General features: G+C 38.9%; 1 protein-coding gene across 1 annotated transcript; it reads right to left on the minus strand.

Annotated features, from left to right (window-relative positions):
* Positions 1-7557: 7557 nt before the first annotated feature.
* On the minus strand, positions 7558-104249 carry LOC148644514 (neural-cadherin). The gene is made up of 33 exons (XM_088613630.1): positions 102976-104249; positions 71028-71225; positions 70442-70667; positions 68846-69050; positions 67074-67185; positions 66028-66277; positions 61521-61663; positions 57573-57745; positions 56018-56186; positions 55126-55296; positions 54314-54486; positions 53758-53925; positions 52542-52791; positions 51676-51803; positions 50530-50716; positions 49416-49559; positions 45993-46276; positions 44074-45688; positions 43357-43450; positions 42174-42358; positions 37875-38101; positions 33861-34138; positions 27711-27925; positions 24823-24950; positions 24169-24296; positions 23960-24083; positions 22691-22871; positions 21945-22111; positions 19395-19659; positions 18713-18893; positions 18102-18346; positions 11280-11434; positions 7558-10310 (listed from the first exon to the last, which is right to left on the minus strand). Exons 1-33 carry the CDS (start codon positions 103997-103999, stop codon positions 9882-9884), a joined length of 8622 nt encoding a protein of 2873 aa, XP_088469756.1. The 5' UTR covers positions 104000-104249; the 3' UTR covers positions 7558-9881.
* Positions 104250-107158: the final 2909 nt, after the last annotated feature.

A 107158-nucleotide genomic window follows, 5' to 3' on the forward strand; every position in this document is an offset into this window, starting at 1 on the left:
GGAAACAGTATAATACTGTTATTATAACTGAACATCAGCATTGCTATGAGTATAGGGGTCACTATATAATCACTATATTTTCATTAATGCAAATTGAAGTTGTGTATGATAACCTTGCTGAAACTGGGTCCCATGTAAACTGTTTAAGAGGAGACCTGCTGAACTGTGATCTCATACTGTATATTCAAGATTAACAACACTTGACAGCCCTCTGCATTTGAAGCTTTAGGCTGCGCCCTTGTCATTAAACCCACTGTCTGATGCTTCTGCAACTTTCTCCATTACCTTCAAGCACATTCAATTTGACCAAACTGCTGTCTCTCCCTTTCATTAGCAGTTATCTTGATGCTGTTTCCACGTTCAAACTGTTGATTCTTTAGTATTACTGATTTGACAGTGACATCCACTAAGTTCAACAGATACTGTAGGTGAGATGCATAATGTGTAGGTGGAGATAGGTAAGAGGTTTTGGGAGAGAAAAGGTATCATCAACTGCCATTACACTTCTGGTTTTCTGAAGCTTGAAATTACAGATCTGCCAAACATACTTTGTAGAAGTAGTCCCAGCAAGCAGCATTTCTAGTGCAGCAACAATTTTGTTGGTTATGCAACATCCATGAATGTGCAGGTGAGAGAGACTGACACATTTTGTATCCTAAAGATCGCTTTCTGCATAATACATGAGCTTCTACTCCAGCTGTATGCATTTATTTATTTGTTGTTCAATATTTCAAAACCTAATGAAAGTTTCAGAGTGTGATGAATATATGTAATGCTCATTAATCTCCATGGAAACCTAAAAACTGCAAAATGGCTCTACATGCACATTGAAAAATGTCTTGATTCATATCTTACAGCAGAAACATTTCGTTGTCTGCTTCACAGTAAAATTATAAAACGAATCTAAAAAGGAGAACAGCGTTTGTAAGAGAGTTACTTTTATTTAAATCAGGAAAAAAACAAGCCAGGATTTTTCTAAAGAATTGTTTACAGGAATATATTTAAACAAATTAGCATTTGTTTGAAACAATCCAAGACACGCAAATTAAATAATGAGACTACCTAATGTGTTGGAGATTGAAGAAAAGTATTGGTATACACCACTATATTCCCAGTACACTTTAAACATCAAACAAAATGTAAACACACCTGTGGGATGAATAGTTTATCATATATCTTATCATGTATCAAAAAGTGTGATTTCTATTCAGTTTCCATATAAACAATCTTATTATCTCCTTTGCCCTTTGACCTAAATCTAGATTTCAACATTGGTAGCAAATTAGTTAGGTTTGGGAAATTGGAAATACCAACCTTGAAGCAGCTACTGTACCTATGAAAAGTCTATAAAATGTTATACTGATGTTCTTTTTCTTGAATGCTCTGTTTTCCTACCAGAGACATTCTCTAGTTTTTAAACCGTGGAGACTTTTTTTCTCCTGACTTGATTCAGATTTTTCTCCCATATCTCCACATCAAATACAGTATACTGCCTTCCTGTGATCGATCTGCTCTTTTGTGTGGCCTATCAACACAGTGTGCCTTGCCTTCAAAAAATAACAAGGTTCAACCACGGCTATTAACAAGATAATGTTGCAAGGTTAGTTCTGGAAATGAATCAAGCTGCAAAGCTTTGTGGGTTCAATTTTCAAATTAAAATGTTTTTAGCATTCCACTTGTGTGTTTGGGAAAAAAAATGTCTTTAAAGCTGAATTTTGCTCCTGAGCATGAAATAATTGAATTAGTGGCAGAAATGACAGGAAACAAAAGCCTTGATGTATAGCATGTGAATACGTGAATGGGGTATTTGCCAAGATTTACTTTATTCACAAGATTGTGAAAGGAGATTGGTGTGGCTTTATGAACTACATATACACTTTTATCTACAATAACTGCTCCAGCATTGCAGCGTAGTATACGGTATTTCAGAAGTAAAAAAATGTATAATCGTGGTTTAAAGGGTAACAGTTCAATTTGAAAATGAAAAACCTAGAAATTACTTGTCCATAGTCAAACCTACCAAATTCCTTTTTATACATTCTATGTACACAGAGGGAAATTAATGAAGTGTACAGTAGTTCTAAGAGGATACTGTTTAGTCCTTTACAGTATATCTGACGTATCTGGAGTTCTCTGGTAAATTAAGATGATTCTGTCTCTGCATTTCTGTTGATTTTCACATATTTACAAGAAAGCTTTTCTTCATTTGTTACTTTAATACAAAGAGTCTGATTTTAACTTTTTTATACCACTACATTTTAACATGCTGTATGGTTATTGTGTAAAAAAAACCTCACAACTAAAATTACTGAATTAAACTCACTAAAGCAGTACTATAACTCATTAACGTACTAAAAACTCCTAACAGGAAGCAAATCTACCTATGAAAACAGGTTTCACTTTCACAGTTTGTCCCACTTCCATGGCTTAAACATTCAAAAGCATGTAAGCATAATAAAAAAATGAAGGCATTTCAACATTATGCTGATCGTCAAATTTGGTACGTCTATTACGGAGCAGGTACTGTACACTGACACCTAGTTGCACTAACATGACATTCGTAAGTTTGTTATGCAGATTTATCATTTATCATTAAAAGGACTGATCAACAGAGGGTCTAGTGCAAAAGCCTCAGGCTAGTAGGATGTGTCACCACAGCGTGTCAACCCTTGTATCCATCCAGTTTCAGAACTGTCCTCATTCAGGTATGTTGTCCCACTTGTAACCAGTTGAACCTCAGGAGAAAGACAAATAAAACTTGGAGCGTTTTATAATTAGCCATTCCCACTGGTGTCTGCTCATCATAAATTGATCACCTATTGAAGAACTGTTTACAGGACTGTAATAAGAGAGCAAACTCAAGGAACAAGCTGAGAACAATCTACTACATCAGTTCAATCTTTGTTTTTGCGTTTCCATTGTTTTTCTGCTAGCTGTAGAAATCTGGTAAATCAAACTAAAATTCTGAGGGGAGCATGCGATAGAGTTCTGTATGTTGAAGTTGTTGGAACATGTACTGTATGCTTGTAGTAGAGTATTTTTTAAAGCAAGGTCTAAGAAAAAAAAAATAGGTGAACGAATGTCTAACCGAGCAAGCAGACAAATTAGTAGCATCATTTATAACCAGTGATTAACAGGTCAGCTTGAAAGGAAACCAGAACCAGACCATGGACTGACGTGCCAGCTTTCATTTCCAGGTCCTCCCACTGTTGTTCAACGCATCCCGGTCCACAGGACCTCTCTTCCAAATGGTTACAGGGCTGTCATTGCACAGTGTAACAGGATTTCAGTTTGGTCAACAAACGTTCTGCAGCTAGCAGAAAAAAAGATGTCTGAACTATGCTAGTAGATTAAAATAAACTTAAAACAGACGAAAACACTGCAAATAATCTTCTGTACCAAAATTACCCGTCTGATTTTTTTCCTACGAAATAATGATTAACAGAAGTGTAATGATGTCGCGTCCATCTCCCCTCCACACCACAAGAGAGCGCTGTGGGAGCAGTGTCATGACCGGACCATTACTGCTTTCGGAGCCGTAGTATATGCATGGCTCTGACCCTGAACGTGGTTTTGGCCTGTAATATAGGTGGGAGATATTTGCGTCTAGTGAATCCAACCAAATTAATAGGTAAACAAGCACATTTACACATAGAAAACTTGGTTATATTTTTTTCTGCAAGTCTATTTTTGTTATTTGGCTTTACCTTTCTTCTGCTGCTGCCAGAAATAGGTAAGTGCACATATTTTCTTGATAATTAACAGCATGAAGATCTGCACCAAGCACCTGTTTGTAGGCTATAGGGTATGACGTACTGTATGGCTTAATTCAATTGATAAGTATTCTATTCATAGCTATCACATTCACTCCTCTCCACAAAGCCGGTGTTACACAAGAAGCGACCGTGTCCTGCTGCAATGTTAATAATTAATAATTGCTAACACTTATATAGCGCTTTTCTGGACACTCCACTCAAAGCGCTTTACAGGTAATGGGGACTCCCCTCCACCACCACCAATGTGCAGCATCCGTCTGGATGATGCGACGGCAGCCGTAGTGTTGGTACTGTAACTGTACTGTTGGTAATGTTGGTACTGTAAGTCGTGATGAAACTTCAGAAAGTGAGGTGACTATCATTGATGTAGCGCCTTGCAATCCGGTTCAATTAACGATCGCATAAAGGGCACGCAGGTGTTGTCTTTACAAATGTGTCAATTTGGCAATCAGTCCTGATCCTGAATCACACACTTGCCAGTTGGTTGCTCCCGAGCACTCATGTAATTGAACCCACAATAAACCTATTAAATTGGCTTAAATTGAACTATTTAATTGTTTTCAGCGTTCATATTATTCAAACTTAAACATTGCTTGGCATACATGACATATAATTTCCAATTCCATAAAATTCGAGTGGAAAGAACTGGCAAATGTCCCACTCCAGCAACTTGTTCAATTAAGACTTCATTTAAATAACTAAGCTCAGCTGGAATGAAAACCAGCAGGTGTGTGGATGCGCTGTTACAGTCAGGATTGGGGAACCCTGGACTAGGGTCTCTCCAAAGGGTTGTGATCTTTCCCTGTGCCTCTCAAGTTATACACAAAATGGTGTTTAATAGTGCCCAGTTTAGATGTTTGCTGCAGCAATACTGAGTGAAATGCTTTCTTCTTTTTCGCCTGTGAATTGACATCCTTTTTCTGCATTGAATCCAATAAATATAGGGTTGTGTTTAGCACAAAAATAAAAAGTTATTTAAAGTATTTGGTTGTGCTAAAATGTTACATGTAGACCCCTTTAGCTTATAACAAAATTCGTTACCAGATCTGTTAAGCATATTCTATAATATCTGAAACCATAAGAGACTTCGCTTTTTAACCTTTCTGTTCTGGACTTTGATCTGAAAACCTGCTCCAGAGAAGCTTAAGGGAGTCTCAGATGCCAAATACATTTCACTTTTATGCAACTGAAGAAAGGGTCACACTAGTTTTTAACCGTAGCTTGCCTACACTGCGTAAAGAATACACTGAATGATTAAAACCTGCTCTATAAAGGCCTTCATATACTGTGCAGGTTCTGTGTAATTTAAAGGCATGCATCTCCGAACAGTCGATTGCACAGTGAAATACTACACGATGGGCTACAGTGTAGTTACATGCACTCAGTAAAGGGAGTATGGAATTAGGTACAGTAATAATCGTATAAAGAGAGTGCTCACCTACAGCACATACGGATACGGCATACAGTAGACCTACTTTTTTTCCGGTCCATTATTCGGGCTGTAACGTTTCTGTGGCAGCATCAGACAAATTTACAGTAACTTCTTTTAAATATTGCTTCTGAGTATTTTAATTACACGCTAAAAGAAGTCGATTTACTGCTGAAAATTTTAATTTAGTAAAAGCTCACGGTTTCTGATTTATTGTACTCAGTTGCTTCAGTACTGTAGGTGTTGTGTGCAGATTAACATGCAATAGAATTGTCTTTCTGATGTCTTGTTCTGATCTTTTTTTGTTTCCTAATCGACCATTTTGACTTATTTCACTCAAATTAAGCTGTAGTTAATAACAACGTCCTTATAATAGGAGAGAATACTACTAGAGGCTTTGAGTAAATTGTGAATGCTCATTTTACTGTATATAGTATGCTGTAGCTCATGAATGTTTGTTTTTGCACGGTTTAAAAATGTTTAGAAAAAAGTCGCTTTCGCCTGAGCATTATTTTACATACAATTCTAAAATATTTATTGACACAACGAAAGACAAAATATTTGTGATCTTTAAGTGCGTGTTGAGTGTATAAAACAAAATATTTCGCAATAAAGACTATTAAATATGAAAACAAGAAACATTGCAAATAAGATTCCGTTTACTCGTTTGCTGTTACCATTTTATTTTTTACTTTTTAAAAACAGCATTTTTAAATGCATACGGTTCTTAAATTTCATGTGCAGAGTTAATTTATAGTAGCAGCTGGAAATTTCCTTTGCGGCTCTCCCCTGCAGAGTAAGCTATGTCTTTGTGTAAGTCACCAGCTAAATTGCTATGTGACTCCTCCCGGCTCGCGTCTGGATGCATCTGATTGCGAGAGAAGTAAGCGGCGCTCGACGGTTACGACAGAATGTAATCTGATCGAGGTGATCGCACGGTGCAATAACTACGCGATCTACGGGGCTGCAATCCCAATTTACGGAAATCATAGAGTGTAATCAAAGTACTAGCTGTATCTTATACACTATTTCCTGATTAAGTTGGTGTTCACATGTATGCCACACATTTTAAAAAAATACTCAGTTACTCCAGTCCCAATGTGGATGATAAAAATGTAAAATTTGACCATAATTTAACCTCTAAGCATCCTAGATCACACGACATGCAACCGTATCAGCTATCCAATGAAATTAAGACATATGGCTGAAAATGGCTTTGCCTATCCCAGTCTCCACTCATGTGAAACGTGAGCTTTAAAGAGTACTTAGAGATAAGTTTCCCTTGAGGTTCGAGTTACAAAGCAAATCTTTTTTAACTTTGATTTCACATTATTGTAAATAGACCACAGATGCAAGATATGTATATCACCTTACAAGCTAAACAATGTTAGATTTAATAAAGTGAAACCAGAAAGTAAAAAAGCAGGAATTGAGCCAAGTAAAATAGGTACACAGAGCTCATTTTTCAGGACTGAACATACTGTAGAAAGACACTGTATCATCCAGAAAGATTTACAGTATTCTTCTTTGAAATCTACATATATTAGTCAAAACCGTACATAAGTCATACTTAAGTGTTTGTTATTATAGCTCTTGAGAGAGACAGGAATCACGATATGTGCCAGCAGAGCTTAGTGCAATTATTTGAGTGGTATATGTCTTAGAGCACTGTGTAGGAAAGTTGTTAGGTCACCAATCTGTTAGTGATGTGTGCCAATCAGGGGAGGAGGGAAGGTGGTTTAAAATTATTGTTGTGTTGAATGCAAATAGATCATGTGTATGTACAGTATATGAACAGAAGTAAAAACAATACTGTCTGTGGCCATCCCAGTGTAGGTGTAGGTGATCGTCCACAAATTTGATTTTTATATAAATTAATATCTTCTTCTGTGGCTATCTCCTGGCTATGAGACTGATGTTCTTCTTTGGAGGTTAGCGGTAAACCTGGAGGGGCCTGTTTTAAATTAATATCCAATATTCTGTTCATGTCATATTTAAATGTAAGATATAAAGACATATAATTGCACCAGTGAAGAAGTACACCTGCAAGAGCTTATAATAGAAATCATTCGCTTTCAAAGCTGCTGCTGTGCTCCCCAGGGAAGCTACCATGAAGACTTCTCTAGTAAAACTGGAAATTGAGTTTAAAAGATGAATGGTGTTGAAAGGTCTATGTACTGTAGCCTCTTGGACTCCAAAGCATCTGAGGTATCACCTGTGGAATTCTGGGTTTATTGTTTCCTGCAGCTGCTTTCTTCACTTGAAAGAGTCTTAAAACCTAACTTGGCATGGAATGGGGAATCCAGTGATCTAGCAATACGTTGTCAATAAAACACACAAAACAAAGACACGTAAACAAAGATATTTATTCTTTTTACAAAATCCGGTTTCGAAGTAATAGACGTCGCAAAAAAACAAGATAAATACTCAAGGAAATGTTAGACATCATCATAAAAAAAGTACAGGCTGATCTCTGAAGGAACGAGAGGTGATTTACACGGCATCGTTAATATCTCCACCACCGCAGGGCATGTTTTAAAGCTATCTGCACCAGCGTAGTCGTGTTGTAAAAATCCAAATTCATCCTCCCAAAAAAACAGCGTGAAAATCAGAACGAAAAAAATCTTTACAAAATCGCTCGTTAGATTTGTGCCTTTAATCTCATGCCATATTGGAGAGCAGATTTTTCTCTGGAGCTGTGTTATTGCTATGTACAAATGAGGTAAAAAAGTGTAGCCATACATATACTGCACAGATAAAAGCCCCTTCTATAAAAAAGAAATAAGGTATTTGCCACTGGAGGTACATAACTGACATATCTCAGTGAATTCTGCCTATTTACATGCAGAAAAAGATAAAGAAATGCAAGGAAAGGTCTTTACATTTTAATTAGAACTGGTTTTCAATTTGAGCTCTTCTTTTTTTTTTGTCTAAATGGCTTGTCACCTTGTCAGCCCACAGCTCTCATGAAGGATACATTTCAAAGCATTTCATGTTTCGTAGACGAGAATGTTGTTTGAACTCGTGTTATCTTTAAAAACTTGGCATGTTTGAAGTCCTCAAATCAGTGACTTTGAGCAGCCTTAAACCAGCAGGCTGTTCTGAGTCACATGACAGCCAGCTATCAGCTGCTGTTTCGATGTTTCAGAGTGATTGCCTTTTGAACGCACTGTCACAACATACACACTTTTCTATAAATATGTAGAGTTTTATAATGCTACCTCTAAAATATGTATAATGCAGTATGTAGGCATTTTGGCATTTTAGAAGAGACCATAAAATATTAAAGAGGCAGTAAAGCTATACCTGTCTGTATATCCCTATATCCTGTCTTGGGTACTGTGTGAAAAATCATTGATCTGGTCATGAAAAAATACAGCTTTTCCATTCAGGGTGGACAAAAACATGTTTTCTCTTCTTTTTATAATTGGAACTCCAGTGTGTCCTCCAATGCACAACCCTGATGTGTATATGTTAATAAATGTCCACATACTGTCCACATATTTAGCATGGCAGTAAAAATGGCAAATAAAAGCCACACAACTTTTGAAAGTGCCTGATATGGTAACAAACAGTTGAACCATCTCATTACTTTTTTCAAAGGACTTAAACTTTGAGTATGTTGAATAAGCATTGTCTGTTCCACACGTCTCCTACAAAGTCCTTCTAGCGTATTATGTCTGTTCTCTTTGAACTGCAGAGATTTTTAGACCTGTCTTGAAGATCACTTCACATAAACACTTGTATTCTTCCCTTGATTGAAGTTAATTCGCATTGATCATCTGCGAACCTGAAGCAAGAATTTAGCCTGCTGTTGCACACTCAGCAGTTACCTTTATAGGAAGCTACAAACCTGCCTGTGGATATAAAGATTGTTTACTTAAGCAGCCTTTATTTCATCAGATGCAGTCTGCTCACTCTGAGCTTGTCAAATTAATGCATTTTTAATCCCAATGCGTGAATCAATTTTAAATACAGCATACACAACATGATGTGCTTAACTGTTCAAAATGAAAAAACCTCAAAATGTCCTTGAAATGATAATGGCTTTTATCTTTTCGCGTAGCTTTTGCACCCAGTTAAAAATGAGCACTACTGAATTTGGTGTTTTTGTGCCTTTTCGATATATACAAGCTGATCTTTAGAGAAATGTGAAGAGAAGGAGAGAAATGCATGTTGAGGAATGAATTGTTCATAAAGTGTTGAAATCCCTACAGTATCTGTAGGTGGACAGAAACAAAAGCCAGTGCCTTTGCAAAAAAATGTGTTAAGTAGTGAAGTATCAGCATGTGTGTGCAGTATGTGCATTATTATTTTTTGAACACGTATCATGTTGTCTCATGTTTGTATGCTGTAAACCTCACATGTTGATTGATTCATGAACTGTAGAGAATCAAGGTCAGTGTTGTCCTGTTCCGACATAGTGACAGCTGCTCAACAAAGACCAGCCCTTATTTTTCATATTCCCTTTTTGACTTTTACTACACATGTCAGAACGAACGTGCCTTTCCTTCTGAAATAAGCAACTCTTTCTCAGCTAATCCAGACAAAAAAAAAAAGCTATCAGTGAAGAGCAGTCTTTAGGAAACCTGTGCTTGGAGGGTATACTGTACCTCACACTTTTTTGGGGAGGTACCCTGAACAAGCATCTTCTTTGTCTTTTCACAAGGGGGTGCTCAAATGTCACTGGCTTCCGCTCTTTCGTAAAGGGCTTTGAGCTTCTCGAACCTGGGGCCCCACTCTTTCAGGTAGTCGTAGGTCTTGTCCTCCTCCAGGCCAGCGGAGCTGAAGGAGCTCAGGCTCCCAGCCAGAGAGCCCTCCCCTTCGGTGGAGTAAACCTGCAGGGAGTCGAAAGGGGGGCACTCCTGATGCTGGTCTGCGTCTCTGATGATCTCGCACAGGTAGCGCGCCAGGTCCTGGCTGGAGAAGGACAGGTTTTTCCGGGAGGCGCTGATAGTTCCCTGTGGCTGGCTTCTTGTGGGCGGCACGTCTCTCCGCAGGGAAGCTTTCTCCTGGTGGTGATGCCCACCTCTGTGCCGCGTGTATACAGACTGGGCTGGGCTAGGCTGGAGAGATTTCTGCAGCTCTGCCATGTCGTAGGCATTCTGAATGAACGACAGAATACAGCTCAGTTTTAGAAGCCCCAGGGCAAGGAATGCAATGTATTGTGGATGATTTTTATTTGAAGGCTGCACTGTCGTGTGGTGCATATATATAAAAATAAAACTGAAATCGTAAAAGGTCATTTCAGAAACTTTTTTCCCAATAGCCTCATTAACAAACAAGCAGTCCAAACTGCAGTTGTTGCTAACGACAGTTCTCCCTAACAAAGGAAATCAGAAATCTTTATTAAATGTGCATTAATTTGTGAATTTGTACGTGTGGAACTGATGTCTGACTATGTCTGTTCCTGTGGATCCCCAATGATAGTTTTCTCTTTACCAGTTTCAGCAGTGGGGTTCTATTTTACTGTTATTCTGAAGGGTGATGTTGCAGCTGTCACATTGCCTGTGCTATACCTGTCATGATCTGGTTTTAAGATGTTTAGAGAGAAATGAAGAGATTTTGAAGTAGGTTTCGACTTACAAAAATAGTAGTACCTTTTTTAATAAAAAGTTGGATTGATCAATCCAATTAATAAATCAAAAATTAATCAAAGATGGGTGAAAGAATACTGTTGCTTTTTAATAACAGGACACATTGATTCCAATAATTACAGTTGTAAGGCAACATTGCTAATGGCCACATCATCATAAGACCAGTTGATAGAAATATTGAGTATTATCAGAAGCAGGATTATTTTACTGTACCCAAATGGTGTAGGTATATATTATAGGGCAAAAAAGTAGTAGGAGAACAGTGAAAGTAAATCAGTCTTCTGTGAATGCAGTCTTGTCTAACATTCTAAGGTCTAAATAAGGATCACAAGTACTGACAAAGCTCCAATAGAAGGAGATACTGTAAATACAACAGTGTATCATGCATTGCTATGGAAACCAGTCCGTGCCTCAGTGAAAGAGCCAGTGCAGATGGCCAACCCTCGGGTCAGTAGAGCGAGGCGCGCCGGCTCTCACCTGGTCCTGCTCTCCTCCTCCCTCCTCGTCGTAGTTGAGCACGTTCTCGCGGATGTCCTCCCAGCCATCGTGGTGGGCGGACACGTGGTACACACCTTCCTTCAGTCCCTTGTAGCTCTTCCAGCGGGTCCACAGGAAGATACCGAGAAGCAGCACTGGGTGTGCGAAACGGGAATGGGAGGGAAGAGTGGTGAGAGTCAGGAAGAGCTCACTGCAGGCAGCCCTGTGCGCACTGGGGAAGAGGAGGGAGTCTGTCTGCTCTCGCTGCTACTCAGTGCAGGGATCGCTCAGGTCCCCTGTCTCTGAAGCCACATGGGATTGTGAAGCTGAGTTTAAGAGCACAGAAACTAACATCCCTTCATTATCGGAGAGCGGACTATTTTCAGATAGGGGTCTCGGGAACCCAGAGCCTGTCATGGACGCGCAGGGTGCAAGGTGGGGGGCTTGTGAACAGAACCAGCTCCCCACAAAGCATCATAAAGCAAACCCAATTTAACAAGTTAAAAGGGACAATTTACGAGATGCCACTTAAGCTCGCCAGCTTGTCTGGGGCACGTTTGAGGAAAGCAGAGAACCCAGAGAAAGCCTATGTGGCCATTGGGGAACAAGGAAGACCTACCAGGCTAGAATCAGACACAAGAGCACTAACCTTATACCAACATACCAACCTAAGAAGATAACATGCCAGTTAAATTTAATGCCTACGGTAAACTGAATATTACTGCCTCTTTACCATGAATAGCCAAGAAGTAATCTTGAGATATTACATTAATGTAATATACACATATCTTCGTTCTCGACCCCTGCCTCCACTGAGATGAAGTAACCTGGTTTTCAGTATTACTATTTGATTTGGAGTAGGCAGTGCAAATTGCTGCATCAAATTAATTGTCATCACACAAAAATCAGCTTTAGGACTAAATGGAAAAGGTAAAGAATTACAATGAAAAGTTAATATGAAAATTGAACCGCAATTTATTTTTTTTAATTTCATGCAAAGACAAAGTATATTGTCATACTGGGCTAAGTAATTAATAATATTTAATTTTGCCGAAGCGTAATACTGAGATGACAAGCTAATTTCAGTCATTTCAAGGGCAACATTGAACTTATCTCCTGTTTCCAAGCATTCGGGGGATTATTAAGGCAGATTTTCCCTCTCTTTTCTAAGCCAAATTTGCAACACATGTTCCTGGCCCATTGCGAGCTAAATAATGTGTAAAGTCAAAGGCAGTCATACCCAGCCTTCAAAGAACCTTGTGTATTATAGTTTTTTTTATTTCCCCCACTGTTTCCTATTTCATTCTTAAGCAGGCTTTTCCCAGCCTGGTGCTTAGCTACTGCCTAAGTGATGAATACAGTCCTTGCTATGGAACTGTAGCTTATACTCCCTTAGTAATAAAAGGCAAAAGGTGAAACATTTCTTGTCAACCCTACCATAGCAAAGGCCTGTGACAAGATACCTAAAAGCATGAAGATCAGTATGCAAGAACAATCTCATTAAACTGAAATGTGACCGAATCAATCCCATTAACTTACTTTCATAAACTGTAGGACATGTCATTTCTATTTACTTTGTATGACTCGTTTTTTCATTTCCTTTTTTTCATTGCCGTAATTTTTTTAATGGCTTTTTCAGTACTGTGAGGGACTGTGGGATGTCGCATGCGAAAGGTATATCAGTATTGTATACCAAACGCTGTTTCCATCGAGGCTCATCACCTTGCAGCGCTACAGGGGACTGCATATCCTGATCAATCCCACAGCTACATTTTGTAACAGTTTTACCAATCCCAGCTTTGTGTGGTTTGCACCCCTAAAAAAGGCTCCTGACTGCATTCCCCAGATGAGGTGTTACAGCCATTTCTGTGTGCTATGTGGAACCACTCTTCACTGAGAGCTGTGTCCATATTCTTGGCATTAAGCTGAATTTGTTCAAATCTGGCATTGGTCTTCTGTCTAGGTACGTCCACTCCTGTTTGTGATTTTTGGGAATATGCTATCATGTCACAGCAGAGGGATTGAGGGTATCCATTTTGGTGGTAGGAAAGTGGTACAGTTGTTCTTTACAGATGTTTTGCTTCTTGCCTTATCCCCAATACGTGATGTGCACTTGAATGCTTTGTGGCATTGAATTGAATTAGTATGAGGCGTAATGGAAGAGAATCAACACCCCTAAATCTCAGGTCATTGTCTTTTCGCGGAACAAAAAATGGATTTCTCTCTCCAGGTGAGAAGGAGCCGATGCACCAGTATCTCAGGATCTTATTCTTGAATAATAAGCAGGTTGGAGTTTGAGGTTGAGGCAGAGCCCGAGTTCTTGCGTGAAGTGAGTAAACTCAGGACAACTATGCGAAAAACGTTTTTTTTTTGGCAGGGCTTACTCTCCATGACAGCGGGACATCCCTGCGAGTCTCTACTCCTCTAAAATCAAGAAGGGCCAGATGATGTAATTCTGGCAGCTGGTAAGGGTGGAATCCTAGGAGGATTCCTTGGATATGCAGGACATGCTGTAGGGTCAGTGGGTATATCTCAATTGGCCTAGGAACACTAGGGAATCTCCCAGGAGGAGCTGGTGAACTCCCGCTGTGGAAGTTGATACCGTGGTTTGCTTCAACAAATTGCTGATGAGGAACCTTGGCTCAGAAAACAGAAAAAGAAACAACTAGAATGGTTGAAAGTCCGCTAGTGTCTGGAATGTAATAAAGCTGTTGCACAGGAACACACTGTCTGATACTCCCCATTCAATATACTGTACCACTTTTTACCCCCACCAGGACAAATGTTTTGGAAATAGATGGGTGATTAATTTAGTCTAGGAAATGTCTTTTATGAACTGGATATGCAAACCTAAAACAGAATTTTTGGTTCTTGTTATCCCTTCAATTGAAAAAGCTACAGATGTAACTGCAATAATAATGTCTGTTGGTTTTTAGAATTCCCGGAATCACTGAACATTTTCAATCAGGTATACACTTTCCTTTAATTGTGCTGTTTCATCACCTCTGTAACTAGTTTCAGTGCAGTCAATTTTATCACTTAACCTAGGTGTCATTTCTATAACCATTTCCAAAACAGCAGCAAGCACACCATGCGTCTCAATGTACTTACTGTCTCTGAAGCAGACTGAAGGACAAATACATAACAAATCACTGCGCAGGGATAAAGCTCAACAGTCAAAATTCTGCAGACTGCATGCAATGAAGCAAACCTCTATCCAGTGAAACCGTTTTTTAGAATAAAGACAACAAAACCCAAGTGTATTAATAAGTTATAGTGCTTACTTGTGTGATCTCTCTTTAGATTCCACACAGCAGCCTACTCTATGATCTTGACTTACAGATAAAACACAAAGAAATCAAGTAAATCATGTTTGTACAGAAAACGGGAATCCCCAATGCAAGCTTATTCACAAATCTGGAAAGACAGCAGTTGCCTTTATTATATATATATAAGCGCTTCTGATGCATGAATCTAAGGTTTATAAAATATGGAAGATATGATAAAAAAAACATTTCTGACCATAACCAGCACATAGTCATATCAACATTGTTCTTATGAAAACAAAGACATTACAAAAACTTACTTTGCATAGACCAGAATTACAATTTTGGTACGACTTTTTCCTGCCAGTTACCATTCTTTGAACTGTACTAGCCCATGATTCACTCTTTAAAAGACCAGCATTTAAAATCCAGCTGTAACTAACCTTATCAGTTAAGCAGCTAGGTTGAAATAAGATAATAAGGTTCTGCTGGCTTTCATGTACTGGAGGGGAAAACGTACCACAGAAAGGAACAGAAAGTGGCATTTTCTGCAGACGCACAGAAGAAATGGAGCCTACGAGACAAAATTGTTTTGCCTCCTTTGAAACATAAACCCATTGAATCTGCACGGTTTGGAAACTGCAGGCTGGAAAACTCTTAAGGTGACCTCAATACTAGTCTTCTACTGTCTCTGTCTTCCATTAGAGCAAATGAATGAGAAAAGCTTCAAAGGGCTGTCTGATATGCAAAAGATCAATGACTAAGTCCCATTTAAAGCTTTCCATATTTTTGGTGTAGCTCACCCTGATAATGGCTATTGCCAACAAGCATTGTACTAATTTGCATGTTTTGCACAAAAATAAATGCAGAAAAGAGTTTCATTCGGTATCCCTGTCATATAGTTTTAAGAAACAATTGTTGACACATGTACTAAACTATTATGTTTCAGTACTTGTTTGTGTTCTTCTTGTAGAAGTGTTTTTGTAAAAAAAGACAGTTTGTGCATTGGCTGTCCCTCGTGGACAATGTTGATCGTCACTGAATCCATCAGTGACTGGTTAGACCACTGTGGATTTGCACACTCTTTATACATGACAGTCTTCATTTAAATGAATTTAGACTAATTTAAACTGCTCAAAGACCACTGCATGGTCTTTTTATACAAACTGGTCCTATTATACAGTACAAACTGATATATTCATACTCCTACTGTATTCATATATACACTACATGGAACATTTGTTAGTAATTCACATACAGAATATTAAAACAAGACAGAACAAAACAGGTAACAAATTAGACATGAAAAAAATGATAATGTAACAGGAAAAAGGGGGATGAAAAGCAGGAAATAAATGAAAGAGACAGGAAGGGTTTGAGACATACTTTTATTAAAAAAAATAGAATCCAGGCACGTCTCCTTAGAACTGGCATAAGGCATTACATAATGGAGTGAAATGTACCAATCAACATGATTGAATTTTATACCCTTTCATAAAAATAGAAATCTTTACAACATATTTTTACATATCTATGGTAGAAAATGAATATGAAAAAATAACATTAGATGGCAATTTGCTGTTCTCACTGAGAAACATGAGTTCAAATTAAGATCACACTTTTATTTGTTCACCAAAAACATTAGTAAATACCATGCTTAAATTGAGTTATTTAAAATGGTGCATGCAGCCTGCAGTGGGATCAACATTAATCTCTGTTTTTCTAGAGAAAAACCCTGAATCGTGTTTTTCTTTCACCCAAATGCCTTTTATATTTCACATGACATTTTAACCTTTCTTATTTTTCCTATTTACTGTCACCCTTCATTTTTATTATGTTTGTGATGGTTTTGAGTTCAGCGGCTCATATATTGAGTCACCCATTTTTATGTAACCCATGTAATGGTGCTTTGAGCTATAGGAGCAAATCTGATTCGTAACTTTTTTATCCAAGATCATTTGGCTGTTTTCCTTTGTTACTGTATGGTTCCCCTGTCCCTACTGCAGTGTAAGAAACCAGCAAAGGGTGTCATTTTGCTGGTGAAAAGAATGTCTAGCTAATTTAAATGTAGAGCATTCACTTGTATCTGATAGAGTTGTTGGGTTTTGTAAATTGGTAACTTCAGTGTTTGACAAGGTTTTGTTCAGTTGTATGTAGAGCCAGACCTTGAAATCTGTTTGGATGTTGCTTTTATCCAAAACACCATTTATACAGCTGGGTATTTTACTGAAGTCTCTTGTTCAAGGGTACAAAAGAAGTGCCTTCCAGAACCCACAGCCTTCCAGTTAAAAGTGCAAAGCACTAACCTCCACCCCACATTCATTAGGGGTTTAAAAATTAAAGTTGGCATTAAAAATAGAATAATGTACATTAAAACATGTTATACACATCGGGAAGCTTCTTATGTGGAGCTTTTTCAGTGGTGGTCAGGTTCATAAAGTTTGTTCGTCTTTGAATTAGTATTAATTGTTTTTCTAAGAATTTAGGAGTTGTGAATAACATTCCATCAGGAACTAAATACTAGGGACTTAAACTAAAACTTTATTATCTATGGAATTATATAACTCTATATCTGGATACATCCTCAGATGTATCTCTTTATTTCAAGTTTGACGTCTGAATGACATGAATTTTTAAAAGTATGCATTTAACTATGAATGTATTCAGAACTATTTTGGCTTTGAATATTTTTTTTTTTGGGTGGGTGGTATGTAGCAACAGTCCTCTACACCAACAATAGAAAATATTTATTCTTCTTGTTTTCCTCCGTACTGCTCTACACTGGCTTCATGGGCCACAACACAATACACTTGGGTAAGGCCTGCTTCTTGCAATGTGTGCATATGGTGATAAATGGAATACTTAACAGTATTAAAATTTTCTGTGGGCAGTGAAGGTGCAAGAAAGAAGACTGCAGTGTGGAGGCGAGTGTTTGGTTGATAAACCTATTAGTTTGAAGAAAGGATGCTCAGTGGTAAAACTGCTTTTGTTGAAAATAATAGAAAAAGATAACTTTTTGATTTTTTTTACTAATTAGGCCTACTAGGTTCCAGTTAGCTTCCAGTAAGCAGCACTTTGAATGCTTAAAGATTTGGTTATTATTAGCACCATCAAAGAAATGAGTAGTATGTGTCGGGGTAAAATAGTTTAGAAATCCTACAAGTTTATATTGGTTATAGTTAAGTTGTTATTGCAGAATGTTAGATCAATGAGTGAACATCAGCAGGGGACTGGATTCATTGTTGCTCATTATGTAATGCAAACTTGACCTGGTTCAAGTCAATGCTTTTTTTTTGTGCAATGAAGGTAGAAAAGAATGGAAAACTGGCCTCTCATTTCACAAGAATAGTCATAAATAAATTATAACAGTACAAAAGTACAGACATGAAACAGATAAGGCAGAGGAGCAGAGGGAAGGCAGAATCCAGTTAGTAAAAAAAAACACGTTTCCCACAGGAAGACATCGAGGGAATCCACGAGAGGAACAGAGGAGATGACAAAGAAATAAATTAAACAAATCACCACAGGTAGTACAAGATGTAGTTGCCATAGCTACCTAGGAGCGCCAGGAAGCAAATGCAGATTGCAAACATGGAGCTGAAACTGAGACCCACGTCGTCCCGATATATAGCCAGTGTGATGTCGCAGTGCCGCCCGGTGTAGCCCTCGGGGCAGTGGCAGGTGAATTTCGAGGGGGACTGGGCAACGCACGTGCCATGCCGGCAGGGGCGGTTGGCACACAGGGTGTAGACGCAGAACTTGCCCGTGGAGTTCTCCGTGATCATGTGGCCAGGGGGGCATCTGAAATCAAGAAAGAGGTGCGCGTCACCCTGCAGGCTGCTTCTGTCTAGTCAAGCCCGTGAAGACGTTGGGAGAAAAAAAAAAAGACAAAGCACAAACTCACGAAACGCATCGTACATTCGTAACTGTGACTGCTTGGCTTTTGCAAGCGATTCAGAAGTACTTCAAGCACGCTCAGACAGCCTTGGAACTCCAGACAACAACGGAAATCTATTGCAAAAGCCGGGAGACACAGGCCGGCTGACCAGGGTCTCTCTGTAAACCCGTGCAGTGAGCACAAGAGGGGATGAGACTAAAAAAAGACAGACTGGGGATGAAACATGTCCATTAGCTGAGTGGGAGCAGTCGTGCACTGGTGGGGAGTACCTGCACTCATGTATCCTCCAGAGGTCAACGCAGGTGAAGGGGGGGCTGCAGGAGTTCTTCTTGCAGGCGTCCGAGGAGCAACCCGGAGAGACTCCCTGAGCGCTGACCACGGACACGGCCTCTTTAATCTTCACGCCCATTGGAAGATGCCGGTTATTGAGCCGCAGGTCCCTCATGCAGCCTGAGAACAGATAACTGCAATTATCCAAACTCACTGTCAGGTAAAGCCTTCTAAGCACGAGTGTTTTTTTTCCCCTGTTCTTTTGAGGAAAATGCTTTTAAGGTCCATTTAATAAACACACACAAAGTCTGCATTTGCCTAAGGCAAACTAGTCTTTCTAGGCTTGCATCACACAGGAGATGATTTAGGCAGAGGCTTTTGTATCTTAGCAAGTCTTGCATGCTGTGCTATACAGTTTGCACTTTGTTGCACTTAACGATGTGTCACGCACAGATAACGCTGAAGTCTTTTCAGATCTTATAGATCCTATAGTCATCACGGGCACAGTAGAAAAAAAATCAATAATGACATTTTCTTTGATATGTAACCAGACATTATCAAATCATATGTCACTCGTTTTCTTTTTTCCATTTCTTTGTCGTAATTGCAAAGGATTTGTAATTGTTATGGTTTGTATCATGTAACACACATTTAGAGGTTGCAGGACGCAGTCTTTGCTACCTTGCAAACTCCTGTTGTGACTGGAAGGGAACGCGTTCCCCAGTACCACAGCACCAGGGTCGATGATAATCTCCCGGTTCTTCCCCGGGGATGCAGTGACCTCCCTCCTTCCCCCTCCTCCATCCAGCCGCAGGGTGAACTCATTGTCATGGCGATCCAGGTTGATCCCATGCCACTCCCCGTTGTCAATGCGGTAGGAGGGAAGCGTTATGGTGAAATCCCCATCGCCAAGGTTATAGAATACTGCCAGCAGACCCTGGAATACCTGGTTAATGAAATGCATCAAAACTCCCATCTTAGTATACTGGCAAAGTCCAGATTTGTTCTACCACCAAGCAGAGTATAGGTGTAAAAAATATTTGTATGGATGAAATAGTCATCGCCTAGAAGAGTTAAATGACGCACTTTTTCACCTGAAAAAATGTTTTTTTCCTTTTTATATCTTTCTCATGACATCCCACCATAAATAAACTTCAATCAATTTAACAGTTTCAATTTCTCGCTTTCCTGTTGAAGCTTAATTGTATTTAGCATCTGTCAAGATGAAGTTGGTTCATAAGATGTATGAGGGGAAAAATAAACAAAAGGCATAATGAACTTCACAGATCCAGTTAGTGATTTACTTACGCAGCTTAGTAGACTTTTAATTAGATGACAACAAGTATTTAGAATTATACAGAGGTTTTCATCACAACTAAGGATCCTAAGGTATATGGAGGAAAAGAGGTTGAAAGAAATTAGATGTGTCTGATGTGCACAGGTGTTATAATTGCTATATCTTTATTGTTTTTTGGTTAAAAAAAAGATATGTGGTGGCACAGCCACCTCACAGTTCTGGTTTATGGCTTTGCTTCTGACTTTTTGGAGTTAGCAACTTTTCCAGAGAACCATGCCTGTAAATGAAATAAACAATGGCCTAAAAACAATGTAACATATTGAAATATAATAATCGTGGGTTTTTTTAGTAACAGTTGACAAGAATAATATTTTGGCCCTCTAACCTAAAAGAGTAATTTTATTTTAGAACTGACAGCCTGCTTTTTACCAACACAGGGAAAACTGTATTGGCGCACTGGCTATCACCGGTAAATCACAAAGCCTTCATTTCAATTTCAAAAAACCAAGAAGTCCCACCGAGCATAATTTGTAATGCCAGGTTTAATTTATTTATTTGCCAGAAAAAAGATTAATAGAGATGAGCTCCAATTTTTCACGTTAAATTGTGTCAGGCTAGGAAACATTATTCCTAGGTGATAACTTCCCCCTTAGAACTGCTTCAAATGCATGAGAAAACGCATGTTAACAAATATAACATGATGAGCTAAAGGTTGTTTTTCTAATGAGCTTGTTCTGAAAACATTTATTTCAAGGCTTTGTTGAAACCTGTTAATTATTTTTCTCATTATTGGCCCTTTACAATGCTACAAATAGGTATCAAACAGATGCCTTTTTCCTAATTAAAATATTAAACTGGGTGTAAACTTCTCTTAATTATGGCAAAATATTTAAATAGCTTTCCCCAGAACAGATGTAACCTATTCCAAGTAAAACAACCAAATACAATATTATTGTACAGCATAAAGGATCATCATAAATCAGCATAAATGACATTTGCCATTGTTTCTCACAGGACGAGACTTAAAGATGAAAAGTCATTTTTCAAAATTCAAGTATTCATAAAAAGCAAACTCTAACAGATCCACTATAGCTCCTGTTCCTGGTTTCTGCTCAAGTATTAACATACCAAATTTCAAGGCAAACTATTTATAATATGTCTTACTGGGTTTTGTAAACACCTCGGTACACATTGTGCTCAATAATATAATCAATTTAAACTCTTATTTAAACTATACATTTACAGTATGTCTCAAACCTTTCATGTGGAAGATAATGTGCTTCACTTAAGACTTCCTCAGCAGGAAATGGGAAATTATCAGTGTATAGATTTATAAGCCATTAGACGTGTAAAGGAAATATAAATCAATGTTTTCTGCTCATTGCATACTGCAGTGAGAAACTGGAAAAAGAAAAAGAACAGAAATTATTAAAAGGATTGAAAACCTATGGGATATCATTTCGGGATATTGAAATTGTGGATTTTGTCTGAATAAAAAAGGACTTTTTTCACAGAAGATAAAGTGGATTGTACAGAAATGGGAAAATAAATGTGCACTGAGACCAGTGGCTATTTACAGATTCTTGTCGAGGACTATTGGCAAGATGTTCGCTCTCTGAAATGACTGTAAATGAGGGTGCAGTGGGAATGTTATAATTGAGTGTTACTTTACATTCATCTTAAAATATTTAAATGCCGATGGTTATGCAAATGCATGTCTTTTTTCTATTCATCTTTAAGAAACTTCACATATGCTTCAAGGATGCAATGTGTATGTAGCAAGCTGCAGAAAGATTCTATGCTTTTAACAGAAAAAAAAATGTTCCCTCCCCCCAGAAGCAAAAAAAATATAAACACATTGACAGAGCTGCAACACCAAAGGAATCTAAACATATTCATTTGAGAAGTTATGTGCAATGCAAAAGCTGCCCCACCTCCAGTCTCAGGTACTCGTTCTGCTCCTTGGAGGTGAAGCTGATGATGGAGCTGCTGTGCTTCCTCGTTCTCACCAGCACCTGGACCTGGGTCTTCCTCGCAGGCAGTGGAGCAGGCAGCTGGTAATGGATGTAGCTTCTACCATCAAAGGAAAACTCTGGCACCTCTGGGATGTAAAAACAGAATCCTCTCTTGTGATAAACTACCAGTTTCCCGTCGAGATGATGCACTTGCACAGGAGAGCTGTTTTCTCCTCAGAGGTGCAGTACAACCTCTACTGAAGGCTCACAGTGGGACATTGTTGTCTTGGCTTCCCTCATCTTCATCAGGAGCTGCAAGACGTGATCCTGTTAGACTGGTACCTGAGTGCTCTCCCCCGATGAGATGCTTTCTCCCTGATTTATGATTTACTCCCAGTGCTGCTGGCTATTTGCTTCCCATGATTTTTCTTTATCTGACGCAATTGTTACAGCACTGCCGGAATATGACAAAAAATGCTAGCCGCTGCCCCACATAGCGCAAGTCCCTCATAGATCACCCGAGCCAGGTTGAGCATCGCTTTCCACAGAACAGCTCTTGCTTCTCTTCAAACATATTAATGATACACGGCTGTTATGACTTGTGTACCGCGATCACTAGAACAAAGCAGCTATTGCAGCAATTTATTTATTGTTTGCCACCAAGCAAACGATATGGAGCTTCCTGTTTCTTATGCCTTTAAGAGCAGCTGGTTCCGGTCTCTTACCCTTTTCACACTGGTGCCCACTGAACCCCGGTAAACACTGGCAGCTGAAGGAGCCCCATTCGCCATGGCACAGGCCCCGCGGTCCACAAGACGGGTGGCCCATGTTCACACAGTTACTGTCCGTCATCAAGCAGCCAGGCGAGCTGTTGAAAGACTCTGCTGGAGAGCCTAGGTCATAGTACTGCAAAAAAAAAAATACAGTGGAGTGTTATCTTTATTTAAAAAAAAACACCTGTATGCACAGTACCTTTATTTTCTCTGTACCCTTTCATTCTCCTCTCAGAATTCTCTTCAAAACTGACAATCACAGTCTACACATAACTGAAGATGATCACATATCAATGACCCATGTCCCTATAATTCTCGGCAAGTGTCCCGTTTCATCCAGTGAAAGCTGGTTGCATGCACTACTGAGCTTCTGAAAGCACAATGACAAGAATCAGAAGGAGAGGTCGCAATTACACCGCGAAGTGAATCAACCTTAGTGAACACTTCTCTCCTGATTGTAAGAATAGTAATACAAGTGGGATCAGAGATCTGGAGATGCCTGCTATTTAAATCACTACGTGGTTTTGCTATTTCACACACTATACAGCCTTCCCCCTGTTTCAATTTGAAGAATGCACTAGCCATACAAAATGGAATAAAAGTGCCCACTATTATTGTAAACCTTTTAAAGAAGTACAAATCCATCGCTCATTGAAAACTTTCGACTCAACCGCCACATGTCCAGCGGTGAATCCAAGAATGAATGGAAACAAATGGATGGAGTGGGTGTGAGCAAATTTACTTCAATTCTTTATGAGCAGGCACACATCCTAAAGCATAAGCAATCTCCATTGTAAGGCAGGATTACATCATTGCCATCTCTCATCTTTGGTAGAATGCTTTTGAAATATTGAAGCATATTTTGTCAGATGAGTGGGAAGATGTGGCTTGAAAAGAAGAATCGACTTCCTAGCTGGCAGAGGGGCAGTATTTAAGCATGAGAGAACATGCTAAAATTTTTAGCATCCTCACTAATGTCTATGTGCTCTGCTCTACTCTACAGTTGTACCCATAAATATTACATTGTTTTACATTACTGCCATTCTTAACACCGAGTGCATGTTAAGCATGAGAATAAGGTTTTACTGTTGAATACCTTTAGTACTCTAATGTGATGTAATGGAGGTTCGTTTGTAAAAGTGTATGATTTCTTACTGCGTGAACAAACATTCATCGTACTCAGTCGTTACTTCACAGCTGAGTACTACGGCTAGTCTGTACCTTGCTGTCCACGACCAAATTTCGGATGCAGCCGGTGAAGTGCTTGTTCTGTAGCTGAGGATAGCTGTAGGGCAGCTTCTCATTAACACCTCCAAGCTGTAAAACCTGAGTCATATTCAGATGCCTGGATGGGGGGGCAACAAACACAGTTTCAGATTTAGCATTTTAAAAGGGTCCTGCTCATCAAGGGCTGTTCAGAGAGGAGGTACCTGTCCAAGTTTGGAGTCACCCCTGCAACTTCACAGGAGGAGTGGTCCTCGGAGGACAGCCAGTTCCCCAGCCCCTCCACTTCCATGACTGCTGCACTACTGCATCGATCCAGAGTGAAGCGCACCTCCTGCATTATAAAACAGCAGGACCGTGAATGCAGGCAACAACAGGCTTTTTCAAACAGTCAGGGCTGTTCTGATATACAGTATATTCAGCTACAGTGCACCATTTCTAAAGCATCATACGAAACGTATCACTTTCATCTAGCCATGTACACAAAGACAGACTGTAAAGGTGTAATTGGAAGATCAGAATGAGCTGTGTATAATGCTAAAGCAGATGTAATAACATGCAAGCCCTGAAATACTACAGCCATATATTTCAATCAGTCGTCAACAGCTGGTTGTAGTCCGTAGTGTGACCGGTGAAACTTTCAGTGCATGCCATGACCTTCATTAATCAAGCAACGTAACTTTATTCTAAAGATTATTCTAAAGAACGAATTATAAAACGACAGCACTAAAGAGCTTGCTACATGAATAGGCAGGTCTGAGGTGGTCCAAAATAGCGTAAGCTTTCTTGCACTCAATTCCACCACCTGCTACAGCTGGCAGCTGTCGGAAAGCCAGTGAAAATGTTTTTGAATCACCCACCTTGCTATTGCTTTTCACATCCAGACGATGCCACCTTCTGTCTGCTACGTTGACATTGCCTGGCAACTGCAGAACCAAAGTGCCTGAGCCATGGTTTATTTTCAAGGTTGGCGTGCCATTTATGAGCTCTGAAGTGAACATAAATAATTTTAAATGTTTAAACAGGTTCGAGGTCATACTAGATAACAGCTAATTAAATTATGTGCCGTAGAATGGAACTACAATGATGCCTTCAGAAAGCCTAATAGGAATACCAAGTAATTGAATGGGTACCCAGTCTTTTTCCTCATCAACCTTTATGTTAGAAGTGAAGAAACTAATTAAATTTTCTGATGAGCGCCACTCCATTTCTAACCCTTCAAAAATAATATATTTCTTAATGAGAACATCTTTCAGTGCTACAGCGGCTTTTGAGCCATTGCTTTTACGACAAATTACAGAAATGTGAATTTTAATTAGCTCTCGCCCTTTCGCACCGCGAGAAAGCAGAACCTTCAGAACACACTTATTCAGCTTCAAGTATATTATAAAGCATATATATAGCATATTATAAAGGTAGTCGCAACCACAAACAGCTGTTTCATCCATAGTGTGGCATAGTTAACTTTGATACAGTTATGTTATGTCAAATATATATTATACACAAACTGTACTGTATTTCAATGAAATTAAAAAAGATGGAATTCATGGAAAATTACTTTCATATCTGGAAAAAATGTTCACGTAAAGATCACCCAGCATTCATGTTTGAGGTTAAAAGCCTTTACAGTTTAGCTGACATATATCACAAACTCAGTGTAAATGTTAGACATAAGGTTTAACATTAACAAGCCATGAAGAAGGAGAGCATCACCACTGGGACTGTAGAACTGGGGGTTTTGGGACACTTTCTTCTTGACATGACATTTAAGCAAAAGAAAAACCCATGAAAGCAAAAATGCCTGAAAGCAGACTGGCTGTTGACAAAGCAAGGAAACGGATAGCAGCGCTCTCTCTAATTGAGATTAATCATGATACGATGTGTCATAAAATGCACGGAGGCTGCAGCTGAAACTCATCACAGACTGCCTATGACTTTCTTCAGTAGGACTGGGTTTTATGTATTAGTATTTTAATGTGCTTTGACAAGAGCAAACTTGAAGAGCAGTAAGATTTCAACATGGATCTGCTTTTCATCATTTTTTTTTTTGAGGCTGCACCACAATTGGTTTGTTCACTCTTTAGCTATCTTCCATTTTTGGCATTAATTAAGATTAATTCCTATATTAAGATAGGGCACAGCTGTGACTGGCTACGTTTGTTTTCCTGTTTTCTAATTAGAAGACACAGCCTTGGAATTTAAATTTCCAAGGGTTTTGACAGAAATACATTATATCATGAGTAGTTTGCAGTACAGAAGCCACTCATGGTCATCACCGAGTCAGTGTTTAAAGTAAATTGTCGCCTGGCTGCCTCCGGTGAAGGCCGCGAGTTCAGTCCATGAAGGGAACTTCCCAGTGGCATTAACCATTGGTAGCATTATTACATTAAAATGTGGTAAACTAAAAATCCAAACGTGACATCTCCTCTGATGTTATCTAATAATCAGGTCACAAGTCAAAATAGTGGCACATCACAAAGCATAAAGAAAGCTTAAGAACATAAGGTTACAAAGAGGAAGGGGACATTCAATTCATCTTACTGTAGGTAGGATCTCATCTAGTCAGGGTATGAACTTCCAACGGCATGGCTGAGTAGTTTGTTCCAGACCCCCACAACCCTTTGTGCAAAGTAATGCCTCCTTTTCACAGTTTTAAAAGCACTCCCTTAATTTCCACTTGTGCACCACATGTGTTACAGTATGTATCGCTACCCCCTTGTTACATGTGGACAAGTGTGGAGTGTTACATGTGATATCTGCCAGGTTTTTACCCAGTCTTGAAATTTGTTTAAATCTATGTAGAATTTCCTTTGCAGCTTCTATAAGGTTTTCTAATCCTCCTATTTAGTATCCTCTGTGTATTTATAATTAACTATATCCAAATCTAGATCATTGACATAAACTAGAAAAGAACATTGGTCGAAATTCAGGTAACCTAATCCCTTAACCTGTTAAAATATTAGATCGCTAAATCTTTCAAAGGATGCATGTATTCATGTGTGTTTATTCTTGAATTCTGTAGCTCTGCCATGTGACTGGTGGTACTGAAATCCCTTTATGTAATTATAGCCATTTTATGGGAAGCTGTGTTTTCTATTGACTTCACCTCTGCCTTCAGATTATCTCCATCTTCCACTCTCACTGTGTTTATTCAGCCCAAGCTATGGCAGAACTGTGTTACAAAGAGTCTTCTAACACCATCAGCTGAGCATGACTGATTCAATAACACAGCAAGAGGACATGCTTGAAGATCGATTAGGGATAGTGTTAAATCCCATACACTGTCTGCATCATGAAAAAAAAATCAGGAAATATCCTGTAACTCTATTTTGCAGCAAATAGCAGAGAAGTCAATAAAGAAACTGTTTTTTTCTGAGCTCACAAAAATACATCTCTGCTGCAGCAGTCTTTTCATTTTTTTAATCTCTTTTTCAAAAGCGGAAAGAAAATGCTGCAAAATTCATTGTAAATTGAGATAGATCACATTCTAGGCTCACCCATGTTTTTACACAGTAAATGCTATATTTTATCTTAATGTAAAAGGAGAAAGTTCAAATAATACTGCATAATGAAATACACTTACACTTTTTATATCAGAAAATAGATTTCAAAATTATTATTTTAGCTTCTTTAAGAATTTTAAACATTTCACTTAAAAATACCAAACCAAAAGGAATGTATTTTCTGTAAGAACCATTTGCTGATAAAAGGTAAGAGATGCCTTTTTGTTCTTCCTGAAATACTGTACCTATTGCCATGAAGTCTTCAGGGTCCCATGGCTGGAGCTCTGTCACAGGCCCACTGTACATGAGCAGCCCATCTGCGACCTCAGTAATAAACTCCAGGGAGAGATGGCTCTCATAACAGGGCCTTGTGGGTGGAAACCAGGCATAGCCATCACCATGGAAACTGTGCTTGGTTTGTTGGCACTCCGGGCCTTCAAACTGCGGAGGGCATTGACATCTAAAAAAAAGCAATTTAACAAATGACTATACATGCATCTCATACACTGGTTGGTATAAAAGTGTCATCCATAGGTAAGGACTTAAAGATATACAATTTTAATTGGGTGGGAAGAGAAGAATATGAATTTTGTGTCCACACACCACCTCACTTTTCCTTTCGGCATGCAGTTTGTTTCCAGGGTTCACACAGCATCAAACGCAGCTCTTCTTCTGACTCTAAATGGTACAGTATCCTACAGTATGACGATGCTCTGCTTCATTCAGTATCAGATTTCTAAAGACCTGTTACTCCCTGCACCCAGGGATACTGTGAGCACCAGCCCAATAATTCATATTGAAGCTAGCAGCACATTGTCATCCAGAGCTCTTTGGTAGTTCCAGTGCTCCTTCTAGCAAGTGCTTTAATTTGCAACAGATCAGTGGGAAAAATATGTATACATGTCCCCCAGCGACAACGACTTCAGTACTTTCCCCTCCTCTGTCCAAACAACAACAAATTTGAGTGCACACAATCTGTGGCAGATCCCTTAAACATCACTTAAATCACTTTAAATGTGTGCTGATCATATATTCTAACTGCCCGATCTACATACATTTCAGATACACATCCCCAGATATATAGACTATTGGTATAGTTAGATTGATTAGTAAATTGGTTTTACCTCAATTAACCTCAGTTCTAATTTGTGCGCTGTTGAATGCTGTCTTATTTGATGTGTTTGCATTATGTATTGCAAATATCCATCCTGTTCAGTTGCTGAAATGTCAACTACAGCTATTGGAGTCCGTTTACTGTTGAAAGATGTGGAAATTACTGGAAACATCTCTGGCAATTGGTGTGTTACTAGAAACAATGTCTTTTTAATCACAGAAATCAATATCAAATCGCCCCTTCCTAGACAAAGTACTCCAGAGTATCCCAACTACAAAACCATTTGGTGAGAAACAAGCTCCTTTAACCTTTTCAATCAAGCTTCAGACAGTTCCATAGTAATGAAACAACCCTGGAGAAGGCGACTAAGGATCTCATGGCTTGAGTTTCATGCTCATTGTTTATCCTTGTTCTGGTGGACCTTAAGCGCTACTTTTGATGCTCTTAATCATGCACACCTCCTACGTCACTTAGATGGTGTCATCTCTGACATTGCTGTAAGTTGGTCTGGTTCTTGCCTTTCTGATCACACCAAATAAAAACAATATAATAAACAGCATCTGTCAACTCTGTGATTTCTGGTGTCTCACAAGGCTCAGTCTAGGTCATCTCCTATACAGCACCTATACTGAAGTTACCACTTCGCCAGATAACAATTTCACCATAGTATTAACTTCCACTGTTAATTCAATCCAATATTCTGGTGTTACTACTCTTACAGGCTGCTTGTCGAATACTAAAACCTAGACTGAACAAACTGTTTGGAGCTCAACCTTGACAAGACTGATGTGAAGTTTCTGGGGCTACATCATAAAATGCCTTTAGCATGGACATCGATAACTTGTAGACTGGATCATCTAACCAGGTGTTGTTCTCAACCTCAGTTTATCATTTAAAACTCATGTCAGATATATTACAACACTGATTTGCTTCACCTGCATAATTTATGACCCACTGTGTCACAAACAGATGCTCAAATGCTATATCATTTACTACAGACTGAACTACTGTAAAACACAAGTAAAGATTTATTCCATGCTGAAAAGCAGAAAGAAGAATCGCAACATTTTGGCTGTTGAGCCTTTCTGAGTGTGGAATTAACCTTCACTTGTTCCTTTGCAGTGAAATCTGATCCAGCTCCACACTCAAACCCCTTTTGTAATACACTGCTTGCTGGTGCCTCTTGGCACACTACAGTACAAACAGTCTTCAATATGTTCACACCTCAGTAGCTAGAATCCTACCCATATCCAAGCTCCACATGAATACCACTCGTGTTCTAGCCTGCCTGGCATGACCCCAGGCTCACATACTATGCACATACAGATGCAGCCATTCAAAGTATGGGGCACAGACACGTACTATTATTAATACTATTAGTAATATCTTCGGTAAAGGCTTTGATGCATAAAATATTTCTGCATAATTAAAATATTTCTGGTAAAGGTAGGTTGTGTACTTTTGTCCAACTGAGCAATCTTGCTTTCTTAAAATATACCAACTTTTTAATGACTGATGATTAACATGCTGTAATACACAGTTTAAATTTAAAAGCTCAAATGCTGTACATGAGAGGTTAAGCTTTATTGTCTCCTCCTGGTGGTTTTAGAAGGTGATTCCAGATACTTTCCGGCATGACGTCAAATGACGCGCTATACCGCGTGATACTGCGTTTTCATGAGACACGCCCACCGCGATGTACCGCAAAATACCTCACGCGTTTTGAATGGCTGCATCTGTACTATAGGAGTGATTTAAGAATCCTTCTGACCTACTGTACAAAGCACTAAGCAGTCAAGCCCCTTTCTACCAAAAAGACTTGCTTAACTATTACTTTTCATTACAACAGCTGCACTCTTTAAGTTCTGGCTTGCTGTGTGAGACTATAACATACAGAAATACACCTAAACTGTGGATGGTTCTGTACAAGCCTCTCTGCTAACATCCATCTCCAGTCATTTTAAATCGCACTTGTTCAGGCTAGGGTTTCATAACTTTCAATGCATTTTGTTTCTGTCCTATTGGTGTCCTTCCACCACTGCTTTGTGGACGTTATCTCCACTGATGTTTTAATAGAATAAAGGTGCTACATAGAATTATTGTTAATAATCAGACAATCAAACAACAAAGAACTCAGTTCAAAAAGAAGAACTCAGTATAACAATAAAAATGACTTGTTGAGGCTTAATGATAAATCACCCATAAAAAAAGCGAACATACAAAAGAAAGATTAAAATGATTCACAATAAAAGGCTTGTGAGTTTTTAGGTCAAAAATGAGGGTTTTGTGACTGCATCCATTTTTAAAAAGAACACTTGTCCTTTTTAAATCTCTACTAGAATGTATTCAATACTGTAACACCTTTTTGGAGAGATTCTTATCGGGCCTTTGTTATTTTATTGAGGATTTCTGATTCACAACAGTGCTGGAGAGACTGCAGCCACTTATTTTACGACTCTTATTACTTTTTCATGTCTGATCAGATCTTGAAGGTCACAAGATCAGCACAGTGTCTTATTGTGAAGCCATTGTTTGAAATTATCCTTCATTCAGTGCTTTTCTATTCCCTTTGCCTTTCAGCCTGAGCAGCTGTAGGAGAAGAGATTTATTAGATACTGTATAACAATGTCAAATATGTAGCACTGCAGTGAAAGCCTGTCACAGCTCTTTGCGAAGGAACAGGAAAAATGGAATGGGCTGCAGTCTCAGTCGATTTATAATCCAGGTTGTGGAAATTGAAATGACAATACACTCACAATTATATTGAAAGGCTACCGTAGGTGTGTGCATTACCTGTACTCCTTCATTACATTATAAATGACAATAATAACCCTGAACAAGCATTCCAAACCCCCAAATATAAACACTTAACATCAAAAAGCAGCAGTTTCTTGAGCTCAGACGTGCTTTGTTAACACTCTAGTCACACTGGAGACAAGCCTGTAATCAAAAACCAGCAGCATCTTGGGACAATAAATAATGGAACCCCAAAACTGCCTCTGTTCTCTCGCTTGCGTAAAAGCATAAAAGGAAACCAAACGGATTGAAGGCAGCTGTTGCTGACAAAGGGAGGCTAGGCAGGTACTGTAGATCATTTCCATATCCAAGCCACATCAGATCAGCGCTCATTCCTGTTACCATGGTGCTCTGCAAACAAGAGAGAGTCCCCCTGCAGCCTGGATAGGACACCTGTCCCATCACAGGGATTACCCCCAGCACTGCTGGGCCCCACTTGTACAGCTACTGTAGGTGGACTGTAGCAACCAGGGCAGATCACCTCATGAAAGGGTACAACAGAAGGTACTTGAACCTACAACCAACCTGTCATATGGCTAGATTTACCCACTAACCATAAACCCTAGCCCACCCCCAAAAAGGGAATCCATACATTAAACAAGGCTCCATGGCCAAAACGTTGTGGTTCACACCTGAAGAAGGCTCCACGGCCGAAATGTTGTTCTTTCTTCTTTTTTTCAGCATGGAATAAACCTATTACTTGTTCCTTTGCAGCCTACTGTACGCATGCTGACGCAGCTACCCACCTGAATTAAACAAATATGCTGCATCTCTATAGACTATCTTATAGCAGGCAAGAAAGTTTTAGAGAACATCAACATGATGCTTGTGGTAAAGATTCGATGACTATATCCGCCTATCCATTTTTCAACCACTTCACCCAAGTCAGGGACACATAGGAGCTGGAGTCGGGACTGTGATATTTCTCTCCTTATTTTCAGTGCTCAGTTGCTCGCTGTTCCCCTTCTCTCTGTTGTTCAGAATCGTTCAGTTAATGGGTGATCTGAGACAAGTTACAATTTTCTCAAAGCACCTTGCATTATGAGACGCCTGAGTGTGCTACAGCGCATTATGCAGCTTTTTTTCTTTTACATATTCAGTGTTCTACCCATGAAGTGGTCATTTAAAAAAATATTTTGTTTTTAAGTTTCAAAAGTTAGTGTTAAAAAATGCTTAAATTGCTTCACATTCCAACCATGTGCAGAGATGATCATTTCTTGTGTCCTGATCAGAAAAGTATCTAAATAGTTTAAAGTATTATAAAATTATTTAATTGCTCAAAGCTAAAACTGTATTTAGTCGATGTTACCCATGGCGTTTATTCCTCTGCATTTTGTGATGCGTTCACACTGCTACTGGTTTGACCCAGTCGAGGACATCTGCCCCAGTCAACTGAACAAAAAACTTTGGACAAACACAGAACTTGACATTTGGTCTGTACCATAATCCCTAAATCTGAAACTAGACATTGGTCTAGTCTAGTTTCCATTAATCAGCAACATGGGGGCTGACTTGTGTCTTAAAAACACATTGTTTGGAATCAGGTTACCTTCCAGAGGTTCTGCATTACATGAAAGACTCATACACAGTGGAAAGTGGACAGAATAATAGAAGATATGTAAAATAAGTAAACGTAAAAAATATCCAGTTAAAAGATGAATTACTCATGGTCAATTGCTTATCATTGTCTTCTAAGTAAATTTTAATCGCCTGTGTTTTAAAACTCCCTACACATTCAGCTGTTCTCTCTGTTGCTGTTGGTGACACAACAGAGAGAACAACCTTTATGCCTATTAATCCAGAAAACATTTATTACCTGGTAGTGTTACACACAAAAATAATTTTGAAAGCTTGTGTAAATTTTATCTGTACTCTGTTAAGTAAACAAGCTTTTTTTTTAGCACCCAGCAAATTTTTATGCTTTCATTTTAACACTCCTGTAGGAAATTAAAAGGATAATGCACCAAAATGACTTGAGAGATGTGTTTGTATATACAGTACAGTATAGTTCTAATAATATTGTCTGATAATTTATCCTCCATTTCAATAATCCTTGAGTCTGTCAGGTTGGGGAATGAACAACCAATACTGTTGTGGATTTGATGGAATTGCTTTGCATCCAATTTAGAAGACATCTGAAAGGAGGGCCAAATACGTGAAATATTTCGAGTATTCATTGTGTACAACAAAGCATAAAAACATGTATTGTGAAAAAGGATTAAACCTTTTCTGAAACGAAACAAAACAAAACAAAAAAGCATCTGCATGTAAGATAGTAATGGTTATTGAAAAATAATCCTGTTAATTCACAACCTGAGCCCGAGTGAAGAACGATACAAGAGAGACGTAGTACAGAATGATACATTAAAAGAAAACTAGGGCTGCTATTTTCGCAGGGGAATATTAGAAATATCAGGTCCTATTTGCATAGTCGTTCACGGTGAATAAACACACCGCACTTGTGCTGAACCTGGAGAAGGCTCACCTGTATCCGGTCTGGCTGTCCATGCAAACTCCGCCATTGTGGCAGGGGTTGCGGGGGTAAGATGCGCACACCTGGTGCACGTGCTCCCGGCTGCTGCAGGTGCACGCCGCCGTGACCACCACCGTCACCGACACCAGGGCCGTACTGCTGGAATCCACTACCGTGGGCGTGTCGCTGATGGTCAGGTGGTTAGTACAGCCCGCACTCCCTGCGCAGTCCGTGTCGGTGCACTCGTCCACGTGCACTTGGCTGATATTCACCTGGAGCGCCGACTGCAGCTGGGGCGGGGGCAACCGGAGAAGAGAATTATCAGGCGGCATGTCGAATTACAAATAAAACCACAGAGCAGCGGCAGCCTTTATTACAAACAGGATTTAAACTAAGCCCACAGCACAGAAAAAAGCAAAAAAGAACATCTGAGAGCCGCTGCTTATGAAATATCTCCTTTCTGGAGCATTAGCATAACACAATCCTGGCTGGCCCCATTACCGAAAGAAGCTTGTTGCTGTCACCTTGATATGCAAAGGAGCAAGGTGACCAGTCCACAGGAGAACAGGGGGGAAATAAAGTTGAAAGTTTTCTGGGTCTCAGCACAACTGTGGCTTGACAAGAAGAGTTAAAAAGAGACATTTTTAATTCAGTAGACCTTGTAGTTTATAATACCAAATATATCAAATTTAGAATGACATGAAATATAATATATCCTAGGCTTCCATCTGTATATTGAGTGTGTATATATTGTATATAAAGTGTAATTTACCATTCCTTCCATAATGCAGGGACCTAGTGAACAGGCTTGAAACTCTGGCTGTCTTGTGAAGATAGTTGCTTTCATCAAGTGATGAAAGCAACTTGTTAAATTCACAGTTTCGGATCCAGATTAAGCCACAATGAAATTTACACATTAAAAGAAAATAAATCAACCATCGCAGAAGGATGTGGTCAAAAGGCTAGGCAATTTCAAAGTAATTATTTCAGAGCACATTTCAATGGTTACTCTGACAGTTTTGGTGCCTTTTTTTTCCCTGAAAAAGACCTGAACACTATCTAGTGTATTTCCAGTGCTCCAATATTCCTCTAAAGGAACTACACACAGAGGAGCATCATTTTCATCTAAATGTCTTTTCCAGCACAACAAACTCTTTTACAAAATGGGCCTCATCTCTATGAATAGACCGATTTTGGACAGAACTTCACAAAGTATAAAAACTAGAGAGATTATGAGAAATTGTCTATGTGTGTCATTGTGCTGTAGGCTGCCGGTCAGTGGTCTTCTTCCATCTCCAAAGCCCTAGGCAGGCTGAACACATTGAAACACAGTTGCTAATACCTCTGGCCTATTCCATCTTGTCTTATCTGCCCATCTGTGTGCATTTTGTTTTCCCATTCAATAGCCCCGATGCTGTAGAGTCCTCTCATTTTCCTGCCCAAGGACAAGTGAACATGCTGCATGGCGTTACTGTTAGCATGATACTGCCCCTTTGTTGATCGCTGAGGCTAAAAGACAGTGACAGTGCAAAGCAGGGTGGCTTCTATGTCAGGGGAGGGGTTCCCTGTGGTCAGTGGGAGCCCCGTTAGTGCCCAGTACCAGACAAGCAGATTTGCCCTGAGCGGCTACATTTAGAAAAACATATGTGAACAGCCCTGACAGACTCTGCAGCCCTATTCTACGCGCCAGATTAATGTGTAAATTAGTTTATGAAAAGGTAGTGTGTATTCTTTTCTTCGAGGTTAAACACTGAAAATCAAATTCCTCACTGCGTCGCCTCCCTCACCATTCTTCCTGCTCCTGACACATTAGCAGCTACCTTCCTGAACAGATGATTCAGGACATTTTGCATTCGCATTGTCTTGGAACTCCAGGAAATTGGGAAGCAAGGAGAAGATACCAAGCTATACTAGCAGTGATAATAATGGCTTAGTTCTTGCACAGCTTTTAGGTTTTACATAAACAGCCTTAAAATACCCAAAGGCTTGAATTATATACCCAGTGCTATTGGAAATTGCAGCAAGTCATTTCACTAGTTTATTCCCAGAGCTATTTAAAGAAGGAAATCAGATAGTGGATTTTAGTGTATATTTTTATATTTTGGAAATCCCAGAGGAAAGACTTTTGGCTAAATCAGCTTTTTCTATCATTCCCATATTAATGTTTGCACATTTTAGTACCAATATCCAGTTTAAATAGACAATCCTCACATGAACAGGGGATTAAAAACCCTCAAGATAAAGAAGGCTTTTTTTAATAAAGAGTTCTGTTTGATTTTCTTTAAACAGGTTTTTATTTAATGTCCAGTGCTATTGGAATGGAATGCTTTAAAAAACTACATTCATATTGCAATGGAAAAAAGTTAATCTTTTGGGAAATAAATTAATGATGGATACAAACAGGTCTTTTCTCTGTATTGATATTCTCTGAGCACCTTTAATTAAGGTTGATCAAAGCAATTAATCTCTTTGTATTTATTCCAAACAGTTAAAGCAGTTTTGCTGAAAAAAATCTATAAGAATTCTATAATAAAAACTAACCTGTCCTCAAAGAGAAGGAGATTGTGAAACGATATCAGACTATGATATACTCTACAACCTTAGAATTAAAAAACATTAAAAAACAAAGGAATCAGAAGTACAATTTCCAGTTCACAAAAATACCTCTCTTACAGCCATCAGACCTCTCTTAATATAGTTTACATTAACTGTAATATAAAATTCAAAGCAAGTATAATCACATTTATTGATTGGTTTTAGTATTGTCCCTTTTCTGCTAAATATAGTGAGAACTGACAGTCAAAAACTTAAAAGCTAAAATCAGAAAATACCTAAAAAAAAGGTGCAAATCCTTGACAGTCAAAGGCACACAAGATAAAAAGTGACATCTCACAGCTACTGGGAAGTGCTACATTTAATTTATTTTTTTTCATTAAAAAATGTAACAGTTCAAAAATACTTCAAGCTTCATGTTTATTTTCAAACCGAGTTTTACTTAATGCCCTAGGCTCAGTTACTACTTTAATCTTATACTTTTTCTTTCCGTATGCCTTAATTGACACTGCTAAGCTATGCCACAACAAACTTTCCCCAGGTTTAAAATGCTGTCTGGATATTTTTAGTGCACTCTTTTTGTGTCTCTTTTTTTGCCTTTAACATTTCACATAGAGCAGGCAAGGTGTCCGCTGAGATTTCATGTCATCTGCAGAAGCCACAACCCCCTCTCCCAGCTCAACTCCGGTGCTCTCAGTGTGCTCAAAGACAGAGCAGGACTGCAGAGCAGAGGGACCTCAGCAGTACAAGGGTTCAGTGCACAGCGTGAGCCATTATTCACAGAAGGGTGCTGCTCACAGTTTGGAACATCAGGGCCGATTCATTCTCCGAACCAACATCTCACGCCCTAGTTTGCATGACCAGGAGGATACCCCTACAAACCAAGGCTTGCAATGTGCACAACAAAACCAAGTTAGGCAAAAGAACACAAAAATCACCTTGAGTGCCAGGAATAGAACACAGTTTCAGACCCTGACATTATTCCATCTCTATTTTAGTACCCATATTGACATGAACGACAAAAAGAGACAGAATGGTGCAGGCGCTCAATGAATGCTGTACAGAACATTTTGAATGGCTTTTAAATTTGGAATTAAATTTAAATTCAGAATCCAATACCTACCAAACTTAAGCCAATTCTGGAGCCATTACTAAAGAAACTGTTTTGTCATTTTTACATTCTAGTCATATGATATTACAAGATTTCTTCTAATAAAGGTGTAAAGGAAGTGGCATAAAATACTGATGAAAGGATCTGAATTATCCTTAAAGAATAACTAAAGCAGTGTTTGACTTTAACTCACTCCCATAAGGAGACGCCATAATTTTCTGTAGCTAATTTGCATGTGTGTGCATGAGAAATGGAAGCTGGAAAATGATCATACAATATAAGCCTCACGTTTTCACTTGCATACTGGGCCAGCTTAAGAGGTGTTAGGGGGTTTGAAAGATGAAGTATTGAGAAAACAATACCTTCTGTTTGTAAGCTGCAACATATCCATGCAGCTTTTCTGGTCTCAGGTAGGTAGAACCATGCACAGAGAACCTCACATCCATCATTCTTTCTTTCACATTTATCAAGCTGAAGACGTTGACGTTATCGGGGTTCACCGACAATATGTCCGCCAACAGCCCCTTGAAAGTCTCATATCGACTCTTCCCATCTGCTCCTTTGTGAACAAACTCCTTGGCTGTGATATCTGTATAACAAGGCAGACAGATCTTCATTTTTATAGTTGCCATTCATTTAGGAAATGTTAATCGCAAAACTTTTTACAGGAAGTGTCTTGACTGCTGTAATTATGATTCTAAGGAACTAATTGTATAGCAATCAAGCAAAGAAAAAATATGGGCTTGCACAGATGAAAGTAATTGGGATTTTATGATGTGCACATAGTTAAGGCCAAAAACATTTTTAGTATAATATGGAATTAAAAGATGACATTATTGTATGCGAAGAGCACAAGAGCACTGCTATGTAGTGCTGTAGACAAGTATTTGACAGTTGGATAAGGTTAAGTAGGAGGAGTGAGAAATATTGTTTGGAGGAGAGTTTTTGCATGTTTTTTCCCTGTGTTTTTAAATAGTATGATTATTCCACCTACACAATAAGTGAAAGTCATTTGTTAAATTAAAAATAGTTTTGTGATTGTTAAGAATTGTAAGAACCAGAAAATATGAATATGTGTGAAGAAATTCTTCTCCTCTCTTACCAAACAAATCTGTTTATTTTTTTGCATTGTTCCCCCACAAAGTGATTAATTGCCACAAATTCTCACAACTGCTCTTCTGCTTTAACTCAGTTTTCTCCATCAACATCATTCCTACCCCCTCGAAGGAAACACAATCCAAATAATCACATAATTTTTCATGCAGCTACAAGCACTTGAGTAAGAGACTCTCTTTACTGTTCACTGTGGGCATAATAGGGCTGGAAAGACTGCAAAGCCTATGGGTTAAAACTAAGCTCCTCTGCTTCTGAAGTGAAACCTAAAAGAATAGGGCTTTGTGAAAGTATCCTTTTATTATTAATACTATCCATTTTACAAGTTTCTTCTACTTTTTCAGGCAGACATTTTTATGGCACTAAGAGAAGAAAAAGGTACAGTAATATGATAGGAGAATTTTACAGGATCAAAAGTCTGTCCCAGAGTTTCTGAAATGATCCCGCAAATAGGACACATGACCTATTATCTGGAGTGTGTCTTATCAAACTCATTCAGAAAATTCATTTACATTTTTTAATGATTAAGTCACAGATTCAGACTACTAAGGTACTGTGAATGCTAATCAGAACTTAAAACCCATGTCAATGCAGGGAATTAAATCTTCAGAAAAAAAACCCTGAAGTTTGAGCTCTCCCATAAAAAGGAATCTGACTGTAATGCAATTATAGTGTTCAAAAGCACAGCAGTATTAAATGGTGCAAAGCAAAAGAGAAAATGAAGGAAAAAAAAGATATTGCCTAACTCAGAAAAACCTTGAGAAAAGGTTGAGGACAGTCACTTTTCATTACCCAAACCTTGAGGTGGAATAATTTGTGAAATTCAGCCCTTGATCGAAAACTCAATATTTCTAAAACACAAAATGACACTACTATTCTGTCTTGGTTTTCACGCTTCAAAGGTAAGAGAAATAATCATTTCTAAGCCAGTGAAGAGTTTAGGTTTGGTCAAAATCCTGTTAATATTTGCATTAATATTTGCATTGTCATCTGTCTCAAATTCAGTTTGTAATGCCTGATGATCACCTCCTACGCAGCACAGAGGTAACATAAGGTAAGGATTTTAGGTTTTGGGGCTGGGAGGATTTAATGTTGAATTACATTTGACCTTTCAATCTATATGTTTGAATGAGAGAAAAATCCTTCTTTAATCTCATCTAATGAGACAAAACAGTATTAAATAAACCTGTTAATGTTGCCCTTTTCATTGTGCATGTGTTCTTAAAAATGAGAATTCAAACACAAGGCAAGGAGATACTGTAGACCCCTAAAGACTTCTTCTGCTGCTGCCTTTAGTAAACAGCTCCAAATCCAAAATACCAGACTCACAGCTGATCATTTGATGAGACGTGATTTGCCAGAGGAACAGCCATCCTCAGGGGACAGTACTAAGCCCCACATCCATCTTAAATGTAAGTTAAGCTGGATTTCAAGTTAGCCTTTAGGAGATGAGAGCTACAGTGTGCTGTATTATTATTTTCATTAATGAATTCCAAGCTTTCCTGGTGCTGTATTCAAACCACAGGGATAGTTACATTCCCACAGGAATCAAGTGTTACAAATATAGTGTCCAGAATGATTTATTCCTCGTGATTTCATCATGTACATTCTTAATTAAAAATGTTTTTTTTTAAAAACAGTATAGTCTATACTACAGGGGCTCATGGGGTCAGAGTTCAACTTTGTTTCAGTTCCATTTAGTAAACTACAGAACACATGACTGTCCCCTGATGGGACACCGGTCTCTTATAGGGATTACCTCCCAGTACTACCCGTCTCCACTTATACAGCTGGGCAGACTGGAGCAACTGGGGTACAGTAACTCTCTGAGGGTGGAGCACCAGTGTCTGCAGCAGAAACTCCAACCCACAACCTACTATGCCCTTCATACACTTATTAAATGAAATAAAAATATCAGTCATTTTATTATAAAGTCTTCAGCACCTAAAAGGGAAGTTTTTATAACTATTTGAACTGATTTTTGTACTTCTTTTAATTATAGCATTTTATATGGCATTTGTGACCAGTAAATAAAAAAGGTACATAACACAAAAACATAACCTTAATATAATCTTTTTCCCCCCAATGGTGAAAATAGATTATCTAGAAACTCCCATATTTTTCAGAAACTGACTTTGATTAAATAGGTTTTAGATAAAAAAAGCAAACTCTATAAATAAATTGTTTATCAGCAAAGTCCACCATTACAGAAAGGTATGGTAGAGAAAAACAACAGAAAGACTATTATATTCAAAGGAGCATGCATAGTATAAGGTCAGTTCTTTAGAGAGGAAAAGACAACATCATGTCTGGTTTGTCTTAAGACCGAGCATGTATGAGAAGGAACAAGTTTACTTTACATGTCGTATAATAAGTTCTTCAGGATTTTGCAGGAAGTGTAACCAAATCAAAGGCCTCCCAGTGGAGTCAAACCTGGGCACCATGAGGTACTGTAGCAATGCTAATTTCCACACCAGTTTCGCTGCACACGATTTATATAGTATGTTACGACCCCGAGTGTCTAGCGGTAAAGGGGTGTAACATTTAGGATAATTCTTTTGGAAGCAGGTGGGTTTTGGTGAGGGACTAGGAAGCGTGATAACAAGGCTAAGGAACTAGAGTGGTGCCAAAGAAAAGAAAATAACAAACAAAATGGAGCTGGCTAGGAAAGTGAGGGAAAGCTAACCTGACTGCAAAAGAAAACCCGAAACACACGGTCTTCAGCGTCTTCAACACCCTAGCTAACCTGCACTTACTACCCAAAACCATACAAGACAAATGGCACTCACCCGTACTAAACTAGTGTTACTAATACAAAGTCAACTAAGTGTGTAAAGTGTACCCAACAACCTAAACTAACCTTATTTACAAACGTTCACACAAAAACACAAGGTGAACCAGGAACAGGGTACAAAAGAACACAAAGGTTGAACATGTAGCACATTAGGGCAAGGTAAAGGCAAAACAAGGATAAACACACAAACAAACAAAAGTACAAAGAAACTAACAGAAAACCAACAAAACAACAAAGCCGAAGCTATACGAAAATACACACACGCAAAACAAAGCAAAACAAAGCAAAACAAAGCAAAACAAAGCAAAACAAAGCAAAACAAAGCAAAACAAAGCAAAACAAAGCAAAACAAAGCAAAACAACGAAGCCGAAGCAATAACCAGAAGCGAAGCGATAACCAAAACCAAACGGGACCGAAGACAAATGAAAGGCCTCTCCTTGCTGAAAACCTCCATGTTATATGCTGAATAAGAAGGGTTCTGATTGGCTGAGAGCTAATTGATGATGACGTCATACTGAAAGTGTGGTGTAATGGTGGGCCAATGGGGAAGGGAGCACAATCAAGGGTCAGCAGTGTGGACATAACAGAAAAAAAAACACACACAGAACACACACTGGGACGTAACACAGTATAACAATATACTGTAAACAGCTTCCAGAGCATTGGAGATTGCAATACTGAATACGAAGCACATACAAAACTGAAAGTCCAGTGTGCTTTATTCCACCCACAGGCATGCACGACTAATCTCACCTGCAAGGCGTAGGGAGCCCGAGTTGTAGATTGCTTCATCCCGGAGCTCTTTCACGTGCACCTTCACACTCGACACCACGTCAGGCCACACGCCGTCAGACACCCTCACCTTAAACTCAAAGGTACCCTGAGGGGCATTCTCCTTGATTATGAGAAACCCAGTTCTTTTGTTCACTATGAAATGCCTGGAAATGGGACATTACAAAATAAGAAAAACAATCTTTTAAAAAAGGCTTTGAGCCGCTTTAGAGTCCTCATCTGCTACCACCTAAACGGTTGTCTTGGACCTTCAAGTGCATTAACTGTTGCTGGTTAGGTCAAAGTCAAAGGTCTTTAAACTGTGACACACAATATTATAGGATCTATTTCCTTCTCATTTCACATGGACGTTCTGTGTTTTTGGAGCTGTCCGTCACAACGACACTCAGGTTTCATTTTTCAGCTGTATGATGAATAGTATCACATTGATTTGTTCGGATAGATTGAAAATCTATACACTTTGCATCTCTTGTCTGGTTATTTCTTAAATGACACTAGGAAATTAAGATGCTTCATATTTCACATTTGCCACTATTGCTTCAGACAGCAGAAATGCTATTCCAAGAATTTGTATTGCTTGCAGTTCTTGGTCTTCACAGGCACTCTGAGTATTATAAACACCACTGTAAGGAGAAGAGTTGGCTGATCATGATACAGAGATTCAAAAAGATCTGTTAGAGATATGCTATATAAATATACTAAAATATTTCAATTACTATCTTTCAGGTGGATATCTGTGGAACCACTGTGCTTCCGTAAAAGGGTCTGGAGGCTTTGCCTCTCTCAACCCAGTCTACCGTGAAATGGAAGTTAACTGAAATTTAGAAGGGATGACGACACCCAACCCACTTTCGCCACGCTGTCCTAAATCATAAATCAATCCCAAAGCCATTTCTCAAAAGCTTTATGAATCATACTCAAACCCCTCTTTTTGAATTTTGTCTCATGCCTCCCTCCTCCACTCCGTCTCCACCTGTGCAGCTGCCCCAATTTGGGGGTTCGAGTCTGCTTTTCTACGGCCAAGTGAATGACCCTCAGTCAAACCTTCTTTAACTACTGTATACCTAAATACTCAAGAAATATCCTCAAATGCACCTGAATTTCGAGTGACATTATTCCTCACTAAATGGGTCATTTTACTTACTTGGGAACATATCCTTCAAAGCCATATGTTTTGTTGTCCCAGTCATCTGGATCTGGAGCATAGACCTTTCCTAGGACAGTAGTTGGCATTCTGCCTGTTAGAAGGGGAGGATATTAGTTCAGTCCGATCCATTCTCTCTGCCTCCTGAGGTGAAAACTACAGGTCTATCAGCTGATGTGGATGATTGCTGACCCAAAAACAGCTGTATTGCACATCTGAGATTTTAATACTCCAGGGACTTCATGCGGTTAAACTCAGAGGAGAATGTAAAAATAAAGCATTATGTTGTTCTCCAAGCCTCCCAACCAATCAGCAACACTCATAGCCATGGTGGATAACAATAGATCATATACACTAAGCAGTCATTTCTTATACTAAATAATATTCTAACATAAAAAAATTCCAAACACAAAAGTAAAAATGTAATAATACTGGTCACATAATTCCAAAATTAAAAGGCACTTTCTTATGCACCACTAAATTACTTCAGCATTTTAATACTTCTTGTGGCACCATTAAAGAAGGAAGTTTTAAAGTATTGCAATATAAGACATTTTTTCCATTACCAATTCCTTTATTTATAAAATGATTATTAGTTTGGTTATTTAATGATTTAGAAGATAATAATTAATATAAATCTGATAAAAATAAATCTGTAAATACCAGAAATTTGCTAAAATCTGCTTCTTCATAATGATTGGAAGGCCAGAGCCTTACCTCTATGACTGTTAATGTAAATCTCCTTCTCTCCAGCACGATGGGGGTGATCATTTTCATCGCCAATGGTGATGGTGAGAGTGCTGGTAGCAGTCTTTGGAGGGTGTCCAGTATCCTTCATAATGATGGGCAGAAAGAACTCCTTTTGCTTCTCCCGGTCAAATGTCCTCAATGCTGTGATGCTGGCTGTGTTATTTCCATTGTCTTTGAAGATGAAGTCGGTGTTATTTTGGTACTCCAGAGGCAACATGAATGAAAACGGAGGCCCGTTTTCTACAGTATCCCTGTCAACTGCATAGAGAAGCTGGGAAGTTTGGTTCATCCTGACAATCTGTGGTCCAGGAACATTTTCCCAAACCACAGGCATGTATGCAGCTTCAAACTCTGGGCCATTATCATTGATGTCAAGTAACGTCAACTGTACTGTGGCACTGCCCGTCTGGGCAGGACTTCCTTGATCTGTAGCCAACAGAACCAAATAATGCTGTGCTACGGTTTCTCGATCCAAAGGGTTTACTACCATGACCTGACCTGCTTGGTCAATGGAAAAGTAACCATATGGATCTGACTCTGGAAGGATACTGTAAGTGATATCTCCGTTCTGGCCTGAGTCTGAATCAGTGGCGGTGAGCTTGGTAAGGCTGGTTCCCACAGGGACATTTTCAGGCAAGGGGTTGAGGACAACGAAGTGTGGAATAAAAACGGGAGCGTGATCATTGTAGTCATCCACCTCGATAATGCAGTGCACTGTACTGGAAAAATCAAGGTCTTCTACTTTGACAGTGAGATTGAACCTCTGGTCACTTGATTTCTCATAGTCCAGTCTCTTCTTTAATCTCAGTATGCCATTCTGTTCCTTCCTGTGATTTTCAATGTAGAATTTCTGCTCCGGGTCACCTCCAATAATACTGAAAGTCAGCTGGGCATTCTCTCCCACATCTGCATCGGTTGCAGAAATCTCCAGTACAGCAGAGTTAAGCTCACTATTTTCAGAAATTCTTGTGTGGCAGAAATTCTTGGTAAACCTGGGTGCATGGTCATTGACATCTGTCACCCAGATGGTTGCAGTTCCTGTTCCTGTCATCCCTCCCCCGTCTTTTGCTTCCACTACAAGCAAGTACTTATCCGTCTTTTCTCTGTCCAGGTTTCCAAGGGCAACGAATATTGTCCCTGTGGTGGGATTGATGTTGAACAAATCAATGTTGATTCCATTCTTGACGTTACCCACTAGTCTGTAAGCGAGCACTGCATTCTGTCCAACAGTGCTATCATCAAGGTCTGTGGCTGTCATGTCCATGACAGAAGTGTCACTGGGGGAGTTCTCCAGCACGTTCCCATTACAGTTGTCCGGCATACAGGTAAAAACTGGGGCGTTGTCGTTGATGTCCCAGACATTGATGATGACATCAGTGAAGCCAGTCAGCCCCTCCCCACCCTCATCTGTGGCCAGAACCACAAATCTCCAGACTGCCCTTTCCTCCCGATTCAGCGTCTTCTGTGCGTAGATTTTCCCAGTCACCTCGTCAATTACGAATTCGCTTTCTGCCCCTTGTCCATGCAGCGAATATCTCAAGGCACCTTGGTCGGCATCTTTATCAGGGTCTGCTGCAGTTACCTAGAAAGATCGACCAGAGTCATGCCTTAAGTTTGCCATTTTTTTCATTGGAAAAAAAAACATGAAACATGTGAAACAAGATTATAATTGCAGGACGTTTTAAATGTATACAAGGTAAGATTTCTCTAAATCCCACAGTGTTGTCAAACTTGCTAACAATTATTAGCTTCAGGAGTAGAGTACCATACCTTGTAACAATAACTACCTTTCTACTATTTTATAACATTTCTTATTCATAGTGTGATAAAAAAGCACAGATTGACAATTTAAACACTTTTTTATTATTTCAGAAAATTCTGCACACCTGCAGCACAAACACTGGTGATCCATCAAGCTCCTCTGTCACACTGCCATAATATTCATTCATTGAGAATACCGGAGCCTCATCATTCTTATTGATCACGTTGATATTGACAACAGCATAGTCTTCCCATTTCCCATCAGAGGCCAGTAGGTGGAGCCTGTACTTCTTCACCTGCTCATAGTCGAGCGGCTGGGAGATGAAAATCGTTCCAACTTCAGGTTCAACATCAAACACTCCCCGGGTATTGCCAGAAGTGATCTGGTAGCGCAGTTTAGCATTGGCACCTATGACAAAAACAGTAGAAAACAAATGCAGAAACAAGGCAAGCCTTACTGTGAAGTAAAAATGCTATCTCACAACCCTTAAATACTGATAAATCATTGTAATCATATTAGGCAATTGTGATGTAATTGGAAACGTAACTGGAACATGCCTGGATTATGGAGAAAGTGGAAGTGTAGGAGGAAGTATAGTGCTTTGCATCAAAGAGCGTAATAAGAGACAGCAACCTGAAATGGTTTAAACAAGAGTCTCATAATCTACCTGGGTTAGAACTGCAAAAAGTTTTTTATAGACATATTGTTAAGGGTGCTCTACAAAATACCAGATTCCAAGACAAATTTCAGTGAAGTCTTTTGGAATAAAATCAGGATCATTTGCGTAAATCAAAAGATGAAGTGGTTATCATTGGAGATTTTAATTTTCCTCATATATATTGGCTAGACATGGCTCAATATTTCTTAGTCAGTTCACTAAAACAGCTCCCAGAGAAAATCTCTGTTTTTTAGAGGTGAGGAAAATCATAATAAGGTACCTTTTAAAGATTATTTTGTAATTGTACATCTTTTCCGTACAAGTAGAATCCTAAACGGTGATGTGCAATTTCAGAAACGATGAGCCAGAAAATCAGAAGTAAAATTAGAAAGATTAAATTGGTAGAAAATGGGTAGCAACAGTTTAAAGGTATAAACACATTCTTCTCAAGAGCACCCAAAATCCAGATAAAGAAAAAAACCCAAAACATTTAGGGAAATGATTAAAGGGAACAGGATCCAAACTGAAAACCAGATTTAAGAAACTTCAGAAAGGTTCACAGAAAATGACAACATTGCAATGCAGGCTGAAATAAATAATAAAATGTATTAGATGAACATTTCGCGAAGGTGATCCCCCAGGAATTCAACAACATGCCTCCAGCTCTCGAAAGGCAAAGTTCTATGCTAAATACTGAAGTATTTGCACAGAAGAGGCAGAAGTATTCCATGTACTAGAAACACTTAAGACAAAGAAATCTCCAGGGCTTCATGTTAATCTACCAGCTGTACTTAAGGAAACACGATTTCTATAGACAATTAATAAACCTCTGCCAAAAGTCAGAAGAATAATGGTAAGAACGATTGACTACAAAATTGCTAATGTTGAGTCCATCCATAAAATGGGTGACAAAAAGCAAGTAATGTATTATAGGTCATCTATAATCTTAAATCTTAAATCTATTACATGTGAGATTATGGAAACAAAACTACAACTAGAGGATCGTCTGTATGACAATATGATTCTTGGGGGGACAACATATAGATATTAGAAAGGTAGGTCCAGCCTCCTTCAAAATATAATATAAGTGTAGCAAATTATATGGTATATTTAGAAATTCAGAAAGCCTTTGACGTTGAAATTTCAGGTGCTGTGCAGTCACGAAATGTATTTGCCCATGTATTTGGGAAAATAAATTAATACTCATAATGGATTGAATGCTGAAATTGGGGGTGGGTACCTGTGTTGGCAAATTATAATTATATAATTGTATTAAAATTATAATTTAAGAAATTCAAAGAAATTCAAAAAGATCTGTACGAAATTCAAAACTTCAGGCAGTTTAAAATTGACGAGTGCAATGTGTTTAATGCAGGTAGCTAAAGCTTAAACTACAAAATAAAATGGGGAAACAGTGAAGCTGGCTGTGTCATTTTCTAGGCACTCTGGGGAAAGCAATAAAACGGCCAACATTTAAGGCAAGGGATGGTTTATTAGTATTGTGTAATGCACTGGAATGAATATTTTGTACATGTTTTGTATCACTGTGTCCACCAAAATAAAACAAACATATATTTTCTGCTGTGGAATCAGTCTTGAGAAGAGCAACCTGATACTTTTCTGTGTTCAAAGGAACATCCTTAAAAGAGCAATACATTGTAATAAAAGACCAAAAGAACAAACTCATTGTAGCAGCCCTGTACAGATAAGACTAATAAGGGCTCTAGTTAAAGCATTCCACATTCGCAAAGGCAGAGAATAAATCAATCATATGGACTTCTTCAAAATAAAGGCTTGTGGGAATCTGGACAAGTTGCTACAGTATATTGTCAAAGCTGATACCTTTGCTCCAGGTAAAAAGGCCAGGGTAAGATCCTCAGATCAATCAGCGACTACAAAAGCAAATGAGTCAGAAGACATCCTTCTATCTGTACTGTATGTCTTACTGTATGTCTTCATTTTTGTCAAACCATTGTCATGGAGTTTCATTATTTTTAATTTATGTTTGTCACTTACGTGCAGATAGAGTAAATATAACCAATCACAATTCCAATCCTAGAAGTTTCTAAATGTGAAAACTAGTAATTCTCAAAGAATTAATATGCAATTCTGAGCGTATCATCTAGTTTTAAAAAGAATTGCTTAAACCCAAAGGGTAAAAATAGCACATCTGCTATTTGCATTGTTTTTCTACCATGTTAACCAGGCAAAAGATACCCTTCTAATTTCTGCACACTTATCTTAGCTAGTACTCTATCAGCCTGAAAGAGTTTTTTTTTTCTTTGCTTTGATAAGCTCATGGGATAAGCCCAGCTTCTAGCCTCAATAGGTTTTTAAATAATGGGGAAGTTTTTGTTTCTTATGCAAATGTGTTTGCTCAGATGACAGAGATAAACCTCCGTGTTGTAAACTCATTCATCAAGGACACCATATTTTACAAGCTATTCTCTCGCAATGATGTCTTGATAAATGCCTGATAATAGTATACCTCTTTCCTGCCTGATAAAGAATCATTGTGTTACATTCCTAAAGGGATGAACCAGTCTCAGACTGATCTTCTTGTAATACATACTGTATATACAGACCCACGGCTAGACAATGGGTGTTCAGGGTATCTTTCATTTTGACCTCACCACTAAATACTGTAAAATAGGGGTAGAAACACCAAGACCTTCAACAGAAGGTTTTATTTATAACCTGTTACTTAACTGATCTGAGAAACAACAAATTGCATCCGTAAGGAAATACTGATTGCAAACATTTCAAAATATTTCAGTGTGACCAGACCCATCGCACCTTGGATGGGTCACTGATTTTGTCGCCTTCCCTCGCCCATAAAGTAAACAGACCACATGCGCGACATCTCCCTTTGTTCGCCCTGCCACTTACCTTCGTCGTCGTCATTAGCACTGACAGTGACAACGGCAAAGCCGACATCGGCGTCTTCATCGACGTTGACTTCATAGACATTCTGAGCGAAGATGGGCTTGTTATCGTTCACATCGCTGATGAAAATGCGCACATACGCCGTGTCTGGAAAAACGATAACAGAGGAGATTAAAAACTCAGATGTTCCTATTCTGTCAGCTTCGTTTCACCAGAACTGCTTTGTTTCTGAAGCCATCACGCCGACAGATGTGAAGGGGACCCTTGGGGGATCAGGCTAGCCCAGCTACGTTTGATATGGATATCAAAAAGAACATAATTTGCAATATACTTCTCAAGATGAGATAAATTATTTAAACTGGTTATAGAGAGTTTACAGCTTAACACTGAGATAATGTTGCCCTGGAGCAACCAGCCACAACCTAAACTTTTCACGCAATCCAATTTGTCAAATGAACCCTTTTGGCAAGATAATCAAAAGTTTATGAACTGGTTTCTATTTACCTCCATTTGTTTCTAGTTTGAAAAAAAAAGTTTTTATTTTTTAATTCAAAGACCTCTGTTTTACTACAGAATCTTTTTTTCCCCTGAGATACAGTATGCTCTATGGTGTCATTTTTAACTAATTAATTTGAACTTATTCTATTTTTGTGTTAAGTAAAGGAAGCTTTAAGTACATTTGTGGTGTCACAAGAACTACAGTACTGTCCCTCCAGTTTGGTGACACAGAAGACCGTTTTTAAATTCACTGCCGATGGTAAGCAGATTAATAAATATTTGACACTGGCAAGTTTAGTTAGAAGTTGCAGAAGATGCTTCTATGCCATCATGTAACATTCATAGCAACTACTGGGGCAAATTATTTTCTTTTCTTTAATATTTAAACAGAACTTTTGCCTCTCAAAATATCATAATGAATGAATGGGCTCAATATCCACTCAATAATCCATTATAAACTGTAAAAAAACTTAATTAACATAAACCTATCTTCATAGACAGGAAATTAAATTTTATTTCTATATTGTTAATTTAAAAATTCAGCCTCACAAAAACTTTAACACAGTTTAAAATATTTTTCACAGAATGGTCTCCTGGGAGATTAAGGACTGGAACTCACCTGAATTGGGCTGTCCATGTTTTCCTGGCCTGGCAGATTCCCAGCCATCCACTGACTTCACTTCCAGGAGATAGGAGCCTTTGGACTCCCTATCAAACACTGCCTCTGTATAAATTGCTCCACTCTCAGGGTCAATCCTAAAAAACTGGTAATCTCCACTCCGGTCATTCAGCAAGGAATAAGAAATCTGAAATGAAAGTAGGGTAGGAAACTCATTCTCATACAAATGTTATGCACATCAAAGGAAAAAAAAAACATTTTTGTTTGTTTAGTATAACTTTAATAAGAGATCAGTTTAATCTTCTCAGCATGAAGAATATTGGCACTAATGAAAAAGTGAAGCAAAAGCTGTTATTTTTTAAAAGACAATGACGGGTTTTTTACTCATGTATTGCCTAAGGCACATTTAATGCTAGCAGATCTTCAAAAATAAGGAAACTGGATTCAGACATGGAAAGTTATAAATTGCTAATGATAATATTGTTTTAGAGACAATTTCCTGAAGATAGTGAACCTTTAGAAAAGATAAGATCACTTTATTGGCCATATAAAAGTTCTTGTATTAGGAATTTCTGCATAACCCAGCTCGCTCTCCATGAGACACACAGACAGGGAGAGAAGCTTGGGGTCAGAGTGCAGGGTCAGCCATTTATATGGCGTCCCTGGAGCAGTTGGGGTTAAGGGCCTTGCTTGGTGGCCCAATGGAGCAGGATTCCTCTGCTGGCCATGGGACACGAACTGGCAGCCTTCCAGCTATAGGCGCAGATCCATAGCCACAGAGCCACCGCAATCCACCCCCTTCATATCACGGCTACCAAGGACTAATTCTTGGAGGATTGCAAGCATTCTATAGAACAGTGTAATGTTAGTTACATCAGTATTTCTTCTACTGAGTTTAGAGCCATTATACACATTTTCAATAGAATTCCTTATTACATTCATTTTATAACATCAAGAAGACAATATTTCCAGTTGGCATCTTCTGCTTTTTTGTCATGAACTTGTATCATGAAGAACACTTTTAATATGCAATATATTTTGCATGACTGTTTTGTTGCAAAGGATCACGTTTAAAGACACATTTTTTCACATCTCTTCTGTATGCGTATACATGACAAAGGGCCTGTGTTTTCAATCTGTCCTTACTTTTCCATTGAGACCAAGGTCTAAGTCATTGGCAGACACCTGAAGAACAAAGGTTCCTACTTCAGCTCCCTCAGTGACTGTAGCTTCATAAATCGATGAGGTGAAAAAGGGCACGTTGTCGTTCACATCTGAAAGGAAACGGGGAATTTAGATAACACAGGCCTTTCTTAAAGCACCCCTGAGAAGCCAGTGTCTCCTTTACTGCACTGGGAAACTAGCAGCCCTTCAATTCAAAGCCAATGTGAAGGATATGATCACGGGGAGAGAAGAATTTCTTCTCTTGCTGGTTGATATCCAAGTAATAACATTCTGGTGTGTGGAACTTCAAAGCACCTGAAAGTGGTCACAGGTTTCCCAGAAGCCATCACAGGGCTATGAGGAGTAAGAGCAATCCATTTTAAAATGTGGCTTCAGGGCCTAGTTATTTTAAGATCAGAGCAGTAATCTCTGTCTCGTTCTCCTTCCTGCCCTCGTCGTTTTTACAATTACCCGAACAAGTCTTTATATTTTGTTTTTTTTTTCAATTTTACCTAGAATACCTCTAACTTAAAACTTTTTTCCTTAAGTCCATAAGGTAGCACTGCTTCCTAAATGAAAGTGTAAAACAGACTAGTGTGAGTGTATATTTACTCTAAGCCTTATCACAATAATTATTTGCCCTAATCTGTAGTACTCTAATTTTCTTCTAAGTCTCCTGCTATGGAGAAGAAATCCTGACATAAAGAAAGAGTACAAATGTACTTTTATTAGTTTGTAAAGAAGGAATTGCGTTTTTTAAATAGAGAAACAGAAAGTAAGCACTTTCACGCACTTAGTCTCGATGACGGAGTAAAAAGGTTGCAGACCCTGACTGGGCCTGTGTGTACCTGTAATATTTATGTAGACAGTAGTGAAGGCTGCCAGGGGAACAGCTGCTACATTCTGTGCCCGGACTCTCAGCAGGAAATTCTTGGTGACCTCATAGTCCAGTGGCTCTGCAACCAAAATGGATGCTGAGCCATCCTCTCGGTTTGGAGTGAGATAGAAGCGCACAGGCATATTGGTCTCTGGCACAAGTCCATCTTCCAGATTGTAGGTGACCCGTGGATCACCCAGCGGGGAAATGGCTTTGATTGTCTGGGTATAAAAAAAAAGGAGCAGTGAGTGATGTCCATCACTTACCCAAATCATCCCCTTATGCATTTCATAAAAAAAAGAAAGCTATAGCAATTGCAGTTGCCTACAGCGAAGCCTATCATATTAACATTTCATACTACATTTTAAGTTCCAAGGGATGCATACATCACTCAAATCAAAATAAAAAAACAGATCAGTTCAGGGTTTCTACTTATTTTTTCTTAATTTAAATATTCATTGCTATTTTCTAATGCCATTAATAGGTTATTAAAGCTGTGATGTAAATTCTGCAAATTAAATTTTCAACACATTCATAAAAAATGACTATAAATAATATAAAGCTAAAAATGAAAAGTCTCTCTCTACAATCTGAAGTGGAAATGTCTTCATTTAAATGATATAGGCAGAAGAACAAAGTAATATGGAAACTAAGAGACATAATTTGTCTTAAACCAGACAAGATCAAGGCCAGGGTAACCCATCCTGTATGTAAGTGTTTTGTCCTAAAACTCCTAAATCAAATAGAAAGTGGAGCTTCAATAGTGTTTAGGTAAAAAGGACCACTATCAAGGAAATACTTCAAGAAAGGCTACAAGAAAAACATTATAGCAGATAGAGATAGCAGATATTTACTGCTATAGTAGTAAAAATAGTTTGGTCAAATTCTCATAATGATGAAATGAATCGATGAAAGTAGCGTGGTTCATATTTTCACATTAACTTGTCTGGCTGAAGAAATCAGAGTGCTGACCGAAGACCAGTGTTGTCACAACCCCCCCTTTCTTACAAGAAATGAACCAAGGAGGCAGCTGCAAAAGTGCAATATGTGCAGAGTTGTGGGCAGCTGGCAAGTATTTATATGTAGGAGAGTGGATGTGCGAGATTTGGAGACTTGCTCTCCAGACTGTTAAATATCACCATAAGAAGGAGCCCGTCTTCCATTTTTGCTGAAAACTGTCAACGCACCACAATGGGCGTGTCTCTCATGGTGTTCTCGGGGATGACCACCTCGTAGCTGTCCCTCTCCCACTGTGGTGGCTGGTTCTTCACATTGGTGATAGTGACTGCCAGCTCCACCATGCTGCTTCTGTTCCCCCCATCGGTGGCGATCACCTGCCGAGTGATGTAAGACCTCTGGAAAGAGAGACCCATTTGACATTTCTCTGGAACAGCCCATTTTCACCACCACTGTACTAATAGTTTTGGCTTTCAGTTCCTGCAAATACTGTATATATTAAAGCACATACAGTAAATGGTACAATGTGTTAGGAGCTAGGCTGGGATCTAGCATGATCATTTAAGTCAACTTTTCATCTCTGGAAATGTCCTGTAGAGCAAAATCTATCCCAGAGAAAAATAAAAGGAACCCAGCCTAGTTTCCAGCTGGCCAACATCACAATATCTGAGGTTTTTTTGTCTTTGAGATTAAGATGGAAATTCTGGAAACAGAGCACATGAACTGAACACACATGTGCATCTCTCCAATCATCCCCACAACAGGACCCTTAGTAATTGTGCATACCTGGGATATGGGCTCATTCACATAGACCCAGCCTGTCACAGGATTGACACGCAGGTACTCTGGCTGCTCTGCTGACATGGAGTAGGTGATGGCAGCGTTGGTACTGTAATCGTCATCATGAGCCGCAACGCGGAGGAAACTGGTGCCTATCATCGTATCCTCTCTCAGGAAATCTGCACAGAACCAGCAGAGATGCTCGTGAAACAGACAATGCTGGAACTCAGATGCATAAGCCTAACTTCTTATTCACTGACTTTTGTTTAAAAGAAAGTATTACCCGTCCTGTTACATAACTTTTAATGGAAAAATGCTATTGTTTCACTGGACAGGCTTTATACAGTCATTTGAATTTTATCCTTTGCTTGAAGCTACAGCTTATGACAGTCACGATATACTGTTATGCTCCAAAAGGGCTTTCAGCCAGAGAAAGGAAAAAGCAAAGTATTATAAAGCCCTGTAGATTTCAAGCTATTCAGTACACAAAAAATAAAAATAATCTCTTTCTAATCAGTTAATTTATATTCATATGACATTTAGCTAAAAGCTACTTTTTTCCATTTTTTGTTTGCTGCCTGAGATTTAACAAGGACAATGTTCTTTTGCAGCTATCAGTAAAGGAAATTTTGTTTTCATCCCACAAGGACAGACAGTGACACAGTTTTCCATTTTACAAAGGCAAAAAAACAGCAGGAATATAAAACAGACTTTCAGCTCTTCCTCTGAGCAAGAGAAGACTGTTGATTGGAAATACTTGCATTTTATCACTTGAAGAAAAGAAGAAAGTAAACTTTGTCAAGCGTGACTCAACTCACACTCATAATGCAGGTTTTCAAACTTGGGGTCGTTGTCGTTTTCATCCAGTATGAGGGTGTTGAGCTGGCAGATCCCAATGAGAGGCTCTGCGGCCTTGTCTGTTGCCGTGACGGTAACGGCATACTCCCTCTGCTGCTCACGGTCGAATGTCCTGGAAGTCACGATCACTCCTGCAAGTGTCAATTTCTTTTCAGATGTCAAGGTTTTCATTACCGCATAAACCCAGTCTTTCTTGGAAGGAACTAATCATGGTGAAAAACACTGAAAAATTAGAACAGAAATCCTTCTAATACCGGTATGCACTGCTGACCTTTTAACTCTTTGAAATAGGGATTCAATCACTTATCCTTTATTTGAAATAAACTCCCCGAGAATATGTCAGGAGCATCTTCAAGAAGGGACGTAAACTATGAACCAAGGTCTACATTGGGATTCAAGATCCCAATAAGAACACCAAAGATTAGCTGATCGTAAAAGCTCATTGAAAAGGTAAAAAATTGTGTTATGTAACACAATTTAGGAGGAGGTCAAATTGTATTCTTGCACTTTCACTCTCCTACGTGTATAAACCTGCTGGCTGTTCACAACTCTGCACACATCTTTTATAGCACCTCTACCTCCACCTCAATCGCACCCTTGCAACTGCCTCCGTGATTTATTCCTATATCCAGCACTATCATATCCTCAGCCAGGTGAGTTAGGGCCAGAGTATTAAGTATGTCATTCCTTTATATTTGTCATCTTGTTTCATCATTATCAGAATGTGACCAAACTACTGAAATGATGTTTGGAACCAACAGAATTTATTGTGTTTCTTCTGCCTCTCAGCATATACAGTACATGCTTGCAATTAATGGCATGCCTAGGTTTAATGGTAGATCGACTACCTACCTGTCTCTGGGTGGATGCTGAATGCTGGAACTGTGCCATCTTTGTGCATGAAACCATATGTCACCCTCCCGTTGTCTCCTTCATCAGCATCAACTGCATGTACCTGAAGAACAAATGTTCCTGCTGGCTGGTTCTCCAGCACTGCTGCATGCTCCCTATAATGCTGGCACTGAAAAGGAATTGAGATAAAATTGGCATGAAATTCCACATTATAATTTTGTAATACAATTTTGTCACAGTTACATTTTTATTTATTTGTGCTTTATTCAAATTCAATATAAAACGTACAACAAATTTAAACATAAGCATACATATCCAGCCCTACAACAATGTACATTCAAAATGATGTGGGCTTCTACAGAGATCTCAAATTAAGCTGTGCCTAACTACATAATGTTGCTATAGCAACTTCACAAGTAAAGACTTTGTGAAGAAGCCCACAATCAATTCTGTTCTTTGATTCTCATTTTCTGACATTTAATTAATAGCAGAAGACTTCATTTGTATTTTTTTTCTCCTACTTTTCCATTGACAAACAATGTTGATTGTGAAAGGTCAGGAAGCCACAGAAGAAGCCTTGACAACACAGAAGCACAACCGAACCCTGTCTCTCTCACACCACCCGGCCTGCCACACTGAAAATGGCATGGTTAGAGTACTGCCAGGATCTCAATGTGGCACTGCCTGGCACAGGAGCCCTGCTCATTAAACCCAGGATGGACTATTCTTTCAGGAACACGTGAGCCATTGATCTAAAGAAACAAGTTGAGTCTGTGCCATGTAAAAGAGACAGAAACAGCAACAGCCTCTTTACCATGGTCTATCAGGCTTGGAAGTCTTTAAAGTTATTTTACATTCTTTGCTCACTGCTAGATTCAGTTTGCCCTACCCTGTTCTACAACAGATTTGCCAGACCTGACAAAATGCTTTCGAGTCAATGAAACCCTTTAAAGTTTGATTCCAATTATGAGAATTATGTTTATGATAGGACATTTTTGAATGCCGAGAACAGAAGTATTTCTCATATATGATGAAAGGATCCTTTCAGCTGGAACATTTATTATCTTGCATACTTCACACCAACTTCATATCCAGTTAGTAGTCAGTTCTGCAGAAGTGGCTTATAGACCTAGAAATGTTATACAATGACAGTTAGTGTTAATAATGTTTCTGTGCTGTTCTGTAGCTGCTAAGTTGACACATACAAGTATCTGCCAAATATGTCAATCATAGTACAGTCAATTTAAATTGTAAACGATACTGAGATAAACTAGAACTAGTAACTAATCATCTCTAGAAAGAGGGACTGAGAGAATGTGTGGCACGGTGATGCAGTGGTTAGCGCTGAGGCTCTGGATTCAATTCTGGATCTAGGGTGCCATCTGCATGAGTTTGGATGTTCACCTCATGTTTGTGTGGGTTTTTGCCCCTATGAGCCTGTACTGGATAAAGCACCTAGAAACTTGATGGATGGGAATGAGAGAGATGAAGATTGTTCTTTATGCACAAGTTACAGAGATGAGTGAAAACTGCTAGAGAGAGGAGAGGTCTGTACCTTTTCAAACACAGGCTTGTTGTTGTTGACGTCATCGATTCCCACAATCACCTGGGCCATGCTGGAAAGGGGGTGTGGCCCACCTGAAGCATTGTCATCTGTTGCCGTGACATTGAGTATGTACTCCAACCCCTGAAGCCTAGGGGGAGGGCTCGAGCGCAGGCGTATTAATCCTACAGGGGTCAACCAGTCATGAACATCAGCAAAGATTTATTTGCTTTTAATTAATAGAGCAACGTTATTTCTGCACTGGGTATGACATTACCCAATAACAGCAGCAGCGTTCTGTTTGTAAAGTGCTTTCATTACATCTCAGTTGTTTTTAATTAAAAACAAAGCTGTAAGAGAAAACACAGGGGGAGGGAACATCAATAAAGAATAAATCAGTTGAAGTCTCTCATTCCAATAGGAGGGCCTGTGAGACTGTGGGTTAGGATTTGATCTCTGATGCATGAGCAGGATGAGCTGTGGCTAGTGTTAGTTTATTTAACTAACTCTGAAATGGTCTTAATCTCCAATGTATCCCTCTGTATCCCCATTCAGAGGGAACACAGAAATTTCCTTTAAATGGCTTATGCAACTTCTCTTGACTCAACCCTTGTGAGCTACATGAATTCATAATGCTTTGCAGCTTAGTGGCATTTTGTTCAATGGCTCATTTTAAGTATTTAAATGACTTGATCAGGAGAGTCACTTAATGCTTCTCTTTTGATTTGCTGAGGTGCAGAAGACATGCAGCAAAACAACCTCCATTACAGGACATTAATTATCTCATTCATACACCATCTTGTTTTGCTCTTATGAGATTTCTCAAGGTCTTTTCAACTGTTCTTAATACAATGAACACTGCAGCACAGGCAGAAACGTAGCACATGGAATATATTACATGAGCAGGGAAAAACAAAACGATGTTACCTCCCTTCTGGTGAAACACGAACCGGAGGAACCAAGTGAAAACTACGTGGGAGTGCATTTAAAACTGAGAACAGGAGGAAAGAGATGTGGGAGTCTGGAACAAGCTACCCAGACATGGTGTAACAGACACAAGCAGACAGTCTGGCTTCTTTCAAGAAAAGGCTTGATAAAATCCTTGGATCGATCAATTAGCTACTATCTGCCAAATAATCTTGACAAGCCAAATGGCCTGTTCCCATCTGTAGCATTTCTTAGTCACAGGTGAGCTACTGGAGTAGCCCAGGTCATACTCAAGCAATATGTTTATAACCATGGTTGCATTAAAAATCAGGAATCCTCTATAGTCAAAAAAAGAAAAAATATATAGGGATTACAGTATATGTACACTATAGAGTATGTCTCCTATACAGTAACTTAAACAAAACATTTAAGTATACAAGTCTGTACTGTGACTTGTTATGTAGCTGGAACAAAATGTTGGAATCTCTGGCCTCTCCCATTCTTTGGGGATATCAATGTCATTTCTTTTTCTCCTCTTCAAAACTTTCAATAGCCTAAGTTAGTAAAGCATGGGGAACTGCGAAAATCTTCAGAGGCCTTACTATCAGTGGGGATTTTGTGCTGTCTTTAAGGATATAAAGGGTTTGTGACAACATAGCGACTTACAGGACTTTCAGGAGGAGACTTTGCAAGAGAGCTCAGTACAGGAAGTGTTCAAAAACACTCCTGGCCACACCACTGTGTCTGATGCAGTTTAATAGAAACCTTACCTCTGTCAATAATAAAGTATATCCAATGTCAAGGGCAGCAGATTCCAGGACATGCCAGTCTTTAAAATTAAGTGTAAATCTGATAAAAAAAACTGAACTGTTGCCTGGATTAAAAACCAGACCCCTTGAAGTGAACACTCAATGCATACCCATATCTACAGTACATGTACAGTTAATGTACATGGTAATGTCCATGTCCAAGCTACATCAGCTCACTGGGTCAGTGCTTATCTTGGTTTCTGTGATGTTAAATGGACGAGAGCACACACCCCTCTTGGATGGGACACTTGTCCGTCACAGGGATTACCCACCCAGGAATTCCTGTCCCCACTTACACAGCTGGGTGGACCACAGCTACAATATGTGGGTCAAGTATTTTCCTCAAGGTACCACAGCAGTGTATGCAGCAGGGGCTCCAACCCACAACCCACCACTCATAAGACCAGAGACTTGCCCACTACACTACACTGCTACTCTTCATGAATATACTGTGCCATTGATATATTAAAATTAATTATGACCGTCTCACTTCGCTCAAAAGCTGCTACTCACATTAAGTTAAAGGGGAACTGCAAAGCCATTGTTATATTTCAGAGTTAGAAAGAATCGGCATTTATGAGTGCACAATAAAATCACAATAAAAACAAAATGTACACAGTAATGTGTAAAACCTCCAATTTATAATACATTTCCAATGTACGCACAAAACATCCAGTGAGGTGAAGCGGCCCTGTTGCATTGTAAAAAGCTTGTGAGGACATCTCTTTTAATCCAGTAGAAACATCACAGTACATTAGCCATTACAGTGACTAGTGAACAGGAAGGGCTGCTTCACGTCGCAATTCAAGCAAACTCTTGCTTTCACCTGTGGCAAGACCAGGGGTTTGTGACAACATAGCGACTTACAGGACTTTCACAAGGTTCATGAGTTTGTGCTTAATTCAGAATTTGTCAAGTTTTTCTATACTATCAATGATTTTTTTGTTACCAATATTTAATAACTGGTCTGCGAAATTGGGACTGCAGTTCCCCTTTAATATATGTACAGGAGAATTCAAGGTCTCTTTGCGTGGTTTTGCTTTCTAGTGCTGTGAAAGAATAATGGATGCCCTAAAAATGGTAAGCAAAAATTAATCAAGGTGGAAAAAATACATATAATCTATTTTCTGTCTAAATATGTACTGTATACTGTATATGTATGCTAGAAAGCCCAAAGAGTTTGTATCAACCTAAATTGAATGTTTTCTGTAACTGGATAATAATTACACTTTGTGTCAGGTTTTAAGTGAAGCTTTAGAAAAAGAGGACAGAGTGCAGCTGACTCTCCTGATGGAGTAACTCTAATGCTCAGTGTGGAAGTTAGTGCCCACAGTGATCTTCATGGAGTGCCACACCACAGCCAGCAGATTTCAGAGCACATTACAGATGGAAAAGATGTGGCTCTGGGGCCAGAGAGTTCATGTCACTTCGGATGATGGGGAATAATACCACTAGGCTATTTTCACTGCCACCTTTAATCACATCCGTCCCAAATACCAGATCAACCCGGGAAAAGGTCCAAATAACTCCAGAGAAACCATCGGGCAGGTTGTCGTCCACCATTATGTGATAGTTCAGTTATATGGTAAAATAAATAAAAAAATGATCCTGAGATCAGTTCTAATGGTTGACGAATGCAATGATGGCCATTTGTCTGTTAGAAAGCGAAAAGACATTTTAATGTACCAGCCTTGTGAGTGACAGTACACATCAGACAGATTATACAGTTACAAATTAAATCATTTAGTGGCAAGTCTGATGCGGCTGTTTATGCATGTAAGCATAATTTTTTACTTCTAATCATTTAACAATTAACATATCTGAAATGGGGACGATCATATTAGAATAATTAGCTTGAAATTTAAAATGCCAAAATGCTTTCAATGAAACCTGCTACACCAACGGAATCATGCCTGAATTAATGCAGAACACCATGAAAGGGAATTGTTCCTCTACATGAATACAATGAATAATTAAATATCAAGGAGGAAAAAAAAAAGAGAATGTTTACTGCTGAAAAGTCTTAAAAATGCATTTATTGTGTTTATTTCTTCACTGCGTGTTTCAGGACTCTTTGGATCCAGTCAAATTGATTATTCATGAGGTGAAAATGCTGCAGGGAGATGAGATTACCAGCCGAAAAATATCTAAAGTTCACTACGTTTTTTTTTTAGTTCAGATTAGAACACAGAATGAAATGGAGACACTTGAGACAAGGCTATACCTTTCTGGCTGTCGATGATGAAGTTACTTTCCTCATTGCCTGACGTGATTTTGTATGTGATTCCATCTCCGTCAGGGTCCTTAGCCAGCACTGTAGCGACCAGAGTGTTAGGCCCTGCATCCTCCGAGACAAAGGTTCGATAGCTGCCGAGAAAACCAGGAGAAAAGAACCAAACTTAAAGCAAGGAAAGGCTGAACTGCGAAACGCATTTTAAAAAGTCGTGGCTAACTTGTGTTTAAATTTTTCAACAATTTTACATAAAAATGTTGCATGACATGTAGAATTGTACAATCTGAATCCCACAAAATGTATTTCCTGTCACACGCCAATTCAAAACAAAACCCCCGGAAAGACAAGATACTATATTTGCCTTTTAAATTGCAATCCAAGAATGCGATCTTGACCCTGGTTACTCTGCATTTTATTGACACTGGAAACAAGTAACACCTGTCGAGAAGATTGACTTCAAATTTAAATGCAAAGCAGGATGTGTGTGGCTGACAGTAAGTGCAAATTAAACAGAGCATGCCTTCCGAGGTGTGTAAGGAGCTTTCACACCCATATAGCAACACACGCTGGAAACAGAAACACTCAGGAGAACCGATGAATACATGATCCTCTCAGAGTAGTCTCTGGGTATTGAATACCACCATTGCAATTTACTGTGATAACACCAATACAAACAGTTCCATTCACATGGACTAGTGTTGCTAAATGATTTTGGGCTCCCAGAAGACTTTTAACTGACTGACTTTCCATTATTATTTTCACCTTTTGCATGAGGTTCTACACTGTGGGCATTTCCCATCTGGCACCCTTACATATAGACCTTTATTAGAGAGAGTCTGGTCGTACTTTCAGTAATTTAATCTGTTTATTCTGGAAAATAAAACACCTTTCCAGTGTTGCTGTCATTTTACTATTCTAGGTAGCGAAAGAGAAAATGCAGAAATACACAGCCTTTGTGTTTGTTTGTTTTAGCTATCCTGAACTAATACTGCTGTCGAACATAAAACAACAAAGGCATGTTGTTATAAATAAATTAGTAAGGTGGCTGACTGGAGCAACAGGCTTATTTTTAAATTCTGTGGGCTCAGTTCTGTTTCCCTGCAGGCGTTATTCAGCACCAGCAAAATAACAACACAGCCCAGGCTGGCACAGCTCAGCTGCCTGCGTTTGGCAGAGTCTCAGGATTGTATGTCAGGGGGTGATCAGGTCAGGATTATGGTGCTATCACCAGCAGCTTTCGTGACATCTGCTTGCACCTCGCTTGGCTAAATCCCTAGCCATTGTCTCTCCCCTTTGGTCAACTGCGTTTAAAAGAAATAAAATAAATGAAATGTCATTGACACCAATCACCATGTAGTCTGGTAACGTACGGCACCAAATCTCAGAACTGCCCAGTAGACTGGGCTAACTAGTACTGCAACACAGCAGGACTGCATAGATAACATTTTTTTGTTCACGAGGTATAAGTGACTTTTTAAAAAAAATGATCGTCTCATATTCTTTACCTTCACTGCAACCTTAACAAGCAATTCTAGACAGACAAATTGTGGACAGAAAAGAGCATTAATTGAGGGGAAACGACACCATTTTAACAAAAAGAAATATCCAGAATAAAACAAAATATTCACATTTCTTAAACAATTGGGCTGAGATAAAGGCTGATATATTCATGCTGTATTATAACTAATTGGTGAAAATATTTCTGTGTCTTTATACTGGTGTTGTGCATTATTGACATAATTGACCCTGATATTATTGTAGCACATACTGTAGCTTGCCAGCTGGGTAAGAATAACTGAAGACAAGGGTTCTGTAGAAAAGTCTTGGGGAGTTAATTATTGAGCAACAGATGATATATACAGTGTATATATATATACTGTATTTCAAGACTGAAAATATTCACATATTACATTTTTACTGGAACCAAACTCCATATGTATGTTTATAGCAGAGATAATACTTAAAAGTAATTGATCTGGCCTAACATGGAGCTTTAGGCCACACGGTGTGCCTTGCAATTGCAAGGCTTGACACCTGTGGCTTACAAATATGGGATACACAGCAATTGATCTTGTCCGATTAAGTCTGTCTGCCTCTCCCAGGCATGTGAGATTTGTCAAATCTCCCCACTCAAGAATGAAGAAAGAGCCTTTGCCCAGTGCCTACCACCCCGCGTGCCATGATTGATGTGCAACAGAAGAGAGATGACAAGCCATTCATATGAATGATTAGTAACCTTGCACTGAGCTGACTTGCCTGCTTCCACTGCTTGCCATGTAACTGTGACACTTCCTGTACGTGTGACATTATTGGTCTGTGATCTGTCATGATCTTCAAAGTGCTTTTATTTTTCAAGGTAATAGCATCTAGCCCACTCACATCAAATGCACTTTTTTTAAGGATCACCACACTGTACAAACCTTGAATTTCATCCTTGGCAGTTCGTAATTTCCCTTCTATTAGCCTTGCTGATATCAATCATAAGGCCAGCCTTTCTAACGATAACTAATGACTAACGGTGTACAACTCCACCATGTTACACTGAGCAATTTCTTTTCTACCTTTGCTTGCAATTGCTTTTTGTTTTATTTTCCATCTCAATGAAAATGTGTCTGCACAGACTTTTTTTGTTGCGAATATGCTGTCAAAAAATTCAATTAACATAAGACAATAGTGATGACAGGCATGATAGTTTTTGCATACACAGTAAGATATGCTAACTTCAGTGGAACATATCATTGTGGTACAGAATTGGTCACGACAACCCGACATGAGCTCCCAAAATCCAGAAAAATAAGACTTATTTATCAAGAAAGTGCGGCAGGGTCTATGGAAACTGCTGCCTGAACGGCCGCAAGAACCTGCTTTTTATGCTTCTCAGATACATAGATAAAAAAGTTATTTTTGAAGAAGAGCAGGCAGTTCATCCCATACAGGAGTTCCCCTATGGAGTTCTGTATCTCCCCTGTACTTCTGTGGCTTTGTTCCCTCAGCTGAGTGCTTGGTGCGGGACTTCTGCCCTGATCACACTCCTGCGGCAGCCCAGCAGGCGCGCACCTCCTCCTAAACCCCAATAAAGTAAAAAGTAAAAAATACTTTTCTGTATGGTCTCCCTCTGAGGGACAGTACAAGTGTGTAATTGGTGTTTGGTTGCATGGGGGTGTCACCGCACGGCTCTAGAATTGCAGCAATTATTTACAACTGAAATCATAAGGACTTCTTTCTTACCTAGACCAGCACCTACAATTCCCCCAGCATTTTCTGTTACTGTTTAGTTTTGTTTCATTTTTTGCTTTACCTGGTGCTTGTTGATTATTGTATATATATGTAAACTATTTACTTCTTTTTCTTACAAAGAAACGCAGTTTAGATATGTTGGGGGGACTGTGTGGGGGAGGGGGGGAGGGATTTATTTTGGATTAACAAAAATGGATAATAATATTCTTCTCTGGCCAATGCAATTTAAATGTATGACACATGTATTTTCAGTGGTGATATACATGAGAGATTGAGTGACAAGCATCATTTTATTTAGACTTTATGTACAGTATGTCAGATATGCTTGCCTATTAAACTCTCCCATTATAGTCAGTCATTCTGACAATAGTCGATCAATTACTGTCACACATAAAGAAGTTTCCTGAATTACCTACTGCATATCAGCAATACCAAAATAGTGTAGACCTCACCCCACACAGAAGTACCAAATAATAAATTCACTAATGAAAAAGCCTTACAAGAAATCAGTGGTACATAGAGAATTCACCGCTCAATTTAACCCTGAAAGTTTTCATTGTTTGCTTCTTCAATTTCAGATCTTCTCTAGTGACCCCTAGGGCAGTATGTCAACCATGCAGAGCTTTCTCGCAGAGCCCTGTAAATCCATCTTTGAATTTCCCCAGGACACAAAAAAAACACATGGCTGATCGAGCCTGCCTCACCAATTTGGCAGAAAATGGGCCGATTAAAGATGTCAAGAGCCAGTGCAATGCTAAAGAGGGGGGGAAAAACCTTAACTAAAGCAAATATGTAATTGAATTATATCATAAAAAATAAGACGGTTGATGTTCAAGGCACATTGTATTTTCTGCATGCCTTTGTTTCAAAGCTCACATTTTAGGGATTTTATTAATCCATAAAGCAACAGCTGCAAAAGCCTCCTGAGCTGCACATGAGAGTCATGAAGCTCATATAAAGAGAGCAAGCAGCTGAGACGAGGGAAGTGGCAGAGAATACTCATCAGGCTGGAAAACGATGACAAGGAGAGTATTTTAGTGCATCCTTAAAGAAAGCTGTCACATGCGGTGGTCAGGCGCTTTTAAGCCCTCCTCTCCCTCATTTGGTAGAATCTGAATCGCAGCCTTGACATTATTAACAGTATTACTGAAATACAATCAAATCCATAAAAATGTAGTCACTGCGCTAGGTTGGATTGGAAGATCCTGCATCTCGTAAGTATCACTAGCACTAGTGAGGTGATTTTATTCCTCGTACTCACACATTCTGAGAAAACTCTGGGGGCTCGTCGTTGACGTTGGACATGCGGATCCTGACAGTGGCTGTCCCTGTTCTGGGAACGTCGCCCTTGTCCACCGCCATGACAACAAACTCGTACAGGTGGTTGAGCCTCTCGTAGTCCAACTGTCTGGCGGGGAAGATGGTCCCGTGGGCAGAGACAGTGAAATCTGGACTCAGTGTGTAATAGGAGAGCTCAGCGTTCAGCCCGGAGTCACAGTCCTTGGCAGACACTACAACAAAAGGAAGTCAGACATGCACATAAACTGTGGCCAGAAGATTGAGCTAGGTTTGACACATACTGTTCAGAGAAATGGAACTCTTATTTTGCATCGCTACGTGCCTCCTTTCCAGGATATGAAAATGCAAATGAAGAACTTTATTCCAAGTTTAGGCAAGTGGCATTTTTTTCCAGGTTTATCAATTTATCTTTCAGCATACTTTGCCTTGTGATTGGCCTGCTGTCTTTCTTTGGCACAGTTACAGTTATGAGCATATTATAGCCGTCTCAGCCAATTGTAAATGACAAAGTGATCTGGCTCAAATTTAGTCACCTTCTCTTAAGACAGGAAAACAACCTTGTGAGAGTGACTGCAAATGTCTGCACCCAGTGGAGACACACTAATAAAGGGGTTTGATCATGTACCCCTTCCAGCTGCTTGAAAGAAAAATCGTTCGGAATGAATTCTCTCCTGCGAGCAGGGCCCTCTGCTGCCTTTGCTGCTCATGAAGGCTGCTGCTTCTTTGAACTCTTGATTGATTTTCAAGGTTTGTGCAGAAGAAAGTGAGAGAACAGACATGTTTCTCCCAACTGTACAAACAATGCACCTCCCTGCTTGTTGAAAAAACTTCCCCTAAATCTCAGACTTCTCAATATTATAACACTGAGGGGAGCAAGGACTGATATTGAATAAAATGTCTGAATTCAAAGTTAAAAGATGTTTTGCAGAGCTGCAAACCTAAATCCTGTGCACTTTTATTTAATGTCTTTTAAACGTACAGTAACATTTGGAGGTTTTAGTTATTCACCTTGCAGCAGTGAGGTTGCCGTGGTTACAGTTTCAGGGACACTGTCTTTGCTGTAGATGGACTGCAGAAATTCGGGGACACAGTCATTTTCATCAGTAATCACCACGAGAACCTAGAGAAAAAAAAAACAGAGGAGATGACGGTATCAGGAGTATTAATGTTTATAATTATCCTCATCCAGAGAGTCTAGAGGTGGGGATTTTCAAGCAATATTTGTCTCTGGCATTTTGTCAGAGGATTTGGTACATGTAATAACAGCTGCTTTTGCCAGATTGCCCTTTCATTGCTAACATCACCCATTCGAGAGCTTCTGCTGCTACTGTTTCAGGGTTTGGGTCAACGAAAGAGAAAGATAAATACTGTATTTTTAATGTACTGTACTCTCTCTCTCAGGCTTCTGTCGCACTTCAGAGTTCCCATAAAAAGCCCCTTTCCCAGACACTCTCATTATTTCCAGTCAAGACACATAGCAACAGAACAGGAATCTCACATTGTGAATCGGGCTACCAATTCTTTTATCCACAGACTCCACGCACTTCTGTGTGAAAAACAAATCATTATGACAGAGTTCTTCACAAAGTGCTTATTTGGCAAATCCAGTTCATCAGAGCTCATAGCTGTTTCTCGGAGTGTCAAAGCAAAAGACTCATTTCTTTTTCTTCCTTTGGTTATCTGTGAACAGCAAATTGGTTGAGAAGTGCTGGAATAATGGCTTTGCTCTGACATCCTTTATTAACCCCAAGTTAGGGTGGCGTGGGCAGTAGGCATGAGATGTGTGATAAGAATACTTGAGTTTTCTATGTAACACTACTGTCCAGCTATCTGCTAGGGTACAAAAATGGTGGTCATGGTAGTTGTGTTGGGGGTAAACACTGTCACAATGTGGCTAGACTTTCCTTTCTTAAACAAATCCTCTAACACTTTAGAGATAGTCAATGAAATGTCTACACAACATAATATTTTGAATCCTTAGTCAAAAAGCACAGAGGTAGGACATGAACAGATAACAAATACATTTAGGTATTGTGCATCTACCGGCAATGTATTGTGATGTGTAGGATAATAACAGCTGTGTCATTATGAGATCCTACAGGGACATGCACAATTACAGGAAATATAGCACCAGCTTTCTAGATTAAAAGATAACAAATGCATAGCAGCACTAATAAACAGAGATAAAATGGAAGATAAGTAAAGCTTATCAAGTGGACTTTATAAAAAACAAATAATGCTGCCAACATCTGGGAAATTCAACCTCATGAAAGACCGTACCCAAGTGTCTGAGTGTTCTGGCAATGGTGTGTAGACATGTCAGTCCGCCAGCCCTTCTATTACTGTCTTTTCAAAGGAAGCATGAGGCACTGTGCATATCTGAGATAGCATGCTTATATACTAGACAGATTTCAGAGATACCTATTGATCTGTTTTAAAGTCTAAAATGAATTAAACAGGGCTCATTATGGCATACTGGTATTTCACTGTCCACTGTTTTATTTCCTAGTCCTTCCTGTCTTAGACATATTAAGTGTTGTTTCTCAGCTATTAATTCAAAAGATGCTCTGTAAAGCCATTGGACCTACACTGTAGAAAGGTCCTGCCATTATTTAATAAGTTAATGCCACTGCACAAAACAACATCAATCTGTAAATAGTTACTTTAATGGTCTAAATATGCTACTGGGGAGTCCTGTCATAATGCAGTGAGTTTTACTTCACTGCAAGCAAGTCAGAAAAGAACTGTGCCATAGGATACCCTGCCGGTGGTTAACATACCTCTGCAGCACTGCTGAGAGTGTCCTGGTTCTCGCTGGCCCGAACAAGCAGCAAGTATCGGTGCTGGTCGCTCTCAAAGTCGATAGTGCGTGTCAGGCTGATCTCACCCGTGTCCTGCTGGATGCTGAACAGACTGCTGGGGTTGATGAGGAGGCTGTAGCCGAGGGGTTGTTTCTGGAAGGACACAGCAGTCGTCGCCAGGAATCTGCACAGGAAAGTACGAGAAAATTCTGAGGCCACTGTGAACTATCCAGCACAAGCCTTTTGAGTGTAGAAGACATCCAAGTTTGTTTTACACTTTCTGATAAACTTTACATTGATACTTGTTATGGGCACTTTTGAACACCAGAGTCATATTTATTAGTGAATCCATTATTTTATGATCATGACCCCATCGAGAGCCTAACTTCTTAAACCTATTAAAGGCATCTAATCTAGCCTTTCCCTAAGCGAAAAAGGGATTTACCTCCCAACACCACTTCAGCCAAGAGGAGAGATCATGTGCTCATTGCACAGAAAAGAAACAGTGGGAACCTAGTGAGTACTTACATTGATTTCTCCTGATATAATATGACACTTCAAGCAAATTAGTTAAGTTGTTTCCTTAAGAGACTGTGACGTATTTCAACATTTCTTTTGTTTGCTTGCTTTTGTATGATTTAATTGGAGCCGAAGCTCTAAGAAACCTAGCAAACAACATTCCTGGAGACCTGTTACAGGAATTTGATTCACAGATAAAACACACATAGGAAGTAATCCCAGGGTGGAGAGTAATCAGCAAAGAGCAGTAACCTACAGGCACCCATTCATCTGTCAAGAATATAAGCCTGCGCTCTAAACACATCCTTCTCCCAACTGGCTGCTCTCCAGATCTCTGACTATTTATTGCCTTTGGGGGACGTTGGAGAAGAAGCTTAAATGTAGTAGGGAGCAACATGTCTTTCAGAATAAACTCAATATTCCCTTCTGCTTCTCTGTGTGATCTGCTTTATAGTTATTGTGAAATACTACAGTAAAACTACATACAGTAGTAATGTATTTAGTGTTGAGCTTTGCAAGCAAAATGCACAGACGAAATGCAATGTCTCCTACAAATGGATAACTAACTTGACAGGATGCAGAATATTTGGCTTACATAACTGCAAGTCACAAAATAAGCTTAATTATATTTCTGCATGAATAAAGTACAATTAAACAAAGCACTGTTTGACTACTGTCATTATTCCCAAAAATAACAGTAGTGAGTAGTGTGATTAAAAATATAACCTCGAAGAAGTAACCACCATTAGGTGTCTGAGAACTTGATACAACTTACTGCATCCTGCCTATTAAAATGACCTAATGAAGTACACTTACTGTTTGCAGTGTTCAAACATTAGATGCTCAAAGCAGCTCCACTAAAGGACAATAAGCTGTGCCCAAAAGCACCCTAGGAAAGCATTGGATAAACAAAGCAAAAACATTTAGATGTTGTGACATCTCACTTCACTCAGGCAAATGAGCACTGATTTGCCTTCAGTTCCACAAAGCTGTGCTTCGACCCTTGCGACTTGTGTGTGTGTGTGCGTGCATGTGTGTGTGTCTCGGCGCACTCACGGCTGGCCCTCAGGAGTGTTCTCGGGGATGGAGATGGAGTAAGATGCGTTGGAAAATTGAGGGGCTCTGGGACCAGCTACAATAGACACCACGGCCGGGGGGCCCCTGCTGCCCAGCTTGTCAGCCGCGAACACGTTCAGAAGATACTCCCTGTCCCTCTGCAGGGGCAGCCCCGACGTTCTTATCAGGCCGCTCTTCCTGTCCACATCAAAACGCCCGTCTCCGCCTGCAACCAAGAAGCTCAAAATAGTTCACCCGCTTCTACTGAACCCCTTGTCCACTCAATCCTGCCAGTGTCCCCAGGAACAGCTCCTCAACACAAGAAGTCCCGTTTAGTGGTTCAAAGCATTAGACTTAACTCTAACTCTAACCACATTGTGGTTGCTGAGGCTGTATGTAACAACACCCCCTAGCTCATCAATAGTTTTCAAAGTCATTTTTTTAAAGATTTAAAAGTTTCTGCTGTACTGGACTCGTACAAATGCAGCCGGGGAATTGAAATGGTGGGACGTCTTCAGATCGTAAGAAAACCAGGAACTTTGGAGTCCAGAGATTAGCTCAGGTAGAAAGACAGTGAGGGTCTTACCATCTGCCAGGAAGTACTCCACCTCTCCATTGGTGCCCTCGTCTCCATCACGAGCGAAGAGCTTATAGACGACTGTGCCAGACCGGGCCTCTGGAGAGACCACAGCCAGGAATGGTGAGGGCACCATGGACCATTCAGGGGCATTATCATTAACATCCGTGACCCTAAGCTCCACTCGGGTCAGATACCAATCCAGCCCTGTTAGAGAGAAACGGTAATTAACCTGAAGAAAGTATGGCCAAGAGCTTCTGCAAGAATTACAGCCTTTCCTCTGTCATGGGAAACAGAGCTGTTAACAATAATGTCTTTATTAATTGGATAATTCAATTAGCATGTACCATGTATTTATCAGAGACAGAAACATTATTAATTCTTCATAAAAACTATTGAAAGTCTTTTTTACTTGAAAGTATTATTTAAAAAATGGTCAACAACACTGCAAAGTAAAAACCTACAAGGAGGCAGGATTGCCAGAAATTCAATGTCTCAGTTGAAAGCAAAAACACTCATAAAATTTACAAAATAATATATGACCTGGAAAGTGAAACATTGATTCCCTGCATAAATAACTAGCTAGCCATAGCTAAAATATTTCATGCTCTGCTGAACATGATAGTGATATTACATTTTTTTTTAAAGGCATCAGTCTGAAAAGGCCATTGCATGAGCCAAACTCTTTGCACTGGATAGCTGCTAAACATTTAATCATAGCTTAATGTCTTCGGGCAGCTTCGAGAGGACTGGAGTCAGCTGGCTTACTGATGAACTTGAGCAGCACACAACCAAATTAAAAGAGTCACAGGAGCTGTAATAATGGCCCAGTATTGTGTGTACAGACTCATTTGCTGTTTTGACATTCATCAGAGATGAAAGACAGAGAGAACTGGGGACCGAAGCCTTCAGGAATTACCAACACACTAGGGGCAGCCAAAGTAGTGGAAAATTGAGCTTGTTCACAATGCTCCTTCCATTGCCTGGAGCGTACCCAAGGTGAAACGTATTTTGGAATTTGTGCTGTCCCTTTGCCAATCACATAAAGTAAGATGTTCTGCATGGTTTACTTAAAGAAAGAACACGAGAGAACTGCAGAGGCAACCAGTACAATTCTACAGCAGACTGCAAGTCTCTGACATTATATAACAATCAGGCTCAGTCTTCTCAGAGCAGGCATCTAATGTCAACCCTTTCTGCTAATGTACTCTCTAGGCAGCTCTTTCTCTTCCAATAAAAAAATCTGAAAATTTATTTTTAATTATTTAATTATTTTTATCTTATGTCTCTTAAGGTTATGTTTTCTAATGAACTGCTTGTTTGGAGAGGCCAAAGGTTTTCATCTAATTTATTTGATGGTTATTGGGGAGGCGTGATGCAAGTGATCCTGTAGTTCTACTCTGAGACCATCTATCCTCCTTTTGTCACTGTTGAAATGAGCTTCTGCTGAGGAAGAATAAAGAAATAAAACAAAGAAATATAATGACATTCTGAGGGCAAAAAAAAATAGATAGCTGGTAGTCATGGAAACATTCAATGTTCAAAACATTCAACACTTCAAAAGTCCAAAGAAAAAAATAACAAAAGTTGATTAACTGCACAAAAATCAGCATATAACTAGGCTTGCTCCATCTTGACATTTAGTTTTTTACAAAGTACATAAATTACTTTAGCAAAACACTCACTTTTTAAAGTTCATTATTATATTTCAACTGATTTTAACACCAGGCCTTTGCTTTTTTGCTCTCGTTGCAGGGTGAGAAAAGTATCTGTGTAATGAAATGTTTCAATAAAGTAACTATTTTTATATATGAAATACTTTTAATTCTAAAACTACCATGACAAACAATCACTTCATTTAATCTAATCAAGACTGAGACGTGTCTTGGCAGTCTTTTAACACATTATTCCATTAAAAGAAAGCTGGGTGGATTATTAAAATAAATGTTCCTGCATAAATATATATATATATATTTTCAAAGCTTTATAACAAGCATTCTGTTAGTGTTCGGTTGATCAAAAACAACTTATAAATCAATGAGTCTCTCAGAGATATTGGATATAAAACAAGTTTCAACACGTAATTTAACATAATCAATTGAAATAAGAAATTCCATTTTATGACAGTTTTATGTGCAACTAATAACGTAAAAAAGAGACAAACCTAAATAACAGAAATAATCATTATTATTTGTATCATGTATTTGTCATTACAGAGTCTGTTTCAAAGGGTGCACTGTACTGTAAGTGCTAAAAAATTAAACTTTTGGAACTTGACAATTCCAATGGAAGGGTACTGCAGTTAAATAAAAAAAATTACCCAAACTGGATGAAGGAATTGGAGAAATGCATGCTTCTCAATTACTCAAAAAACTAACCTCCCTCCAGCTGGCCTCCAGGGGCTGTGACACACTCTGCAACTGTTTATTTATTTACCTGGATAAATCTGTGTGTGGATGCTAAGCAATATACTAACAGCTATCAACCCCGATCAATTTCTTCATTTAGAGACAGTGTGGTCTATTACTATAGAGCCTAACCAAGGGCATCTATCCAGCTGATTGGTAAGAAAAACACTTTGCAAGAACCTGAATGATTTATTTAGTTGGCAATGCCAATAATAAATAATGCATAAGATATAACTAAATAGCCCCAAAGCAGTACATACAGTAAGTGGATTCCACCTGACGGCAAACATAAGGCAAAACTTTCAGCTCATGTCATGTGAAGTGATCCAAGTGCTGTCAAGTGGATATTAATGAATTGAATACAATGTAAGGACTTCTGTGAAAGTAAAGAGCAATGTGAAAAATGTATATAATTTAAAGGCCTGTTTACAAAATTACATGTACATAAGGCATGTGTTATCGTTCACACTGACACGCTAGTGAGGGACTGCATAGTTAATCAAAAGATTTTAAATGAAAACATACAGCACCTTGCTGTATATAGAAATGAGCTACACCCATTATGAATTTTATGGTCTTGTGAGAGAAAGTAATTAATCTCAAAAGTTTAATTTGAAATGTCTGTAGAGGGTGTTAGATATATCTGGTTCAAGGAGCATCACAGAAGAGAAGAAGTACATTGTTAACCGCAGAACATTTACAAAACATTCTGTTATTTCAGTGTGTTTCTTCAATCAAATTAGATTGTTCTTGTAACTGCCCCTAAGGGCTCATTAAGTGCTTCTGATCGCTGTGCCTTCCATTTACGTACTGTATCATAGTCAATGAAAGACTGCACACAAGGAAATAAAAAGGCAAAACAAAGACTTTACAAAAACTTTCCTTTTTCCTTTGGGTGAGGATTGTTCAGGGGCTACATCCTGAAGCCAGCACACTTGTGTTTCACCAGAAGTCAAGGAGTAGTGAGGGTGAAGAGGATTTGTCATAATTCCTTCTAAAGAGTCTAAAGTCTGATTTGTTACCATCTAGGAGCCTTGTCCACAGTAGAACCTGCCCCTAAAGCATTGCCTTGGCTCAAGAAAACGTGGACTTCACTTTTGCAAGACATACTGTACAGTACTGTATGTCTATCCAATATGACATGTCAGCATGAGCCCACAATCTACAAAATACCAACTGCTCCCTGAACTCCCCTATGTCTTCTTTACTCTGCTTCTGATCAAACTTTTATTACTGTGCATCTTCAGCAAGATGATCCAAACTAAGATCATTGGTGTGTCAGTCCTCATTTGCTCCATAACAATTCCAGTCCATGAACTCAGGTAAGAAATCGAAGGTTCATATTTTATCCAAGTCTTCCTTCTGAGCCATATGGTCACAATGTTGTGAAGGATTCCTTTGAACATCTTTGTAATGCACCCATCTCTCTTACAGTATGTTGCAGAGAAGCTAATGCCTGCCCTTGTCTTTTCCAGGTTCGATTATGGTAGTTCAGTGTTTGCTGCTGTGTCCAAACATGCTCTCCAGTTGGAATACAGTATGTTCAGAACCCAGCTTCTTGCATCTTAATTGAAACTAAAATACATTAGCATATTACTCCCATCTTAGCTTCCTTGCATTGGCTCCAAAGGGTTCAATTCCATGTTTTGGCTTCAGACTACATCAATGAACTGTTGTCACCTTCTACACCTACATATTGCTTACAGTCTTTGGACTCTGCCTTTCTTTCAGTTCCCAAAACAAGGCCCCGAGCCTTGGGAGGCTGAGCTCTCTGTTCTGTTGCTCCAAGCGTGTGGAATGATCTCCCACTCAGTGAAAAGGCAGTCATGACTTTTAATTTTAATTCACTTTAAAACAATAATGTTCTATGCTTAATTTCTTATATTAAATTGTGTATTCACATGCCTCTAAATATTTTTGTGTTGTTTTAATGTAATTAAATTGCATTGTGATGATGAGTCATAAATAAGGTTCTATATAAAGATTACTAGAATAAGCATATAGTGTGCTGTGTTGTTTCTTTTTACAACTATTCGGAGATACATGTGTCATACTGAAAATAATTTTTTGTTCATGAAAGCTACAAAAAGTGGACAGGTAAATAGATGCACTTGATGAATCTAACAGAATACTTCATCATTCCCTCTGATTTTCCCCTTGTTCAGTTTTTCTTTTATACAGTACCTGATTTAAAAAAAAAACACAGACATCCTTTATCCTTTATCCTGCTACAGCTTATTGTTCTAGGCTCTTGTCTCTGTTCAGGCAGTAAGTCAAAGCTGGACTGCTTATGGAGCCCTCTCGATAAAAAAAAAGAAAATATGACATCCCCTCTGAAGAGGCAATTTTGATTAGAAGAAGTAATATTTGAAGAAATAATTTCCATGTGACTTTGAAAGAGAAAAGTTCCGGTAAAAGAGGTGGCATGAAAATGGAAAACCCACTAGATCGTGAGCAGTCATACGTGTTATTGCCTATGACCTGTTACTTGACTATTTTAAAAATCTGGTGGGGATTTTAAATCTGATAACAATGGCCTTAGGGCAAACAAAGGAAACTCTTTTTGTATCTATCCATTCAAGCAGAGCACCAGGAGTCACAGATACTAAATAATACACAGCTCAGAGTCCATAAAAAAATAAAGCAAGCAAAGGCTGAATCAAGCCTTTAAAAAGTGGATTTTCACAGTAACTACAGTATGTGCTCTTTTCTGTGGAGTACTCATACTGTACCTCACAGGATCAATGACCAAAATCAGTCCAGTTGACTCCATCAGTTTTCTGTCCCACATTGATAGAGACTATTGTATAAAACAAGCCTGACATCATCCAGTAGATTATAATGGCTAACCTTGTTATGCAGAACAATGACCATACAGATCTAATTTAAACAGCTCAACTAAAAGCCAATAAAGATCTGTCTCCACTAGTTATGAATCACAAAAAACAAACTCCTTTGCATGTACTACAAGAAAAAAAAGTAAACAGTAAAAGATGGAGAGGAAAAAAGTAGAAAGCCAAAACAGATACAGTAGATGCAATGAATTATGTGTACACTATATACAGTACATAGTCATTAGCTTTTCAACCAATCACTATGCAGGACATAAAACTGCCTTGTGACTCTTGTCTCATTCCATCGTTTTGCATGAAGTCAAAGTTTGAAGCTACAGACAGCGGTTGGACCCTATACCACTGGTAAAAGTTAGCAATGCCTAGATACTATGCAGATGATCCCTACTAAGGGCCGAACAGCTGTCTGTGGCCTCTAACTTTGACTTTATAATTACAAAAAGATAGAATGTGAAGGTGTACGCTGTGATTGGATAAAGATGGAATTAACCAGTATACCAGTATTTCATTGTAAATACTACTGCTCCTGCCCTGTTCTGAAGAGTGTTCATTCCGATTCTTTACCAGTAATGTTGCAAGAGTATAAAACTGTTAAAACCGCTTAAGATCAGTTTTCATTATAATCGTTTGAAACTTGGCATGTAATTCTAATTTGATTGAAAACATTAGTTCGCGCAATATAAGAAGGCAACTGCAGATGTCAAACTAAGTTATTCTTGAAAAACATATCACAGTAATTTGACAACCATGTTATTTTCATCCTATGTGTTAAATGAAGGCCTTCACATGATACGGAATTTGAAGAAAGAAATAAAAAGTGCACAATATCAGCAGCTGAGCTGTCGCCCACACTTCAGCACTTCATTTCATCACTACTTGTATTTGTGTCTTGTCCGTTTGTTCTCAACTAACAGAAAAACAAACTTCAGAATTACCAAATAAAAACAACAGGCTTCTAAGCAGCCACTGTTAAGATAATTAAAATCATCTCTGGAAATTTAGGATCCTATTAAATATTTCTTCCTTCACACAATGTCAATGCAGAGGAAGTATGAAAGCTCCTAAAAGGATTATTAACAGGATTAATAAAGCATAAAATCAGAGAAAGGATTTGGGGATTAGTGTTGTTGCTTTGAAGTAAAAAATGTGTCTTGGAATACTTGGTAGCGACTGAGGTTGTTTATTTCCATATAAATATAAATGAAATATAAACTCAATGAATAACAATCATGGCTTGTCATGTGCTGCATTACAAAGAGAAATGAAATGCCTACTGTCTGCAAAAAGTAAATATCAACCACTGAAATCTCTTATTTAGCTTTCATATCAGAAACAAATGTTACTTTGGACATGTAACAAGCCACATTAATTACTTATTTATCATAACAAGACAGTGACAAAGAGTTGACAGTCAGTTTATTTCATTTTCTTTTTGTACGTCTGTGTGTTGCGTGCTCTGGTTTTTTTTTTTGCCATGCTTTTCAACCCAGAGGGCAAGGGGAACAATTTTTAAAACCTTCAACAATATCATGACATGTGAGACTGTTACATTACAAGGGCACAACAAAGGTAGCTTTTGTATTGGCTTGCAGCTCTGTGAGAAAAATTGATCAACTTTCCAATTGCTCACATTTTTAATTGGACCTGTACTTGAACAGTGCTCCACTTAATTAGGTAATGAAAGGAAGCACAATCAAAGACACGCAGAATAAAGAAAACAACAGTGGTTACTTGAATATTAATTAATTTCATCTGGATTTTCACACCTTAGTTAGTAGGCTGGCCTTTGCAGCAGTCTGTGTCACAATGGCAAACTTCATCAAGGCTTTAATTGTGGATTGAACATGTGGATTAGTCTTGTCTACCATTGTACATGAAGTTACTACAACATATGAGGATGAAATCCAAATGAGGTGAGCAAGAAAGGCCCTGCGTTCAGAACAGCCAGACTGGGCTCTTTGATTCTTCTACATACAGCAGTTCATTCTGCTACCACAGCCAGCCTCACAAATACTCGGCAATACTCCCCCACCATCTCTGTCCCACAGCAGGAAGCAAAGCTCAGCCTTTCTAACCACTAATCTTCTTTCAGAGAAGCTATAAAAAGCAGGTACTGTAAGTAGCTTTTGATGATAAAAATGTCTGCACGTGCAGTGATTGCAGCCATCTAGTATGGCATCACTAATACATTTGATGATACAACCATCTTCTATAAATAAGCACAGGCTTGTTGGGGACAGTCCTTAGTCCTTTCCACAGGTGCACACGGCCATGCTCCTGATTCTTTATTTGTTCCAGGTGCTTTCACCACATTCCATTAGGAATAGCATAGCACATGGAGAAAAGGTGACTTTGTGCAAACCATGTGCAATAAGAGATATGAGTGTGATCTTTGTATTTTATTTGACTTGTGTTAGATGGTAACATATGGAAGGAGTAAAGCACTTTTGTAAATATTAGCTTCCTCTTGCCTGACTGCTGCTTGGTCTACCCTCTTCACTGATTTAGAAACTATTCCCCATCCCAAACACACTTTCAGCGCCATCTCCCAGCCCAAAACATGCCAGCACCACTCCAGATTCACGGACAGGAGATGCCAAGACACTGAGAAGCTTGAACCACAACATAATTCTTCTCTTTCAAGAAAGCATGAAACCCCTTTCAGTTTCAACCAATACTAGAGAGCTTCAGTGAGCTTCAGCGAGCTTCAGTGGTAGCAGAAATATTGTAAATGTCGCTCTAGAAAACACATGCTTTGGTTCGAGCATTCATTCCTTGGTTCAATCCCAGATCACTAAAGAATACAAAGCAAAATCCTTAAACAATGGCACATTTTGCTGATCTGACACACAATGTGCTTAAGCTGCATTACTATATTATGTGTAATCCAGTATTACAATGGTAGGCATAAGACGCATTTAGATTATTTTCTTTGTTGATAGTGAAACACATGTGGGTGGCTAACATAGGAGTCGTTCTGATCAGAGGTGGGAAAAGCAGGAGAGGTGCCAGATAGCTGGATTTGTTGTGAATGTTTTCAATAATCAAGAATGTAGTATTTTTTATCCTCCCATGCTCTGGTTCCTCAGCATGTTTTATATTTGTGTTCTGAACAAGTCTGCATATCACAATGCACAATTCTGCTAAGGAAGACATTTTTTGACCCAGTTCTTGTGTGCAGTTACTATATGCTATTAGTCTATATTGTACTGTATGTGAGTATAGTAGAGAGCAATCGTTCGTACGTATGACTACATAACATTGTAAAAACACAGTGGAAGATATGTGAACATTACAGTAAAAAAAAAGTTTCATGATGTATGAATTTACTATTAACAATTCTACAATCATTACATAACGTACTGTAACGAAGTAAAATCCACAAGAGAAATGATACCAAAGCAACTGCAACTCTTTAGTTTAGGTGGTAGCAAAAATCTTCTAAAATAGGTAATATTGTCAGCAATAATTAATAAAATCCAATACTGGTTATTGTTGATATACAGTTACATTCCTTACCATAACTGGACTATGGATGTCCTCAATACAAAATATTTCATGAACAAATTATAAGAATGGAAAGGCCACTTTAAATGGTCAGCCTGTATCATATGAAGAAACAGGACTCTACTGTATGTTAAGGGCTGTGGTACGTGGATCTTAGATTGGTCTAATGAAATGAGAAATAAACTGCCGAACACACAATCCCACAGAAAGGTCAAAATGGGGGGATGCGTGAAAATTAACTCTTCCCAATCGCAGGAGCTGGATAGTGCAGTTTCCTGGAAGGACTAAAATCCGAGATTATCTACATAACATTTGGGTGGGTTTTTGAACATTAAGTAAATCCAGCTTAAAATGTTGTCTAATTTAGCAGTAGAATTGCACATCTTTACTCCTGCATTCTGAGGGACTCCTAGCAGAAGCAGTCCATGAATTACACTGTAACAGTTAATAGTCTAATCACAGACGCGTGAGGACTGGGTGTGTGAGAGTTCCAGGGGGCAATGCACTGATACTGAATTAATATATATATTGCGTGTGCAGCCAGCTACAGAGCAGTGACCCTACATAATACAACATCTCCATGTTTGTCAGTGACATAACTGACCTTAGAGCACAAAATTAAGTAAACCACTGTGAATTCCATGTTTATCTGGAATGATCTAAAATCTGTAAATTTAACTCAATTTACTAGTTTCCATTTATTTTACCTCTATATCCTGCAATGCTGCATTATTCTGTTCCTGCTATGTCTGGGTTATGGTAAGCTTTTGGCCATAGTTGTATAGTTTGTGTTGGGCTATACTCTGTGGAATTATTGTGAAAGGTAATCCACGATATGGATTAAAAAGGGTTATTTTCTTGTCATTTAGAAAAGTTCTAGTTATTTTCTTTCTTGATTTAGGGAGGAGTAGAAGGTTAAAAGCCTAACTTCGAGACAGCTTCAACAATAAACATCATCTTAAGTTAAGGTATTGCCAGGATGAGGTATTTACTAAAGCTACACAGTGTAAAAATCTGAAACCCTTGAAGAATACCACCCAGGGAGACAGTGTTGGGAGCACTGCAGGTCATTATCAGTGAATATTTTTTGTTTGAGTGGAATCCTTCATGGATTCATTTGAAGCAAATGTTCTGCCAGTCATTTGTTAATGACATCCCATCATGCTAGTGTACTGAAACACTACCAACGTTTTAAAAAATCATGTTTCTACAAGTACATTATACCAACAAAAGGCAAAAGTTAAGGGAATAATAAAGAAACCTATTATGAATTATTATCACTGTTACTATATAATTTATTGTTACTATAAAAACAGCCCAAAGGGTTGTGGGAGTATGGGACAAAGCCATGTTGTTGAAGCAGATACCGTCTTTCAGGAAACTGCTGGATGAGATCCTTTAGATCGATTAACTTCTAAACGGTCTGGATGGGCCAAATGAACTCCTCTCATTTGTAACTGTGCTTATGTTCCTAACAACGTTACTGAATTCATCTACGGACATGTGGACATAATTCTGAATATCGCCTTTGGTGGAGAAGAGTAAAACACTCTGGATGAAAGAACTTTTTTTTTTTAATGAAGCAAATCACCCTTAAGGACATATGGGAGCTCTCTTGAAGGAGCCACATGTCCAGGGAATTCAAGTCTCAGTGTGTCTGGTGCACTGTACTGTGTATAACATCCAGGCAGCAGGGATTCACCATGTGAGGTTAAGGCACTCTAGGGAATCTTGGTTTTGTGATTCTGTGTCACTACCTTTGAGAGTTCCTGAGTTGATAAAATGAACGGATTCTTGCAAGTGCTGCACAATTTGTACTGTAACTGTAAAAGTGAAACCTGGAAAATAAATATAGTAACACACCTTAAACTCCAAAAATATAACACTCGCAGTTATGGCTATGTGTGATATTAGTGTGTGTCAATGCTGCCTGGATTTGCTGTCCACAAATGAAGCATAGAGGACATTTTCAAATTAATTCATGAATTCATTCAAATGACAAAAGTTTCTTTCCCAAGCAACATAAGTTAATTAAGAAAAAATGAAATACCGTAATATGAAATTATTTTGAGGGTTAAATCCTAAACTATTTTGTATCCTACTGCAATTTCTGTCCATTTTACTGTGCTGTTGTGCATTCTCCAATCTCAAACACATGGTAAAAATTAAAGTAAACTAAGGACCACATATATGTTAACTACACGGTCGTTAACTCATCTGTGCTTTGATGTGTATAATTGAATGAAATTGACCCATTACTGACAATTCTACCAAATGTCTTGTTTGAAATTTGACTAGCTTTCATGTTGTTTGACCACCTGAATTTTTCCTATGCAATCTGCAAGCAATCTTTCCCATCGATTATATGTATAGTGCCTCAGTTATGAATGTGCCTTCTACACTGGTCTCGTTGGTGGTCAGGGAGCTTGAAGTGCCTGTTTTAAATCTACAGCCTGGCCAATCCCCTGCCTGATGCACAGGCTTTGTTAATCTGTCAAAGACATGGATTAGGGAAAGCCACAATACACATGAAACCCACCTGTATAAATACCACACGTGGAAATGAAGGCTGCAGAAATGTGGAGAAAAATCATTATACTCAATTTAGCAGTAACATCTGGCTTGACAGCTACCACCAGCAAGATTACGGACATTCTTGTAGAATGCCTAATGGACAAAGTTCATTACCCAGGCGGTATGATAATAGTGTTTATGGGCAGAAAGATTTTTCTATTTTACAGCCATTGTATATTGTTTATTCTTAGTTTAAGTAGTTGCATGCTTTTTTTCTGAATTATGATTGGGTGAGGAGTGCACAGATTTACTCCTTGAATCATCCATGATTTACAGGGACCTCTCTAAAAACGGCTCTTTAAAGCCTCAAATGTAACTCTGTGAATTTAGGTCAGTGCTGTATCTGAGAGGATATGTGGGGGAATAATATGGATGTTTTTTCATGTCCTTGAGACATTCAAGCCTACATAAGGCCATGTGTTCCAAATTCCCCTTCTGACTGCAGGACTTTGAACAAACACTGTGTTTCCAGGGGTGGGTTCAACTACTGGAGGAACAGTGTGTTGCTTTGGGAAGATTGAGTTTATATCCAATTAGGTCCCACCGACTGGGGCGTCTTGGCACAAGGCATGAAGGATTCAGGAGAGGGGCTGGAAAGCTATGGATTCTAATGAGGATTAGAGGGCTGGAGTCTGACAGGGAAATTTTCTTAAAACACTTAATGTGATGAGCAGCATGAAGAGAAGGGAAGAGAACAGAATAGGCTATGAATTTGTTTGGGCTGTAGCTTTCACTTCTTACTGGTTATCCTTACTTGTTTAAGATCTTTATTTAATTCACATGGGGTGCAAGTTGGATATTTTTTTTTTTAGAGAAAACTTCAATAGCACTGACTCATCTAGCTGACTGTCAGACCATATGGAAACCTTCCCACCCGAGTTTTAAGTCTTCCTTCCTCTGGATAATCAGACTGCTGGGCTCACTGCAAAGCCTGATTGCATTCAGCTCTATGTTTCCTAATTCCCTCTTCATATTACTTAAGTAATGCACAACAAAGAGACAAACGGACTGACCAACTGCACAGAATGAAACCTTCAGTTCAGCTCACATTTGTACAGCCCCATGAACTACATTACAACAGAAATGTATTTAAATTGCACTAATTTTTTAATAACATACAGCAATGAGTGCTTTTTAGGTATAATTGCATTGTATACACTACCACAGCTGCAATTTTAATGGTAATAAAAATCAGAAATAATTGTATTTGTCTTTTTCAACCATTTTAAAATTCTTCTAGTTCAACACAATCGAGTGGGTTAACTTTTTATTTTTCTGATATTAAGAATTAAAGTGGTTCTTCATTGCTCTGTCAGTATGATCAAAAGTCCCATTTTTAAGAAATTTCTTTTATCTAACTCTTTTTATGTGCTGTCTTTCAAATGGTTTACACATACAGTCTGCACAATAGAGATGTGACAAAAAAGGCAAGACAGTTTGTATTTTTTCAAATGGTTCTTCTAATGTATTAGAGTTAAATACAGGTTTTAAGAGCGCAGGCTGATTCTGTGGTGTGACATTTAGATTACTTCATACAGGAAATCATTGATGGAATGCATTATGTGGACAAGCTTTAAGAATTCTGCTGCAAACAATTAAACCAGAATTTCTGTAGATGACTTCAGCTCCTTGTGGCTTCCTTTGAATTCTGCTTCATGAAATGTCGCTTTCATCATTATTAAGATAAGAAACTATCTCACAATGTGGAGTTAAACTAGCCCAAACTAACAACCAAAAAGCTGTTTATCTTCCCTAGGGTTCCAATGTAACAGTTAACCTATGCCAGTGCACAGCACAACAGACTGCCAAATACCACCAGCAAGGAACTACACCTTAAGTGCAAAAGAGAGATATGATATTGCAAGTAATTAAATACTGAACCATTAAACTGTGAACGTGCATTATTCTTTCCTATTCTTTACACACTTAGGTATAAAAGCAACACCTACTGTAGAATAAATAATGCTATTTTTCCAGGCTTAAGGTAATGCCCTATTCTGACAGGCTGAAGGAAATTAGGATTTCTTCAGGATAAACACTGAAACATGGACCAGAGGACAGAAATGGAAACTTAGTTTGAGGGCATTTAAAATTGGAAACAGCCTGCTTTTCCCGACACTGGCTAAATGCAACGTTTTATATCTGGCACAAGCCAAAACCAGCCTCACACACACCGTCCCCCAACCCAAACCAGCCTCACACCGTCCCCCAGCCCACACCAGTGTCACACACACACTGTCCCCCAGCCCACACCAGTGTCACGCACACACCGTCCCCCAACCCAAACCAGCGTCACGCACACACCGTCCCCCAACCCAAACCAGCGTCACACACACACCGTCCCCCAACCCACACCAGCGTCACACACACACCGTCCCCCAGCCCACACCAGTGTCACGCACACACCGTCCCCCAACCCACACCAGCCTCACACACACACCGTCCCCCAGCCCACACCAGTGTCACGCACACACCGTCCCCCAACCCACACCAGCGTCACGCACACACCGTCCCCCAGCCCAAACCAGCCTCACAGACACCATCCCCCAACCCACACCAGTGTCACGCACACACCATCCCCCAACCCACACCAGCCTCACACACACACCGTCCCCCAACCCACACCAGCGTCACACACACACCGTCCCCCAGCCCACACCAGTGTCACGCACACACCGTCTCCCAGCCCACACCAGCGTCACACACACCGTCCCCCAGCCCACACCAGTGTCACGCACACACCGTCCCCCAACCCACACCAGCCTCACACACACACCGTCCCCCAGCCCACACCAGCGTCACACACACACCGTCCCCCAACCCACACCAGTGTCACGCACACACCGTCCCCCAACCCACACCAGTGTCACGCACACACCGTCCCCCAACCCACACCAGCGTCACACACACACCGTCCCCCAACCCACACCAGCCTCACACACACACCGTCCCCCAACCCACACCAACCTCACACACACCGTCCCCCAACCCACACCAGCCTCACACACACCGTCCCCCAACCCAAACCAGCTTCACACACACCGTCCCCCAACCCACACCAGCCTCACACACACCGTCCCCCAACCCACACCAGTGTCAGGCACACACCGTCCCCCAACCCACACCAGCCTCACACACACCGTCCCCCAACCCACACCAGCCTCACACACACCGTCCCCCAACCCACACCAGCCTCACACACAAAGTCCCCCAACCACATATAGCAGTGTTCAATTTGATCATTAGGGTTTTGATTAAAAGACTGATTGAAAACATTGGCTTATTGTAATTTGTAAGGTAGTAAAATGTTAATTTCGGTTAGGCCTGAATACTTTCACAAGGTACAATAAATAAGGGTTTGTTAACAGTGGATTCTTGCCTTTTTTATTTAAAAACAGCTACTGAATCTACTGTGCTTTACTGAGCATATACAGTATTGTCCCCAGGTTAGCTGCTTTCCTATAAAAAGCAACACTCTTACATTAATTCGCTTTCATAAAGAAATCAACATTAACATTACTCAACTGGCATCTTTCCACTTAACCATAACAGCCTTGGCAACCATACTTTATATTTTGTGCAAATCTGCTCAAATAAGACGAGGTTGTCTGTTTTACCAAGGGTCTTCCTTCCTTAAAGCTTTCTTAACCTGTCAAATCTACTCCTCTGTTGTGGGTTTGACTTGTTTTGCCTTTATGTCTTCCTCTGCAGGATATAAGTAAACACATATGAAGGGTGAACTACAATGAAGAATTTCAAATTAAAATATTTGTATAAAAGGTGAAGCTTTTGTAAGACTTTCAGGTAGGTCAGGGTATGGATACGAATGGGGTTGTTTACAAAAGAACAAATTGACTTGTAAATGTGTATCTACTGCACAGACTCTAGTCATATTCATCAATGTGTTTCCTGAGCCAGCAAAATACTGCTTCTGCTAGTTACAGAAACATTTGATGAAAATGGAATAAAGTGGTCATTATAGAGCTTAGTGTTTCCTTCTGCTTCACACTTAATTTACAGGACTTTGTTCCCGAGGAATCTGCATTTGTTATGTCTCAAAGAACTTGGTTCACATCAACAGTGTCCCATTTCTGTCACAAGCATTATTAATTTCTGTGGATAACAGTTGGCATTACACATTGATAAATCTGTTCAATAATGTCTTGATTTGCTATTTATGGCAGGCAGTACTATATCCAGCAAAATAATAAATGGCATTTCACAATGTACCGAGCACTGTAGATGAAATATATGCAAACACATTTCTATCAAACAATAACAGCTTTCTGTCAACCACATACACAACTTTTTATGTCTGAGAAATAAAGAGCAATGAATATTAATAATTTAAACTTTCACTTGGAGATTTTCTGTCTGAGTAATACATATTTCAGTGGCCTGTCCTAAACACTTTACTGCTGCTTGTTTTCAATTAGGAGAAAATGGCAGTACAGAGAATGGCTTATGCCTTTTACTGTAATTTTTAAAGGGCATTTCAGAACAAGATTTTCATTTTGTGAATTTCATTGAATCAATCAAACCCAGCCAATGGGGAAATGTTCTGCAAGGACATGGTGTCACCTGGAAATATGCTTGCAGATATCTGAAACATTAAAAACACAACTTTTGATCACCGGCTCCTGACTATATTACACCAGAGATACTCAATCCTGGTGATGGAGGGCTAGTGTTACTGCTGATTTTTATTCCAGCTCAGCTCTTAATAAATTAAAAAGGCCAATTATTGACTTAATTGGACCAATTTAACAGTTTCATTTTTAAAAAACCCTCTAAACCCTGCAGACATGCCATCCCTCCATGACCAGGATTGGGCACTCCAGAGCAACAATAGAACCAGTATATTCCCATGAAAGTCTGATGTTCTTGTGTTTCTTATAAATTTTCTGAAAAAATGAATTTTGGAGCTGCTCATAATAAGAGAAATAAGCTCTGAAATGCTGAGCAATGCTGTTTTTACGTTTTGGGGTTATAAAGAATTGGCATTGATGAGTGCATTTCAAACCACAATGAAAGTACAAAATACACAGAAATACATAAAACCTCCAATTTATATCACCAAATAAACTAAATTTCCAGGTATGTGCAGCGCAGTCATTGTCTGCAATTTAGCCCAAACTGACAATATTTTAAACCCAATCTATTTATGTTGCAATAAAGCACATGCTTTAGACCAAGCAAATGTTGCTACTGTATTGATTTATACATGATATTATGAAACTGACACAAACAAGACAACATTTTTTGTCACATGAACACAATTAAGTGTACAAAAAAAATCAAGGAGTGTACGATTTTCTTAAGATAGGTCAATATTAATCGGGTTTTTAGTTCATCGGTGGTGAAGACCATTGTCCCCATAAAAAATAAAAGTAGTGCAACCAAAATATTTTTTTCTTCAGTATTCTTCCCATCTGCTAGCTTCCTTACAAGTGGACAGTGGACAATCTTGCTTGTGCATTAGATTCACCAATCATGCAAACACCACTGAGAACACCTAAACAAGCTTCCTGACCACATATCAATTAAACTAACAAAGCACAACATACAACTAGCAGCAAGTCAGAAGGCATTGAAGTTCCCATCATTCCCAGAGAAACCTGCGGAAAACACTGTCCCCAGTTGTTATCATGTAGACTGGTGGCTTTGATAACCAAGAATGTTTAAAGCCATCACAAAATGCCACCTTATCAAGCCCAGAAAAACAGTGAAAAGTCCTCTACTTCAAAACTTTCAGTTGTACTCGAAATGAACTGACTTCTGGCTTGTCTCCTCCAAACTGTTCAATCTCTGGAGATACTGGCTTTCAGATTCCACAGATAAAGAACATAAATGACCCTCAGAATGAGCTGTCTCAGCAATGAGGAGATGCTTTCCAATTCTCACTCTCTGCTCTCCCTCTCTACCTCAGGGCATTTTACATCAGACTCCTGAATTGGGTGCAAATTACATCCAGCAAAGATGTGAGAAATAAGCACACATGCTGCCAATATCTGGGGGTGCAAGCAGAAAATCTTTGACAAATGCATTTTTAGAATGCTTGGATCTTATTGGATTAACTTATACTCTAATTCACATTTTTATCTATAAGTGCGTAGTAATCAAAGTCAGGACCTACCTTGTGTTTTTAAATGCTTTGAATAATGTGAAACAAAATTTCATCTGAAATAGCCTATATACTGTATAGTCAGAAGCTTAAATAGTGAAATGCTTCTAGATATCCCCATGATGTACTTCTCCCTTGTACGGGCTTGGTGTTGAGAATGTATTTGATTCAAACACATGCACAACATTATTTAAGCTACATCATTCTTTTTTCCTTGAGCTTTAGATGTCTGATAAATCAACAAGAGAGTGGCAATGCTGACAAAACCAAGAATAATGAAATCACACCAAGAGGTATTTTCATGAAAGAATGTGAGCAAAGGGTTTCTTTTTGTTAGCACTATCTAAACATTACTTTATTCTCCATGCCATTTTCCCTCATGCACATGCTGGAATATCCCTGACAGGGACAGACCCAGTATGTTTCAGTGACCTAAGGGGTCCTTGAAGAGCTAGTGCGATCCCTCACAGTTCCAAAAAACAAAACAAGAGCCCCCCTGCCTCCTCTTTCACACCCAGAAACAGGGCATCTCAAAGAGACAACCTGCTCCTTAAACCCATCCTCACTAATGAGCTCAAGTCTTTAACAGCTGCACTGGGCCAGCACAATGGCCCATGTGACAGCTACACAGATTTTAATTGCAGTGCATTCTCCGAAATCAAGGAGGTGGAATAAATTGAACACTCATGAACAGAGCTGGCTCACAAGGTTTCAGACAAAAGTCGCCCTATGTTTCTAGTTTTTAATTTTGAATGTAATAATTGAACGTATTGGTAGAAGCAGACATTAATTAATGCAACATTTCTGGACAATATCTTTGATTTCTTACCTTTTACAACTATGTTCTAGTCATGAAACCATTACCATTACCTATAGCGTTATTTAAAACACAATTCTGAATTATTTAATTGACAGATGAATATGATCCAGAACTGGAAAATGTTAGTTAGCACATGTCTGAGTGCCATACTTACAAATGATTGAAATCTAACAAGTCTACATGTTAAATATCCAATGGCAAGAAAAAGCAACATTTAACACTATTTATTCAGGCATCAGACAACAGGCTGAAATGATAGGGAATGGAAGACTGTCTTCACTCACACCCAAATACTTGGTGATGTTAGCATTCTCTACAGTGGCTGCATATGTAAGATTTAAGATCACCAGCAGAAGGTAAACAATCTACATTGAGATAAAGTGGAGAGACTTTACAAAACAGATTTCAGGAAGTATCCAAAACCCAAAGCATAAAAAGGCCAAGAATTGCAACACAGACTAATTTAATTAAAACCATGGTAAACACCTGCAAATGTCTGGAGAAAACCATATGTCTTCACCCCTTCTGGAGATGAGATCTTGCCAGAAAGCATGTCAGACCCTGGGAAGACTATAATTCCAAAGAACACTTCTAGCAGTAACCCTTCAACAGTAAGCTAAACTGCGACCATCCAATGACTCAACCTGGACACTATGAAAACAAGAAGATGGAGGAGTCTAGTGTTGATGGAGACCTTGGAAAAAAGAACCCAGAATTTTTGGGACCTCCTCACATATTGAAAAGACTAATGAGCTACATTTTTGGAAAAGAGACTTAGGAAATATTTTCACTGCTAGTATGTCTGTGGTATACAAAAACCTGCTCTTCCAACTATATGTTATTGTTGTATTGTTGTAATTATAATTGTGTCCTGTCTTGTGAAATTTTCTTATTTATTGTTGTAGTCTTCTTATTTATTGTTATTGTCATCCTGTAAAGCGCTTTGAGAAGCCACCTTTAAAGGCGCTATATAAAATAAAGTTTATTATTATTATTATTATTATTATTATATACATTTTATTTCACCTTCACTCTGCCTCTGGATGGTATCCTGAGTTTCTCCCTGTCAAAGAGTCTTGTAGCACAGGTTCGTTTCATAACCTGTGGTTCCACCACACACACTGTTAATGTTTAATGTGCTTTCTCATATACTTAGACCACTAGGATTCAAGGGAAGTATGGTAAGTTCTAGAGATTGTGAGTGAAATACAGTGCTCTTTATTTTTTATGGAGAAAAATAATTTATATCCTCTACATTAGCAGAAGCATTATGTAACTGAAATATAACTATATTGAAACAAGTTCATTTTGACTGCTTTCCCGTAAATTAAAAAAGACCTTTATATCTTTTATTATTTAAAAATACAATTATATTGATTCACAATCCTGGGGGGCATGCGAGTTTAATTAACACATTACTAAAACACACAATCTGCTTCTGCATTGACAGTCTGTAAGTGCAATAGTGCAAATGTAGACCTTTTTTAACTCACTTTTCTGTTATATAAAAAGATCAACCATTAGTATGCTATTGGTTTTTCTAAACAAACTGCTAGGTCTTAAAAAGAAACCCATCAGTCTTTTTCCAAGATCTTTTGCAGCTTAATGATGTCTTTGTGATGTTACAACCCATTTAGATTTCAGGAACCAACAAAATAACATGTGGCAAAAATTACACTTAGGATGAGTGTATTATAATAGAATTTCACAAAGAACTGCTGGGCGATCTCTCTCTCTTCAGCCACAAAGACATTAAACTTTAGATAGGATGGACACCCTCATTTCCAGCATTACTCAGAATCTTTTTCTGGATCAAGAGACTACAGTCTGACTACCTTAACATAGTCTGACTCATCTCTTTATCACAGGCCTTAGCAAGAGCTAAATAACTAAAAAAGCATGATTATTATTATGCTCATTATTTGATCTTTGCAAGCCACAACAATTTACTAACAAGTTTAATTAATCAAAAATAAAGTGGAAATTTTGTTTGTTAAGCAGATTCAATAGATAGGAGTAGATATCCAGTTAAAAACAGTATTCCTCATTTTTTATGCAAAGTATTTTAAGGGAATCTGTATTTTATTGAAATAATAAGGTACTTAAAAGACCAGCAAGGTCAACTATTGCAGATAGTATGGTAGAATCTCAATCTTATTTGAAACTGCCATGATTTATTTATGATACATAAACACAGCAGGGGACGGGCAACTGCCTATAGAGTTGCAAAAAGAAGACCACAAAATATTGATTTAAGAACAGTATGTATACAGTACTAACAGCGGCAAGTTGAAAAATCACAGTTCAAAACAAGTTTCTAGGACTAGAAAAATATCAGCTTTTTATCTGGACTGATGAATGAATAATACATAGTTCATTATAATAAATAATATTCATATAAGAAACTTCATTTCAAAGGATTCCACAGCACTTTGCATATAGGAAGGGACTCACTTCATCCACCACTGAAGTGCAGCTCCAGCCTGACTGACCCCATGCCTGAAGCCCCACTACACAGCAGAGGTGCAGAGTGAAAGAAATCTCTTTACTAACTGAATTACGAGGGGACTTTAAGAAAAGTTAGATTCTGCTTTCCTGGAGAATTAGTCAGGATACTGTGTTTAGCATCTCAGTACTCAGAATGGTACTATTGGAGCTGGGATGACCAAAAATTCAGGACATCAGTTCAACGTCTCACCATGTTGGAATAAGCAGTGCAGGATTTCAGACTCATAATGAGGAGGTTGTGGGTTCAAAGCTCATATGAAAAACTACCATGACATGACACTATTTTGAAGTGGTTCAGGTGGGTAGCTGCGTCAGCATGCATAGGCTGCAAAGGAACAAGCAATAAGTTTATTCCATGCTGAAAAGAGAAGAAAGAAAACACAACGTTTCGGCTGTGGAGCCTTCTTCAGGTGTGAGAAAGACAGAACAGACAGCAAAGGTTAAATAGCACAGAAGAACAAATGCCAGGAGAGGCCACTCAGGTGGCTCAAAGTGGAGAGGGGTGATGAAAGGTGTGAAATCGAAACCTGTGTGAGAATAGAGAAGATTACAATCTCTACCTCTTTGCTATCTACCGTCTTTCTCACACCTGAAGAAGGCTCCACAGCCGAAACACTGTGTTTTCTCTCGTCACTTTTCAGCATGGAATAAACCTTTTACTTGTTCCTTTGCATGCTAATATTTTGTCTCTTTTCTTAGAAATTTGTTATGCATCCCTGCAGCTGTGTTTTACATAGACTTAGAAAAACATACAAACAGGAACATAAACTTCACATTAAAAGTACCTATAACATAACATAAAAGTCATCAACTCATACACATAATGTTGTGTCTTTAAGCAAGGTACTTTTTACCTAAATATTCCTTTGGAAAAAAGCACCAACCAAAAAAAAAAAGTATATCCTCAGAAGGATGAGACAGTATTCCCATACTAGGGCAGTGGTTAGGAAATTCAGGTGAAGGGGGCAGAGTGACACCTATAAGTCTACAGACTATAGCACATCAAATGCAGTCATTTGATCTTGGATCATTTCATTAAAAAAGTGAATGTACAAGAAAGTGGTTCTGACCAATCTGACCTGGGTATTTGATCTTGTGTTTATGCATTATTAATTTCTTAACATACAAACTGCAATTATCAAATGCTTTGGGGAAGGTATTAAAAGTCCAGGTAAGTCTAGTCCACCTCTCTTCAAATATTTAATGGACTGAAAATTTGTTCTTAAAGGAATGTGAAATAAAACCTTGCAAGAACCCCTTCAGGATTCTGGAGAAAATAATCTATGTTTTTCCCTTAAGAAATAACTTAATAATATTTATGTGATGTTCTTTCTCTTCTTTTTTTGTGAAAGCGTTTTGGTTTCATCTTCCGTCTCTCTCCAGGGGATGAAAAAGGTGAAAAATGTTTTGACGTTCTAGCATTAACAGTCATTCATAAGGGTGTGTGATACACTTCCGTTCCCAGGAAACCAGGCCTTTAAAGTTTTCTTTTCAACAGAATATAAAATTATTTTTATTAAGCACCGTAAACTTACCCAGAGGTTTATAACATGGAGTATAATTAATGACGGTTAAGAACAAAAATTAAAGTCACACTCTACCTTTTATAATAAGTGATGCTATAGTCTACAGGCACAAAAGTTCACCAGTGTTTGAGTTCTCAAAAGGGTTGATCTTACAGTAGATCCACAGCCTCAGGCTGTGAACAGAATTTTTTACCTTATTTTAACAAGTGGTTTCAACTACAGTCTGATAAAAAAACACTTATTCCTGGTGAAAGTTACAGAGACCCTGAGCCTGAGCTGACAGGAAAGGAACTTCTGCAAATTCCGCACAGAAGGCAATTTAGATCGGAATCAAAGCCGTGTCCCAAGTGTTGTGAGGAAGCTGCAATCAGCTTTACCACCCCGCTGTGACACCAAAAAAAAATTAAATTATGCAAAAGGTACTGTACATGCTTTTAAACCCCTCAAAGCTTGATACGAAAAAGAAAAAACCCATAAAAGATTATTTATTGCTTATGCTGGACAACTGTGAGCATAAGAGAACATGAGGAAGGCATAAGACTCACATTGCTTTACAATATCTGACCAAATGCTGTAATGTTAAACAAAAAATAATTAAAAGCTGTGAGCAGACCCCAACTTTCTAATCTGATTTCTGTAAATTATTTGAGCTCAATTGGAAGATGCTTAAATAAATTAGCAAAAGTGAAATGACACAAGAGAGAGAAACCATAGCATTTTGGAGCAAAACATTCCAGGTCAGCATAAGTACGGACTCTCACTCTATTATCAATGGACAGAGATTAGAGCACAGTGTCATGTAATGTGCACTATTTTAAGGTAACATTATTAAAATAATCAATATTGGATTACTCATTACTTGTCCCATTACTGTATGCTATTGTCTTAGCAAGCGAGGTCCCAAATGCCTACTATACAGCACTGCATCAGCTGAATGTTCTGCCAGATGTTATGCTACAGGTTGATGAAAATGCACCCAGGAAACTTATGGTTTTATACTAATCTGCCTTGTAATTGGAAAACAAACAATACTCTACAGTACAAGACAGTTTGCTTTGCAGTCCAAAGAAGGATTTCCATACATTTTACATTTTATGCCACTGAAGACTGCCTTTTTCGTGATGTCCACTTTTTGTTTCCAACCTCAGAGGAGAGGAGATATGTAGCTTATTGTAGACAGGCTTAGACTTCACTCGGTCTGATATGATTTCTACAAGAATCGTATCTTACTTTTAAAAAATGTTTACAGCAACACCCTTGGAATACGACAGAAGGGTTAATATACTAGCTATATAAAACACATGCTCTCATCACATTTCACATTGCCAGATGGAGCACTAGCGCTCTAACCATGGACACCAGCACTTAGAAAGAGAATGAAACAGAATGTACATCTTGGTTCCACTGTGTTCTCAAACAGAATCCTTTTTCCCTTGCTTTGTGCACTAGAAGTACCAAACAGAAATAAAAAACGGCAGGAAGAGTTATGCTGAATTTTAGAATACTGTTTTCATTTCTTAAATTGAGTAACTCGATAAAAATTTAAATAAAAACAGAGAAACAAACAGCTCTCGGCTCAGGCCATTGTTACAATTTCACTTCTTGGGCTTCATGAAATCCAAAAGTCCATTAGCTCCAAAGACCTCTAGGCCTTAGCTAAATTAAGAATGGTCCATCACCGCAAAAAAATGAGGAGACAAGATCTAGAAATAAGAATCTGAGCAGAAAATCTGAGCATTGACTTCACTAACTGGAAGCTGCTGTTGCTAAGAAATCTCTGCCACCTGCTGTACTCTTTAGTTACAGTTTGGATTTATGTCTATTTTAACTACAGTGTATTTAAATGCCTGCCTAAAAACATGTTGTACTAAATGGTTTAATGGATGAGGTTATGAAGAAATGTGCTTTTAACATCTGAAAAATCACCTAAGGCAAACTGAAGTATCACAAAGTAAAGCTAGCACATACAATGGACATGACAGAGGTATAAAATGCTCCTTAAAAGGGTGAATTGTATTTCAACGGCAATTTACAGCAGTTCAGTTTTCTGTTTTAAATTATGAATAGAAATGCAGGCAGAACTTAACTTCCTAGTCAATGAAAGACTTTGCCTGACTTAAGATTATGTAAGAAGAAACAACAGAACTCACAAAAATAGGTTATATTCAGATGCCACATGCTAGATACTGTATCTTGGAATCCCTATGTTCTTGCTTATCAGTGGAAATAACGGAACATGCATGTCTTTTAATTGTGATACCACATATTCACCAATAAAATCAAAAGGAAGAGGTCTTTATCCATGCCTGCTAGCCCTAATAAAGTACACTTTACTGTGTTGTTTTGTTAATCACAAGCTTTTTAGATTCATCCTCTGCTAGACAGAAGAGAGAGTAAGCAATTCCCCCAAAAAACACGAACTGCTGAAGTACCTCTTCAGTGAACTGATTAAAAAATAGAGCTTTTCAAAAAGATCTTCCTGACACTGAAATTCACAATGCCAGAGAGAAAACCATAACAGGCATGTTGTCTAAGTACTTCAAAATGCTTCCTAATTCCTCCCTCCCCATTGTTGATTTTTCATTTTTTATTTGATCATTGTTTCCCTTTTGTAAGGTGAATTTTACAGAACAGCCATTAGTCAGTGCTGCTGGAATAACTGCACAGCCTCCTTCGCCTGTTCTCATCTTCCTTTGCACCAAACCAATAAATTAGTGATGAAGCCAGTAAGTAAAGCTTTTAGACACATAAAAGATAAAAAAAAATATATTTATGAAAAAAACACACCAAACTGTTTCTTTAATGTTTAGCCTAATTGGTTTAAAATTGAAATTTTTCTGCTGTGTGACCTCTGCATAGCAGCAGTAATTAAAAAAATGGACTTTCTCATTCAGACGCCCAAAATCGCATTTCAAGTCATCCTTTTTGAAGAGTTCATAGGACAGCAAAGTGTTTCATTAATTTTAGCAAGCGGAAGGCAGTGGGTGGCAGTCCTCAGAGAGTCAAGGAATTGAATTGCGTTGAACAGATTCAGAGTGAGGAACCCTTGCTCATAAAATGAAATGTGGACAGTAGAATTTACATGATGGTAATCTGTAGCCTAATTGATGGTGTATTAATCTTCTGATCAAATGTACTTGGTAATCTATGAATAGAGGTACTGGGAGCGCAGAGGGGGGAGAAAATGGATTCAGGAAGGCAGGAAGGAAAGCTGTGTAGTCCCTGACATGAAGCAGCCAGTGCCATTTGGCGAAACAGCACACAGGAGCTTAGAGCACAAGATTCTCTGCGCCGGCTGTGCTGTTAAGCATTTCTTTTACAACACAACTGTGGTCCTTTTGATAATTAATCCAGCAGAGGATTACTGTCAGGCATTTCTCTACCTCCAGGTTATTGTTTCACAACACACTGGCACACATTTATGATACACTTCAAACTGCACAGTAGGACTCTCTTTGCCTTTATCTCCGAATTACAGACGGTATTCCTCTCTTTTGCCCAGTCACTCCCTATTTCCAGTCCTGTTATGAGTGCTACTCATAAAGCATAGCCAGACCTGTGGGGTTGATGTACATTTGGCTGAATGCTGACATCATACAGGTTGTCAAGTGGTCCTGTCTAATACAGCGGGTTTCCATGATAATACCCAGTTGAGCATAAGAAGAGCTTGCATAAACTGGACATTATAGTGAAACCATCTTGCTCATCTCACTCAATACTACTTCTTCACACTTGTACATAAATGATTCTGTTATTGTAGACTGTCATGTGGAGTGACTCAAAGCCTCCTAATGTACAATAACATCTCCTTTCAACATTCACTAGGAATGGGGCAAGGCTCATTTCCTGCTCCTTGCTCTCTTTCCATCTTCATTTGCTATACCCACTCCCTTAATTCTCCCATTTTTTCCACATCCTTTTTTTTACCCGTGATGATGCTCAAACCTTTCTCTTTTTTCTTCCCTCCGCTACTCTGTATCTCTGCCCGTCTCCTAGATGACCTGCCATCATCTAAAACTTAACCTCTCAAAGTCCACCCTCCTTTTTCCCCAATTACCTCCATTGCTATCTTTATCCTCTTCCTCCTCTGCCACAATTCTCAGCTTTAGGCCCTACACCTGCATCTCATACAATGCTTGGTTTCTCTGGCATGTTCCTAATATGTCTTGTTGAGCAATGTTCGCAGAGTCCACTTGTTCTTTACCAGCTCTTCTACACATTTCTCAATCCAGGCCCTGGTACTCTCCCCTTCCTTTTTTGCCTGGTCCCTGCCAATGCTGTCCGTCCACTGCACCATTCCCATCAGTGGTCCCCAATTACTAGTTTTTGTCTTCTGCCAGCTCATCCCCTCTGCCCCTGCCTGTCTTCAGTCTCTTCACCCCCTCCCCATGTGCTCACCTTCAGAGCTCATGATTCCTCCACTCTCAGCCCTTACTGGTGAAATGAACGACCCACAGAAACCAGAATTGCTCAGCTGCTGACCACCTTTAGATGCTTGCTCAAGACACCAGGTGCAATCTCTCAATTCTCAACTCTACCCTTCAATACCTCTTACACTTTATTGCACTGATGTTTCGTAATTCCCACATTCGCAATGTTACTTGCTAATTTAATTTCTTCACTGTAAACATGGAATACATATCCTTAGGCTGTGTACATTACAGATCTGTATCCACACTATCTTTTAGTTCTTATTATTTCATTGTTTGCACAGCACTTTCTTCCAGTTTATTTTAGCCTCGTTATAAAATTATTAGTTTAATTATATTTATCTTATTGCTTCATGTACGTTCACTTAATGTAAATTGTATATATTGGAAATCCTTCGAATAAGGGCATCTGCTAAACCCATAATAATGTTTCAGACATTCAAAATAACTATCAGCTATCATGTATTCAAAGTATCAGGGAACAAGTCAGATAGAGTCTATTTAATAGTATCTAAACACTTTGCTTTCTTCAAGGTGCATAGAAATTGCAATGGCAAAATTTGCTTTTAGAAACGAAACATGGCCACTTCTCAACACTTAATATACTAAGGGGCTTGGTATTTTCACAGCCTATCCAGACTGTAAAACAATCAGCGCTGTTTAAAGAATTCTAACAAAAAAAACTTCAATTTGTTCAGTAAAGCCACAGTCCATATGCTGTGTAATTTTCTATCTCTTTCAATCAGATTAACAGATTTTGTCAAGAAGTCTGAAAAACAAGCTCTGTGAACTGTAACTTCTCTTCAGATTAAACTCCATTGATGAATACTCAGGGGGTAATAACATTGCTAAAAATTACAGTAACACGGTTTCCACTTTCTGTGTGACAAGTGGAATGGGATAACAATCATGCTGAGCTGAAGTGAGCTACACGAATCCCCCACTCTCTCTTGCTTTCCTTGAGAACCTGCTGGTTATGAAACATAACGTTCCAATGAATATTGGCAAGAAAAGGTAAAGTAGGTGTAAGTGGTCACTGAAAGGAACTTCGGAAGATAAAAAGATGTAGAAATAGGATGGGTTCATGATTACACAATTTCACCAATAGAAAGCATTGTAAGGCCATGCATCTAGAGATTCAACAGAAATGGATCGTTGGGTTCAAAGGTATTATGGCATTAATGTGGAAGAAGTCTTTCTCTCCTTTTTCTCTTGCAAATTAATTGATCCCAATGCACCAATAACATTAAAACCCTGTGCATCAAAAGCAGCTAACAGCCTTTATTTTGAAAAAGAGAGAAAGGGATAAAGGAAAAGCCTTGAAAGTAATTGTTTATTTCCATATTCTTACTGTACCCTATGTGATTAAGAGGTAGTAAACATTTCAGTAGGGAGATATCAAGAGTTAGGAGGAGGGTACGAGCTAACTTTTTTTTAAAATCTCTTTTCAGCTCTAGCAAAACTGAATAAGGACCCAAGTCCAGCAAGATAGATGTTTCAATTTTTGGTCTCCAAGTCCTCCAAGTTATAAATCCTGGCTCTAAATCTGGCCAGTTTGTCCCCATGACTGGGAAAAAGGACAGTGGCACAGACTCCTCACTTCAAAAGCATACAGCACTGTTTTGTAGGAAGCTGCACTGAATGGTTGATTTCAGCAACACATTTAACAGTCAACAGATTCCCAAATTTCTTCGCCTGTGGGAGGGGGAAATCAGCAGCATAAAATCCTTTAAAGGAAGAAGGAAAATAAAATCAATGAGGTCCTGTTTTCTATAAAACTTAAGCTGACAGATTCCTGAGGTGTAAAAGGGTCACCAGAAGTTGTTACTCCTCTTGATTAAAAACAGCTGTTCTCTCCTGCTACTGCAGATAATCTTTGTTTCAACACCAAGGAAATACACATACAGTACTAGGCTATCGGGTTAAAAGACCGCAACCTCCCTGACAAGACAAAATTAAAACCCCCGAGGTGGTACAAATTGAATGACTTATGTTGATGATTAATCATACAATACGAGGCTGGACAACAAATAAAATGTGCGTTTTTACACTGATAATCACAGAATTTAAAATATGACTCCAATAAGTATTGGAATTAACAACTTTTTTTCACCCTCTCAGTATTTCAGCGGTTCTTCGACTACCTCCCATGATACATAACATGGGGAAATGAATGAGTGAAGATTACATGGCTAATGCTTCCCGATAAAGAAAGGTCAGAGAGGATCTAGTCTCAAAAAGGATTAAATGGAACAGATCTTTAAAGCATGCTTTTCAAACAGCCATGGCAGAGACCCAAGCCTTAAATTACACTTTCGGTCTCAGGCTGGATTTCAGGCCTGCAACTAAATTATACAATAATGTGGTTTTCAGGATCTACCCCTTATCTTTAAGTTATCTGTAATGCAGCAAATTATCATGTTACTGTACATATACAGTATAATGGACTATTCCATTGCTGAATAATAACTAACATGGATTACACAACACATATCTCATGTGTGATAGATAGTGTACTATGAACAATACTAGCTGAAAAATATGGCCACACAAAATCTGACAATACTAAAATCAGTAACATTTTTAATTCCAGACCTGGGGTACTATCTTTGTGAGGTTTGCATATTCTTCCCTTGTTTGTGTGGGTTTCCTCCCACAGTATTGGCAGGTTAATGAGCTTCTGGGAATATTGACCCCAGTGTGATTGTGTGCATGTCTGTGGCTGTGTGTGCCCTACAATAGACGAATGACCCATCCAGTATCCCACCTGATAGGTCTGCCTGCCCTGCAACTCTGTATTGGAGAAAGCAGTTAGAAAATGGATGGATGGACTAGGATTCTACATGTCACGATGGTAAAAGCATGCATATAAATGTACCTCAGTATTCATCCAAAGAACTTCTTTCACATTACAAGCAATGATGGGCCTACTGCAATATGCAATTCAGTAGTTTGGTTAGATCAAATTCGAAAGAGAGGTGCAATATTCAGAGTACAGGATATTTGGCATACGTTGCCTGACTTAAGAGATTTGGCAGTCTTGCTATAAAGGGTGGAGGATGGGCTGCAAGAACGCCACATAATTACAAGCATCATGCCAGTGGTTTGTTGCAGAGTACAACTTTCATTTACAACTTTACAACCTGGGAGGCAGCTGCCATAGTGAAGATGGGCGGAGGAGGAGGAAGATTCATGAGTGGTATTTCAAGAACAGTAGTAGTGTCTAGCTGATCTCTGTCGCAGCACAACATTTGAAATTTAAAATTCATGTGATGAAATGAGGAATGTGTGTGTGTAGGAAGAAGTAGGTGTAATGGGAGATTTTGATTTTCCTTACTTAGACTTGGAAAATTCACTAATGTCAACAACTAAAACAAAAATGCTAGACATGACTAAAGAGTATTTTCTTCCCTGGCTGTCAACCAACCAGTTTCTACCTTCTGTTAGTCCAGTTTCGTCATCCGGTCATATTAATTGTCAAAGGGCAGTCAGACCAAAGTTACAGCGACAGTACTTCATGCCACTGGAGTCCAACCAGCTGTCTGTGAGGGGGTCGTACCTCTGGACTGTGTTCAGGTATACAGAGGTACTGTCTGTATTGGTTCAGTCTTTAAGAAAAACAGAGATGAACCTAAAACAAAGGTGTGTATTTTCAGGAGAACTTGTTATAAGGTTATAAGAGGAATGAGAAAGTTAATGGAGTTAAAATTCAAAACACTTAGGAACATTTCACGAGTGGGCAAAAACCTGACAGCTTACATTTAGTGTAGGTAGATGCAAAGCATTAAGTACAGGTAGCAAAAAAAACTTCTACAGCTATAAGGTGTACAGTACATGTTGTACAGCTCAGTGGAAGTCTATAAATACTTAAAGATGTCGGACTAAGGATGTTGTAAGTAAGGGAATGTGCTTCGTTTTTCGGTGAATGGAAATCCCAGTGGACTCTGGTTGAAATTTACTATTCTGTATTAGTTTTGACGGTGATGTTTAATTTGTCTTCAGTTTTAGTAGCATAAAACTCAAAACAGCTAAAAAGAGAATGGCGGTTTTATTTAAGAGATGAAGTTGCGACACAAATTCTAAAACACCGACAGATGTAAAAATAGGACTGTTAAAACTACTGTGCTGGCTACACATACCTTTTACAACATGTGTGTGTGAGCTTGTGCATTAATCGATCGATAAACAGCTGTACAGAGGAAGGGTGGGCGGACAGTGGGTTTATTTACATTAATTACACAGATGGACTGCTGCGTTTTATCAATTAAAACTGTACTTAGTCCTTGTTGTTTGCTGAAGACTTTTTGTATCTATTAACAGCTACTGTATAATCAACAGCAAATACCTCCGTGCTTTTCACTTACTGATTAACCTCAGTGAAAAGCAGGTGTGTAATGCGTTTCCGCTAGGAGTAATTATTTGATATTAACCAAGGAGTGCTGCGCATAACTTGCAGGTTCCGAAATATCTAGTTATTATTCAGAACAAGAACATTAAATGCCGTAACATATCACTAAGAAATGTAATAATAAATATTTAATTAGTAAAAGCTCATCTGAAAAATACAACAAACACAGACACTTAAGCTATGCCAAAATTAATGTATTTGATTAAACTCTCAATTACTTTCATTAAAGGCTTAAAAGGTTGTCACCAGTGAAAGAGCATAATCAATTTAATCTATTTAAAAAAAAACAGTTATTTCACAAGATCTACCATCGACTTGAACTGAGCAGCGAGTCAGATTTCTAGAATTCGTTTTCCTTTTCAAGCCGCCTAAATCTCTCTGTTCTGAAAGCCCTACTGTCTATAATAGATTCTACTGTCAAAGAACTGTAGAACACATATGCATGCATTTTGATCAACTCTAGCAGTTTTAAAAGAGCCTTTGTTATTGCTATTATGTTGAGTATTCATAAACCAAATTTACGAGAATTAAAACTTTAGAATTCACTCAGAACAGTCTGGGTCTCTGACAGCAGATCTTACATATTTTAACCTACTTTACAGTTGCATTTGTATTCTCTTACCATACTTCAGGTCCAAAAATATAGTTTTTAACCAAAAAATAAGACCATTTTTGCACAATGCTACAGAACGCGTACTAAAATCCTAAAAGGAAATCACAAAAAAGTACGTTTTGCAGCTTATCTCCTCGGTACTGTACATAACACGAAAGCTATAGGTCTGTACAAAACTGAGACCTACCTCTTTTGTCCTGTATTTTAACAGTAATTTCCACTATTGGTTCCGTCTCCCTGTCCAAGCGCCTGGCTATGACAATGTCCCCGCTGTCCCGGCTCACAGTAACGGCAGAGTTGTCTAACGTCGGGTAGATCATCTCAAAACTGGCAGATTGGAATTTGACGGGGTTCAGATTCATTACCACCGAACCGATACTGGCGTCTTCGGACACGCTAATGATTAGGGGCTCCTCGGGCTGCAACAGAGTCCTCCGCTTCCTCAGCTGTCCGGTCGGGGGCTCGTCCGCCCCGGACAGCCCCGTCGCGGACCTCTGCAGGGGATTAATCTCTAATTCCATGTTTCGACTTGTCAGCGCCGGCCAGCCGTGGTCTCTAGCGAAGACATTGAACTTGATGGGGGCCGCCAAGCCCAAAATCGAATCCACTAGTAAGACCTCTCCGGTTTTGGGTACAACGTAAAAACTCCCGTTTTTAGGAAGCCCAAAGTAGAACAATTCCGCGTTCTTCCCACTGTCAGTGTCCTGTGCGGTTACTCTGTACACCACTGTTCTGAGCGCCGTGGCGTCGTCCAGAGCAATTCTGACGCCCGAACCATTAAAAGTGGGTTCGTGGTCGTTAGTGTCCAACACATCAACTTTTATGGCTGCCACTTCAGCCACCACTTTGTCAGGTGAAGTACAACTTTGGCAACATAGACCCAGACGCAGAAGATATTCGGGTTTTTCCTCTCTGTCCAAGACTTTCGAGGTTTTCATTCGGATGTTCCCGTGCTTGTGGTGCGAATAGACATGGAAATCGGCGCTGCCGTCGCCTAACAGTGTCAGGTGCGGAGCTGGTTTTGAGCACCATTTGTGCGAGTCTATTCTCTTTATAGGGATATTCAGTCCGTTTAATTTGGACCCCGCCGGCGAGTTCTCAAACACATGCCCGTGAAAAAAGGGTCTTCTTAGATCCGTTTTATTCCCCCAAACAGAGCACAGGATGTACGATATTAAAACAGTCCAAAGCATGGCTCCTATAAAGTGCATCGCTGCGAGTGCTGAACAAGAGCTTCTACTGTGAAAAGCGCACCATCGGGGTAATTTCTGCAAAGTTCGTCCGAGTCCAGGAGGGCTCAATTCTTTTGAGGTAGCGCCTGATGTTGTGAAATCTACCCGGAAAGTTGATGCTTTCGGTAGGCATGGGCACTGCCCTTTTCCTCAGTCTCCGCTAACTCCGGTTAGCCTTCTGTCCTATCCATCCCGAGTGCGCGCTGCTGACGAGTGTGTTAGTATTTCTAACAGCATCACGCAGTGCTGGACAGCGCCACACTTGCGAGGGGGGGTGGGGGGCGTGGTCTGCACGGTAGGGAATCCTCAGGAGAACCCCACCCACGTGACTGCTGCGGCGCGTTTCTGCAAGACTGTCCGGCGCACAGTGTGGGTTCAGAGTCTGCGAGGGACACTGGTGCATCACAAAGCTACAAATATGCAACAGATAAAACAATGGCTATAAAGAACTTGGAGTCCAAGCCCTTTCTTATCGCTTCTTTTAGGCAGTTGAAGTTAGCCTTCAACCATGAGGATTTTGCATCGCCGAACACGGTTTGCACTACAAGGCACGTGGTTCTTGTTTCTAACTGATGGCTAACAAGCTAGTGGCTGCCAGTTCATTTCTGTTTCCTCTGCTCCTAATCAGGTTCTGAATCTGGACCACTAGCAGCCTAACGGAAGAAAAGTTAACAGTTTATTGTTGTTGTTTTTTTTTTTTACTGTTTAGAGAAAATAGGATTATCCAACACAATGCAAAATGGGATAATACACCGCTTGAAATGAGCAAATTTTGCTCTCACAAAAATAAAGATAAGATTTTATTCGTTTTCAATAAAAGGAATTCCCGTCTGAACTAGCTTCTTTATAAACCTTATATCTGAAAAGCCTTATAGAGAAACTCACCCAGCAGGGCGATACTGTACATTTCCGAACTGTAGCGTGTTCCTTGCTGTGTATTAGGAGCTATGGGATCCTTTGGTGTGAAAAGGAATATAGAAATGTAAGGAATTGTTAAATGTTATTGATTAAAAAGGTATAACCTGTTAAATATAAAATGTCCTCAAAACTCCACAATCAACAGTCCAGTAAATGTTACTGTACACCACACTGCTTAATATACTATATAATTATGTACAGTATAAATCGTTACTGAAACAGGAAGTTAATAACCACAAATCTTTGAAAATGACTGCTTTGGCTTATTTAAGCCCCAGTGTAATAGTTCAGAATCTGGCTCTACATATAACAGATCAAAAAGAATTAAATGGAATTAGTCTCCAAAATCCAAACTCAAATTCTTGGATTTCAGTAACAAATCTTGGCTTTTAGAAGAGTGTTGGAAATAGATGATTTTTTTTTGAAGGACTGCTGAAAACAAGCTTTCTGCTCAAGCTTTTTAAAAGTATTAATTAAAAGCATTGATGAACATGTACTAATTATCTCTACTACTACTCAACCCACAGAAGCAAAATATTTCCATCATCAGAGAATTTAAAGCTATCACATTGTGTTGAATTATCTTTGTGTGTGCGCTTTCATACAAAGACACGGACCTATTGGTAATCTACGCTTTCAAATCACTACATACTGTATCACTGAGTTTTATTTTGTCCCTTCATCTTTGAACCGATTTATCCAGTACAGCGTCGCAGGGGATGCCAGCACCTATCCTGGCAAGCAAAGGGAGCAAGGCAGGATACACTCTGGATGGGACACCAGTCCATCCCAGGGCAGACACAGACAGGGAGAACATACAAACTCCACACAGACAGCACCCTGGCAATTGAACCTGGGGCCTCAGCACTGTGGGGCAGGAATGCTAACCAATGTGCCACTGCACCGCCAAACTTATTTTCTAGAAAGCAAAAACTGTTTTGAAGTTGCATACACTTCTCCCATTGGAATTGTAAAACCATTTTTGAAAATTAAAACAACTAACACTTGTACTACAGAGCACAAACTGATGTTACTTTTCATGTATTGAACATACAGTACAGTAGGCGAAGAACTGTTTTTTTCAAAAAGGTGTCCTACACAACGTGTAAAAATGCTGACTCGAACAAGTGTATACGGGCCTCTCTGGAGAAATTTAAATTCAAGGCTGTAATTCTCGTTTCTCATCCTAAAAATGTAAGCATTTCTGTAAGATTCAGTCTGTTAGCCTCAGAGGCATGCCCCTGAACACTGCATGATTCATAAGGCAAGGAATTTCAGATCTTATCATCTGTACGCATCTTTGATGGAAAAGGATTTGACCTTTAATAAGCAGATTACATCCATTAAGCAATCAGTGTGTGATGAATAGATAAGTGTTATGATTAATAAAGAAGCATTTTCACACAAAAAAAACCTAAGATGATGTCTTAGCTCTCTGCCTGCCTGGGGGAATGAATAAAAATAATTTCTAAACATTTGTGAGACTGTAATTTGGAGGCGATCCAGATGGACTTATTCTTTTGCCAAGTGAAGTATCAGCCAAATGAACACCAGAGCAGCCTTATAATAAATATATATAAATTATAATAAATAAATATAATATCTAGCCTGACTGACCAGCAAAATGTTAATCTTGCCATTCAAAACTGCCAGAATCGCAATGCAGTGAGGGCATTTCTTTTGCACAGATCCTTTTCTTTTTAAGCACCTTTCAAAGGTTTCTCCACCTAAATATGTTTCTTTTTCACTGAACAGGAAAGCAATGGAAACGCAGATATCATCTTCTGAATTGTTTTCTCCACTCTTAGGTCACAGAGATATTACATCTTCATTCATATCTTACTGAGCTTTACCCTATATTCTTCAGATTGACTGAAAAAGGTATACAAAAAGTGTATACTAATAATAAACCTTCCTTGTATACTAACAATACTGTACATCCTGAAACAGTACGCAAATTCTCAAGAATTTACAGGATGGGAATGATTTTTCAAAAATCAGTTGATTATATCCATGGGGATGATGATTTTGTTAAACAGGATACAGTTAAGAAGATGTTGTGTAGTATAAGTTACAACCAATATTTTGTCAATTGTTGAAAGTCAGGATAGTGTGCTAAATCTTGTTTATGAAATACCATTTGTTCAATTGTACACAAACAATGCTGAAAACATTTGAGGTAGTCATCTGTAGAATACAAAGACAATTAACCTAGAAAAC

This window comes from Lepisosteus platostomus, chromosome 20 (assembly GCF_059453375.1).
Source record: "Lepisosteus platostomus isolate fLepPlt1 chromosome 20, fLepPlt1.hap1, whole genome shotgun sequence".
Classification (NCBI taxonomy): Eukaryota; Metazoa; Chordata; class Actinopteri; order Semionotiformes; family Lepisosteidae; genus Lepisosteus; species Lepisosteus platostomus.

Bases quoted from the DNA above. Each gene is read 5' to 3' on its own strand.
- LOC148644514 (XM_088613630.1), bottom strand. From the start codon at position 103,999: ATGCACTTTATAGGAGCCATGCTTTGGACTGTTTTAATATCGTACATC. The intron at 67,186-68,845 runs GTATGTTAACCA...TTTTTTCTCTAG, and splicing joins CTCTCAGCAGTGCTGCAGAG to GTTCTCGTGGTGATTACTGA. The intron at 27,926-33,860 runs GTGAGCCTTCTC...GCTTTTTTTTAG, and splicing joins GACAGCCAGACCGGATACAG to ATGTCAATGCCCTCCGCAGT.